This window comes from Scyliorhinus canicula, chromosome 1, assembly GCF_902713615.1.
Source record: "Scyliorhinus canicula chromosome 1, sScyCan1.1, whole genome shotgun sequence".
NCBI classification, from domain to species: Eukaryota; Metazoa; Chordata; class Chondrichthyes; order Carcharhiniformes; family Scyliorhinidae; genus Scyliorhinus; species Scyliorhinus canicula.
In genome coordinates, this window is record NC_052146.1 from 73,353,233 (window position 1) to 73,497,411 (window position 144,179).

The window sequence follows — 144,179 nt, forward strand, 5'->3', positions numbered from 1 at the left end:
CACTCCATATGACCCGGCCGATTGCCACCCAGCCTCCCATAAGCCCCCCCGGTGCTCGATCCCCCTGCCCCCCGCCAGGGCGGCCACAGACTGAGTCCACAGCCGCTGTGCGTGCGTGAGCCATTCTCTGGGGACTGGAGAATCGCGCGAGTGGTGCCTGGCCCGATTCTCACGTAAACGTCAATTCTCCACCCCCGTGCCAAACGCGATTTCGGCGTGGGGCTGCGGAAAATCCAGCCCCTTATCTGCTAATTGCACATTGGAATGTTAAAATTAGAGATCAGGAGGACTTCCGGTCGGCGAGCGGAGCGGTCGCACAAAAAGGGGCTCCCGCAGGGCAACGAGGTCGGGGCCTTTTTCTCCGCAGCGGGAAGAGCAGGGAAGGAGAAGATACAAACCTCCCCCCCACCCCGCGAAATTGGCAGCAGGGGAACCTCAGCGGCGGAGCGATCCGGCGGCAGCAGCAGCAGCAGCGGCGGCAGGTCCACCTTCCCACCTCCCCCCCCGGCACCAGAGCGCAGGCCAGGAGCAGAGCGGCAGTGGCCCGGACCGAAGCGGGGCTGAGCCCGCGGAGAAGGGGGAATGGAGGAGCGACTACCGACCCAACCACCCCCACCAGGAAAGTGTGGGGTGCGACGAGTGGCGGCCCGGACAGAGCAGCGTGGACCGACCCAACCCCCCCCCCCACAAGCGGCAGTGACCACCACGAGGCAGGAACAAAGGGACACTCCGGACCAGAAGCCTCTCTCTCTCTCTACCCTGGGTGAGTGAGGGAAAAGGAAGAAAAAAAAACTTTTACAAAAACAAAACTCTGAAAAGAAAACTGTTAAAGAGAGGGGAGGTGGGGGGATCTATTATTTTCTCTCTTTTTGCACTCTCTTTTCTCACCCAAAGCAAGCCCATCTGAGAGGAGTTTTATAAAAGAGAAAAAATAAAGTGGTAAAGGAAAGAAGGGAGGAGAGAAGAAAAGGGAAGAAACAAAAAAAAAATAGGGTGCGGAAAAGGGGGGAAAAGAAAAACAAGGGGAGAAGAAAAGAAGAAAGGGAAGGGGGAGACAAAATGCCAGAAGGGAGCCAAAGCAGAACCAGACGGGGCAATGGGCGAGCCAGCTCAGGCGAGCGAACCAGCACACGAGGCGACAGAACGGAAGTATCGCCGCATCAAAAATATCTGGACAGACAGGTGCCCTCTCCCCCGGGGCCAGGGGGGAACTGGGACTGGAAGGAAGCCTTTGCCGAGGCGCTGAGGGAGCATCAGCAGGTAAACAAGGCAGAGGCGAAGGCAGACATAGAGGTCGCAGTGCAGGCAGCAGTAGCCAGGGCCATGTCAGGGGTGCAGCAAGCCCTGACCAGACTAGAGGAGAAATTGGATGCCCAAGGGGAGAAACTGGAAGCCCAGGAGGCAACTATTAAGGAGCTGGAGAAAGCAGCGACTGACATGAGCGACCGGGTCACGGCCCTGGAGAGGGAGGTGACGAGACTGGGCGCAACACAGGGGAGCCTGAAGGGCAGAGTAGATGACCAGGAAAACCGCTCGAGATGGCAAAATGTCAGGATAGTGGGCCTGCCAGAGGGGATCGAGGGTAGAAACCCCACAGCTTACGTAGCTGAGATGCTGGGCAACTTAGTGGGGAGGGAAACTTTCCCCAACCCACTAGAAATGGACAGAGCACATCGGTCGCTGCGCCCGAAGCCCAAGGCAGGAGACCACCCGAGAGCAGTCATAGCTAAACTGCACCGGTACCAGGATAGGGAGACAATCCTGCGCTGGGCCAGGAAAAATAGAGCCTACAAATGGGAAGGACACGCCATTCGAATTTATGAGGATATTGGGGCAGATATAGCCAGGAGACGGGCAGAGTTCAATAGAGCAAAAGCAGCTCTTCACAGGAGCAATGTGCGTTTTGGTATGCTGTACCCAGCGAAACTCTGGGTCACATACCAAAACAGGGAATACTTCTTTACAGCCCCCGCTGAGGCAAACAAGTTTGTCGAGGAGCACAGGCTGGAAAACCACCAGCGAGGGTAGGGACGAGGGGTCCCTGGCAAGGGGCAACGACATGCCGGCGGGGGTGGGGGGGTGTGGGGGGAGGCAATGTCAGGCCCCCCCGCCACGGCAAGAACAGCCTGAACAAAGAGCAAACCACTGCCCGAGGGACCACTCCAGGTGAGAGGCCAGACCCCAGCACGAGGGAACGAGAGTAATGGAGAAGGGAGAGCAAGCGAGAAAGCGAGAGGGGTGCAGGGTAGGAGAAAGGCAGAGAGGGGGGAAGAGCGGGCAGAAAACCGTAGAGGCCAGGCAGGGGAGAAGCAAGACAGTAACCCCCGAGAGGGGGGCCACTGTACTAGCAGGAAAGCTAGCGCCGGGGGCACGCAACAAAGCAGGGCCGCAGCACGCCCCCAACAGGGGGGAAGGCGCCAGGCAGGGGATGGGGGGGAACACCCATCAGAGTTGGGAGAGCAAACGGGGACAGGAACGGGGAAAGAGGGGCAAAGGAGGGGTATACGGGGGAGGAGGGAAAAGGGAGAGACCGGGGATGGGGGGTACACAGGGAGCGAGAGACCGGGGAGGGGGGATGCAGGGAAGGAGGGACGAAAGAAGCTAGAAAAGGAACAAGGCTACAAAGTGCCACAACCAAGGGCTCGAAACAAGGAACTGCTGCAAGCATCCACCCAGTACGGTCTCTGGGCGAAGGGAGACCCCCAGAGTGCAGGGGACTACCCGCGTGGCGGACACACAGTGCAGCTCCCATCTGCAACAACCATAGGTTCACACCAGCACTGACTGACGCCACCTTCAAAAGGTGGAGGCAGGACGGAGGGACACTGTCAGTCAGGGACCTATACACGGACGGCAGGGTCGCAACACTGGACGAACTGACAGAGAAATTTCAGCTAGCCAGGGGGAACAAGCGAAGGTATCTGCAGCTTAAAACTTCCTACGAAAGGAGACAAGGACGTACCCACAACCGTCACGACAGACACTACTGGAAGAACTACTGGACACAAGCATACTAGACAAGGGAAACTGTAGTGACACGTACGACCGACTGACAGAGAGGGCCGACACCGTACTGGACGCAACAACAAAGAAATGGGAGGAGGATCCTGGGGATTGAGATAATGTGGGGACTCTGGAGCGAAGCACTGCATAGGGTCAACTCCACCGCCACGTGCGCAAGGCTCAGCCTGACGCAGCTAAAAGTGGTACATAGAGCCCACTTAACAAGAACCCGTATGAGTAGGTTCTTCCCGGAGGTGGAGGACAGATGTGAACGGTGCCAAGGAGGCCCAGCCAACCACGCCCACATGTTCTGGTCTTGCCCCAGACTTGTGGAGTACTGGACAACCTTCTTTGAGGCAATGTCCAAAGTGGTGGGGGTGAGGATGGAGCCATGCCCGAAAGTGGCGGTCTTCGGGGTCTCGGACCAGCCAGATCTATTCCTGCGGAGGAGGGCGGACACGCTTGCCTTTGCCTCCCTGATCGCCCGCCGTAGAATCCTGTTTGGCTGGCGGTCAGCAGCACCACCCAGAGCTGCAGACTGGCTGTCCGACCTCTCGGAATCTCTCCAAATGGAGAAAATCAAATTCGCCATCCGAGGGTCAGACGGCGGCTTCCACAGAACGTGGGAGCCATTCACGCGAATGTTCTGGGACCTGTTTGTGGCCAACGAACAAGAGGAAGAATAGCCAGGTAGCCAAGAATCAGGGGAAATTAGTCAAGAATCAGGGGAAGGTAGCCAAGGCATGAAAGGGAGAGATAGACTGGAAGGGGGGGGGGGGGGGGGGGGGGGGGGACGGCTAAACCTGAGGAAAGAAAGGTGAACCACGGGGGGGGGGACAGCTAAACCTGAGGAAAGAAAGGCGAACCGTGGAGGGGGGGATGGGGGGGACAAGAGAGGAGAACCAGCGGGGTGGGGCGGGGAAACAGGAGCTGGAAGGAAAGCACAGGATGCCAAAACGTGCATGACATCTCCAGGAGCGGGGAACGAGGAAAATAAAGATGGAGGACTGGAGGAGCAGCAGAAGCGGAGGCGAGCACGGGGCGGCAGTGAGACCCGTCCGGGAGAAGCAGGCGACAACAACACAAAACACAGCCAAGTATCGCACACTGTAATTATCTTGCCGGCACCAAAATGTATATTTGCCTCCCCAAACCCTGCCCCCCCCCCTTCTCCCCGCAAACAGTCGCCTACTTACGCGGTGTAAATAATTTTGCCAGGTGTACAGAGCTGCCGCTGTCGAGCTGGTGCACAATACCCTACCAGTTATTCTATTTCATATTTTATTGTATTTTATGTTGGGGTGTGCCCTTCTCTTCTAAATATGTGTATATGTTTCTTATTCTGTATACATAACGGTAATTATACCTTGTTCAAAAACCCAATAAAAAAACATTTATAAAAAAATTAGAGATCAAGAAATCATGGTTGTCCACTTGAAATCTGCTGATCTGCACCATCTGCTGGCAGCACAATGTAAAGGCTGCGATAGAGAAGCTACTAAAACATTAGTTACCAGCAAAGCAGTCTTGATTCAAATAGGGATCATTATTGGACTGCAGGGGTTCAAGGAAGCTCACCACCACCTTCTCAGGAGCAATTAGAGATGGGCTTATGTGCTGGCCTAGCTAGTAATGTCCATCAATGAATAAAAAAAAGTCAACAAAATGTTCAACAGGCTCCAACTAATATTTAAAAAAAAGTGAGAAGATATTGCAAAGTAGTAAATCCACTTTTGATAAAGGATGCTGATCCTGCTTGCTCGAGTGTGTATCACATCATCGCCTGTCTTCCTCTGTCCTGCCAACCACCCTCATCCCTTCACATTCTCCCACCCATGGTTCTCCCACTTGTTGTTTGACACGTTCAGCCTTGTGGTGCATCACCTTCCTGCACCAACTGGAATGCTCACAGATTCTTCATTACCAGACTAACTAACTTCCCACTCTCAATATTTTTTAATATTAATGAACATTAGCAATTAAAGAAGCGAAACACAATTTTAATGCCCCTATGGTTTTTCTCCCAATCGCTGATAGCAGGGTAGAGATTAATCTTTAATTCCTGAAGGCTCCAGGAGCAGGATTTTGTGTTTCATGTTGGGGCCCCACGGTAGAGGTCAAATGGGGGTCACACACACTCTCAGGGCCAGTCACCCTGCAGTGAGTTTCCCTTCATGGACCAATTAGTGGCCAGAGGGTGGATTTTGTTATCCAATTAAGGAAAATGGGTGGGCGCTTAGAGCTGGAGGACCATTCCGGCAATGAAGGAGCTGCAGCCTGCGATTGTAGACTGTTATGAATGCTATACCTGACAAGATGGTTATGTTTTAAAATGTACCAATTAACTTAGGTGCAATAGGATGTTCTGGAAAGGGACCTGGTGAGCTCACATTCTGCGGGCGGGATTCTCCAATTGCCGACGCTGAAATCACATTCGGCTGGAGAATCATCATTGATGCTGAAATAGGAGGCAGCGCCGTTTTTGTGATGCTCCACCCCCACAAAACCGGCGCACTGAAAGAGTACGCCGTTGGGACAGCCCCAGTAGGTCACCTGAGGCCCCTCCCCGATGCTCCACCCTGATGGGCCGAGTTCCCGATGGCGCGGAACACTTATGATATTTCTTTCTATTGACCCCGCGTGGCGGCCGCAGACTGTGTCTCCAGTCCCACACAGTCAGGGGGGAGCCATGCCACTGGCCGGGGGGGGGGGGGGGGGGGTCTTTGGAGAGGGCTCGGGGTACTGGTGGGGGGTGGTGAAGGGGGTTACTGGGGGTCATTATTTGGCAGGCTGGGTCTCTACCACCACAATAACCTGGAATAAAAAAACCCTATACCTCCACTCCCCTTCAGGCAGCACGGTGGCCCAGTAGTTAGCACTGCTGCCTCATGGCACCGAGGTCATCGGTTCGATCGTGGCCCAGTGGCCACTGTCCGTGTGGAGGTTGCACATTCTCCCCGTGTTTGTGTGGGTTTCACCCCCACAACCCAAGGATGTGCAGGGTAGGTGGATTAGTCATGCTTAATTGCCCCAAAATTTGGAAATAATTAATTGGGTACTCTAAATTGATGATAAAAAAAAATTCCTCCACGCCCCTCCCTTATGCATGATCAATATTTTGAAGTAGGTGTGAACAATTACAATCCAAGTCACTTCACTCAACAATGAGTTGCGAATAACACAGCAGCATCAAATTTCCAATTTACTCTGCAATCAAGACACTTGGCGCGATTCTCCGGCCTCGGCGCGACCGCTCAAGCAAAACGAGGCGGTGAATAGCGGAAGATGCCAAAAACAAGAACCGTGCAACCAGCCCGCTCCAGTACGTAAAATCAGGATCCCACTACATCTGGAAGTGTTCCCAGGATGCACATCAGAGGAAGCCAGCTGCTTTCCACATCATTTTGCCTTCGATGCCTGGCATCCTCAGGGGGCTCTGGGGCCGGAGGGCCCCGGCTCATTTGCCTGTGGCACATGCAGTCGTGTCACCCTATTCCGGGTGTGGCTGCGAGACGCAGCTCATCAGAGGGGTGGAACTCGGGGAAGCTGGTGGCCACCATCCCCACTCCATGGGACAGGTCCGGTTTGGCAGTCAGTGCCCCATCTTCCCAGTCGGGGCCCATAGGGACCTGAGGTTCACCTTGGGATAGAGGGGCAGCTGGTTTGAGCACAGCTGTCCCTGCATCATCTGGCTCTGCTAGCCCTGGCCGCTCCCTGTGGTCTGCAGCATGGTGTCAACGCATGTGCCGATGCTCCTCAGTGACTGGGCCATGCTCTGCAGTGCCTCAGCAATGTCCATCTGTGACTGGGACAAACTCCACAGAGTCTTGGCCATTCCCATCTGAGAGCAGGACATGTCTTGCAGAACCTTATCAAGGTCAGCCTGGTACTGGGTCACAACCCCCAGCGAATCAGACATTCTGCCGAGACTCTCAGCCATGGCCGTCACCGACTGCACGACGCCTTGGACACCTTCACTAATGGTGCCGACGTCGTGCACCAGGCTCTCCACTGCGGTCACCACCCTAGCAGTGTTGGGCTTGGTGCCACTCTTTGTCAGTGTCATTTCCTGCTCACGTAGCCTCTGGGACTCCTCCAATCAGCTATGGACCTGCTGGAGTGACGCTGACATCTCCCTCTGATTGTCCTGACTGCTCCCTATTGTCTCCATCAGCTCCGGGATGACCTCTTCCATAGGCACAACATCAGGCTGGGGCCCAGCTGGGTCCTGGGATCCTGCACACTCTGGCTGCTGAGTCGCCTGATTTTTCCTGCCTCCTCCTGATGTACATCAGCAGCAGTGTGGTGCTCTCCAGATTGTGCCCCAGAAGCCTCATCACTAACAGTGCCCACTGAGAATCATGTATCTGCACTGGTGGAGGGTGGGGAAGATAGCTGTGATGCCTCGATGGTGTCTTCCTCGGAGCTCCCCTCCGAGGTGGTCTGGTGGGAGGCTGGAGAGAGTACCATCCAGGATGGGCCGGTGCTGTCAGCTGGTGGACCTGTGGGAGAATGGACATGTGGTCAGTGAGAGAGATGGGTCAGTCAGTAAGGCAATAACCACTCTGTTGACAGGTTCTCCGGGTGGGGCCCAATGGCTCCTCACCTCTGCGGTGTCCACCAGCCTCTGCGTTGGTGACCGCTCTGTCCTCGGCCATCCTAGTCACCTCTAGGGCATGCTCCTCGAAGGAAGTGAGGATTCTTATGTCTGGCACCCCACCGCCAGTCTGTGTCCTCTCCTGATGGTTTTGGGAGAGCTTTTCCTGATGAGACACAAAGAGGGCATTGTTCGTCATATGCGTGTTTCACAGTGCCGGTGGGGGGGGGGGGGTGGGGTGAAGGAAGCGTTGGTGGGGTTGAAGGAAGAGGGGGGGTGGAGAGAGCGGAAAGGTCTCAGTGGCTTGGTGGGGCAGGGGCTGGTATCTACTCACCCATGTTGCCCGGTGTAGGTCGTTGACCTTTTCCGAAACTGGAGGCTAGTCCTCCTGGTCATACCCACGGCGCTCAGAGCCTCGGCCACCTCATCCCAGGCAGCACTGGCTGCCCTATGGCTCACCCTCCAGGACCTTTGGGGATACTGGACATCCCTCCTGGCCTCCACTGCATCTAGGGGCCTGGCCAGATCTGCATCCCCGAATCTTGGGGCCGGTCTCCTGGGCAGCATTGTTGCGAGCTGGCTGGGGTTGGCTGTACAAGAGCTGTTTAAGTGCTGCTCGATCCTGTTACTGGTGGGCTGGCAGGCGCAGTGCCGATGAATCGGCTGGCGAGCCTTCATTTGCAGCGATAAGCCTATGGGGCTTAGTTAAATGGACCAATTAATGTTGCCGGCCTCACTGGGCCGAACGCTGGGAAGCTCGCGGCAGTTCCCACTCACAAGCACAATTGGAAATCTTTCTGGAGAATCGCGCCTATTATATATTTTTTTTCATAAAAATAGAGCTGCATTGCTAACGTACTTGTTTAAAGCTACCAATTTAATACGATTGGCGGCTATTAGCATTTGACATTGAAGCCATTCCTTTATTTCTGCTGCATTTCAGTAAATTCAGAATTTAAATGATAAAATCATGGCCACTCTCTGTAATCCTGTACTGTTCAAACATAAAACATGAAATGAAAGAAACTGGTATGAACAGGAATTTCATCTTTGAAGGCTACAAGACAAAATACTTTATTACACAAAGTAGGCAGCATCATACAAACGTTAAATGACATTCCACAGTAGTTTGACATCTTTCACACTTAGGCCACATTTTCATAGCATCTATGAATGATTAATTGTTTTCAGCATTTTCACACATTCCTAAGTAACTTAAACATCTTTAATCCAATTTGCTCTTCTTCTTGCCGAAGAGCATCAATCCTCAATGGGTTGTGACAACAGTGCCACTCATTTCTTTGGGGCAGATCAGCCAAGTTGCCACTTAATTTATATTTGTGCTTAGGGTGCAAGCATCGCAAGAATGAATAAAAATGAATAAACCTTGGGCATAAATAGAACCGAACATGGACAGATTTCTTTTAACTGTGATTGAGGTTGTTACAACTCAAAAGTGAATTTGGTTTACTTGGCATGTCGGCTTCAACTCAGGAAAACGCTCATTACTCCCTTGCTGTCCCATAAAACATTGCTGAAAATAATAATAATCACTTATTGTCACAAATAGGCTTCAATGAAGTTACTGTGAAAAGCCCCTAGTTGCCACATTCCGCCACCTGTTCGTGGAGGCTGGTACGGGAATTGAACCCGCACTGCTGCCTTGTTCTGCATTACAAGCCAGCTGTTTAGCTCAGTGTGCTAAATTTTCAGGCATGATAAACTGTTAATCCTGAGGCTACAATGACAAGGAGAAATCTTCCTAATATCTTGGAATCACAGGCACTTCAACAATGGAGGAGGCCATTTGGTCCCTTATGTTAGGTCCACGTCACGACTAACTACTCAGAAATAATTTATCTGTCCTGTACACCATGTAGGTCTAAAATACAAGAAAGTGGGCAGAGACAACCCATTTTCCTTTACTGAAAATCTGTTAGCTTTGAATTTAGGAACAATCACATCAGAGATGAATGACAGAAGACAAGTCCAGGGACATTGATTGCTTGGGGAGAGTGTATTGGATGATTAACTGGGAGACCAGAGTTAAAATCTAGTCTCAAACCTTTTGGGGGGGGTGGTTTGGCAGCTTCAGTGACACCATCTAGAGTAGGGAGTCAGGAGTGGTGGGTGGTGCTGGGTGCTGGGGTGGGAAAGGGATGGGAAAGCAAGAGGCTGGAAAGAAGAGCCGAAGAGAACCAAACCAGTTTTGTTGTCCAATTTGCCTGATTAAAAAGCATAACATTATGTGCGTGGGATGACCAACATAGCAATATTTTGGAGGCAACTATATGAGATTAAATTCATGCCTCAGGTTTATTGTTCGTCAGGGATTCTATGCTTCTATGATACATTTTCAACATTTTTTTACTGCCTATTTATCGCAAATGGACAAAAGCATTCCATGCTTCTATCAAAGTAATTATCAATTCAGCAACTGGGCATAAGAACAATGTAAAGCTACCTCCACCCCACAGTAACTTCAGATTTCCCCCTCTCTCCTTCCTAATGAAGAAGTTCCTGGGTTTCACTTAGCAAGGGACAAGGCCACGATTCATCATTGAGGAGAAAAAGACATAAACCTTGAGCCAGAGCATTGACCTCTAACACGCCGCAATCTTTTGGTGATTCCAAACTCCAAGCATACTTACACAGAGAACAAGAAATTCACAAAATAATCATCCCGTTTGATGAATAAGAGAAACTCCATGCCAGCACTGGGCACTTAAAATTAGGGTTGTTTGATAATTCTAGTCCCAGTAAGAGGATCTCACCTCAGGTTGTCAATGTTCACTTGTCTTCACACCAAAAAAACATTAATGATCCCTCCCCATCGTCAGGGCTCCATATTTGCACCTTGATGGTTGATATAGTCTTGTTAATGATGAAAAACAGTATGCTCATATTTTATAAAGATTACACACAATTATCTCAAGGACCTTCAGCTATTCAGCAAACCCATTGCTGTTTCACAAGTTGGCAATTAAAAAAAAGGTATTTGTTATCGACATTAGGTCACATTGAAGTGACCTTTGACATAAGTGCTATTAGAAACTAAACAATTCTTAATCCAAATTAATAAATAACTGATTTTCAGTTCCATTTGTCTCAAATAGTTTTGCCTTATATATATTTATTAAATTGATATATTTCTTCCTATGCCCTCAGAAGATATCAATAACCTTTCTAAAAGGCTCACTTCAGCCCACAACTCAATTTCTGTTGAGAGTCTTAAGTGTTCTGTAGCTTCTAGCCATCCTGGATGGTTCTATTTATATAAATCACAGGCAATATTTGTCCAGAATTATCGGACCTCAACCTGACACGGGACTGCAATCAATGCATTGTTTAAATCCACAACCACGGAATCAAATGGAGGATTAGTCATTGTTATAAAAGTCTGGAAATTGGATTTCAACAGCAGCTAGTGTTGGAATTGGTCCCGTTTCCTGAGGACTCAGCTGTAGTTTTATCCATTCCTGTGTTTTTGGAAGAAAGAAAAACATTTGTAACTTTACAAGAGACATTATTTTCTCGTTATTGCAAACTTAGCAGTCATTGTATTCTGTACCGTCTTTAGATCCACCCCCCCCACTCTAACACATTTATTGCTGGGTTGACCCGCTTAACCACCCCCGTGAACTGTGCTCTTGCCGCCGAAGAGGGGATTTGCTTCTTCATAAGTTTCTTTCCACATGCCCATACCCCCTTTCTACATTCAGTGGTTTTCAAAGAAGAAATGAGCTCAGACTGCAGTTAATACCTCATCAACAGTGGATGCTGCAAACCCCGATCCTACCATTCCATGGCAGTGTCTGCCACTACGACACAAGCATTGATGAACTCTGGTAAATCATAATGCCTACAGATTTGCTGAACTTAATTACCTAACTTAATTTACCATAAGTAAAATTAAAAATCCAACAGAAACCTTCACTCGAACAATTTGATAAGTCTCGTCAATCCACAGTAAAGGGAAATCATTTCAGACTGGCCTACATGTGACTCTTAAATACCCCCTCAAGGGCAATCAGTGATGAGCAATAAATGCTGGCCCAGCTGGCGATGCCCACATCCCATAAAATAATAAAAACTGAGGTGGCCACTTAATGGCCTTTTCCCATCCAACCTCAGATTTTATGCTGGCGGGCACCTGATGACTGAGGGTGGGAAACAGAAAAGGTTCTCACCTTAATCCTGGGGTTCGGGGGGGGGGGGGGGGGGGTGTGTGTGTGGATGCCTCCAACAGAAGGTCCCTTCACACTAGGGATGCTCTTTTCTCATGGACCGGAGACCACTGGCCCTCCCATCCTCCCAGCCTACTCCCCACCCCCCAACCTCCACAGTGAGATCACCCCACCCCGTGACCCCAGGGTATCCTCTGCACGCCTCTCCTTGAGATGTCTGGTACTCACCATCACGGAGGTCCCTGGGTCTTAGTCTAAGGCACGGTAGTGCAGTATCTCTTCCAGCTACTTCAGCACTCTGCCTGGATGAGCTAGAGATGGGCCGACAACTCTCCAAGGCGGGACTTCCTTCCAAGTGCAGAAGGGGGGGAAGTAGGCTGGGAGGATGGGAGGGCCAGTGGTCTCCGGTCCATGAGAAAAGAGCCTTCTGTCAATCAATGCTCATTAGAGCGTGAAATGGTGTGGCCTGTCGGAGTCAGGGGGATGCGACCCCTGCTGGCTTTCCGGGTGACAGGTGTGAAAAAATGATACAATCTGAAGGTCCTGGCATTTTGTGTAAATGCTGAATGGGATTTTATTCTTCAGTTTGAAAGACAGAGGAGGGGGTGGCGCAGTGGTATTGTCACTGGATTCGTAATCCAGAGACTCAGGGTAATGCCCTGGGGACTGGGTTTGAATCCCATATTGGCAGATGGTGGAATTTGAATTCAATAAAATCTGGAATTAAAAGTCTAATAATGACCATAAACCCATTGCCAGATTGTTGTAAAAATCCATTTGCAGGAAATCTGGCTAAATGTGACATGCAAGCCACTCAGTTCAAGGGCAATTAGAGATGGGCAGGTGCTTGCCAGCAACGCGCAAATCCCATGAAAGAAAAAACAAGAAACAGTGCCCAAGTCCATTCAAGACCGACCATAGAATCATAAGAATCATAGAATCCCTACAGTGCAGAAGGAGACCATTCAGCCCATCGAGTCTGCACTGGCCCTTGCTCCAATAGAGCACCCTAACGAGGCCCAATCACGCAGTCCTCGCCCCGTAACCCCACATAACTATTGGGCAATTTAGCATGGCCAATTCACCTAACCTGCATATCTTTGGTCTGTGGGAGAAAACCGGAGCACCCAGAGGAAACCTACGCTGACACGGGGAGAACATGCAAACACCACACAGACAGTGACCTATTTAATGACCACCTCCCCCAGCCACTGTCACTTTATCTCCACCAAATATCATTAATTACCTGTTAAAGACAGCAGCAAAGAAGCTAATCAAAGTCCATGTTTTTGGACTCATTTGAAACAAGCCCTACGGCTGACTCCCTCCCATTTTAAAATGGATTCCTTTTGAAAATGGATTGCCTGAAAATTGGGCATGTATATTGTTTCAAGAGAGACTCCACCCTCAAATTACTGGCTGTGAAGTATGTTGATTATCACAAAGTGAATGTATTTTGTATCTTATAATTTAAGATAAAAAATGAGCAATTATTAGCATTCTTCCTTTCTGAAATGAAACCATTGCAAGCTATAAAATTCCACTCTTCTTCCTTATATTGTTTTCATTTATATATATTGATTTCACTAGCTGGTCAGGGTGCCTCAGTAAGGCCTTCACATATTGCATGGGGGTAGGGATTATATATTTACTCCAAACTGCTACAAAGTCTTGACTAAAAGCTCAATCCAGAACAAAACTCAAATGAAAGGTTTTAAACTGTTAGAGACAGGCTATTATTGACTATGGAAAGATATTTTATGAATTCTTATAACTAAGCATCTTGAAGGCCACAGTCAGAATGATAATGGATTTTGGAATGACACCAGTGATATTTGTCCTGAGTGCATTGCTAGAATGATGTTTTCGGATGTATTCCCTGGATTCAACGATAATAAATTCAGAAACTGTTACGCTGAAGAAACTATTATACCTGCTTTAAACTGGCTGGCTATTTTAACAGTAGAATTTCATATCATCACGTCTGCCATTTGTCTTCCCATTCCTGCTCGTCACCGAGATCAAGAATTAATTTGTTTCCCCCTCGTTCATTGGATGAGAGTGCCGCTGATAAGTTCAATATTTATTTCCTACCCCGATTGTCCTTGAGAAGGAGGTGAGCCAATTTTCTGAACTGCTGGAATTCATGTTTTCCAGCGGAAATAAGGGCGGGTGGTGGGATTGGTTGGGAGGAGGGAATTTGGAACTTGGGCCTGTGTGTAGTGCCCAAAATTAAGAGTAGAGAGTTCCGTTTCAAGTGAGGCAGTGACAGAAGAGAATCCTCAACTGAGAGCTATTTGACTTCCTCACTAATGGTCAAAACTTTCAATTAAGAACTTTTAGGAGCACCACCATGAGAATGCATTCATTGTGCAAAATTCCACTTCATTGCAGTGAACACTTACGGATGGTGCTTCCCTCACCAATCCTCGCAGAACGAAAGTCTTTTTTTTCCAATTCTTTCAGTAAGGAAGCTTCAAATGTCAGGGCTGCCACTCTGAAGAAGAATTCCCTCACATTTTCACCTGTGGGCACAATGTACTGCAACATCAATTCCAACAAGATGTTCTCCCAATTTCACCGTAACCACTTCATGGATTAGTTTACGATTCTCGTATTTAATTGCCTTGCCTATTGATTTTGCTAGTCACAGTGGTTTGTAAAATTACAAGGCAATTCCTGGCATCCCAATATACCTCTAATATCACCAGCTGCAAATGCAATTAATCTATTGTATATTTACTAGTTAATGTCAAAATCATAGGCTAATTCCATTTGAAACATGATGAACTACTACCTGTACTACTAAATTCCCATCCGTTAACTCAGAAGCGAGATGGGGCCGACTGATTTCACTCTATTATTACTTGTTCTGACTAACCTGAGTGCTTTCGTCATCTGTATCCCTTTTTATGACAAGTCACTCCTGGGTCAGTATCTTATGTTCCCCCACTGGTTGGGAAGCAAAAGCTGCCAAAAACTACCAGCCCAATCAGAGCGTCGGCAGCTGAGCATCACCATCCCTAATAGTGGCCACTGCTGACAGTGAAACACCAGGGAAAGGGCTATAATGAGATCTAAAGCCAAGTTGCCCTGGCAGAAACTTAGTATCAGTGAGCAAGCTATTGCTGAGTAAGTGCCAAACCTGTTGGACTTTAACCTGGTGTTATAAGACTTCTTACAGTATTTAAGTTGTGCTGGAATAGCTTGGAAGCTATTTCTGGAACACAAGTCTTCCATAATACAGCCACATTGTTGTCAGGGCCCATAGCCTTTGTTGCATCCAGTGCCTTCAGCTGTTTCTTGCTATCACATGGATACATTGAGTTGTCAAAGACTGACTTCTATGATGCAGGGCACCTCAGGAGGAGACAGACATGGATCAGCCACTCCGCACATTTTTTTAGGAAAATGTTTAGATTGAGTTTTCATATTTTATGTCCAACAATTAATAAATTGCAAAACCGTGCAAAAACCAACACATATATGCACAAGTGAGAATCTTCACATCAGATGTGGCCGCGTGACCCCCCCCCCCCCCCCCCCCCCCCCCCCACTAACCGGCATACATATTTTACATTCCCCAATATGACCAAAACATGTATTTACAGACATTTATATACAATTTGGTTTGGGCCTTAGCTTGCCATTGCGGCTTCGTCCCTCCTGCTTGTCCCTTGCATTCTTGTTGCACTTCTTCGCTCTCCCCTTACTCTCCCCCTGCCCCCCTTTCCTTTTCCTCTCTGCCCCTTGACTCGCTAGTGTCTCCCCCACCTTACTCTACTGGTTGCTGGCTATGAATAAGTCTTTAAACAAGTTGGTGAACGGCTTCCACGTCCTATGGAAGCCTTCTTCCGACCCAGGGATGGTGAATCTTATTTTCTCCAGCCTGAGAAATTCTGCCAGATCAGACAGCCAGTCTGCAGCGTTGTTGGTGCTGCTGATTTCCAACTGAGCAGGAACCTCCAGCGGGCGATCAAGGATGGAAAGGCTAGGGCGTCGGCCCCCTCCCCATGAGCTCTGGCTGAGCTGATACCCCGAAGACTCTCACTCCCATAAGCCTGGGCATGGCCTCAAAGGATATCCAGTAACCGACAAGTCTGGGGCAAGCCCAGATCATGTGGGTGAGGTTGGCGGGCCTCCCTGGCACCGTTCGCCACCTCCTGGAAGAACCTGCTCATTTGCGTTCTTGTTACGTGCGCTCTGTGGACCACCTTTAGCTGCATTAGGCATAGCCCTGCACACGTGGAGGTGAAGCTTTCCCAAGCAGTGCTTCGATCCAGAGTCCTTTCCCTATTTTTATGCCTAGTTCCTCCTCCCATTTTGTCTTGCCCAGGGGTACCCTCCGCCAGGAGTCGCTCAGACATGTCTGCACAGTTCCCCTCCCTTAGGTTGTCCGCATCCAGCAGTTCGTCTACTCCACAGTTCTTCTAATCTGACTGAAAATGGTTGCAAATGCTTCAGCCTTATTTTGTTCACTGTTGTGCTGGGTTGCACCATCATAGAGGATAGGAATCTTGTGAAGCCTCCTCCTCGGGTTAGTTGTTTACTACCTTTCACGACTGGATGTGGAGGATTGCAGAGCTTTGTTCTGATTCCACAGGGTTATGAATCATAGAATTTACAGTTCAGAAGGAGGCATTTCGGCCCATCGAGTCTGCACCGGCCCTTACAAAGAGCACCCTACTGAAGCCCACGTATCCCCGTAACCCAGTACCCCCCACTTAACATGTTTTGGACACCAAGGGCAATTTAACATGGCCAATCTACCTAACCACACATCGTTGGACTGTGGGAGGAAACCGGAGCACCCGGAGGAAACCCACGCAGACACGGCGAGAAGGTGCAGACTTCAGAATGTGCAGAACACAGACAGTGACCCAAGCCGGGAATCGAACCTGGGACACTGCAGCTGTGAAGCAACACTGCCGGTGCGGAATAATAGAGTGCCCCCACGGCACAGGCCCGCCCGCAGATCAGTGGGCCCCGATCGTGGGCCAAGCCACCATGGGGGCACCTCCCGGGGCCAGATCCCCCTGCGCCCCCCCAAGAACCCCGGAGTCCACCCGCGCTGCCAGGTCCTGGTGGAGGTCTTGGGGGTGCAGCTGAAGGAGCTAGTTTGCTTGCTGTAAGCTGGGGCAGCCGTTAAAAATGAGGGATCATCCCGAGAGTCTAAGTTGCTGATGTGGTGGGCAAAACAGAGGACACATCACTAGCGATACTTTGTGAAACCCATGACTTAAACTTTTTTCCCCCCCCAAAGTGCTGCACTATAAGCCAGAGAAAGCCTCCACTGTCATTGGCAGCTTCAGTGCCATATTTGCCACCCAACATCAGCCTTTGCCATTATCAGGGAAAACCCGGGCCATTGAGTGAGATTTTCACAGTTCTTTAAAATTTTACTTTCACGGTTTTTTTAAAGTAGCGTGCGGACAGGACAGGGAAGTTCCCCACCCCATCTTCTGACAAATCCAATTTTTGACAACATGGAGAAGGAGGCAGGTGTGATTTACACAGGAAAGAAACCCGAATTCTGCAGGGCCATTTGAACATAGTGCTGAATTCAAAGTTTGGTGTTCCAAGGGCCTTAATCTGAAGTGTGAGAGTAACAAATTGATGGAGTAGATGTAGAAGGGTCATGATCTGAAGCTTTTCAAGACCCTGGTGTATTGGAGAATTGATTTCTTTGTGGTGGGCCGTATGGGGTTGTTGGGGACGGAGTATGCGGGAATTGTGATATCTGATCATGCGCCACATTGGCTGGAAGTGAGGATTAGCACGGGGAACGTGCAGAGGCCGGGGTGAAGGCTAGACTCGGGCTTGTCGGCGGATATGGGGCTCTCCGAAAAGGCGAGGTCGGCGATCGGGGAGTATGTGTAGATTAGAATGGGAAGGTGAGGCACTCTCAATTACGACGCGAAAGTTAGGTCAGTAATCAAAGGCTTTAATAAGCATTGAACAATGGCAGCATCCAAGAGAAGTGTGCTCGCAAAATGGAGTCTCATCTTAAATACTGTTTCCCAGGGGGCAAAGCCAGAGGCGGAGTCCCCCAGGGTTCCAAGCCTCTTAAAGGGGCAATGCCAAGCCTCTTAAAGGGGCATGGTATTCTGATCATCACATTCACCCCCTGTTTAAAAAAAAACACATAGTCCGTCGGGGATTAAGTGTTTTTAAATTATAAGTTCAGTCTTTGTGGTGGTCTGATAGTCCGTGTTGACTTTCGCCGCTCCGGTGGTGGCGCCGTGGATGCGGTCGGTTCCGATGGTGTTCTATCCGGGAGCACGGTTGACTGAAGCTTTGTCCGCCTTGGAGAGGGGGGTATCAGGAGTGATTAGGGTGGTCGGTGTCGGCTGGGGGGCAGGGGGCGCTATGGAGGGGGCGCTGTCGAAGTCGGAGTTCGGTGTAGGGCCGGGAGCGTCGGTAGAAGGGGGGGGGGGGGGGGGGTCGGTGGGAGGATCGGTGGGAGAGCCAGCGGGTGCCAGGTCTCGCAGGGATACTGTATCCTGCCTGCCGTCGGGGTGCTCGACGTAGGCGTATTGAGAGTTTGCGTGCAGCAGGTGGACCCTCTCGACTATTGGTTCCGTTTTATGCCTCCGGAGTAGGACTGGAGCCGGAGTCGTCAGCCAGGGTGGAAGCGAGACTCCAGAGGTGGACTTCCTGGGGAAGACAAACAAACGATTGTGAGGGGTCTCGTTCGTGGCCGTACAGAGGAGTGACCGAATGGAGTGCAGGGCATCGGGTAGGACCTCCTGCCAGCGGGCGATAGGGAGACTCCTTGACCGTAGGGCAAGGAGGACAGCCTTCCAGACTGTCGCGTTCTCCCTCTCCACTTGCCCGTTTCCCCGCGGGTTATAGCTCGTCGTCCTGCTCGAGGCGATGCCCTTGCTGAGCAGGTACCGACGCAGCTCATCGCTCATGAACGATGTACCCCGGTCGCTGTGAATATAAGCGGGGAAACCAAACAGAGCGAAGATGCTGCGCAGTGCCTTGATCACGGAGGCCGAGGTAGTATCGGGGCAGGGGACAGCAAAAGGGAAGCGGGAGAATTCATCGATGACGGTGAGGAAATAGATGTTGCGGTTGTTGGAAGGGAGAGGCCCTTTGAAGTCCTCGCTTAGTCGCTCAAAGGGCCCAGAGGCTTTTATCAGGCGGGCCTTGTCTGGTCGATAGAACTGCGGCTTGCATTCCGCACAGATCTGGCATGCGTTAGTCATGGTCTTGACCTCCCCTGTGGAGTAGGGAAGGTTGTGGGACTTGATGAAGTGGGCAAGCCGGGTGACCCCCGGGTGGCAGAGGTCATCGCGGATGGCTCTCAGGCGGTCCAATTGCGCGTTGGCACACGTCCCGCGAGACAGGGCATCTGGGGACTCGTTGAGCTTCCCCGGGCGATATTTAATATCGTACGTATAGGTGGAGAGCTCTATTCTCCACCTCAGAATCTTGTCGTTCTTTATTTTGCCCCGTTGTGCGTTATCGAACATAAAGGCAACCGACCATTGGTCGGTGATGAGGGTGAACCTCCTACCGGCTAGGTAGTGCCTCCAGTGTCGCACGGACTCCACTATGGCTTGTGCCTCCTTCTCGACTGCAGAGTGTCGAATTTCCGAGGCGTTGAGGGTTCGGGAGAAGAACGCTACTGGTCTGCCCGCTTGGTTGAGGGTAGCAGCCAGGGCGACGTCTGATCCATCGCTTTCTATTTGAAAGGGGATGGCTTCGTCCACCGCGTGCATGGCGGCCTTGATGATGCCGGCCTTGATACGGTTGAAAGCAGACTGGGCCTCATCCGTCAGGGGAAAAACTGTGGTCTTAATGAATGGCCGGGCTTTGTCCGCATATTTGGGGACCCACTGGGCGTGATAGGAGAAAAGCCCCAGGCACCGTTTGAGTGCCTTGAGGCTACGGGGGAGGGGGAGTTCCTTAAGGGGACGCATGCGGTCGGGGTCCGGGCCTAGGACCCCGTTCTCCACGACGTAGCCGAGGATGGCGAGCCGAGTTGTGTGGAACACGTATTTCTCTTTGTTGTACGTGAGGTTGAGGGCCCGGGCAATCTGGGGGAACTTCCTCAGGTTTGCATCGTGGTCCTGCTGGTCATGGCCGCAGATGGTGACGTTGTCCAAGTACGGGAAGGTCGCCCGTAAGCCGTACTGGTCCACCATTTGATCCTTCGCCCTCTGGAAAACGGAGACTCCGTTTGTAACACCAAAGGGTACCCTGAGGAAGTGAAACAGCCGACCGGCTGCTTCAAAAGCCGTGTAGGGGCGGTCCTCTGAGCGAATAGTGAGTTGGTGGTAGGCCGATTTGAGGTCAACCGTGGAGAATACCCGATACTGGGCAATTTGGGTCACCATTTCAGCTATGCGGGGAAGTGGGTACGCATCGAGTTGTGTGAAGCGGTTTATTGTCTGGCTATAATCCACAACCATGCGTTGCTTTTCCCCGGAGCGGACTACTAATACTTGGGCCCTCCAAGGGTTGTTGCTGGCCTCTATGACCCCCTCTATAGCCGCTGAACCTCCGACTTGATGAAAGTCAAGTCTTGGGTACTGTACCGGCGACTCTTGGTGGCGATGGGCTTACAGTCGGGAGTGAGGTTCGCGAAGAGGCGGGGTGGCGCAACTTTGAGTGTCGCCAGGCTGCAGACTGTGAGTGGGGGCAGGAGTCCGCCGAACTGCAGTGTCAGGCTCCGGTGGCTGCACTGAAAGTCGAGGCCGTGCAGCAGGGGGACGCAGAGTTGAGGAAAAATGTAAAGTTTAAAACGGGAGTATTTCGCGCCTTGAATTGCGAGGTCCACGACACAATACCCCGTGATTTGAACCAAATGGGACCCTGAGGCGAGGGCGATAGTTTGGGAGGCGGGATGGGTGCGCAGGGAGCAGCGCCTTACCGTGTCTGGGTGGATACAGCTCTCCGTGCTCCCGGAGTCGAACAGGCAGGGAGTGTCTTGGCCGTTGATTCGCACCCGCATCATCGAGTTTCGCAGGTGTTTCGGCCGTGATTGATCAAGCGTGATCGCTCCTGGGTGCGGGCTGTCAGAGTCGGACTCACAAAATGGCCGCCCGGAGTCACAAGATGACCGCCGCCAGCGGTCGCACGTGTCGGGTTTCGAAGATGGACGCCGCCAAGATGGCCGCTCCCATATCTCGCACGAGGTCAATGACGCGTCAGAAGTGGGCGTGTCTGGCCGCAGCGCAGCCGCATTGCGGGGTCTGTGAGGCCGGGAGCTTGATTTCTGGGCCTGGTGAGACTTTTGTTTGTGGCCTTTGGGCCCAGCCAGGCAGACTTTTGCGAAGTGCCCTTTCTTCCCGCAGTCGTTGCAGGTCGCGGATCGGGCCGGACAACGCTGGCGTGGGTGCTGGCCTTGCCCACAGAAATAGCATGGGGAGCCCCCGGAGTGAGTGGATCGACGCGTGGCACAGGCCAGTAGCGTGGCCGAGTCTGGAGGGGATCGAGAGGGATTCATAAGGTCCGCGGAGTATGTACGGAGGTTACGGTGGGCCGTTTCGAGAGAAAAGCCGAGCGTTACCGTGCCTTGGAGATCCTTCGCCCCGTCTTCTAGGAGCCGCTGCCGGATGTACGATGACCTGATGCCAGACACAAGGGCGTCGCGGATGTGTAAGTCCCTGTGTTCTTCAGCCGTCACTGCTTTGTGGTCGCAGTTCCTCGCGAGCGCAGTGAGTCTTTCCACGAACTCGTCCAGCGTTTCCCCAGAACGCTGGCTGCAGGTCGAGAGCAAATGCCTGGCATGTACCTCATTGGTAGTCTTTATGAAGCGTTTCTTCAATATTTCGATCGCCGCCTCATAGGTCGTAGTGGTTTCGATCATGACGGAGATTCGGTGGCTCACCCGGCCATGTAGGAAGTGCAGCTTGCGAGCGCTGTCGACATCAGACGGTGAGGAGTCCAGATAGTCCTCAAAACACCGGAGCCAATGTTTAAAAATTTCCGAGGCTTCAGGCGTCCTGCCGTCCAGGTTGAATTTCTCTGGTTTCAGACCGCTGTCCATCTTGATGTGAAATGCTTATTAAATTGAGGCACTCTCAATTACGACGCGAAAGTTAGGTCAGGAATCAAAGGCTTTAATAAGCATTGAACAATGGCAGCATCCAAGAGAAGTGTGCTTGCAAAATGGAGTCTCATCTTAAATACTGTTTCCCAGGGGGTGTAGCCAGAGGCGGAGTCCCCCAGGGTTCCAAGCCTCTTAAAGGGGCAAGTTATTCCGATCATCACAGAAGGTGACGGCGGCCACGTTCTGGAAGGCATTTAAGGCGTTGGTTCGAGGGGAGATCATCTCATTCAAGGCACATAGGGACAGGAGGAGGAGGGAGGAACATGAACGGTTGTTGGAGGAGATAGTCAAGGTGGACAGAAGATACACGGGGGCACCCACTAAAGTGTTGTTGGCGGAGAGAACGAGGATGCAGGGGGAGATTGATAGGTTGACGACGAGAAGGGCGGACGAGCAGCTACGGAGGGAGAGGGGGGAGCAATATGAATATGGGGAGAAGCCGAGCCACATAATGGTCCTCCAGCTGCGGAGGCAGGTTGCATCCAAGGAAATCTTAAAGGTGCGAACAGTGAAGGGGGAGGCGGTGTCAGAGTCGGGGAGGTTAAATTAGTTGTTTAGGGAGTACTATGAGAAGCTCCACAGGGCGGAGCTGGGTGGAGAGGAATGGGATATGGGACAGATTCTGGACAAACAGGAGTTTCCAAGGTTGGAGGAAGAGAGGAGGCAGGCATTGGGGGAGCCGCTGTAGCTGAGGGATGTGATTGACAGTATTAGGGGGATGAAGTCAGGCAAGGCTCCAGAGCTGGATGGATTTCCGGCAGAATGCCCAATAAGGCATTTGTGGCGGAGTTAGCACCACATTTGTTGGAGATGTTTCATGAGGTATCGGAGAAGGGGGAGCTGCCAGAGACACTGATGCAGACATCGATTATGCTAATCCAGAAGAAGGGGAAGGACCCATTGGAGTGTGGGTCGTATAGGCTCATTTCGCTGTTGAACACAGACATGAAAGTGCTGACTAAGTTGGTGGTGGGGAGGATTGAGGGATGTGTAACAAGGGTGGTTGCTGAGGATCAATCGAGCTTTGTAGCGGGCAGGCAGCTCTCCAGTAACATCAGGAGTCTGTGAAATGAGGTCATGACTCCATCAGTGGGGCAGGTGCCAGAGGTTATTGTCTCTATGAATGCAGAGAAGGCTTTTGATCGGGGGGAGTGGAGGTATTTATTTGAGATCTTGGATATGTTTGGCCCAATGTTTGTGGCGTGAGTGCGCTTGTTATATAGAGTGTAGCTCTGGTGGCAAGTGTATGTACAAATGGGATGAGTTCATGGAGTTTTGGACTGCATCGAGGTACGAGACAGGAGTGTCCGCTGCCGCTGTTGTTGTTCTCACTGGCGATTAAGTGGTTGGCGACAGCCCTAAGGGGGGATCTGTGGAGTGGCAGGAATTGCGAGGGGGAATAGGGAACACTGGGTGTTGTTGTACGCAGATGACTTGTTGTTGTTTGTGTCGGACCCGTTGGAGAGTATGGGTAGGATCATGGAATATTGGAGAGGTTTGGGGCCTTCTAGGGATATAAGTTAAATGTCGGGAAGAGCGAGGTGTTTCCCGTGAACGCAGCGGGGTTGAGGGCCAAATTGGGAATGTTGCCATTTAAGGTGGCTAGGAAAAAGTTCAGGTACTTGGAAATTCTGGTGACGATGGGAATGGGCTACGATGCACAGGCGGAATTTGACAATATTGGTGGAGATGGGGGGATTTTAAGAGATGGGATACACTGCACCTTACGCTGGCAGGGAAGGTGCAGGTTGTAAAATTGAATGTGCTGTCAAGGTTGTTGTTTGTTTTCCTGTCCCTCACGATTTTTCTCCCAAAGGCCTTCTTCCGGAAATTGGAGACAGTGATTCTGTAGTTTTTGTGGGCGGGGAAGGTACCAAAGACAAATAGGGCCCTGCTACACAGGCAGAGGCAAAAAGGGGGGTTGGCACTCCCGAACCTGCTGCATTATTATTGGGCAGCGAATGTGGAGAAGGTGAAGCGATGGTTGGGGGCGGAGTGGGTCAAGATGAAGGAGTCCTGTATGGGATCCAGTCTGAGGGCCCCGGTGACAGCTTCACTGCCACTAGCTCCAGGGAAGTATACGGGGAGCCCAGTTGTGCAGTCGTGGTCAGAGTGTTGATTCGGCTGCGGCGACACTTTACGTTGGAGGGATGTCGCGTTGACACCACTGTGTGGGAACCACAGGTTTAAAGCCCGGGAGATGGGTTGGATGTACGGGAAGTGGAGGGATGCTGCATTGGTGAGGTTGAGGGACTTGTATTTGGAAGGGCAGTTTGCAGGTCTGGATGAGTTGCAGGAGACGTTTGAATTGTCGAAAGGGAATTAATTTAAGTACATACAGGTGAGAGACTTTGAAAAAAAGAGTGGAGGATGTTTCCCAGGTTGCTGGGTACACATTATTGGAGCAACTGCTGCTCCCGAGCGAGGGTAGGATTGGGGACATATGTGGGTAGTTGGGGGAGCACGAGGCGTGCACGTGGTGAGGATCAAGACAAAATGGAAGGAGGAGATGGGGGGGGGGAAATAGGCTGAGGACTGTGGTGCGAGGTGATGCGTAGGGTGAATTCAACGTCCTCTTGCACGAGGATAAGCTTGATCCAATTTAAGGTGGTGCATAGGGTACATATGGCCCGGGTGAGGATGAGTGGGTTCTTTCAAGGTGTGGCCGATGAGTGCGAGAAGTGTGGGCGTGGACCGGCGAATCATGCGCACATGTTTTGGCGTTGCAAGAAGCTGGAGATTCTGGGAAAGGTGTTTGGGAGGTGTGGGCGAAGTGGGTCAAGATGGAGGAGGAGTCCTTATGGGATCCAGTCTGAGGGCCCTGGTGACAGCTTCACTGCCACTAGCTCCAGGGAAGGCCTGACCCAATGGTGGCGATCTTTGGTGTAATGCCGGAGCTGCTGGGGGGTCGGGGGGCTGATGTCGTGGCCCCTGCCTCTCTAATTGCCCAGAAAAGGATCTAGCTGAATTGGAGGTCGGTTGCGCGCCGTGGATGGCAGTCTGGCTGGGGGACCTGTATGACTTTCTTCGGTTGGAAAAGATCAAATTTGAGTTGAGGGGGTTGGTGGAGACTTCAAGACATGGTGAGGGTTGGTCATGACAATATTTGAGGAACTGTTCATCGCGGGGGATGGGGTGGTGGGAGGGTAGGGGATAAAAAGGGGGAAAATTGCACAAACTGTGAGGTTGAAAATGAAATGAAATGAAAATCGCTTATTGTCACAAGTAGACTTCAAATGAAGTTACTGTGAAAATCCCCTAGTCGCCACATTCCAGCGCCTGTTCAGGGAGGCTGGTACGGGAATTGAACCGTGCTGCTGGCCTGCCTTGGTCTGCTTTCAAAGCCAGCGATTTAGCCCAGTGTGCTAAACCAGCCCCTGGTTGTGGAGTGTTTTGAATATGGTACGGTTTTTTTACATGTTTGGAATAAAATACATTTTTAAAAAAATTATGCGCTGTATCACACAAAGTACACAGAGTACCTAATTATGTGTGGAGAATGTTGGCATGAGGAGGTAACATTATTCCAAGACTTTATAGGCTGGCCTCCCATTTTGCAGTCCATATCCACCAAGTCCCATTCAACCATCACCCTTGTGTTCCCTGACCTGCAATAGTTCCTGGTCGGGCAATACCTCAAATTTAAATCTCTTATCCTTGTACTCGCACCTCTCCATGGTTTTGCCCTTCCCCATCTCTTTTTTTTTAATAAACAATTTTATTGAGGTAGTTTTTGGTTTTATAAACAGTTACAGACATCATCAGTAAGAAAGCAAAAAAGGCAAAAGTGTGCAAACATCCACGTACTTTCAATACTTCCATCGTAACATATTGCACAACCATCGTAACATATTGCACAAGCCCTTCCCCATCTCTGTAATCTCCTCCAGCCGCACAACACTGAGATCTCTGCATGCTTCCAATTCTGGCCTCTAACACATCCCAGATTTCCAGCCCTCCACCATTAACAGCTATACATTCATCTGTCTAGATTTCAAATTCTGGAATTTGTTCCATGAACAACTTTCCCTCTTACACCTCGTTTAAGACCTTTCTTAATACCAATTTCTTTGATCAAACTTCTGATCGCAGCCCTATCTTATAAAATGTCGTTTGGTATTGAATTTTGTTGACGACTGCTCCTGTGAAACACTGTGGGATGTTTTACCATGTTAAAGGGACTATATAAATGCAAGATATTATGCATGTTAGATAGAACAAGGTGGCAGGATAATTTCATGGAATGTTGTCGCTGTCTTCAGAGTGCTTTCGAGGGGCAGTATTTTTTTTGAATAATGAACGACTTAATCAGGGAAACAGGGCTGCAACACATTAAAATAATGAGACAATAATATGGCATGGAGAAGTCAGGCACACCCACAAGAGTGGCAGAATGACTGCGATTCTGGCAAGAACCCAGCATCAGCACGGACTGAGCCATACCAACAGGCTTGCTAAATATATTGAAAAGCACATGGCTTACAATACACCAGGGAAGAAAATGTTTGCTGACAGAATGCTCCACTGGGGAACAAATTACCCAATTACTGTGAACTGGTCATGTAATTTGTGAATTAATTTAATTTCCAAATGGGCACATTACATTTTCCACTCATATGTCTGCTCAAATTACTCACTGTAAATTGGAACTTGTTTCCTCGAAAAATATTTATGCAGGCAAAATGCCAGCAAACAATTTCTCTGAGTTACTTGTGCGAATGAAAGAAAAGTTTGATATATAAAATGTTTATTGGATGAACACAGCCCTTGAGAAAGTTTATCCCTCCTTATCCAGTCCAGGGACAGGATGACGCAGGTAGTCATGAAATATTCTCACAGGTTCCCCGGTTTCCTCCTGCACCTCACAGAAGACGGGCGAAACCCTCCGAGGAATGGCATAATCAACCGTATTCTCTGGAAGTTCTGCTGGGCTACTGCTGAAGCTATGGTGGCAGGTCAGGGAGAACCAAGATGGAATTTCAGAGGAGTTGTGGTTTGCTTTGGGAGAAGGGATTTGGTGAATTTATCATGTGGCTTTGAAAACTGACGTTTACCTTCAAGCAATTGGAAAATTTCTGAATACATTCTGGAAATGGGGACCTTCTTCACTGAGCACTGTGAGCACTGGAAATGGTACGCAGAAGGCAGAGGAACAGTTGTAAAGTCAGATACTGAAAAGGTGTGAAAAATGCAAGGTAGTTGCGATGGGTGACTTTAACGTCCCCCATGTTGACTGGGAATCCCTTACAGCCAGGGTCTCGGATGGAGAACAATTTGTTAGATGTGTCCAGGAGAGTGTTTTGAGACAGTATCCTGACAATCCAACCAGGGAGGGGGCCATACTAGACTTGGCATTGGGGAATGAGCCAAGCCAGGTGATTGATGTTTCAGTGGAGGAGCATTTTAGGCTTAGCAACCATAAGATATAATTCCTTAAGATTTCAGGTAGTCATGCATAAGGACAAGCGTGGCCAGCAGATGAGGGTCAATTACATCCAAATTAGACAGGAACTGGGAAATGTGGATTGGGAGTGGCTATTTGAGAGAAAATCCAAGTCTGACATGTGGGAGGCTTCCAAAGGCCAGTTGATTGAAGTGCAGGACAGGATGTCCCTGCAAAAATGAAGGATAGAAATGGCAGGATTCAGGAACCATGGATGACAAGGGAAATTGTAAGCTTAGTCAAAAGGAAAATGGAAGCATACGATAGGTCTAGGCATCTAAAAACTGACAACGCCCTTGTGGAGTACAGTGAAAGTAGGAAGGAACTAAAACATGGAATTAGGAGTGTCATAATATACACATCAGTATATGATGGTGCAGTGACACACACTGACTGACACACTGCAAGACCAATCAACACACACGACACAGCAGCCAATCACCAGTTAGAGCACGCTCACTATAAAGCCAGAGGGCACTAGTTTTCCCGCTCATTCGGGATGCAGCCTCTGAGACAGACAGAGCCCACAGTCAGTAGCACAAACATCCAACATGTGTTAGCAGTATAGGCTGGTCAGATTAGGCATAGGTCTTCAGTCAATCTAACATAGTGTCGACCCACAGTGCAAGTATGTTCAACAGCTCTTAGTTAAATAAAATAGAGTTGTACTATTACAAATGTTGGTAGCTGGCTAAGCGGCGGTCCGGATTTAATCGGACGAAAGAGGTGCTTTATAGAAAAAAGATAAAGTTCGGAATGTTGCTGCCCGCGCGCCTGTGGGTAACTTATTTGGACCGGCACCATTATTTCGATTCCCCGGAGGAGGCGTGGGCCTTCGTGCGGACGGAGAAACTGGACTTGAACTAGGGGTTGGGGGTTGCGAGGTCGGCTGTAAGATATTAGTGCTGGATTCTGCTGTTGCTGTGTTCTCTTTTTCTTCTGTTGTTTTCTTCTTGTTTTAGTACTTTTGCAATTTTGATATGGTTATTTACGGAGGGGTTGTTCTGCTATGTTTTTGTTTTTGTGCTGTGGGGCATTGTTTGGGCTGTGTATCTTGAGGGGAGGGTCGGGGGGGTATGTTGTATTCTATGTCGGAGTGGGGGTATGGAGGGGGGTTGATATTTGGGAGCTGCGTCAGAAAGGTGTGGTGGGGCAGTGCGAAAGCGCGGGCTTTCCTCTGGTTTCCCGCGCTGCGGGGCTGGGGGGCGGAGACGGTGACGGGGGAGGTGGGGCCTTAACTGGTTCTTCCCCGCGCTGGAGCGGTGCCAGGAGGAGGGATAGATTGGGGGATGATCCCACTTCGGGAGGGGTCGGGCTATTGGCGGGAGTTTCCGGGGTCAGCAGAAGTTAGCTGACCCACGGAAGTACAATGGAGGACGGTTCGCGGCTGGGAGGGTTCCTAGCCTGGGGGGGAAGGGAGGGGGGGAAAGGGGAATACCGGGTTGCTGCTGGTAGGGTCAAGAAGGAGCTGGTGGGGGCTGGGGGGACAGAGGTGAGGGGTTGTCGCTATGGGGACGAGCAGGAGGTGCTGGCCTGGGGCGGGCAGTCGACAGGCTATGGCTAGCCGACGGGGGAGGGGGGCGGGACGCCCTCTGATCCGGTTGGTCACCTGGAATGTGAGAGGGTTGAATGGTCCGGTGAAGCGGTCGAGGGTACTGGCTCACCTGAAGGGGCTAAAGGCGGATGTGGCAATGCTTCAGGAGACCCACCTGAGGGTGGCGGACCAGGTCCGCCTGAGGAAGGGATGGGTGGGGCAGGTTTTCCACTCGGGGTTGGATGTGAGGAACCGGGGAGTGGCGATTCTGGTGGGGAAAAATGTGTTGTTTGAGGCATCGGAGGTGGTGGCGGATAAGGGGGGTAGGTATGTGATGGTTAGGGGCAGGCTACAAGGAGAGAAGGTGGTACTGGCTAGTGTGTATGCCCCAAATTGGGACGATGCGGGCTTTATGAGGCGTATGTTGGGACGGATCCCGGATCTGGAGGCGGGAGGTCTGATCATAGGGGGGGGACTTTAATACGGTGTTGGATCCTTCACTGGATCAGTCCAGCTCTAGGACGGGTAGGAGGCCGGCGGCGGCCAAGGTACTGAGAGGGTTTATGGATTAGATGGGTGGAGTGGATCCATGGAGGTTTGTGAGGCCGAGTGCACGTGAGTACTCTTTCTTCTCCCACGTACATAGGGTCTACTCCCGGATAGATTTCTTCGTGGTGAGTAGGGGACTGATTCCGAGAGTGGAGGAGGCCGAGTATTCGGCCATTGCAATCTCCGACCACGCTCTGCATTGGATAGAGTTGGAGATGGGGGAGGTGCGAGACCAACGTCCGTTGTGGCGGTTGGATGTGGGGTTGTTGGCGGAGGAGGAGGTGTGTAGGAGGGTCCGGGCAAGTATTGAGGGGTACCTTGAGGTGAATGATACGGGGGAGGTTCAGGTGGGGATGGTCTGGGAAGCCCTGAAGGCAGTAATTCGTGGGGAGCTGATATCCATCCGGGCACACAGGGAGAGGAGCGAGAGGAGTGAGAGGGATAGATTGGTGGGAAAGATGCTGGAGGTGGACAGGAGGTATGCAGAGGCACCAGAGGAGGGACTGTTGGGGGAGAGGCGCAGCCTGCAGGCTAAATTTGATTTGCTGACCACTAGAAAGGCAGAGGCACAGTGGAGGAAGGCACAAGGGGCAGTGTACGAACATGGTGAAAAGGCGAGTAGGATGCTGGCTCATCAGCTCCGTAAGCGGGATGCGGCTAAGGAGATTGCTGGAGTGAGAGACAAGAGTGGGAATGTGGTGCGGAAGGGGGTAGAGGTGAATGAGGTCTTCAAGGACTTTTACGGGGAACTGTACCAGTCGGAGCCAACGGGGGAGAGGAGGGGAATGGAGAGGTTCCTTGACAGGCTTTCTTTCCCGAAGGTGCAGGAGGAGAAGGTGGAGGGGCTGGGTGCGCCGATTGAGCTGGAGGAGCTAGTTAAGGGGATCGGGCAGATGCAGTCAGGGAAGGCACCGGGGCCGGATGGGTTCCCGGTGGAATTTTATAAAAAGTTTGTGGACCTAGTGGGCCCCTTGCTGGTGCGGACACTCAACGAAGCGTGGGAAGGGGGGACTTTGCCCCCGACGATGTCACGGGCGCTGATCTCGTTAATTTTAAAGAAGGACAAGGACCCCCAGCAGTGTTGTTCATACAGGCCCATATCTCTCCTCAACGTGGATGCTAAGGTGCTGGCAAAAATCCTGGCCACCAGGATAGAGGACTGTGTGCCAGGGGTTGTGCATGAGGACCAGACAGGTTTTGTGAAGGGAAGGCAGCTGAACACGAATGTGCGGAGATTGCTGAATGTCATTATGATGCCGGCGATTGAGGGGGAGGCAGAGATAGTGGTGGCGCTGGATGCGGAGAAGGCCTTCGATAGAGTGGAGTGGGGGTACCTATGGGAGGTGTTGGGGAGGTTTGGATTTGGTGAAGGGTTCATTAGATGGGTAAGGCTGCTATATGAGGCCCCGATGGCGTGCGTGGCCACGAATAGGAGGAGGTCGGAGTACTTCCGGCTTTACCGAGGGACCAGGCAGGGTTGCCCCTTGTCCCCCTTGTTGTTTGCACTGGCAATCGAGCCGCTGGCGATGGCATTGAGAGATTCAGAGAGGTGGAGAGGCTTGGTGCGAGGTGGAGAGGAACATAGGGTGTCGTTGTATGCCGATGACCTGTTACTGTATGTGGCGGACTCGGTGGGAGGGATGACGGGAGTGATGGAGTTACTAGCCGAGTTTGGGATCTTCTCAGGTTATAAATTAAACTTAGGCAAGAGCGAGGTGTTTGTGGTGCACCCTGGAGACCAGGAGGAAGGAATTGGTAGGCTCCCGCTTAGGCGGGCAGGGGAGAGCTTTAGGTACCTGGGGGTGCAAGTGGCCAGGGACTGGGGGACTCTCCACAAGCATAACTTTACCAGACTGGTAGATCAGATGGAGGAGGAGTTCAGGAGGTGGGACATGCTTCCATTGTCGTTGGCGGGGAGGGTGCAGTCCGTCAAAATGATAGTTCTTCCGAGGTTCTTGTTCCTTTTTCAGTGCCTGCCCATATTTATCCCCAGGGCCTTCTTTAGGAGAGTGACCGGCAGTATTCTGAGCTTTGTGTGGGCACATGGGACTCCGAGAGTGAGGAGGGTGTTCCTGGAGCGAGGAAGGGATAGAGGCGGGCTGGCGCTGCCCAACCTTCTGGGGTACTATTGGGCAGCCAATGTGTCAATGGTGCGTAAATGGGTGATGGAGGGGGGAGGGGCGGCGTGGAAAAGAATGGAGATGGCGTCATGTAGAGGTACGAGCCTGGGTGCCATGGTAACGGCACCGTTGCCGCTCTCCCCTAAGAGGTTTACCACGAGCCCGGTGGTGGCGGCAACCCTAAAAATCTGGGGACAGTGGAGACGGCATCGGGGGGAAACAGGGGGCTCGATGGAGGCTCCACTGGGTGGCAACCATCGGTTCATCCCGGGGAACACGGATGGGGGATTCAGGGGGTGGCAAAGGGCGGGCATCAGCAAATTGAGGGACCTGTTTATTGGCGGGAGGTTTGCGGGCCTGGGGGAACTGGAAGATAAATTTGGCCTTCCCCAGGGGAACATGTTCAGATACCTGCAGGTAAAGGCGTTTTGCTAGGCGACAGGTAGAGGGATTCCCTTTGCTGCCCTTGCAGGGGACGATGGACAGAGTGCTTTCGGGGGTGTGGGTAGGAGAGGGGAAGGTGTCTGACATCTATAAGGTAATGCAGGAGGTGGAGGAGTCGTCAGTGGAGGAGCTGAAGGCTAAATGGGAGGAGGAACTCGGGGAGCAGATAGAGGACGGGACTTGGGCGGAGGCCTTGGAGAGAGTCAACTCTTCCTCCTCATGTGCGAGGCTTAGTCTCATCCAATTTAAGGTGCTGCACCGGGCCCACATGTCCGGGACTAGGATGAGTACGTTCTTCGGGGGTGAGGACAGGTGCACCAGATGTTCGGGGAGTCCTGTGAACCACGCCCATATGTTCTGGGCATGCCCAGCACTGGAAGAATTCTGGAAGGGGGTGGCGGGGACGGTGTCGAGGGTGGTTGGATCCAGGGTCAAACCAGGGTGGGGACTCGCGATTTTTGGGGTTGGGGTGGAGCCGGGAGTGCAGGAGGCGAAAGAGGCCGGTGTCCTGGCCTTTGCGTCCCTAGTAGCCCGTCGAAGGATTCTGTTACAATGGAAGGATGCAAGGCCCCCAAGCGTGGAGACCTGGATCAGTGACATGGCGGGATTTATAAAATTGGAAAAGGTCAAATTTGCCCTGAGAGGATCAATACAAGGGTTCTATAAACGATGGCAGCCTTTTCTGGACTTCCTGGCTCAGAGATAGGTAACTGGGTCAATAGCAGCAGCAACCCGGGGGGGGGGGGGGGGGGGGGGGGGGTTCGCTCCCCGAGTTCCTCCTCCCATTTAGCCTTCAGCTCCTCCACTGACGACTCCTCCACCTCCTGCATTACCTTATAGATGTCAACAATTTGCGTTGTTGTTAAAATGCTGGGTTGTTCATGGGGATGGGGCGAATGTATATGATTGTTAATATTATTGTTATTTTCGGTATTTTACTAAGGTGCGTCAATGTTGTATAAAATCTAAATTTCTCAATAAAAATTATTAAAAAAAAAAAACAAATGTTGGTAGCCTGTCTATGTTGCTGCTAAGGTAAACGCAGTCTCCACAGATCCAGAGTACCCAACACATCAAAGAGGGCTAAAAGGGGCCATGAAATGTCTTTAGCAAACATGATGTGGAGATGCCGGCGTTGGACTGGGGTGAGCACAGTAAGAAGTCTTACAACACCAGGTTAAAGTCCAACATGTTTGTTTCAAACACTAGCTTTCGGAGCACTGTTCCTTTCTCAGGTGAATGAAGAGGTTTGTGGCTTTAGAAAACTTTACTTTAGCAAACATGGTCAAGGAGAATCCCAAGACTTTTTATGCATATATTAGAACAAGAGGGTAGCAAGAGAAAGTGTAGGCACACTCGAGGACAATGGAGGGACGTTATGCAAGGAACCACAGGAAGTGGGTGAAATCCTTAATGAGTACTTTGTATCGGTATTCACCAGGGAGAAGGAATGACGGATGTTGAAGTCAGGGATAGTTGTGTGAACTCTCTTGAGAACGTCAATATATCAAAGGAGGAAGTGTTGAGTATCCTAAATTGCATTAAGGTCGACATGTCCCTGCAGCCGGATGGGATCTATACCAGCTTACTGCGGGAGGCAAGGGGAGAAATAGTTGGGGCCTTAACTGATATCTTCACATTCTCTTTGACCATAGAGGAGGTTCCAGAGGACTGGCGAATAACCAATGTTGTTCCCTTGTTTGAGAAAGGAAGCAGGGATAAGGCAGCAAATTATAGTCCGGTGAGCCTGATAACAGTGGTGTGAAACTTTTGAAAAAGATACCGAGGGTCAGGATATATGCACATTTGGAGGAAAATGGACTAGTTAGTGACAGGCAGCATGCTTTTGTACGGGGAAGGTCATGTCTCACCAACTTGATTGAGTTTTTTGAAGAGGTGACAAAGAAAATTGATGAGGGGAGGGCTGTGGATGTAGCTGAAATGGACATGAGTTTGACAAGGTCCTAAATGGCAGACTGGTACAAAAAATAAAATCACATGGGATTCGGGGTGAGCTGTCTGGATGGATACAGAACTGTTTTGGTTATAGAAGACAGAGAGTAACGGTAGAAGGGTGTTTTTCAGAATGGAGATCTGTAGCTGGTGGTGTTCCGCAGGGATCAGTGCTGGGATCTCAGTTATTTGTAGCATATATAAATGATCTGGAGGAAAATAAGGGTGGTCTGATTAGTACTTTTGCGGATGACCTGAAGATTGGTGGAGTTGCTAATAGTACCGGGGATTGTCAGAGGATACAACAGGATTGGAGACTTGGGTACAGAAATGGCAGATGGAGTTTAATTCGGATAAATGCGAGGTGATGTATTTTGGAGGATCAAATCTCGGTATGAATTATACTGTAAATGGCAGAACCCTTAGGAACATTAACATACAGAGGGATCTGGGCATGCAGGTCCACAGTTCCCTAAAAGTGGCAACACAGGTGGCGAAGGTGATTAAGAAGGCATCTGGCATGCTTGCCTTCGTCAGCCGGAGCATTGAGTACAGGAGTTGGGAAATCATGTTGCATCTATATAAAACCTTGGTTAGGCCTCATTTGGAGTATTGCATGAAGTTCTGGTCACCACATTATCAGAAGGACGTGGAAGCTTTGGAGAGAGTGCAAAGAAGGTTCACAGGATGTTGCCTGGTCTCGAGGGTGTTGGCTATGAGGAGAGGTGAATAAACTAGGATTGTTTTCACTGGAAAGACAGAGGTTGAGGAGAGACCTGTTAGAGGTCAACAAAATTATGAGAGGCACAGACAGGGTGGATACTAAGAGGCTTTTTCCAAAGGTGGAAGTCAATCACAAGGGGGCACAGGCTCAAGTAAGAGGGGAAACATTTAAGGGAGATGTGCGGGGTAAGTTTTTCATGCAGAAAATGGTGGGTGCCTAGAACATGCTGCCAGAGGATGTGGTGGAAGCAGGCACATTCGCAACATTTAAGAGGTACCTGGATGAGTACATGAATAGGGAGGAAATAGAGGGATCCGGACTGAGTGAGGACAAAGGTCTTTTATTTAGTTAGGGCACCATGATCGTCACAGGCTTGGAGGGCCGAAGGGCCTGTTCCTGTGCTGCTCTTTTCTTTGTTCTTTAATATACCTTGGGAAGGATTTACCCAGAAACTCCTCACAGCGGGAGGAGGCCCCGCCATTGGCCAGCAGCGGGATCTTCTGGTCCCGCCGTTGTCAATGGGGTTTCTCTTTGAATGCACCCCTTGCTGCCATGAAACCGCATTGGGGGTATGCCATCGGTGGGTCCGGAAGATCATACCGTTGTGAATGGCTGGAAAATCTCCTCCCCCACCATGTCTAAACAGGTTTGTAATCACCTTTCACTACTTGATTGGAAATCCTCTAACGTTTCCATTGTGTGTGTACCCTACCAGCTTTTTAGATCACTGCACTTCTCCCATTTTGACCACTCATGCATTCTCAATTTTAACTGTTCCATCATTGGTGGTTTTGACTTCAGCTGCCTTGGCCTAAACTTTGAATTTACTCCTTATACCTCTCTGCCTCCCTATCTCTCTCACCTTCTTAAACCTCTTTGGCTCAGCTTTTGGCCATATGTCCCAATACCTCCTTATTTGGCTTGGTATCAAAACTATTTTTAATAATCTTTTTGTTCAGAACCTTGGGACATTTTGCAACATACACAAGTGCTGTATAAATGCAAAATGTTGTTTGTGTGCACACGCTGGTTCTGCAGTGCACATGTACAGCTGCCAATGCTAATCCAAACACTCACCTGTTTTAGAAGACACAGGCCAATACTCTGCTTGTATCTCAGTGGCTATTTTAATGGCATCAGCTTCTGTTCGCTCATATTCAGCCTGTGACTGGGAGATAAACACACAAAAAATGACAGCGATATTAGATCAGTTGACCAAAAGATCTACAAGGTGGGTTTTAAGGAGCTTCTTAAAAGAGGAAAGTGAGAGAGAGAGATAAAGAGATGTAGGGAAGGTATACCGAAGTTTAGGATTAAGGCAACTGAAGGCATTACCGCCAATGGTGCAGTGATTAACATCAGAGATGTTCAAGGGGTTAGAATTAGATAAGCACAGATATCTTGGGAGAGTTGTGACACTAGAGGAGGTTACAGTGATATGGATGGGTGAGGCCATGGAGGGACTTGAAAACAAGGACGGGAATTTTAAAACCAAGACGTTGCTTCACTGGGAACTAACGTAGGTCAGTGAACACAGGGGGATAGGTGAATGGGACTTGGTGTGAGTTAGGACACGGACAGCAGAGTTTTGAACAATCCCAAGTTCATAGAATGTAGAATATGAGGGGCCAGCCAGGAGTGCATTGAAATCATCAAATTTAGAGACAACAAAGGTGTGAATGATGGCTGTAGCAGCAGAGAAGCAGAGGCAGGGATGAAGTTGGGTGATCATTATGGAGGTGGAAATAGGGCAGTCTTAGTGATGACATATATATTCAGAACTTCATCTCAGGGTCAAATAAAGCATCCAGCTCACAAACAGTCTGCTTTAGTCTCAGACAGTTACCAGGGAGAGGGATGGAGTCCGTAGCTAGGGAATGGAGTGGGAACTGAAAACAACTTGGTGCAACTATTAAAATGGACAAAAAAATTGAATAGTTCAATGAATATATTGTTGGACAATATTATGGCTCATCTAAAAGCTTTCCTTCAGTCGTACATCGATCAGGACATTAATCTCCTGGTAGCTCAGTATAGTGCAATGTCTGTGAATTTCACTTTGAAATTAAACTTTGTAAAATGTCTTTTGTTGCATTATACCATTTTGATAAATTTTACTTGCACAGGAATTCAGGTTAACCAGTAATGGGTCTCAAAGGTCCTAAGGCCCATTGTATTTAGCCTCAATGGATTAAAATCACGAGCAACAAAATATTGACCAGAAATGATTCTGTACATTGAAAAAGCTTTTTTCGTACAAATTATATAGAGTGAAGGCCTTGCAAAACCAGTCAAACATTCAGAACTTCATCTCAGGGTCAAATATAGCACCCAGCTCACAAACAGTCTGCTTTAGTCTCAGACAGTTACCAGGGAGAGGGATGGAGTCCGTAGCTAGGGAATGGAGTGGGAACTGAAAACAACTTGGTGCAACTATTAAAATGGACAAAAAAATTGAATAGTTCAATGAATATATTGTTGGGCAATATTATGACTCATCTAAAAGCTTTCCTTCAGTCGTACATCGATCAGGACATTAATCTCCTGGTAGCTCAGTATAGTGCAATGTCTGTGAATTTCACTTTGAAATTAAACTTTGTAAAATGTCTTTTGTTGCTGAAATTATACCCAAGATGTTTAAGAGGACATTTGTTAATTAATAATGAAATGACACTGCATTATACCATTTTGATAAATTTTACTTGCACAGGAATTCAGGTTAACCAGTAATGGGTCTCAAAGGTTCCAAGGCCCATTATATTTAGCCTCAATGGATTAAAATCACGAGCAACAAAATATTAACCAGAAATGATTCTGTACATTGAAAAAGCTTTTTTCTTACAAATTATATAGAGTGAAGGCCTTGCAAAACCAGTCAAACATTCAGCAACCCTCACGGGGTACCTGGGACCTGTGTGATAAAGGCTCGCATCAGATTGGAGAATCAATGGTGACAGTGGAAATTATGAACCAGAAAGTGCTAGTTAGAAAGGCAATTCGATGTTAGATCAGAAAGAAAAATGAAGAAGGATTGAGAGCCAATCAGAAAGAAAGTTACATTTAAAAAACCTCCAACAATAATTAAAAGCTGAAGGAATGAGATTTCCCATTGGTAAAAATAAATTTTCAGTGCAAGGGAGATTGTTTGTCAGTAATTAAGATTTACAACATTGATAAACAGGTGCTTAGATTAGAATGGATGTGTCCTAACTTTCAACTGTGAGTTTAGTCTGTATTCAGGATGTCCGTATGGAAGGATGTGCTGACCTTGGAAAGGATCCAGAGGAGGTTCACAAGAATGATCCATGGAACAAAGGACTTATATGAGGAACGGTTGAGTACTCTGGACATGTACTCGATTGATTTTAAAAGGATGAGGGAAGATCTCATTGAAATTTACAGAATACTGAGAGGCCAAGATAGAGTGAACGTAGAGTTTCCACTAGTAGGAGAAACTAGAACCTGAGGGTACAGGCTCAGACTGAAGGATAATCCTTTAAAACAGGGATGAGCAGGAATTTCTTCAGCCAGAGAATGGTGAATCTGTGGATCTCATTGCCACAGAAGGCTGTGGAGGTCAAGTTGCTGAATGCCTTTAAGACAGCGATAGATAGGTTCTTGATTAAAAAGGGGTTATGGGGAGAAGACAGGAGAATGGGGATGAGAAACATATCAGCCATGATTGAATTTTGGAGAGACTCAGTGGGCTGAATGGCATAATTCTACTCCTATGTCTTCTGGTATTATGCACAATGTAAGTCAGTGCAGCAATCTGGAACATACAACACAGTGCAACAAACAGGTCAAAAACAACAAATGTTCTCTCACATTTTAACTCATCTGTGTGGCTAGACAGCAATCCTAAAGGATGCCAATTAAACAGACTGCTTGGGTTGGAGGATATCGACTTTCTGGAGTGTTGACGCAAGCGGAGAGGCTGGAAAGCTTGCATGTGATGCCAAGAGGCAGTGAGGAGTCCAGCACCAACTAGGCATGGAGCTTTGCGCAGAGCTTTGAGCCCATCCTTTTGAGCATGAAGTGGTGGCCAACTTTCTTTTCACATTTATGGACCCAATTGTGACGGTTCCAGTGTGGCACACAAAGCTTCCGCCAAAAGTCCACCACACAGGAAGTTATGCAGAGTTCTGCCATTGTGGCTTTGGATACCAATTTCAAAAGAGTTGAAAGCTCTCACGACAGTCCAGCAATCTGTCCTCCAATGGATGACTAGGATTGCTGAAGCACAATCCTGGAGGAGTGGCAGTGGATCCATGGAACATAAACCTGCCTCTCCTCTCCACCAGGGAACGTTGCGAACATGGACTTGGCTCATTCATGTGCTATATTATCGACAGATAGCCTTTGTTTCCCAGTAGCCCTCCTTTGGTTTACTGGGGTGGTTCAAATGCAGCTGGCACGGCAGATTGAACACATCTTGATGCTGCCAAGATCCTAGGCACTGACCTGAATGATGATCTGCCTATGCACCCAGCTGTATATTGAGGGAGTGGCATCTCTTTCAGTCCCGGAACATGGCAGAATTGTTAAAGCAATGTGCATACAGCCATTGGTGCTCTGCGTCAGGAGAAAGCCTGAAAACCTTACAAACTTTTGAGCTAACCCCATTTGTTTCTCTCTGGCAAGAGAGGGAATGAAGTTAAACTATCTCTTTGAACAAAGCACATCAGTAACTTCCATTATGAGCAGAGGACTACAAAGATTTTTTTTTGTACCTTCAGCACCAAACTGGAAGGAGTCAGGCCCATTAAAGTTCATAATTAATGTCACCATCATGTCCACCGGCAATGTGGTCCTCACCCTTCTCCGGGTTTAGAGTTGCGACTGATAGATTTCACTGATAAATTCCTTAGATTTTTCAAACATTGGTTGCTGAGGTTCAGATCAGAAAATTGGTCTCTGAGTGGATATGTTCTCCTGCTGACAGTCTTTCTCTCCCATCCTCCTCCTCTCTTTTCCAGCAGCTTGTCATAGAGTCAACAAAAAAAGAGGCCCTTTGATCTACTGTCTCTGCACCACCCATCACGCACCCATCTATTCTTTAAAAAAAAATAAATTTAGAGTACCCAATTCATGTTTTCCAATTTAGGGGCAATTTAGCGTGGCCAAAGGGGCAGCACGTGGCACAGTGGCTAGCACTGGTACTGCGGCGCAGAGGAACCGGATTCGAACACCGGCCCTGGGTCACTGTCTGTATGGAGTTTGCACACTGTCTGTGTGGGTTTCACCCCACAACCCAAAGATGTGCTAGTTAGGTGAACTGGACACGCTAAATTACTCCTTAATTGAAAAAAAATAATTGGGTACTCTAAATTTATTTTAAAAAATTTAGCGTGGCCAATCCACTTACCCTGCACATTTTTGGGTTGCTTACCCACGTAAACACGGGGAGAATGTGTAAACTCCACATGGACAGTGACCCAGAGCCGGGATCGAAAGCACCTATCTATTCTAATCCCTTTTTCCAGCACTTGGCCCAGTAGCCTTGTAAGCTTTGACATTTCAACTGCTCACCTAAATGCTTCTTAAAAGAGTTCCTGCATCTACCACCCTTTCGGTCAGAGTTCCAGATTGCGACCATCCTCTGGGTGAAAAAGGTTTTCCTCAAAACATCTCTCCTGCCCATTACCTTGAAACTAAGTCCCCTGCTTATGGATACCTCTACTAAGAGAAAATGTTTTTCTATTGATATCCTTCATAATTTGTATACCTCAAGCAGATTCCCCCTTGGCCTTTTCTGCTCAAAGGAAAACAACCACAGCTAAACCAGTCTCTCTTCATAGCTGGAATGCTCCAGCCCAGGCAACATCCTGGTGAATCTCCTCCAGTGCAATCACATCCTTCCTATAGTGTGTGGTGACCAGAACTGCACACATTACTCAAGCTTTGGCCACAAAACGTTTTAGTCAGCTCCATCATACCCTCCCTGTTCTTATATTCTATGCCTCGGCTAATAAAGGCAAGTATCTCATATATCTTCTTAACCACGTTATGCACCTGTCCTGCTGCCTTCGGGGATCTTTGGACATGCACTACATGATTACTCTGGTCCTCTGTTCCTCCTCGGGTCCTACCATTCATTGTGATTTAATTTGATTTGATTTATTTATTGTCATGGGTACTGAGATACAGTGAGAAGTATTATTCTGCGTACAGTCCAGACAGATCGTCCATACATGAAAAAACATTAGACATACGATAAATACACAATGTAAATACTTGGATACATTGGGTGAAGCATACGGAGTGTAGTACTATTCAGAAGAGAAGATGGGTGGAGAGATCAATTCAATTCATAAGAGGGTCATTCAGGAGTCTGGTAACAGCGGGGAAGAAGCTGTTGTTGAACCTGCTAGTGCGTGTTCTCAGACTTTTGTAACTCCTGTCCAATGGAAGAGGTTGGAAGAGACAATAGATGGGTGATTATGCTGCCTGCTTTCTCAAGGCAGCGGGAGGTGTAGACAGAGTCAATGGATGGGAGGCAGTATCGCATGATGGACTGGGCTGTGTTCAAAACTCCCTGTAGTTTCTTACAGTCTTGGGCCAAGCAGTTGCTATACCAGGCTGTGACGCAGCCAGATAGGATGCTTTCTATGGTGCATCTGTAAAAATTTGTAAGAGTCAATTTGGACATCCCAAATGTCCTTAGTTTCCTGAGAAAGTGTAGGCGCTGTTGTGCTTTCTTGGTTGTAGCGTTGAAGTGGGTGGACCAAGACAGACTGTTGGTGATGTGCACACCTAGGAATTTGAAGCTGGCAACCATCTCCTCCTCGGCATAATTGATCAGGGCAGCACGGTAGCACAGTGGTTAGCACAGTTGCTTCACAGCTCTGGGGTCCCAGGTTTCATTCCCGGCTGGGTCACTGTCTGTGTGGAGTCTGCATGTTCTCTCCATGTCTGCATGGGTTTCCTCCGGGTGCTCCGGTTTCCTCCCACAGTCCAAAGATGTGCGGGTTAGGAGGATTGGCCATGCCAAATTGCCCTTAGTGTCCAAAAAGGTTAAATGGGGGTTACGGGGATAGGGTAGATACGTGGACTTGAGTAGGGTGCTCTTTGTAAGGGACGATGCAGACTCGATGGGCCAAATGGCCTCCTTCTGCACTGTAAATTCCATGATCTGTGATGCAGACAGGGGTGTGTACAATACTTCCCTTCCTGAAGTCAATGACCAGCTCCTTAGTTTTGCTGCCATTGAGGGAGATTGTTGTGGTTAAACCACGCCACTAGGTTCTCTATCTCCTTCCTGTACTCTGACTCATCGTTGTTCGACATTTCACCCACACCGGTCATGTCATCAGCAAACTTGTAGATGGAGTTAGAGCCAAAATTTGCCAGACAGTCATGTGTGTATAGAGCGTTTAGTAGGGGGCTAAGTGCGCAGCCTTGCGGGGCCCTGGAATTGAGGACTCTCGTGGAGGAGGTATTGTTATTTATCCTTACTAATTGTGGTCTATGGGTCAGGACGTCGAGGATCCATTTGGAGAGGGAGGAGCCAAGTTCTAGGCTTTGGAGTTTTGATAAGAGCAAGGCATTCTCTTGTCTTGCTAGTCCTCCCAAAATGTAACACTTCACACTTTTCAGGGTTAAATTCCATTTGCCACTGTTCAGCCCATCCGACTAGTCAGTTTATACCGTCCTGTAATCTAATGTTTTCCTCCTCGCTATTTACCACACTACCAATTTTCGTGTCATCTGTGAACTCAATGATCATGCCTCCCACATTCATGTTTAGATCATTAAAGTACACTGAAAACAGTAAAGGAGTCGGCACCGATCGCTGCAATACACGCTGGACACAAGCTTCCAGTCACAAAAACAACCTTTGACCACTGCCTTCTGCCTCCCGCCACAAAGCCAATTTTGGATCCTATTTGCCAAATTGCCCTGGATCCCATGAGCCTTCATGGGGCACGATCGATAGGCCATGTTGCGCCGGTAAAGCAGCTCGCCATAGTGATGGGGTGGAGGTCGGGGCTCGCTTCAGGGGCCTTGGAGATCGGGACTCCGTTGAGGCCCCTCATACAACGTGAGTCATGTTGAATAGCCATGTGTTTCTCTGCACTGTGAGCGCTGGGAAACACACGGCTAAACGCGCTCGCTATGGGACATTGTTCCCATTTGGGTGAATCGTGCCCATGATCAGTCTAAGTATGCACATGCCAACCACCTTACTGTTTGCTTCATGTCAGAAATGTACGTGCGCATTGCGGACTCCATTTTGGAAGCCTCAGGTCACTTCAAGCATCAAGAAAAAAAAGCGCTATTAGGCCCAATATCATCCCCAAGGCATCATAGCCACAGTTTCAACAGATTTATTCAGGGTGGAATGTCAGGTTCATCAGACATAGGTCACTCATAAAGCTACGAGGAAAATAACGACTACTCACCAATAAGTCTTTCTTAGAGCCCACAAGAAATATGGTACTTAAACCCTGTTCATTTTCCTTTAGTGCATCCTCCAGCCACTGCCTACAGCAATAAAAGGGTATTATTGTCTTTGAGAAAATGATAAAGGTAGTAACCCTAATGCAGGTTAATTATTACATTTAAGTTACAAACAAAGGTAAAGGAATTTGCACTTATTCTCGTTGCAAAGTCAGATACCATGAGTGATCTAATTGACATTGGTGAGATAATAAGGGGAAATAATGAAGTTGTTCACTCTATCATAGATATATGTTAAAACTGAGGGAGTTAGAAGTATAACAGACTGATTGAAAACATTGAAGTTTACTTTTTTTTACAATTTCAAAAAGTAAATAGGTAATCTTTATTCTGAACGGACTAAAATCTTCTCTCACCCACCCAAGGCTAGTAGCAGACCAGAAAAGTTATTTTACTTATATACATGGAATACTGGGCGGAATTCTCCGCAAGGCCCGACGCCGTTGTGAAACCCGGAGAGGTTCACGACGGCGTCGGAGGCGGTTCCTTTCCCCCTATCCCCCCCCCTTACCCCCCCGGGGGGGGGGGGGGGGGGGCTAGGAAGGCCGTGCCGTAAATCTCGGCCGCGGGTCCTTGTCGCTGGCGTCAAGGCCCGGTGCGCTGACAATGACGCGGCCGGCAGGCCTAATGACGTCAGCCGCGCTGCGTAGGTTGGCCGGCTCCAACCCGCGCATGCGAGGCTGACTTCACGACGGCTTATGGCTCAAACCCATGCATGCGCGGTTACCGTCTTCCCCTCCGCTGCCCCGCAAGACGTGGCGGATTGATTTTGCGGGGCGGCGGAGGGGAAAGAGTGTGTCCTTTTGAGACGCCGGCCCGACGATCGGTGGGCACCGATCGTGGGCCAGTCCCCTCCCGAGCACGGTCGTGGTGCTCACTCCCCTCTCCGTCCCCCCAAGCTCCATACTCACCTTTGGCGCGCTGTTCACGCCGGCAGCGACCAGGTGTGGTTGCCGCCGGCGTGAATCGGTCGGGAACAGCAGGCCACTCGGCCCACGATTCTCCGATCGGCATGTCGCAAAATGCGACACGCCATTTTGGGGTGTGTGGGAGAATCGCGGGGGGTGCCAGAGCGGCACTCCCGCGATTCTCCCCCCCGGCGTGGGAGCGGAGAATCGCACCAACTACCGTTGTATCAAAAGACAGTTCAAACAGGTTTCCAAAACATTATTGTACAATTCACTTGCCGTAGTCTGCAAAACGGCAGCTGCATACACCCGCTTAAAAAGGCAGCTTACTTGGTTTTCAAAACAATTCTTGCCCCTCATCTCAAAGAAATGTATCACTTAGTTTGAAATATAAACCCTTGCTTATGGGCGATCCAACAGAACACATTAACCTCCACATCACATAGGAAACCTCAAGTGTAACAAGTGTAGCTGGATACTTGAGGTAGCACCACATTCGTCAGAAGAAAAAAGTTATTTGAAGAACGGTTACAGTTGAGGTTACACATAGCCCATTTACTGCTGAACGTCAGGCTACAATTATCAGGACAGTACATTTTGTTACAAGATCTTGAATCTTATCTTGAACCGTCTGACAAAGTGCTTCAGCCAAGTTATGAAGACTGCAACAATACCATGGAAGTTGCCCATAGCCTGAAGCCGGACAAAGCAACTGTTTTTTTCCTTGGTCAGAGCCCAAGTCAAAAAGGAAAACTTAACTCGGAAACACTTCAGGCGAATATCGGAAAGTCTTCGGCGAAACAAGAGGATTACCAATAAAAAATACATCATAAAGTACAGGCAGGAGCAACACAACCTTCTCATTACAAAAATAAACTCAAAAGGGAATGTTAAAAAAAAAACACTGACTGAACCTGGCAGCAAACCCGACCCACACGTCTGATAACTGCCACCCCCCCCAAAAAAAAAGTCAGGCAAGAAACCCAAAAAGTAAAATAAAATGACCAAGACCTCGTAGCAAACCCCAACCCACCCACAACTGACAGAAACCCCCTTCAAAAAAATTCAGGCAAGTAAACCAGCAAAGTAATGAAAAATTAGATGTAAGAATTTTTTTTCAAAAAAGCACATGCTTCAACCAGTAACAAAAGAAAATAAAAGGAGGGGGCAGAATAGAAACAAAACAGAGCGAAGGAGGGAGAATGAACGTAGAGGAAGGGAATGCCAGGCGTTCCTTGTGTCCGCCTGGGGGAGGGGGGAGAGAGAAACAAAACAGGAGGGGGATGGAGGGGTTGTCAGGGGTCCCCTGGAAGTTTACTTTTTTAAATGAGTTTGCAAGGCACTTCTGCATTATATTACCTGTAAAGAATCAATATATGTGCCTCCATGGAAATACTTTTCAGTGGAGAAACATTCAAAAAAAAAGACTAGAGTGAGATAGGAGAGATGACCAAAAGCCTGGCCATAAAGACAAGTAACATTGGATTTGCAAGTTAGTTGGCTATGGTTTTCATAGGAGCTGCTTGTAATTTTCTACTTTGGCACAATGATTTTTAGATTTCTATTGGAAGATCTTAATTTGAATTTCAGCCTTAACAGAGATTCTGCCATGGCTTCCCCTTCTTCCTCTTTTTACTCCTCACAAAAAACTATTGGGTGGGAAATGATTTTGCCAGACAAAGCAAACCTGCTGAAGGAGGGGAATCATGTCAGAATTAAGTCAACACAGGTTATTTGGGTTACTTTTGGTATATTATCACTATCGGTTGCCTATTGTTGGAGCTCCTATGATGGTCGACCATCTTTAAAAATTTGGCAGATGAAGCACAAAATATGACGTTGCCGACTTTGGCAGGAAGAAAAGAAAAACAATATTATTTAAATGGCAAGATACTGCAGAATGGAGCTTTACAAAAGGATCTGGGTCTATTCTACACGAATCACAAAAAATTAGCGTGCAGATACAGCAGGTAATGAGGGAGGCAACTGGAATGTTGGCCTTTATTGCAAGGGAGGTGAAGTATAAAAGAAGGGAAAATCTCCTACAATTGTATACGGTATTGGTAAGATTGCACCTAAACAAAACCATACGAACATAAGAAATAGGAGTAGACCAGATGGTCCAGTGAGTCTGCTCCGCTATTCAATCTCATCATGGTTGATCTACGGTTTTGGTTCCATTTTCCTGCCACTCCACATCTCCCTTAATTATTGCCCCCTAATTCTGAGACTGTGTCCCCTGTATTTTAGGTTCTCTGATCAGCAGAAACAATCTTCAAAGCATTCATCCTATCAAGCCATATCAGAATTGTGTAGTTTTCAATGAGGCCACCTCTCATTTACTCAGCCTCTCATCAGAGGACAACCCCCTCATCCCAGGGACCAATTTTGTGAATCTTCACTATACCTCCCCCGATGCGAGTATGTCCTTTCTTAAATGCGGAGACCAAACCTGTTCCAGATGTGGTCTCACCAAAACCCTGTACAAATGTAGCAAGACTTCTTTATCCTTGTACTCCAATCCCCTTGTGATGAAAACCAATATGGCATTTGCCTTCCTTATTGCTTGCGACACCTGCACGCTAATTTACTTCGATCCTTGTATCAGCACGTCCAAGTCCCTCCCAACTTCAATGCTTCCTAGTTTCTCACCCTTTAGAAAATATTCAGCTTTTTTGTTCTTATGACCAAATTGAATAAGGCCACATTTCCCTGTATTATGCTGTAGCCACCTGGGGTGACCACTGCCCAACACAAAATGGAAGATTGCAAGGAATGCAGGGAAAATGGACATGTTGCAAAAGCAAGCAGCTTGCAAAGCGTTTGTGTATTCTGACTACTGCAGAAACCAGTTCTGACTGCTGCAGAAACCAGACAGCACTGTGAAAGAAAACAAGTTAGCATACTAATGAGGCGATACCGGGCGATCCCCAGGTACAATGGAAGCAAGTTAACACAAATCGATACATTAAATGGAAGGCCAGGCTTCTCAGCGCCAAAGGAAGTCCAAAACAATAAGTCCCAAGAACAGCCCAGGGATCGAGGAACTGCCCCGTTATTGGGGAATTCAAATCAATCGATTGGGAAGAGACCCAATCGATTGCAAGTGAATAGAGGGTCCGCCCAGACCCTGAGAGAGGTATAAGACAGAGACCCCGACCCCAGCTCTCTCTCTCTGCCAGCCTCTCCTTGACCAGCCAGCCCTCCCAGCAGAACACCGTTGCAGCAGAAGAACCTTGAGGAGGAGAGGCCTGGACAGTAGCCGCCAGCACGTAAGTGTCACACAACGCACGCTACGAGAGTAGACACTCCTGACCCCCTTTAGTCCATAACTACTGGAAGCCTGCGGACCCAGGACAAAGCTAGAGGCCGTTGTTCCCTGATCCGGCAGTCCCCTTATCCAGATAAGTATTTGGCCTATTAGTGGTAGGATTAGCCTATTTTTATATGCATGATTAGTAGATTACTGTAATATAATAAACGTGTCTTGTTTGAACTTACTAACTGGTGTATGGATTTATTGCTTTGAACTTGAACTTGAAACTTGTGGCGGTATCGTAACGATACCTGGCGACTCCAAAGCTAAGGAACGAAACAGAGCCAAATTGAGTGTTAAGCACACTCACCAAGAACGAGCAACATTTAGTGGCAACATCCGACCGGACTCGATTAGAAGTGGCCCCCCCACTCCGCGAGAACCCAGAAATTTGAATCTGAAATCTAATTGTGAAAAGGAAAAACCACAAGTGTTCAAGTAGTTCAAATCAATCCTCATAATTCGGAAGTGTGTTTTTGCATGCGTAACTAACAGGGTTATAAGGTAAAACCGAGAGATTTTTGTTGCGACAAACTGTCGGGAGTTTATAATTCGGAACATAGCGAAAGCCGTACCCGTATTTTATAGCATTGCCTTATTATCCCTCGTTCCAAATTTAAGAGAGCATAGGAGAAAAAGAAATGGCCATGCAGGCAATGGAACGCCACATGAACCCAGAGCAGTTCGTGGTCACAGCGACCAACAGCAGCAGAGTAGGTCAGTGTCCCGTTTGGGAGCTGGAACTCAAGAAGTACCTCAAAGGGAAAGGATGGCCCCTTTGGAGTGAGTTTTGTTTGAATGAGGAGACAGGTCCCGGGAGTACAGGACATACTTGGTGGAAGAACCTATCTGAAATTCACAAGAAGAGTTTAGGTAAAGCACGTAAGCCTATGGCAATTGTGTCCTGCTTGGCACAATTGCGAGGCGCAGAGGAGGTCGTCAGGACGCTCCGAGCAGATTTGGAGGAGAAAAACAGAATGAGCAAAGTGGATGTCAGGGACATCGAAAAGGAGAATTTTGGATTAAGGCAACAACTGGCAGATAAGGATAGAGAGGTAGATGATGCCAAGAGGGCACATCAGTCTTGTCTAGCCCATCTGAGCAGCTCTCAAGTTCAGTACAAAAAAGCCTATCAAGATGTGCAGCGTGCAGTCTTGATAAGACAAGAATCAGAAAAACAGGTAGAGACATTGAAAAAGCAGTGTAGCGACCTAAAGGCAGCTTTAAGGGCACTCCATGCTGCCACCACTGAGCAAAGGCAAAGCACCGTAGACCGCGCTAAATGTAGGAAGCAGATTGCAGAGCTGCAATCTCTGCTTTCTGTGCAGAATGGCTTCCAAGAGACCTTTGGAACACAGTTAGAAGGAGAGAATGCCCCAGATTGGCAGGAGTTAAGTGAAACAGCGCAGCGATATGTTCAGGGAACATGTGCGCTAGTAGCGCAGCAGAAAAAGAAAGCGCCCCAACCCCCCACAGATCAGATAGCACCCGCACCAATGAACCCAGTCACGACCCAACGAAAAGCAACCGCAGAAGGCGCACCCGAGATCACATACACCACCCCCTTAACCATGACACAGCTAAGGGACTAGTGTGAGAAAATCACCCCATTCCTCCCCACTGCAGACCCCCACCAATTCTTCGCAAGAGTAAAGCAGCCGGCGACCATGTACGGCCTGGATGTGCGAGAGCTGGTTAAGCTCACAGTTTTGAGTTTAGACTCATCAGTTGTAGCAGCCCTCCCCGACCCACAGAACGTTGGAGGAGGCACCCTCGAAGAGATGCATACAGCTATTTTAGACGCGATAGGGTACAACAGAGCAGACCCAGTCGAAGGCCTAACTAAGCGTAGGCAGAAAAGGACCGAGCACCCCACAGCATTCGCAGGAAGGCTGTGGATTTATTTCACTGCAGTTTTCGGTGATTTAGACCGCGCACATTTGACCCGAGATAATATGGTTAAATGGACCCGCACTATCATCTCCCACGCCACAGATGCAGGACAGAATATCTGCTCCAATTATGACCCCTCAGAAGAGGCCCATAATGAAAAATGGGTATTGAAAAGATTGTCCCGTGCTTGGGAGCAATCTGTCCAAGGCAAAGTAACAATAAAGAACCACGAAGAAGCTCAGGCTGCAGCAGATATCCAAGCAGTGAGAGCGCACCAAAACCCCGCTTGGGTAAATTAGGGAAAGAACAGCCCCCCACAGAAGTCACAGGAATGTTTTAACTGCGGACAGTTAGGGCATTTTGCTAGGGAATGCAACGCCCCGCAGAAATCTCAGAGAGGCCAGCAGACAGGCACACTGAACAGGAACAGAGCGAAGCCTATTCATAGTATAGGGACGCAGTCAGGACAGACCAATGTGGACGGAACGGACTGACGGTGTTCAGGCTCCCCCACCTGGGTCTGTGACACCCTCTGGGACCGAACCGGATGACCGGTAGTCATGACGAAAATCCGGGGAAAGCCCATAGAATTACTCTGGGACACAGGAGGGTCCCGCACGACCATTAATTCCTCCAGTACACCACAGGCAGACACGTGGCCCACTACAGCCACAATAACACTCAATCTTAACGATACCTGGCGACTGCAAAGCTAAGGAACGAAACAGAACCAAATTGAGTGTTAAGCACACTCACCCAGAACGAGCAACAATGCTCCATCTGCCATCTTGTTTCCCACTCACCTAACCTGCCTATTACTCTTTGCACTTGGAATACTGTATTGGTTTTTGTTTCTGTAATAGCCTGCACGGGACCTACGGGATGGGAATGGTTATCTTCCCCATGGTCCTTGCGGAGTACAGGCTCCCCCGCTATGGGAGGGAATCTCTGTTAACCTTTGTATAAAACATCAGCCAGTAAGGCACCAACCAGAACAGGAAACCGGTAGAGATCTACCGGGCAGTGTATATGGATATAAAACTACGTTTCTTTATTTCACTTCGTGTCGACGCCCTGTGTACTTATTAAAGTTTCTTTGCATGATTGTTAAGGGGGTAGTACATGGAGAAGTTGTTTCAATAATTAATATATATGGCTTGCTGATTTACTCCCTGGAGTTTATCACTAATGCGTTTTTGGACTTTGCGGATTTGGCCTCGGCTAACTCTTTTCTGGATGGAGACTTTATTTGTAAATTGAAAACCCTTATGGTCAAGCTCCTGGTTACTAGAAATACTTCCACCCTGTAGGCTAGAGCGCTGGCCTCGGCCTGTGCATAAATGGGATATCTGGACGTGTGGTGGACTTTGCATCCTGGAGATAGAGATTTTTTTTTTCTCAGCCCCTCATCAATGTTGTGCTAGAATTGACTATTTTTTGTGTCTTGATCTGTGGGTAGCATTGTGATCTCTAACCATGCTCCCACCTTCCTGGAATTTCTACTCGAGTTTCTCTCCCCCCACCCCAGTCTAGGTCATGGTGCTTTTGGATACTCCCTGCTGAGGGATAAATTGTTAATTGCATATTTTAAGAAGGTGTTTAAGTTTTCTTACTCTGTCAACTCCCTTTCCCCTCCTTCCACTCTGTGGGAGACTTGCAAGGCCAATGCTAGGGGATTGGTTATTTCTGGCACAACCAAGGAAAGATGGAGAATGCTGGAGTGCCAGCACCGGTTGGAAGTTGTCTTAATGATGTGGAGGAGAAGTACAGGAGGGTCCCGATCAAGCAATTGCTGAAGGGGGATAACATAGATAGGGTGGTTCATGATTCTTTACTGACACAGCTGGCTGAATGAAATGAAATGAAATGAAAATGAATGAAAATCGCTTACTGTCACAAGTAGGCTTCAAATGAAGTTCTGTGAAAAGCCCCTCGTCGCCACATTCCGGCGCCTGTTCAAGGAGGCTGGTACGGGAATTGAGCCGTGCTGCTGGCCTGCCTTGGTCTGATTTAAAAGCCAGCTCTTTAGCCCTGTGCTAAACCAGCCCCAGCTAGGTACACAAGCAAAAACTGTACGAGTTTGTGAATGAGCAAGTACTTGACAAGTAACTAACAGAGAGGGCTGGCAATCTCTAGGGCTACCTCCTCAGTGTGGAACTCAGGAGAATAGAGGTCAATGAAAATTGAATATATTAATGGGGCATTTAGGCATTTATATGCTGAATTATACAAGTCGGGTCAACCTGGTGATGTGATTGCATGTACTTCACTTCTCTCAAGCTCCCTGTGATTTTGGAGGATTGGTGTTTGGCCCTTGTGCTCCTATCTCTATAAATGAAGTGGCTGTGGCCATTAAGGAACTTCAGCTGGCCAAAGTTCCAGAGCCAGATGGTTTTGAGTGTGAGCTTTATAAAGAATTTAAGGATTTGTTAATGTAGCATTGGTTGTACGTACTATAACTTCTTTGAGGCAGGTAATAATAAAATAAAATAAATAAATAATCTTTATTGTCACAAGTAGGCTTATATTAACACTGCAATTAAGTTACTGTGAAAAGCCCCTAGTTGCCACATTCCAGCGCCTGTTCGGGTAGAATTCTCAGCTGGTACGGGAATTGAAGCCGCGCTGTTACACTTGTTCTGCATCACAAACCAGCTATCTAGCCCACTGAGCTAAACCAGCCCCTCTTCTGCTGCCACCGGTGCTTTGCAAGGCAAAATCTCCCTGATTTTGAAGACAGGCAAGGATCCGGAGGAATGTGCCACCCACAACCGATCTTGATTCTAAATGTTGATCTGAAGTTGCTGTAGAACATAGAACATACAGTGCAGAACAGGGCCATTCGGCCCATCGAGTCTGCACCGACCCAGTTAAGCCCTCACTTCCACCCTAACTCTGTAACCCAATAACCCCTCCTAATCTTTTTGGACACTAAGGGCAGTTTCTCATGGCCAATCCACCTAACCTGCTCGTCTTTGGTCTGTGGAAGGAAACCGGAGCACCCGGAGGAAACCCACGCCGACACGGGGAGAACGTGCAGACTCCGCACAGACAGTGACCCAGTGGGGAATCGAACCTGGGACCCTGGCACTGTGAAGCCACAGTGCTAGCCACTTGTGCTACCGTGCTGTCGAAGGGATTGGCGTGGAGGTTAGAGGGAATCTTTCCGATGATTGTTCGGAAGTGTTCAGACTGGGCTCATAAAGGGTAGGTATACCAGTAACAATGTTAGAAGGTTACTGAATGTAACCTAGGCTTTCCAGATGCGGGCACTAAACCAAGGGGATCTCCTTGGATGCGGAGAAAGCCCTTGATCGGTGAAGTGGACTTATCTGATGTACATGCTGTTGAGATTTGATCAGGGTGAGGAATATATTAAGTGGGTTCAGGTGCTACACCATAGAACCTTGCGGCAGTATTCATGAATGGTTTTAGGTCCAAAAACATTGGTTTGCAAAGAGGATGTAGACAGGGTTTCTCCCTGTCCCCCTTGCTGTCTGCACTGGCCATAGAGCCGCTGCCGGAGGGTATTAGGCAGGACCCCTTGATATAGAAACATAGAAAATAGGAGCAGGAGGAGGTCATTCGGCCCTTCGATCCTGCTCTGTCATCATTATGATCTGGCTGATCATCCAACTCCAACTCAATAGCCTGATCCCGCCTTCCCCCCATATCCTTCCATCTCCTTTGTCCCAAGTGCTATATCTAACTGCTTCTTGAAAATCGAAACTGATGTCTCGATTCTCACCATTATTGATGTGGTCAATAGATTTAGTGCCTTCTTTGGTTATAAGATGAGTTTTACAAAATTGGAGGCTATGTCGGTGGGAGAGTTGGGGGGCAGATTTTCCTTTTTGATTGTTTCCGTTGGGGTTTAAGTACATGGGCATTGCAATTACCTCTTTTTTTAAGGCAGTTAACTGGGGCTAACCTCCCTCAATTGGTTGCCTCTATTAGGTAGGATTTGACTCATTGGTCTACACTGCCGGTCTCATGCCTGGACAGGATTACTTTGATTAAAATGAATATGTTGCCCAGATTGCTACACTCCTTGCATATGTTGCCAATCTTGTTGTCAGCTAAAGTCTAAAACGAAATAAATAGAATGATCAGTTAATTTATTTGGAATAAGAAGAAGCTTTGTTTAAACGCTCGCCAAGTTGCAGCTCCAAGTTGCAACTCCAAGTTGCAAGGGAGGTTTGAGTATCCTGAATGTATCAATTGGCCTCTCACCTTAGATTTATAAGGGATTGAGTTAGGAAAGACACTGCATTCATTTGGCTCGATATTGAAGCAGACCAGTTGCCTTTCGCTTTGCAGGTCTTGTTATTTTATGGGGACATTAGGACAAGTTCTGCTGGATGCGACAATCCTATTATTATTAGTATTCTAAGAGCATGGAAAATTGTTTTCTAACTAGAAGGGTGATCTAAACTGAATTCCATTATTTCTCCCATCCAGGGCAGCCCAGTCTTCCCATCAGGTCTTATGGACCATGGATTCGATACTAACATAGCGAATAGAAGCAGGAGAAGGCCATGCAACCCTTCAAGCCTGCTCTGCCATTCACTATGATTGTGGCTGATCATCCAGTTCAATACCCTGATCCCGCCTTCCCCCAATATCCCTTCATCCCTTTAGCCCCAAGGGCTATATGCAATTCCTTCTTGAAATTACACAATGTTTTGGCCTCAACTGCTTTTTGTGGTTGTGAATTCCACAGATTCGCCATTCCCTGGGTGAAGGTATTTCTCCTTACCTCAGTCCTAAAAGGTTTACCCGTATCCTCAAACTATGCCCCCTAGTTCTGGACTCCCCCACCATCAGGACCATCCTTTCTGAATCTATCCTGTCTAATCCTATAGACACTTGGTGGGATAGAGGCATTTGTAGGCTGGGATATATGTTCTGTGATGCCTCCTTGTTATCCTTTGATCAGCAAGACCAACAATTTGACATCCTTTTACATTCCTTTTTTAAGTATCTGCAATTGAGACTTTATCCCGAGTAAAACAATTTTGCATCTTAATTCCTATTATTCCCGGTGGAAAAAGCCTGATTTCTGCAGAGTCTAAACAGTTGATCAGCAAGTTTTATGATACCTTGTGTTCTGGACCCTGTGTTAGTACATTGGGTACCTTGTAGTCATGGGAAAAAGACTGGGCAATTAATACTGATGAGGAGACATGCGGTACTTTATGGGATTATGCCAATAAACGTTCGGTTTGCAATATAGTGAGATTCAGATTAAGATACTGCACCATTTGCATATCAAACCTAGTCTGAGATGCAGGTTTGATTCTGCTATATCTCCGCTGTGCCTAAAGAGCCGGGTAGTCGAGGGTAATTATATACATTGCGTATGGACCTATGCAACATTCAATCCTATTGGTCTGATGTAGTTACGAAGTTTAAGAGAATATTTGACTGAGCCTTAGAGCTTAATCCTTTGTTTTTAATTCTGGGTCTTCAGATGGGCGAATTACTGACGTTAATGAAAAAAGGGAGTATAACATCCTAACTTTTGCTGTTCATAAAAATCTCCTCTGTCTTGGATCAGCGACAAGTATCCTTCAGTTCAAAATTGGCAATCATTAGTCATGGAATGTATCCTTATGGTATTCTTGACGTCTGTGGTCCATCCCAAGTCTGATGCATTTCGTAAAGTGTGGGACCCCTATCTCAAAGTTATAGGCTCCATCTTGTCTGACGTACTCCTGTTAGGATTCCCTTTGAGCCATGTTGTAAATCTTGATCTCGTAATAAATAAAAGTGTGCGACCTGAGATGTTACCCTATCTTATTTATATGGCCTCATCCTCTTCCTCCCCCACTTGATTTTTTTTGATTGATCTGATATTAAAACTGGTGGCACTAGTTCAAAAGGTCTGTTGTTCCAAAGTCAACCTATCTTGTTTTTTCTTATATTTAAAATACTTCTTGTTCTGTAATGTAACTCCTTTGCATTGAAAATGTTATGTTGTGTTATTTGTAAAAAATTAAAAATCCAGTAAAAAAAAACATTAAAAAGTAATTCAAGGATTCGCTCATCTGCTATTGTGATGGTGTTGCCTCCATCAACAGTCTCAATGTGTCTCCTCCAGGGGGTCTCCTGCCTGAGGTCAGTGGCACTTAACTCACTCCAGGTACCTGGTATTGGCCAGTATGGGCTGTGCGGTCTACTGTTGCTACGGTCACAAATTTGACAACCGCACCTTTCTTGCTACTGATCACCAATAAAAACAAACACACAACAGCTAGATTTTAATAACTGCAGTAAGAATGACTGTATATTGAACTAAATAATTGAAAATAAATTTCAATGCATATACACAATTATGAAAATTCATGACCTACTTTGTGTGTTCCAGGGTCCGTATGTCAGCCAAGTCAAAGGCTATTATAATGGCTGGAAACACAAATTTTAAACGTGATTAAAACAATATAATTTTAAAAAACCACAATGATCACTTTGTTTTGCTTATTGCTAATCAGGGCTTACCTTCAGCACCTCGATAATATGCAGAGGCAATGCACTTGAATTTCTCCTGCCCTGCTGTGTCCCAGCTAAAATCAATAGAAACATCTATCAGATTAACCCTTTGAAGAGACCAACTGCAAACTGATGGTTGGATTTAACTGTAACCGAATAGGTTCTGTTTTATTCTAGTGTTTGCCGCATTGAAATATCTGAATGTCACTACCACAGGCATTGAACATTGGCCTAGTTATTTAGCATACACAGTGAGGAAATGCAGGATAGAAAATGTGCTCGAAAAGATCCACCTTTTCCCTGCAATCAGCTCCAGTAAGTTTCCAAACTAGGAAGGGTTAACAGCATTGGATTTCCAGGAATTTGGGATAGGTGTGAATTTTCTTGGAAAGGGGAAGAATTTTAGTGGTGATGGTTGGAAATCTGAAGTCCTATTTCAGGCAATCAATGTAAACAAGAAAAGACTTGCATTTCACAATCATAGAATGCTCCAAGCGTTTTATAACTAATGAAGTATTTTTGAACTGTAGTCACTGTTTTAATGTTGGGAACACAGCAGCCAATTTGCGTACAGCAAAGTCTCATAAATAACAGCAGTGTGATGACTTCCGGTGGCGGCAATGCGCAGTTGAGCCGCACATTCGGCGGCTCCCGCGATTAACGGACTTCGGGGCTTTTTTCAGGGCCCCCAACGGAGCTGAGGAGGCAAATCCCGACGGGGGAAGAGGCCAGGAGTTGCCCCAGCGGTCCCATGGTCTGGACCAGGAGTGGGGCAGAGAGAAGATCGAGGAAAACACCCAGGAAAAATCAGGGGCAGGAAAACAAAATGGCGGCCGGCGAAAGCTTTGAGGAGCTGAGGAAGTGGGTCCAGGAGCAGCAGACGATTCTGCTGCGCTGCTTCCAGGAGCTGAAGTTGGAGCTGCTGGAGTCCCTGAAGGTAACCAACAGGGAACTGATGGAGACCCAGACAGCCCAGGGGGCTGCGATCCGGGAGCTGCAGCAGCAGGCCGCCGAAAGGGAGGACGAGGTCGTGGCCGTGGTGGGGAAGGTGGAGATGCACGAGGCGCTCCATAAAAGATGGCAGGATCGGTTCGAGGAGCTGGACAACCGGTCGAGGAGGAAGAATTTACGGATCCTGGGCCTCACGGAGGGGCTGGAGGGGTCGGACCTAGCGGCCTATGTGGTGATGATGCTAAACTCGCTGATGGGGGCTGGGTCCTTCCAGGGGCCCCTGGAGTTGGAGGGGGCCCACAGAATTCTGGCTAGGAGGCCCAAGCCGAACGGGCCGCCGCTGGTGGTGTTGGTGAGGTTCCACCGGTTCGTGGATCGTGAGTGTATGCTCCGGTGGGCCAAGAAGGAGCGGAGCAGCAAATGGGAGAACACGGAGGTGCGGATCTTCCAGGACTGGAATGCGGAAGTGGCGAGGCAGAGGGCCGGGTTTAACCGGACGAAGGCGGTGCTCCACAGACGGAAGGTGAAGTTTGGAATGTTGCAGCCGGCGCGTCTGTGGGTCACCTATAAGGATCGACACCTCTATTTTGAGTCCCCGGAGGATGCGTGGGCCTTCGTGCAAGCCGAGAAACTGGACTCAAACTGAGGGTCCCCCTGATGGGGGATGCTGTATAATACTGTATTTATTTATACTGTATTTGTATTTGCTGGGTTTAGGGTAAGATGTGGGGTGGCTTTAGGGTGGGTGGGGTGATGTCGTACGGGTTTTTTCTTTATGGGTTTTCAAGCAGGGGTTGGGTGGATGGGTTCGGGCAGAGGGGTAAACGGGGTGTTTGGGGGCAATGGAGACGGCACAGGGGAGAAATGGGGGGCTCGATTGAGGCCCCGATACGAGGGAACCATCGGTTCGTCCCAGGGAGCATTGATGGTGGATTTCTGGGCTGGCACAGGGCAGGGGTTAGGAGGTTGAGGGACCTGTTTGTGGAGGGGAGGTTCGCGAGCTTGGGGGAGTTAGAGGGGAAGTTTGGGCTCCCCCCGGGGAACCTGTTTCGATACATGCAGGTTAGGGCGTTTGTCAGGCGGCAGATGGAGGGGTTCCCCTTGTTGCCCCCACATGGGGTACGGGACAGGGTGCTCTCGGGGGTGTGGGTTGGAGGAGGGAGGATTTCGGACATATACCGGGTAATGCAGGAGGTAGACGAGGCCTCGGTGGAGGAACTGAAGGGTAAATGGGAAGAGGAGCTGGGTGAGGAGATTGAGGAGGGGACGTGGGCGGATGCCCTGGAGAGAGTGAATTCCTCCTCTTCCTGTGCGAGACTTAGCCTCATACAGTTCAAGGTGCTGCATAGGGCCCACATGACTGGGTCGAGGATGAGCAGGTTTTTCGGGGGCGAGGACAGGTGTGCTAGGTGCTCGGGGAGCCCAGCGAACCACGCCCATATGTTTTGGGCGTGCCCAGCGTTGGGGGAGTTTTGGAAGGGGGTAGCAAGGACGGTGTCGAGGGTGGTGGGATCCAGGGTCGAGCCAGGCTGGGGACTCGCAATTTATGGGGTTGCAGTGGAGCCGGGAGTGCAGGAGGCGATAGAGGCCGGTGTTCTGGCCTTTGCGTCCCTAGTAGCCCGGCGGAGGATCTTGCTCCAATGGAAGGATGCGAGGCCCCCAAGCGTGGAGGCCTGGATCTCTGATATGGTGGGGTTCATTAAATTGGAGAGGGTGAAATTTGCTCTGAGGGGATCAGTACAAGGGTATTTCAGGCGGTGGCAGCCTTTCCTGGACTTCCTGGCGGAACGGTAGGGAAATAGGCCGACAGCAGCAGCAACCCGGGAGGGGGGTAAGGATTGGGGGGAGGGAGAACTGTGCACATGGGTTTGTGGAGGGTGCTATCTCTCTCTTTTTTGTTTTTTTCTGTTTTTGTTTTCTTTTTCTTTGTTTTTGTTCTTTCCTTTTGTTTGAAGTTGCTCTTGAAGCTGGGGGGGTATTGTTCATGGGGTGTTGCCGCGGTTGTATGTTAATAGAGTTAAGATGTTTATATTTTGTATTTTGTAAAAATTTCAATAAAAATTATTTTTTAAAAAAATTAATTTAAAAAAAATAACAGTGTGATAATGACCATTCAATCTGTTTTTTTGGAATAAAAAAAACAAAAACTGCTGGATGAACTCAGCAGGTCTGACAGGGTCTGTGGAGAGCGAAACAAAGGAGGGGGGGATTTTCTGCCCCCATTTTGGGTGGCTTGGGAATGGCAGAGGGGGCGCGGAGAATCAAGTGGGAGATTCAAAACGTCTTTTACACCAGCGGGATTTTCCTTGCCCCCGTCAAACATAATTGGGGTTCCGGAGTTTTCTGTTGTAGCCACTCTGACTAAAAGTTGAATTAAGGCCACCCTAACACATTTCAAGGAGGATCCGTACACTAACGGGGAAGGGAGAGAAGTGAGGGAGAGCTCTCTTTCAGGCTGGGATGGATTTCAAAACAATCACCAGATAAGATATCAATCACTAGACTATCTAAAGTCTCTGCTCTAATTTCACAGAAATTCTTCTTCAAACGACAAGTGCATTTTCATTTATTTTAACTGCTCCAAAGTAGTAAGTAGAAATTGAGAAAAGTGTAGGCCCATAAATCACTTTGTAATCTCAAAATAGTTCATGTGGACTTAACAAAGATTTGAAGTATAATATAAGATTCAATTTTGTTGAAAAATTGTCCCAAGTAAAATTAATTATAGGCAGCTTTAATCCAAAGTGCAGGAACCAAAGAAGCTTTCAAGCATGTGGCCAACTATATTAATTCAATATCCTCTAACCTTGGCAAGGTTATAGTCATGAGGGCAGTAGTATTGAAGATACAGTGTCACAGGTAAGACTTTCACTGGTCTAGCAATTTGGAAGCACTTGGTTGGGCGGAGATGGGGGCATGAAGGGCAAGTTTCCTGTGCTGTAATATTAAGGTTCAAGGCTTCCGAGATGGTGATATAGAGCTGGCAGAGTGCAATAGTCCGTTCGGTAAGACCAGAGGCAGTGTGAAGAAAACTGATGCTACTGGTAGCGTTGTAGCAGGCCTCAGGTAGGTGTGGCTGGAGACTGGTCAGTGATGAATAGGGAGAGAGTGAGAGTTTGTTCCATAGGGCTAGTTTCCCCAAGTAATGATTGCTCTGGCAGCCTCAGGAAAAAAACAATATTGGGGGCAGGGATCTGAAAGAAGTGTTAGGCCCACTATTTACACAAGCATACGTGTCATGTAAGGAAGATATTAGGAACTTAGGTCCAGAAATGTGGTCCAAGATGTAGCAGGCAATTTAGGGGTTAAACAGACTGAAGGAAAACACTGCTATCAGCAGAGTCAGAGGGATAAGCCCGCAGCCTGAGTACCTTGTCCCATTCAGACTTAACCTTGTTAGTGGGGAATACACATTCTGGTTCAGCCAGGATGATCCATTCAAGATCCATTGTCACTCGGGACATTTGACCAGCCATTAGCTCATCAGATGACCTATTTATCTGTCAATGGAAGGTTAGTTGCATATCAATAGCATGACTCTGTTCTTTTGTATAAATGGGAGTGGGCAATCAGCTAAGATAACAAGGGTAGGTTCAAATCTGGAAACCCGAGACAACCTTCATTTGAGGAGCTGGACGGAGCTTACAGACAGACAGAGAGAGCGAGAGAGAGAGAGAGAGCGAGAGAATACTGTTCTGAACATTATAGGGAGAATACTGTGGAAATCCTTGCCCCCGTCAAACATAATTGGGGTTCCGGCATTTTCTGTTGTAGCCACTCTGACTAAAAGTTGAATTAAGGCCACCCTAACACATTTCAAGGAGGATCCGTACACTAACGGGGAAGGGAGAGAAGTGGAGGTCATGAAAGATGCCACCGAGGCAGGCTTTGGAAAAGAATTCTGAACAAATCTCCCTAACAAAAGAAAAAGTGCTTCAAAAATGCAAGTATTGCCTTGGCCTGTCTGTGTAAGCGGCAGGAGAGCGGCTTGGTTATTTAAAGTGATGTTTAATGGGAACTAGTGTGTTAAGGTTAAGAAACTGCATGCAATCTATTTGTGTTAGAGCCGAAGTAAAAGTTTAAATATTGTTTTATTTTCTTTCGTTGTATAAAGTTGGTTCATAAAATAACCAAGCCCTATTTCTTATATTATCACTCCTGAAACAAAACAATATTTCTGTCAGATTATGGCATCTGATTCAGTCTCTTAGACACTGTTGAGAGCTGACCAGGCGTCCATAACATCGGCATAGATGATGGATGCCCCCTTGTTTGTCTTTCTCAGCATAGTGGTCAGTGCACTTTGGTCCAGTTGTGCATGTAACGTTCCTGTTCATCATTTTGAGACCTGGAATACTGACCCTATGCAGGTCAATTTAAGGGCTACACTGTCTGTCCTAGCGCTATGTCTGACTAGGGCATCCTTACTGAAGTTACTAGCTGCTGAGAGAAGAACAGCAGACTTAATTCATCCTCCAAAGAATATATCCATTCAAAAGCAATTTGACATTCAATATTACGGCATTTTATAACTAAATAGGAAACACTTTAAAGTTCAGGTAATGTAATTTTTACTACGTACTCACATTTGTAGATTGTATGGAGTTCCAGCAATTTCAAACCGCTCAATTTCAAAATCAACCCCGATTGTAGCCTTATAGTCTCGGTCAAACACATTCTTACAAAATCTGAAATTTAAAAAGGATCGTAGTAAATATTATTTCAATAAAATGAGACGGCCTCACGAAAATAATTCAGCTTCAAGACTTCCGGTGGCGGCTATGAGGGAGTAAGTCGTGCATTTGGTGGCTCTTTAAGACCTTTAAGACTTAAAGGTCAGACTTTAAGACCTTTTCCCCCGACTTTTTTGAACTTTTGAGCGCTGCAGTGAAAAACAATAGCACTTTAGATCTGAATCCATACAGAGTTGTATGGACTTAAGGAACAGAAGGGAGCGAAAACAGGCGAAGAAAGGGCTCAACAAAGGTGGTGTGGAAGCTCAAGTGGGAGGAAAGATGGCCGATGAACGGTCGGCGGAACGGACGGTCCAGACAGCACTGGACAACATGCTGCAGGTCATGAAAGAGAGCTTTGCAGCACTGAAGCCGGATAATTTGGAACCGTTCCAGAAAGCGGTGGAGCGACTGGACCAGAGGCTGGATGCACAGGGTAAGAAGGTCCAGGCACTGGAGGAGACAGTGGAAGAGCAGGCGGATTTCCAAAAGGTAGCGGACGTGGGAATTAGAAAGTTGAAGGAGCAACAATCAGGGCTGATGGACAAGCTGGAGGATCTGGAAAACAGGTCTCGCTGGCAGAATCTGAGAATCATTGGGCTCCCGGAGGGGGCCGAGGGAGTGAATGCCACGGCATATGTGGCGGACATGCTGCAGAAGCTGGTGGAGGATGATTTCTTCCTGCGTCCGTTGGAGCTGGACAGGGCACACAGAGTGCAGGCGAGGCAGCCATGGGGGGGGGGGACTCAAGTTAGAGTGTATTAAGGGATGTTTGCATTTGTTCGCAGATTGCCTTTCGTGTTAGCGATGTCGTTCGGCATGCTCTTTTACTTAAAATTGGGGGTGTTCTTGTGTTTGTGTTTGCCTGTTTGAAAGTTTTAAAGTTAAAGCCAAAGTTATAGTTAAAGTTTAAGTTATTGGGTGCTCGGGGGGCTGTTCGGGTTCGTTTTGCTATTTTTCTGGGAATGTTGGGAGGGGGGGTGGGTGGTAGCGCCCACCTCATTACACAGTTTGAATTGAACTATTGTGGGGGCGAGCTTTGTTCTTTGTTTGTTTTATCTCTCTGTTTCGGTCCCAGAGCGATTGTTCGAACAGGGCTGTTCTGGGGAGGTGGTGTTGATGGGCAGGGGTGAGGGAAGTGGGGGGACAATAGGTGGGAGACATGGTGGCGCCGGAGTTGAGAGCCACCACGGGAGTGAGGTGGGGGGGTGTGTATACAGCCAGTATATGGCAGGGGTTAGGTTACAAAGGGTTGTTGCTGAGGGGGGGGAATGATCTGCTGACGAGGGAGGGAACTGAGCCAGGTAACAGGGAAGAGGCCGGGGGTGGGAGCTGCCAAGAGGCGGACCAGGGGAGGTGTGGCACATGGGTGTGGGCCCAAGAAGGGGGATGGCTGACCGGCGTAGGGGGGTGGGGGGCAGGGTGCCCTCCAACCAGGCTAATCACCTGGAATGTTAGAGGATTAAATGGGCCTGTCAAAAGGGCACGTGTGTTCGCACACTTGAAATGAAATGAAATGAAATGAAAATCGCTTATTGTCATGAGTAGGCTTCAAATGAAGTTACTGTGAAAATCCCCTAGTCACCACATTCCGGTGCCTGTTCGGGGAGGCTGTTACGGGAATCGAACCGTGCTGCTGGCCTGCTTGGTCTGCTTTCAAAGCCAGCGATTTACCCTGTGCTAAACAGCCCCTATGAGCTCTGAAGGCAGATGTAATGTTGCTGCAGGAGACACATTTGAAAGTGGCGGACCAGATTAGATTACGGAAGGGCTGGGTTAGCAAGTCTTCCATTCGGGGCTTGACGCTAAGACCAGAGGGGTCGCGATCATGATTAACAAACGGGTTAAATTTGAGGCGGACAGCACAGTTGCGGATGGGGGTGGTAGATTTCTTATGGTCCGGGGCAAGCTTGAGGGGGTGAAGGTGGTCCTAGTGAATATTTCTGCTCCAAACTGGGATGACGTAGATTTCATCAAAAGGCTGCTGGGGAAAATCCCCGACTTGGATTCGCACAAGTTGATTATGTGTGGGGACTTTAATACAGTCCTCGACCCCGACCTGGACCGGTCGTGCTCCAGAACGGGCAGGGTCCCGGCAATGGCAAGGGAATTGAGAGGGTTCATGGAACAAATGGGGGGGGGGGTTAGACCCCTGGAGAATCAGCCGGCCAACGGGGAATGAGTTCTCGTTCTATTCACATGTTCACAAGGTTTATTCTCGTATTGACTTCTTTATTATGAGTAGGGAATTTTTGGAGGGGGTGAGGGACAGAATACTCGGCGATCACTATTTTGGACCATGTTCCACATTGGGTTGACCTGCAGGTCTGCAAAGAAAGTTACCAGCGCCCACAGTGGAGGTTAGAGTTGGGATTGTTGGCAGATGAGAGGGTGTGTGAGAGTGAGGAAATGCATGCAGGACTACCTGCAGGTCAATGATACAGGGGAAGTCTCAGCAGCGGTGTTCTGGGAGGCGCTGATGGCAGTGGTGAGAGGGGAACTGATCTCAATCTGAGCCCATAGGGACAGAACGGATAGGGCAGAGATGGACAGATTGGTGCAGATGACACGTACGGATAGGGAATATGCGGACTCCCCGAGAGCAGAGCTACTTAGGGAACGACGGAGACTGCAGGCGGAGCTGGGGGCGCTATCCACTGGAAAGGCCGTAGAGCAGCTCAGAAAGGCCAGGGCCGCGGTGTACGAGTATGGGGAGAAAGCCAGCAGAGTGCTTGCACAGCAACTTAGGAAGAGGGAGGCGGCCAGGGAAATAGGGACGTTAGTGGACGGGGCAGGGAACCGGGTGGGAGACCCGGTAGGATCGAACAGGGTATTCAGGGACTTCTACAGCAAGTTGTATACCTTGGAATCCCCCACGGGGCCGGAGGGAATGAGGCGCTTCTTAGATAGGCTGACCTTCCCAAAGGTGGGCAGGAGGATGGTAGAGGGGCTGGGGGCCTCAATTAGAGCTGAATAAGTAATGGGGGGCCTGAAGGCTATGCAGTTGGGTAAAGCCCTGGGGTCGGATGGGTATCCAGTGGAGTTCTACAAAAAGTTCTCAGGGATAGTGAGGCCGGTGCTGGTTAGCGTGTTTAACGAGGCGAGGGACAATGGGGTGCTACCCCCGACAATGTCGCAAGCCACCATCTCGCTGATATTAAAACAGAATAAAGATCCGGAAGCTTGTGGGTCCTTTAGGCCAATCTCCCTGATTAATGTGGACGCTAAACTGCTGGCCAAGATCCTGGCGTCCAGAATTGAAGAATGTGTACCGGACGTGATTGTGGAGGACCAAGCGGGGTTTGTTAAGGGCAGGCAGCTGGTAGCCAATCTAAGAAGGCTACTCAATGTGATTATGATGCCCCCGGAAGGCAGAGAGGTGGAGGTAGTGGTGGCATTGGATGCCGAAAAGGCTTTTGACCGGGTTGAGTGGGACTATTTATGGGAGGTGCTGGGACGGTTTGGGTTTGGAGAAGGCTTTGTGAACTGGGTTAGACTGCTATATGAGGCTCCGGAGGCTAGTGTAAGGATGAACAGGACGACATCGGAGTATTTTAGACTACACCGCTGGACAAGACAGGGATGCCCCCTCTCTCTACTGCTGTTTGCGTTGGCCATAGAACTGCTGGCAATTGCACTGAGAGCGGCAAGGGGATGGAAGGGAATGGTCGGGGGGGGGGGGGGGGGGGGGGGGGGGGGGGGGGGGGAGAGATAGAACACAAGGTCTCGCTCTACGCGGGTGACCTGCTTTTGTATGTGTCGGATCCAGCGTCAGGGATGCACGGGATTATGGAAATCCCTGGGGAATTTGGCCGGTTTTCGGGCTACAAGTTGAACATGGCAAAAAGAGAGATGTTTGTGGTGCAAGCGAGGGGTCAGGAGAATAGGCTGAGGGAGCTACCGTTTAGGTATTTAGGGACACAAGTGGCACTGGACTGGGGCAAGATGCATAAATTGAACTTGTCTAGGCTGGTGGAGCAAATGAGGAGCGAGTTTCGGAGGTGGGATGCGCTCCCGCTGTCACTAGCGGGGAGAGTACAGGCGGTGAAGATGACGATCGTCCCGAGATTCCGGTTTATTTTTCAGTGTCTCCCTATTTTCATTCTGCGGTCCTTCTTTAAAAGAATCAATAAAATCATCCTGGGATTTGTTTGGGCAGGGAAGTCCCCGCGGGTAAAGAGGGGGATGCTGGAATGGAACCATAGCGAGGGGAGACTGGCGTTGCCGAACCTCGGCAACTACTACTGGGCGGCTAACATAGCCATGATAAGGAAATGGATAGTGGGTACGGGGTCGGTTTGGGAGCGGGTGGAGGCTGCTTCGTGCAGGGGCACCAGCTTGGCAGCCCTGGTCACAGCTCCTCTGCCGCTCCCGCCGGCCAGGTACTCCACCAGCCCTATAATGATGGCGGCGCTGTGGATTTGGGGCCAGTGGAGGAAGCATGCGGGGAAGTGGGAGCGTCGGTCTGGTCCCCAATATCTGACAACCACCGATTTGTCCCGGGGAAGATAGGATGGCGGGTTTCGAGCGTGGCGGAGTGCGGGGGTGGGAAGGATGGGCGACTTGTTCCTGGAAGGGAGCTTTGGGAACATGAGGGCGCTGGAGGAGAAGTTCGGGCTGGTGAGGGGGAATGACTTTCGGTACTTGCAGGTGCGGGATTTCGTACGTTGACAGATCCCGTCCTTTCCACGCCTTCCAACAAAGGGGATTCAGGACAGGGTAGTTTCCAGGGGTGAGGTAGGAGAGGGGAGCGTCTCGGATATTTAGAAGGAGCTTACGGGAGCGGAGGACACAGGGACCAAGGAACTGAAACTCAAGTGGGAAGAGGAGCTTGGTGGAGAGTTGGAGGGAGGCCTATGGGCAGACGCTCTGAGGAGGGTAAATACAACCGCAACATATGCCAGGCTCGGCCTGATTCAGTTCAAGGTGGTTCACCGGGCCCACATGACGGTGGCCCGGATGAGCAAATTCTTTGGGCTGGAGGACAAATGTGCTAGATGTGGGGGAGGACCAGCGAACCATGTCCCCATGCTCTGGGCGTGTCCAAAACTCAGGGGATACTGGCAGGGATTTGCGGACGTCATATCCCGGGTACTGAAAACAAGGTGGCGATGAGCCAGAGGTGGCGATTTCTGGGGTGTCGGAGGACCTGGGAGTCCAGGAGGGGATAGAGGCCGACGTTGTGGCCTTTGCTTCCCTGATAGCCTGGCGACGAATATTGTGGCCTGGAGGGACTCAAAGCCCCCAAAGACCGGAGTATGGCTGTCGGACATGGCAAGCTTTCTCGGCTTGGAAAAAATCAAGTTCGCCTTACGAGAATCACTATCGGGGTTCGCCCGGAGGTGGCAACCATTCATCGACATCTTTGCGGGGAACTAATCGTCAGCGGGGGTGGGGGGGCTTAGTATAGGGTAGAGTAGGGGGGAAGAATAGGCGGGTCTATTTGCGAGAGAGGAACTGTTATTTGCACTATGTTTTTTGTAATTGGTATCTGCACACTAATGTATATTGTTATTGTTTACAACGCCAAAAATACCTCAATAAAATTGTCTGTCAAAAAAAAAGAATTCAGCTTCAAGTGCATAACACTACAATGGAGGAATGAGATACAGGTTGAGTATTTATTATTGGGATAAGGCAGGAAAGTGGATGAAGGTTATGGAGAGCAGACTCGATGGACTGAATGGTCTACTTCGCCTCCGATATCTTATGGAGTATCCTTTATCTATAAATCTGAAAACAGAACACATCCAAAAATCACACCTTTTTTGAACTTCATTGACCTTTTGTGTGGCAAGTATAGTAATTTATCTAGTACACAGGCACTGTGTACCCTGTGATTTTTGTGATGAACATGTCGAAAAGAAAATTACAGGTAGCCTGCTAGATTGCATTTATTATTCAGTGAGACACCTTGGGCTGTATTCTCCCCCCCCCCAATCCACACCGGGTGGGAGAATCGCCGGGGCACCGTGAGAATCGTGCCACGCTACCCTGACCACCGCACGATTCTCCCACCACCCCGAAACTAGCGGCGCGCGAATCACGCTGGGCCGCTCGGAGAATCGCTGCAAACGGCAAGCGTCGATTCTCCGGCCCGGATGGGCCGAGCGGCCGCTCCGACACGACAGGGCTCCGCCAGCGCCGTCCACCCCTGGTCTCCGCCGGCGGGAACTCTGCGGGAATGCTCGGGGGCGGCCTGTGGGTGGGGAGGGGCGCTCCTTCACCGGGGGGTGCCTCCGAAGGGGTCTGGCCCGCGATCGGGGCCCACCGATCGGCGGGCCGGCCTCTCCCCCACCCCCCAGGCCTACATTCAGTCGCGGCCGGCCCCTGAACACCCACGCCATATCACGTCACGGCCGGCGCGCGCAAGAAGTTCCCTGCGCATGCGCAGGATGGCGTGGCCCAACTGCGCAAGATTGAGCTGCCCCAACTGCGCATGTGCGGGTTGGCGCGGCGCCCATTTGGAGCTGCATAGGGACGCTGGAGTGGGGGCCGGAATAGGTCATGCCTGGGCACTGTTCACGCCGTTTGTTGGTCCGCGGAACGGAGAATCGCCCCCTTACGTTTCTCGCCATTTTATTTACTTTAGACTATAGCTAGTCTAGGCTTAGGTTATTGTAATGTAAGTTTATTGGTGGTATCTGAAAAGCAAATTGATCTGGAATCCGCATTGCAATGGCCCCAAGGATTTCGGATAAAGGATACTCAATCTGTAGCACACGTATATCTACGCTGATTTGTAGACAACCAAAAAAAAAAATCAAAGAGCGTTTGTAGGGACCCAAAGAAATAATTGAAATGGTCTCTACATGAAAACTGCCAATGGGAGAGCCAAACAACTGTTGCAGCTACCAGAGGAACCAAAAAATCATCAAAACATCGGAAGAAAACAACCTTGTTCAGAAGCCCACCAAGTGCTCCGCTCGAATCGAACTTGTTGGCTGTGAATAGCAAATACCCGCAATAATAAATTTAGAGCTGGGGTGTTGAAAAACACAAAGGGAAACAGGCTGAGCTCGGTTTACGGCTCGTTTTGGGGAGAAAGCAAGGTAGTGCTAACAATTTGTGCCACATTTGTGGCACAGAGCGATGGAGGTCGTATACAGAATAATTCAACTATTTTCTGCAGGTTAACAAGATAGCAGCAGATATAAGAGTCCTAACACTCCTGTGCATGATGGGGGAGGGGCGGGGGGGGGGGGGGGTAAGGGGGGTATTTAGTCTCCTTAAGAGTCTGGTACAGGCAGAAAAATTAGGCACCAAAACATACAAAGAATAGTGGAAATTTTTCAGGGTCACTATTCGCCAAAATCTTTAATCATCACAGAAAGATTTAAGTTTTGTAAGCACAACCATGAAGAAGGTGAATTCATTCCACAGATTGTAGCTCCCCTGAAAAGACTGGCTGAACACTGCAAATTCAGCAATGTGTTAAATGATACCATCAGGGATAGACTAGCCTGTGAGTTGGGGAACAAAGCAATTCAAAAGAGGCTATTAACCAAAAGCAACCTGACCTTAAATAAAGCTTTGGAAGTTGCTGTATCCATGGAATTAGAAACCAAAGAAGCTCAACAGTGGAGGTCAACCACAAGAATTCACAAGATGTCAGCTGAAACTCAAACGAAACGGAGAGATGGTCTTGGTGTGGAAAAACTGGGCACTCAGCAGCAGAATGTGGCTGCAGACATCATGTGCAGAAATTGTGGCAAAAGGGCAGCGCCGGCCCTAGGGTTGCTGGCACCCCGGGCAAGCTGACCTTTGGCGCCCTTCGTGGGGGGGGGGGGGGGGGGGGGGGGGGGGGGGGGGGGGGGGGGGGGGGGGGGGGGGGGGCGGAGGGGACCCGAGGGGGGGGCCGGAGTGACCACCGGCAAGCCTGGATCCATCCGCCATGTTTGTGCGGGGCGGCCTGAGGGAGGGCGGCCACCGCGCATGCGCTGGTTGGCACCGGCCCAACTGCGCATGCGCGGGACCCGCACTCCTTGATGGCGCCCTGGGCGACTGCCCGAGTTGCCGGTACCTTGAGCCGGCCCTGCAAAAGGGGTCACATTGTTGGCAAAAGAAACAAGTTTCAGGGAAAAGTTGCAGGAAGCAAGAGCTGATTAAAACAAATGACAAGCTGAATCAAGGGAAAAGTGTCCACATGGTACAAAAGGACGCGAGAAAGAACTCAATTGACAGTCCGAAGAAGATTTGTCATTAAATGCACTCGCTATTGCCGGTGCAACATATCGATCACTCCATTACTGGATGGTCTGCCATGAAGATGGAGGTGGACACAGCCGTCTTGCTGGTGCCAGAGATTGCTTCTCAAGAAAAACTCTGACATGTTGCTCTGCAACCCTCAAAGATAACCTACACTGGAGGTGATTCCATTGAGGGGCCTTATTGAGAAGGAATTGGTGGATGTTGAATCTGGTGAAGGGTGTGTAGATAGCCTGGGTCACATTGAGATCCAAAAAGATGAGGTGTTGGGCGTCTTGAAAAATATTACGGTAGATAAATCCCCAGGGCCTGATGGGATCTACCCCAGAATACTGAAGGAAGCAAGAGAGGAAATTGCTGAGGCCTTGACAAAAATCTTTGGATCCTCACTGTCTTTAGGTGATGTCCCTGAGGACAGAAGAATAGCCAATGTTGTTCCTTTGTTTAAGAAGGGAAACAAGGATAATCCAGGGAACTACAGGCCAGTGAGCCTTACGTCAGTGGTAGGGAAATTACTGGAGAGAATTCTTCGAGACAGGATCTACTCCCATTTGGAAGCAAGTGGACGTATTAGCGAGAGGCAGCACGGTTTTGTGAAGGGGAGGTCGTGTCTCACTAACTTGATAGAGTTTTTTGAGGAGGTCACAAAGATGATTGATGCAGGTAGGGCAGAGGATGTTGTCTATATGGACTTCAGCAAGGCCTTTGACAAGGTCCCTCATGGCAGGCTGGTACAAAAGGTGAAGTCACACAGGATCAGAGGTGAACTGGCAGGATGGATACAGAACTGGCTAGGTCATAGAAGGCAGAGAGTAGCAATGGAAGGGTGCTTTTCTGATTGGAGTGCTGTGACTAGTGGCGTTCCGCAAGTTCAGTGCTGGGACCTTTGCTGTTCGTAGTAAATAGAAATGATTTGGAGGAAAATGTAACTGGTCTGATTAGTAAGTTTACGGACGACACAAAAGTTGGTGGAATTGCGGATAACGATGAGGACTGTCAGAGGATACAGCAGGATTTAGATAGTTTGGAGACTTGGGCAGAGAAATGGCAGATGGAGTTTAATCTGGACAAATGTGAGGTAATGTATTTTGGAAGGTCTAATACAGGTAGGGAATATACAGTGAATGGTAGAACCCTCAAGAGTATTGAAAGTCAGAGAGATCTAGGTGTACAGGTTCACAGGTCACTGAAAGGGGCAACACAGGTGGAGAAGGTAGTCAAGAAGGCAAACGCATAGAACCTTAGTTAGGCCACACTGGAGTATAGTGTTCAATTCTGGTCGCCACACCATCAGAAGGATGTGGAGGCTTTGGAGAGGGTGCAGAAGAGATTTACCAGGATGTTGCCTGGTATGGAGGGCATTAGCTATGAGGAGAGGTTGAATAAACTTAGTTTGTTCTCACTGGAACGAAGGAGGTTGAGGGCGGCCTGATAGAGGTCTACAAAATTATGAGGGGCATCGACAGAATGGATAGTCAGAGATTTTTTCCCAGGGTAGAGGGGTCAATTACTAGGGGGCATCGGTTTAAGGTGCGAGGGACAAGGTTTAGAGGAGATGTACGAGGCAAGTTTTTTTTTTTACACAGAGGGTGTAGTGCGTGCCTGGAACTCGCTGCCAGAGGAGGTGGTGGAAACAGGGACGATAGTGACGTTTAGGTGAAGAAGAATAACTGCACAGGTGAAGAAGAATACGAGAAGTGGTCCAGAACTATCAGGAGTTATGGATATGCTGCTTCGAGGCAAGACTTCAGGAGCAAACCCTGAGTTAAAGCCATATTCCAACTGAAGACTTGAGCTATCCGTACAAACAAATTGTCTCCTCTGGGTAATGAGAGTCATCATTCCACCATTATTAAGAAAACATGTATTAAACCAATTACACAAAGGCCACTGTGGTATTGTAAGGATGAAGGAGATAGCCAAGAGCTATTTTTGGTGGCTGGGGCTAGATGCCAAAATCAAGGAGAAAGAGAAATACGTTTATCTTGTGAAAAAGTGCAGAACCTGCTGCCATTAGCCCCGTTGCATCCACGGGGATGGTCAGAAGAGACCTGCCAATGGGTACATGTTGATTACACCAGCCATTTGAAGGCGCATGTTTCTCATTCTAATCAATGCTCACTCAAAATGGTCTGAAGTTTGTAATTGAAAATATGGAAAGATGTGTCATTTGAAACATGGAAGTCTGGCAATATCTGGTCTGAGAGAAACATGAGAGGATACAGGGAAAGATCCCGTGAAGGGTTAACAGCAGCTGCAAAGAGCAGGATTATAAAATGCAAATTCCTTCTCCCAAACAAACAGGATTTTTGTATGAAGCTAAAAACAATGGCTCACTCCTTCATTGAAAGTAACTATTTTAGTAAGCATCTGGAAAAGCATGGATGAGAGTTTCAGTTGAGCTAGGTGATAAATATAAACCTTTCAAGTTATAACCAAGTGGATTTTAGCATACAGCTAAAAGCAACGTTTCACACCTTCATTGAAATTAACTATCTTAGTAAGGAGCTGGAAAGGAAAGGATGAGGTTCAGTTGAATTTGGTGACAATTCTAGGTGTGAAGTTCTGCCGATATCAGGTAAATTAAAGAAAATTGGAGACTATCAGTCTACGAGAAATATAATTTAAAGCCAAAATCAAAGTCAAAATTATGAGCTGGGGACACAATTAAAAAATAAAACTACAGAAATGACAGGAATTAAAAGTAACACCTATTGAAATCAAGGCATTTTGAACATCACAAAGAAACAATGTAATCAGAGATCTGAGAGGTGAGGTTATGTCAAAATGAATACTGACCTGTATTAGAATGTTCAGATCAAATATACTTTTTCAATCCAAGTGAAATAAAAGTTACTTTACAATAAAGTCATAAAAATGTAATAACTGTTAGAAAGAGAATATAAACCCAGAGACCAGAGCAGGAACTACCAGAACCAGAGGGAGAGAGAGAGAGAGGTGGAGAAGCAGAGAAGGAACAAGAGAAGCAAGCAGAGTCAGCTTACAGTCAGCTCGGTCATGGGAAAGGGACAGGGCCAAGTAGCTGAGCTAAAACAGCTAATACATCTAAGGAAGACCAGAATTTAAAGAGTCAGCTCAGAGACAGTCAGCATAGCCAGCTCTCACAGCTCGGTACATGGGAAAGATAAGACATAGCAACCGAGCTCACCAGCGAATACATCTAAAGACCAGATTTTAAAAAGAAGATTGATTGTCAAGTTGAGCCTGAAGGTCCCTTCAACCAACCAGAAGGATCCAGAAGCAAGATCTTTTTACTTTACTGTAAAGACAGTGATTGCATCGTTTAAAAGAAAAAATATATAATAATAAAATAACTTAAAAGTTTTAACCTGAAACATGTTATTAGCCTACTTTACTTACTTAGCAACGCAGGACCCAGGATGTCAATGCTACTAAGGGGTAAGTAGGTAAAATTCTTCAGTGAAGTAATGGGTTATATCGGGGGATAACTTGAAAATATAGTTTGACCTGAATAGCACCCACCGAAGCCTGCATCAGAGTCAGGGAGTGAGAATTCCTGTTCACCATTTAGAATATCGACCCTTTTTGGTATAGGGGGAATTCTAAGAATAGTTTTCAACAGAGTTTTCAACAAGTTGCCATCATGAAGAAAATGTCATAGGAGAAAACAGTTGAGAGATTGAGTGAAATATTCAGCAATTCAGTCATCATAGATCATAGAATTTACAGTGCAGAAGGTGGCCATTCGGCCCATCGAGTCTGCACCGGCTCCTGGAACGAGCACCCTACCCAAGGTTAACACCTCCACCCTATCCCCAGTAACCCAACCCAACACTAAGGGCAATTTTGGACACTAAGGGCAATTTATCATGGCCAATCCACCTGACCTGCACATCTTTTGGACTGTGGGAGGAAACCGGAGCACCCGGAGGAAACACACGCACACACGGGAGGATGTGCAGACTCCACACAGACAGTGGCCCAAGCCGGAATCGAACCTGGGACCCTGGAGCTGTGAAGCGATTGTGCTATCCACAATGCTACCGTGCTGCCCCTAATAAAGATTGAGGATCCCAATGTCAACTTTTTATGTTAATCATAGAATTTTACAGTGCAGAAGGAGGCCATTCAGCCCATCGAGTCTGCACCGGCTCTTGGAAAGAGCACCCTACCCAAGGTCAACACCTCCACCCTATCCCCATAACCCAGTAACCCCACCCAACACTAAGGGCAATTTAGTATGGCCAATCCACCTAACCTGCACATCTTTGGACTGTGGGAGGAAACCGGAGCACCCGGAGGAAACCCACGCACACACGGGGAGGATGTGCAGACTCCGCACAGACAATGACCCAAGCCGGAATCGAACCTGGGACCCTGGAGCTGTGAAGCAATTATGCTATCCACAATGCTACCATGCTGCCCCTTATCCTGATCAATTGATGAGCGAAAATCAACTACAGTTCACATCTCAAGAATTCATAAACCACTTGAAGGAGAACGGAATTCAACACATCTGGTCTGCTCTTTATCACCTTGCCGTAAATGGGCTGGCAGAATGTGTTGTACAGACGATGAAAGATTTGTTAATGGTAACCAGAAATAAAGGTTCATTGTCTGAATATTTGAGTCAATTTCTGCTCATGTACAGGAATATTGCACACTCAATAACCCAAGTTTCTCTGGCATTGCTAACAGATAAATGTCAACATTCACCGCATTCGATTTGCCCAAGACAAAATAAATATTGTATATCTTGTATTATTGTATACACATTGTATACACATTGTATATCTTGTGTTGTCCTATTATGTATTCTCATGTATTTTATTGTATTTTCTTGAATTTTGTTTAATTCCCTTTTCTTCCATGTACTGAATGATCTGTTGAGCAGCTTGCAGAAAAATACTTTTCACTGTACCTCCAATCCAAATAGTCAAGAAGAAGTCACAGGATTAGATCATATGACAAGAGATCAAAGCAAAACGTTGTGTTTTTCGCCAGGTCAAGAAATTCTGGCAAGAAATTATACTACAAGTGAAAACTGGATTTTCGCCACCATCTTAGCACAGGTAGGAGTGGTCATCTACATCATCCAAACCCGAGAAAATATAATATGGAAAACACATGCAGATCAACTTTGGGCAACAGGAACCAATCCGCCAGAGGCAGAACTGACAGAGTCCAAATCCAGCTGTGCCAAGACATGGCCTGGAGCTTCCAGAGATCCTGACACCAACCAAATCAATTGGGGAAAATACCACCTCAATTGTGCATCAAACATGGAGTCAACCTCAGATCACTATGTCGACTCCGGTTAAGATAATCACTGTTGACACTCATACAAAGCCAAAGACACCAGAGTTGTAATAGAGGAGCCACAAAAGCAGACGCCCAAGGATAGCCAACAACCACACTGAGAACGCCAACCTCTAGAACACCTGATACATTGACTGTTTTTAATTAATTGTTCATGGTGCTGATTGATTGTTAATATTTATTGTGTCAGGAACCTTTGATTTAAAGCGGGAGGAAATGTTGTGTATTCATCTTGATTTTAGTGTTTCCTCACAAGCAAACTTGTAGCTGAACAGGGGCAATGAACAGGGACACTTCAAGAGAATGATTGCGTGACGCCATTGACCATTTTACATGGGCAGTATAACATTGTAGCCTGTAGTGTTAACATCTTCTAAATAAGCTCTAGATTTTCGCTGAACTGCCAAGGCCTGCAGACTCAATCGTGAATCCATCACAGTGACCATCTCACACCTCGTGGCTCTTCCTCCTATCCCGCAATGTTTCCTCTTTAATGTGGCTCCTCTATCGATGCGTGGCTCATCCTTCACCAATGTCGATAGGGTCAGGTGGAGAAGAACATAGGTGAGGCCTTCAGTAATTAGATATGTATTTTAGTGTCCTTCCCAGGGGTAATCTTGGAAATACTGGTGTAAGATTTCCACCGCTTAGGGAAGGTGTCTCAAGTGTACCTGTGCATTAGAGGCCACTCAAAAACTGTCATGATATAAATTTTTCTTAGGATTTGTGAGTCTCTAGACCCTGATCCCAGCCTGGTTGAGGCCTCAAGCCATGTGGGGACAGCTATGCATTATTCCTGAGCACACCACATTAAGATCATGGAAAGGGAATCTCCCCGAATAGGCAATCCCAATCCTTAGCTTCAGACTTACGTGAAGTCACATGGGATCAGAGGCGAGGTGGCCAGAGGAAATGGGCGAGGTATTAAATGAGTACATTGCTTCAGTGTTCACCAAAGAAAAAGACCGTGGAAGTTGATTCTTGGGTAGGGTGTGTGGACAGTCTGGGTCATGTTGACATCGAAGAGGAGGAGTTATTTTTTTTTTTTACATAGAATTTACAGTGCAGAAGGAGGCCATTCAAGTCTGCACCGGCTCCTGGAAAGAGCACCCTACCCAAGGTTAACACCTCCACCCTATCCCCATAACCCAGTAACCCCACCCAACACTAAGGGCAATTTTGGACACTAGGGGCAATTTATCATGGCCAATCCACCTAACCTGCACATCTTTGGACTGTGGGAGGAAACCGGAGCACCCGGAGGAAACCCACGTACACACGGGGAGGATGTGCAGACTCCGCACAGGCAGTGACCCAAGCCGGAATCGAACCTGGGACCCTGGAGCTGTGAAGCGATTGCGCTATCCACAATGCTACCGTGCTGCCCACGGTAGGGTGTTTTTGGGTGATTTTAAAAGACATTAAGGGAGATAAGTCTCCTGGGCCAGATGAGATTTATCCCAGAATATTGAGGGAAGCAAGGAAGGAAACTGCTGGGGCCTTAACTGACATCTTTGTGTCCTCATTAGCTACAGATGAGATTCCAGAGGACTGGAGAATAGCTAATATGGTACCGCTATTTAAGAAAGGTAGCTGGGATAATCCTGCAAAATATAGGCCGGTGGGTCTCACGTCGGTAGTAGGTAAATTATTGGAGAGGGTTCTCAGGGACTAGAATTACACCCATTTGGAAACAAATGGACTCATTAGCGATAGACAGCATGGTTTTGTGAAGGGGAGGTTGTGTTTCACTAACTTGATCAAGTTTTTTGAGGAGGCGACAAAGATGATTGATGAGGGGAGGGCGGTAGATGCTGTTTACATGTACTTCATTAAAGCCTTTGACAAGGTGCCTCATGGTAGACTGCTGCAAAAAGTGAAGTCAGACGGGATCAAAGGTGAGGTGGCAAGATGGATACAGAACTGCTTCGGTCACAGAAGATAAAGGGTAACAGTGGAAGGGTGTTTTTCTAAATGGAAGGTTGTGACTATTGATGTTCCACAGGGATCTGTGCTGGGGCCTTTGTTGTTTGTAGTGTACATAAACGATTTGTAGGAAAATGGAGCTGGTCTGATTAGTAAGTGTGCGGATGATACCAAGGTTGTGGAGTGGCAGGTGGTGTTGAGGATTGTCAGAGGATATGGCAGGACATAGATAGGTTGGATACTTGGGCAGGGAAATGGCGAATGGAGTTTAATCCAGACAAATGTGAGGTAATGCATTTTGATAAGTCTAACATAGAGGTGAAATATATCGTAAAAGGCAAAACTCTAAGGGATATAGAAAGTCAGAGAGATCTGGGCATGCAGGTCCACAGATCTTTGAAAGTGGCAACATAGGTGGACAAGATAGTCAAGAAAGCATAGGGGATGCTTGCCTTCATTGGATGGGGCATAGAGTATAAAAACTGGCCAGTCATACTACAGTCGTATAGAACCTTAGAAAGGCCGAACTTGGAAGATTTAAAATGATTTCCAAAATAAGCAAATGTGACGGTAGAAAAAAAGTTTTCACACAGTGAGTGGTTCGAATCTGGAATGCACTACCTGGAAGTGTGCTGGAAGCAGGCTGAATCAAGGCATTTGAGGGCATTAGATGATTATTTGAATGGAAACAACATGCAGAGGTATGAGGAAAAGGCCAGGGAATGGCACTAAATCATAATGCCCGTGTGGAGAGTAGGTGTGGGCATGGTGGGTCAAATGGCCTCCTTCTGCACCGTAACAAATGATGTGATTCTGTGATTGTCTGTTTACAATTTTCTTCAACTACAGAAAAATAATTCAGTGTCTGAGTAATGTAAACATATTAGATATTTCTCAGGTTCAGTTTAGCTTATTAAATGTGGTAAACAAACACTCACCTATTAATAAGGCACGTCTTCCCCACATATAGGTCCCCGACCATCACCACCTTTGACATTTTGAGTCTGCAGAGACGGCAGAACAAAGCTTCACTGTTACGTAATGTTATTTTTGTTCCTGCTTACATCTTCCATTCTCTATTCCTGCTCTCCTGTACGTCCTCCTTCCTTACAGCTCTCCCACACAATAGATCCCTCTGCCTTTGCGTATCTCCTGACAACAGAATGTTTGCAAAATTTTTTTAAATGCCCTCTTTAATTGTGCTTTGGCAGCCCCCTCCAATCTCAGTTCTATCGCCCACTTTATGAAAAGCCCTGGAACTTGCAATATTTTAACAATCTTCTGCAAGTGTATGGTATTAATATTAATATTTTTTACAAAAATTAATCAATGTAAACCTGCCCCAATATTACTCAAGTGATGAGCTTTGTTTCAGTGCTCAACGGCGCAAATTGAAAGTATGAAAGCTGAGAGAGTGAGGCAATCAAAAGTGAATATGACTTTAATACTTGGAAGTGTTTCATTTCAGCTTTTAACTTGGTTATTTTGGTGTTAAGTTTGAACCTTACTTCTAGTATGAATACCACATGCCCATTTTATGGAAGGAAACATAGACAGCCATAATTACCAACATCGAACCATGTTTTATTTAGAATTTGGGACCAGTTTCCAGGAAAATAGAAACAGGAACTGGGCATAGAATGAAAGCACTCCTGTGCTCGCTGACCTACAATGGTTCCCGGTGAAGCAATATCTTTATTTTAAAATTCTCATCCTTGTTTTCAAATCCATGGCCTTGGCCTTCTCTATCTCTGAAATGTCTGGTCTCCTCTAATTCAGGCCTCTTGTGCAATTCCAATTCCAATGACTCCAACATTGGTGCCATCAATTGTCTTGGACCAAGCTCCGGAATTTCCACCCTAAACCTCTCCATCCACCATCTCACTTCCCTCTTTGAAGGCCGCTTCTTTAAACATAACTGTTTGACCATATTTCTGGTCGCCGGATCTAATATCTTCTTACATGGCTCAATGTCGTACTTAGTTTGATAGCTCTTTCTGGGAAGCGCCTTGGGACGTTTCATTATGTCCAAGGTGCTATATAAATATCAGTTGTTGTTTAATTTAAAAATGGAGCTCAATTAGTAAAATAAAGGGCAAGTAGAACATTAAGTTTTTATGCACAGTTAAACATCATCATACAAAAAGCAAAATAGACCTTTGGATGGAAACGTAAGGATCAGCGTAAAGATCCTCCACAAAGTAAACCTCTAAATGGCCAGAAAGAAGATGCTTTTAACTCATCACTTGGACTGTATTCAACTCCAGATCCTCGAACGAAAGGAGAGTTTGCTAACTTAGTAGACAACCCGACCCTCCAATAAAATTTGCGACAAAAAAAAGTGACAATTTTTTTCAAGGGATACTTTGAAAGTAGATACTGGTAAACACAATCTTACAGCAAAGAAGGAGGCCATTCAACCCAAGTGTATATGTCAGCTCTTTGAAAGAGGTATTCAATTTGTTCCATTCCCCTGCTCTTCACAATAGGTCTACAAGGTCTTAGCATATAAAAACCATTCCTTAAATCAGTCACATTATCTTCCTCATCTAATGTTGTGAAGCTCTTGGCCTTTAAGGTAACTTGATATTGGTCTCAACACAAATAAAGCTCCCTTTTATTCAATAGAGCAATTGTTGAACAGATATTGCCTACAAATTCATCAACTAGCCTATTCCCTTAAACTCAGGTTCAATGAGTCAACAGAAGGAACACTGTATCTCTTAATTAAATTGTCCTGCAAAGAAGCTGATTTAACCAAGCGTCGGATACCTTTCATTTCATGTCTCGAATTACTCACCCAACATTTCTGGTCTGTCGTTCTTGGCAGGCATATTTAACTTGAACATGGAACTGATCTTTAAACTGGAGACAGGCTTCAGGTAAGAAACACTGTAGCAAGATTAAAAAAAGATGTTGTCATTGGATGTCTAGGGAATTAAGGAATAGATACTCACCTGTCAGTCCACGTGAATGGTTTTCACAGAAAAACTCTTGATTTAGGTTATCCTGCAAGGTGATTTATAACTTCAGCAACCCCTGCACTCTATTCTAGTTGAACACTGGCGTTCACAATCCAATTTAAACTCTATTCTTCTCTCTAACCCGACAGCACAGGTATTCAAAATGTCTGTCATGGCTCAGTTGGTCATACTCATGCCTCAAAGCCACAAGGTTCAAGTCCCACTCCATGATTCGAGCACAAAAATAAAGGCTGAAGTTCCAGTGTAGCAAGCACAGCTGTCTTTTGGATGTTAAACCGAGGTTATAGCTGCCTGCTCTGGTGGATATAGAAGATCCCAAGGCATTATTCCAAAAAAAAAGCAGGAGAGTTATCCCTGGTGTCTGGCCAATAATTGTCCTTCAATCAACATCACAAAACCAGATTGGCTGGGATTCTCCGCTCTGAGTCTGCTCTGCTACCGCTACGAGCGAGGACGGAGAATTTGGCACTCAGCCAAATCTCCCATTCACTGCAGCGGGACCGGAGAATCCCGCTGCTATGAGCGGATGGAGGATCCTGCTCATTAAACTTGTCATTATCACATTGCTATTTACAGGAGCTTATTGTGAACAAATTGGCTGCTGCATTTCCTACATTACAACAGTGACTACTTTTCAAAAGTATTTTGTAAAGTGCTTTGAGATGTCCAGTGGTCCATGAGAAATCCTAAAAAAGTATTTCTTTCTTTCAAAATGCCATCCCATCCACTGGATGAGGAGACAGAATTCACTGCAGATCATTTTAATCAAGACTGCCTTGATTGCTGCCCTCCTTCAGATTGCAAAATGGAACAAACAAGTGCAAGGCTTTAAATGGAAACTACAAACTGGTTAAAGTAGATACTTTGAATGTTAAAAATAGGAACATGAACTCAGCACAAGTGAACACTCTCAACAATCACAATCATAACCAACACAGATGTTTAGAGGAATTGTAATTCTACCTGCACAACAAGAACGTTGTACGCTTGGGGGGGGGGGGGGGGGGGGGGTGATAGGGTGCTGGTGGTCACGCTGTACTCTTGATGCATTTCCCTCCTTGCCATTTATACTCGCCTGATTTCAGTTATGGGAAGATTACCCACTCTAACGTACTGGATGTCTAACTTATTTGGCAGTGTTTTGTCCTGATGGTTTAATGAGCGTGAAATGATGACCACTTTGTATATCTGCATGTAATGTTGTTGACGTTGAGCAATGATTTGCCTCACGATTTTCAAATTCCTTTGGAATGACAGAGTAGTTTAGAAATAAAACAGAAAACTGCCAGTCAATGTTCAAGAACATGGAGAAAAATAGTGCAATTTTAAAGAGGGTGCAGCAGCAGAGGGACTTGGGTGTATATGTGTATACGTCATTGAAGCTGGCAGGACAGGTTGAGAGAGCTGTTAATAAAACACACAGTTTCCTTGGTTTTATTAAATAGGGCAGAGAGTACAAGAGCAAAGAACATATAACATAGAAGGTTATGTTGAACTTGTACAACACTAGTTTGGCCTTAACTGGAGTGTTGCCTCCAGTTCTGGGCACTGCATTTTCGGAAGGATGTAAATACATTGGAGTACAGAAAATATTTGAGACTGTTTCCAGGAATGAGGAACTTCAGATCAAAAGACAGAATTTAGGGCTGTTTTTCTTGGAGAAAATAAGGCTGAGAGAAGATTTGATCGAGGGATTCAGAACCTTGGTGTTCTGGACAGAGTACATCGGGTGAAACTGTTCCCACTCGTAAAAGGGTGGTGAATGAAAGGGCTCAGAATTAAAGTAATTGGCAAAAGAAGCAAAAGCGACATGAGGAAAAACTTTTTCATGCAGCATGTGGTCAAAATCTGGAATATACTGAAGAGTCTGGTGGAGGCGGGATCAAACGAATCATTCAAAAATGAAAAGGAAGAATGTGCAGGATTATGGGGAAAAGGCAGGAGAAAGATGAATTGCTCGTTCAGAGACTCAGTGCAGACAAATGGCCTTCTTCGGTGATTCTGTACTGGCTAGGCATCCTTAATTTGGCTCTGATACTACAGTAATTGCACTTCAAAGTCATTCATTATTTGCAAATTTTCCGGGTCTTCTATTCTGCCCCACCTCCTCAGCCCCTTTCCAACCAAATAATTCTACACATTTCTACCTTGCTTCAGTTCTGTAGAAGGATCATTTAGATCTGAAGCATTGGATGTGATCGAACCGCCTCGTTGCACCAGTCATGGGCAGGATCCAGATTTGGATATTACGTAAGCAGTTAGCTTCACATAATAGTGCGCTCTGCGTAGAATCGCATGCCGGCGTCGGGCAGCGTGGCTCGGTCGCAGGGATTCTCTGTCCCAGCCAGGGCTGAGAGAATCCCGCCCCGTATCTGTTACGTGGGTGGGTTCAGGTTGCATGGACTCTAGTGCTGATTGGCATTGGGGCTTCTGACAACAGCAGTGGACCCAAGGTTGAAAATTTTAATTAGTCAATCTTCAGTTTCCAAGAGCAATCTGACCACTGAAATAAATCAGGATATGCAAAGAGATTGGTATCGGATGAAGGTCAGTGAACTTTACCCAGCCCCATAACAATTTCCATCCCACTATCATCCCATTTACAGGTGTAAGCACTTGGTGACTAAAATCATCGCCAAGCTGTCTAAACGAATAGCTAGCCTATAAAATATTTGTATCCACCAGGATGGCTTGGTTTTGAGAGGATAATTGAATTAATAGCCCCTGGAGAACAATGAGTATTTTATCTGCAGGCTTCAATCAGGCAATAGAAATGGTTTCTGTTCCATTCAGATATCAAAATGAAATGAAGCAGAGGATGTCACAACGATCTATTGGCAAATCATCCTGAAGTGGAATGCACATATCAATGCACCACATACATTGCAGAAATGTTCTTGGCTTCAACGATGATGGAACAAATTAGTACCTCTTAGTTATGAGTATTCAATTGTACCATAAAGTTGGCTATATCTATCAAGAGCATGAAACGACTGCATAGGCAGTCGGCATGCCCTTAAAATTACTGATTGTGAACAGAGGATAAATAACAAAAATCTGGGTACCAAAGTTTCATTAATAATCTGCTGCTGTGCGACATCAGTTTTTTAATGTCCTGTACCTTTAAAAATCTGTTCATGGGTGCGCACCTTTACAGTACCTACCAGGTAGCTGTTCGGCTGCACCCAGGGCCAGGGAGCAAAATCAAGAGGTCCTGCTTCTGGACACCTTATTCCCTCCCTGCACTTTAACCCACCTTTCACATCCTTCGGAGGCCCAGAACTGTTTCAAATAGATTTAGCTTGCTGTCTTTTTTACTCCATACTTAATATATAAAACCCATCGAAAGCTCAGGTTTCAGTATGATAAATTTTACACCTGACTTTTGTCACACAATTACATGTAACTTGGTTGTTCATATTATGGAACCAGCCCCTCTACGAAATATCCGAACAGCAACATCCAAAAGGCTTCCACAGTGGATAAATAAAGCTATTTGAGCCCTTTGTTGAATATTGTCAGGGGGCAGTCTTCAATGGTGTGACTGATTGGGGTGCATGTACAGCTGCAGTGATAGGTAATGTAGTTCCGGCCGATAAAATATAATAATAATCCCTCTTAGTGTCACAAGTAGGCTTACATTAATACTGCAATGAAGTTACTGTGAAAATCCCCTAGTCGCCACACTCCGGCACCCGTTCGGGTGAGGGAGAATTCAGAAATCTCAGCTGGTATGGGATCATTCAGAATGTCCAATTCACCTTACAAACATATTTTTCTGGACTTGTGGGAGAAAACCGGAGCACCCGGAGGAAACCCACGCAGGCACAGGGAGAATGTGCAGACTCCGCACAGTGACCCAAGCCGGGAATCGAACCCGGGTCCCTGGCGCTGCAAAGCAACCGTGCTAACCACTGTGTTATGTGCGATCTTTCTCCTCCTGCGTGATTGGTCAACTGCGTGATGCACATGTAAATTCTGGAAGGGATTTCAAAGCAGTTCTGTCGCTGATTGGCTGTGAGAGACTCACTCATCATTTCGGGGGGCCCTGTCATCTGGAGCTCTGTGTGCTCCATTGTAAATCTGCCTCAGGCCCGGTAACCACTGCTCACCTGGCCTTCCTGGCCCATTCTGCCACCTTGACTTTGTAAGTCCTTCAGTAAGCTGGCACCTGCGTGGGAGGGCGAAAGCGTGGCTAAGGGTGGATGACATCACCCAAAATGCACCCTCATTGTCAAAATGAATGGCCGTACGGATTCAGGTTCTCACCCCAATAACCCCTTATACAGAACTCTGTCCTGGAGTGAGATGCTGTCCATGCATTTTTGTGGGGGCATATTGAGACTTGAGCTGGCCACTTGACAGACTGACGGTGTTGCTGGTTAGGCAAAAGCTCTAAGCTGAGACCAGGCGGCCGTAATGTAAGAAGCACATTTGAGGGTTACTTTCAAAAGTGAATTGGATACATACATCAAAAGGAAAAGAAATGTAGCCTATGGGGAAAGAAAAGGAGAGCAAGACTAATTGGGTAACTTTCCAACCAATTATCGCCCCATTAGTATACTCTTGATTATCAGCGAAGTTATGGAAGGTGTCACTAACAGTGCCATCAAATGGCAGTTGCTCAGCAATAACCTGTGCACTGTTGCTCAGTTTGGGTTCTGCCAGAGCCACTCAGTTTCTGTCCTTATTACAGCCTTGGTCCAAACATGGGCAAAAGAGATGAATTCAAGGGGTGAGGGGAGAGTGACTGCCCTTGACATCAAGGCAGCATTTGATTGAGTGTGGCATCAAGGAGCCCGAGCAAATTTGAAGTGAATGGGAACTGAGAACAAAAAGGTCTACTGGTTGGAGTCATACCTAGCACAAAAAGAGATGCTTTTTGATGTCAGTTTTATCAGTCCTGGGAAGTCACTGTAGCAGTTCCTTAGGGTAATGTCCTAGGCCGAACCATCTTCAGCTGCTTCAATGAACTTCCTTGCATCATAAGGCCAGAAGTGGGGATGTTTGCACAATATTCAGCACCATTCACAACTCATCAGATATGGAAGCAGTCTATGTTGCAAATGCAGCAAGACCTGGACAATATTCAGGCTTGGGCTGTCAAGTGGTAAGTAACATTCACATCACAGAAGAGCCAGGCAATGGTCGTTCATATTCTGGAACGTAAGAGAACATAGCTCTAACAAGAGAGAATTTAAGTATTTGCTTGATAGTCAATGGCATTACCATTGCTGAATTCCCCCATTATCAGCACCATGGCGGTTACCATCAAAATCTGAACTGGGCTCGCTGTATAAATACTTGGTTACAGGAACAGGTCAGAGGCTGGGAATTCTATGGAAATGGCTCACCTCCTGACTCTCAAAAACCTATCCACCATCTACAAGGCACAAGTCAGGAGTGTGATTGAATACTCTCCACTTGCCTGAATGAGTGCAGCTCCAGTAACACGCAAGAAACTCAGCACCATCCAGGACAAAGCAGCCTGGTTGATTGGCATCCCATCCACCCTCTTAAACATTGTCTCCCTCCACCACTGACACACAAGTGGCAGCAGTGTGTACCTTTTACAAAATGCACTGTAGGAACTCACCAAGCTCCTTCAGCAGCACCTTCCAAATCCATCCACTACCATCAAGAAGGACTATGGGAGCAGGCGCCTGGGAACACCGCCACCCCCAAGTGCCCCTCTAAGTCACACACCAACCTGACTTGGAACTATATTGCTGTTTCTTCACTGTTGCTGAATCTAAATTTTGAACCTTATAGCATTGTGGGTGTACCAACATCCCAGGGACTGCAGTGGTTCGAAAATATAGCTCACCACCATCTTCTCAAGGGCAGCTGGGGGATGGGCAATAAATGCTGGCTCAGCCAGTGACACACAAATCCCGTAAATTAATTTTTAAAAAGTCAATGCTTCATTAAAATGTAGTGTCTCCCACTGTAAGCAATGAGAAGAGGCACTGAATCCAATAAACCCTCTCTACCTGGAGTTCAGCTGTCATTATTGTGCATTCCCCGAAAACATTGTACTTGGAGGAACATCAAATTCCTTTCCTTAACCTGTCTGAAGTTAAATCTAACAATGCTCTTAATATCCAAAACCCTCAATCCTCTTTATTAGATGTTATTGCTGCAGCTCCCTTTAAAATATGTTAACAGACCAGCAAACAACTCTTATTGGGAATTCGTACCACATCAGGGCAAATCAAGAGCAGGATTAGGCCATTTGGCCCATTGAATCTGCTCCATGATTCAATAAGGTTTTGGTTGATCTGATAATGGCCTCAACTCCACTTTCCTACCTGCATAACCCTCGACTCCCTTCCAAAATCACACCGGCTGAAACAGCCTCGTCAAGACCCAATTGGAAAAACAAGGGAAGGATGTTCAATTGATGTTTGCAACTGGTCCTGTTCGGCAAACATGGTCAATCGATGCACCCCTTTAAAAAATGTATTTCACAGGATGTGGGCATTGTTGACTAGGGCACCATTTATTACCCATCCCTAATTGCCCTTGAGAAGGTGGTGGTGGGCTGTCTTCTTGAGGTGCTGCAGTCCATGTGGTGCAAAAACACCCAAAGTGCTGCCAGGGAAGGAGTTGGAGGATTTTGAACCAACGACAGTAAAGGAACGACGATATATCTCCAAGTCAGGATGGCATGCAACTTAATGGGAAACTTGCAGGTGGTGGTGCTCCCATATATCTGCTGCCCTTGTGCTTCTAAGGGTTTGAAAGGAGCCCCTTAGTATTAACCAGTTACAAATTTACTTCCTGACTGATACCTGAAAAACAGGAGACGTCCCAGGTCCTCTCTGGGACCATTGAACTTTAAAAAAAAACAGAATTCAATTATTTTTTAACTGGACATTTGGACCTCAATGTCTAGTTTTCAAAAAAATTCAGGACAAACCGATGGGAATCAAGTTCCATTGATCTAAAATTGATTTGTGGCGAAGTGTTACATTTAACTTGGTCAGAACCAAGAGGCACCACCACCACCACCCTCCCTCTGGTTGCTCGGGACACCTGTTTTGGAATGATAGGAATGTCAAAGGAGACATTGGATAAGAAAGGCGCGGGGGGGGGGGGGGGTGCATCAAGCAAGTCCTGACCACTCACTCCAGATTTGCTGAGTCTCCAATCGAAATAACAACAGCCACCCTACACACAAAAAGAACTGCATCTTTCCCATTCACCTATCTTCCGTGGCTGAGACGCCCAAGCCCGGCACGACCTGAGTTACTCCTGCTGCTACCGGCGTTAACAACACTCCCGCCCCCCACATGACTCGGCTGTCATCGTGCAACATGTTCCAGCCTCATTACAGGCCGGATTTCGCCAGCCTCCGCACCAGAAAAACTGCAGCATTTTGTGAGGAAGAACAGGAAAAGTACGAAGGCAAACCGTGACCTTGGGGAATCTGGAGATGACTCGGTCCCGGCTGACAGCTGGGCCGTATAAGATGCCGTTGTTCATCCTTTCCCACTCCCGAAGGCGAAATTTGTCCAGTTATTTTCTGCACGAAACGATCAAAAGAGAGGGGTGAAGAGCAAGTTACCAGACGGTGCAGCAGGAGCTTCAGCAGTCAGTTCGCGTGCGGACGGGGTGGGAGATGCCATCAGGGCAGGGGACACACACCTGGTGTTGGGGAGCTAAGGCAATGATAACCGTTAACTTTTTACTGATCCAGAGGCGGTCAGTAAAAAGATAATTGGGTGCAAACCTCAGCACAAAACTTACCCAGCTCTCAGCACAGCCGCCTGTTGGCAGTTTCCACGGCAACAAGCGTCTCTCGCTTCCAACATAGACGTCAGGAGAGGAGGAGGGGCTTCCTTTCCAGAAATTGGGCTTTCCTTAACCCCATCGAAACCCGGCACTGGAGTATGCTGCATGTTTTTCAGATAAAGTAAGACAATCAGCCTCATACATTTAGGGAAAGAGGCACAGAGTGCCGTGAGGTTGTACTGGTGGCTGATGCTCTGAAGAAGATGTGGAGATGAAATGTGAACTCTGGTTTCTCTCCTCCACAGATGTTGCCAGATCCTTCTGAGTTTATCCAGTGATGCACGATCAATTGCACGAAGACGAGAGTTGGATACAACTGAGGCTTTATTGCTCTAAAATGTGTTGCCTCCCACAGCAGCTGGCGAAATGGCTGCAGCATGGAGGACACACATTTATACTCCGCCTATTGGGCGGAGCCAGCAGGCAGGGACTACCGACGTACCTGTAGTACAGGTCCTATCATACATCACCTAATATAGGTGCAACAGTGGTTTACCACATTCACCCCCTGTTCAAATTGAGTCCCGGCGGGGGTGGGGGAGAACTATATACAACAAATGAGTTACATTTATAATATTTGAGAGAAAAAAATGTCTTTTGAAGTCCAGTGGACCAGTTAGAGGTTTAACCGGTCCGGGGCCTTGATGTGCCGCTGGGACCAACGCAGTGGTGGCGGCGATGCCGATGCTGGTCTGGTCTTCATTGACTCTGGGAGCGTGCCGAAATCCTTTTCATCCTCGGGCGTGGGCAGGGGGAGGACGGATGGTCCTGGGGGGGGGGGGTTGCTGCTGGGAGCGCTGGGGAAGGGGAGGGTTGCACCGGGCCGGAGGGGGGTATGTGTGTGGAACCTGCTGGTGTCAGGTCCCTGAGGGAGACAGTATCCTGGCGGCCGTTGGGGTACACCACGTGGGCATACTGGGGGTTTGCATGGAGCAATTGCACCCTCTCCACCAACGGGTCCGCCTTGTGGAGTCGGACGTGCCTACGGAGCAGGACAGGTCCTGGAGCTACGAGCCAAGTTGGGAGCGACACCCGATGTGATTCTTTTATTGCATCAATGAACATGATGCCAAGTACGATGTCGGGGCCACGGGCATTATGGTTGTCTACTGTGCTCCTCACAACTTGGTACCGCAGAGGAATGCCCTGAACAACGAGGATATCGTGGAATGCCATGCCCCCTCAGATGGCAGGGACTTGGAGGAATTTAGATGGTTGTTTGGGTTGCTTCATGGATCCAGTTGTATCTCTCCTCTTCATCGGTCTGTTATATTACCTCTGGTGGTAATATGTCATTGTTCTTTGCCTTTTAATCCAGAATGGTCCGTTGAGTTGATGACAAAGAAACCACCAATCTTTAGATTGAATCAAAACTAATTTATTGGATAACGATTAATTAAATAAAGTTTGCACACATTACTGAGCTATAACTAATAATAAAGTAAGGTTGAATCTGTCTAGCAGTAATCTATAATCTAGTAAGTACAAACGATGTCCTCATGTTAACTCTCTCTCAAATCTAAACTACTCCTCATGCTGTGATCAATCTGCCTCCTCTGCTAACTCTCCACTGACTACCCAGCATTCCCTGAGGTCTGATATTTACACTGGGAGCTGGTGTTGTCTTCTAGTGTTTGAGTTACACTGAGATGTAATAATTAAACCTTCACTGGTGTACCTATATACATATCATTACGAAGTCCTTGGGTTCCTCACAGGAATAAGTAGCCATATCCTCAGTGGGTAGTCCACATTACCAACAATCCAACCTTGAAGACATGTGGTGTAAGCAAAATCTGAGCCACCCGGGAGTGTCCGAGTATGTAGGTGCTGAAGGTATTGAATAACACATGCAGGATACGTTGGTTGATGGTCACAGACCAGTTGGACATTGATGGAATGGAAAAGAGTCATATACGGCACAGAAGGAGGTAATTTGGCCAATTGAGTCCTTGCTAGCTCGCTGCAGTGTAATCCAGTCCCACTCCCTCACTCCATCCCCATAGTCATGCAAGTTTATTTCCTTCAAGTGCCCATCCAATTCTGTTGATGAAAATGGTTGACTGGTCTGTGGGAGCCTTGATGATCACATGAGTGCAGTCATTCAGGCTCTGCATGTGTGAGAATCCAGCGAAAAACCGTAAAACAAGCCCACAAAACAGCTTTTCTTGGCACTTTAACTGATCCAATTACCACTTTGTTAGTTGAGGCACTCTTATCTTGCCACGCCATCCGCATCTTGCAAAATTTGGATTGATGTGACTTATAAGTAAAGTAATTTACCATGCACATTTATGCAACCCCGCCCCCTGCCACCACCCTCGCGAATACCTTTAAGCCAAACCTCAAAGTACTCGGACAATTCCGGCCATTATCTCTGAAGATTTCACCACCTGACTGGCCTGTAGTTGTCAAGGCTAGTCCTATTCTCTATTGCGAACAGAGGTGGAACATTTGTTGTCTAGATGCCCTCCAGCACCACTCCATATCCAAGAAAGATTGATAAATTTGGCCAAAGCCACTTTCACCTTTTCTTCCCTAAGTCACTTTTCTACTTTGAATCCTGTGAACATTTTAAGTACCTCCTCTTTATATTTTTATCCTATCAGATATTGTTACTGCTTCCTTCTTTACTACAACAGGAAGTATCACTACTTCTCTAGTGAAGACAGGTTCTAATTCCAATTCTCTTCCTGCACTGAGTGGTGTACTAAGGTAGACTTTTGTCTGTTTCCGAGGCTAGTCACTCCTGGAACAGGTCGCTAGTCTGTTGCCAGGGGCTGATAGCTTGAGGGGCACTGCTCCACATCAAGCATGGCTTACAAAGAGCCCCTCCCACTCTTACTGCCTGCTATTGGCTTGTTGGAAGGATTTTGCAGGTGGATACTTAATCTGTTTGACCGCATTATGAATGCACCTTCTTTGACCAACACGTCCTGGGGTAGTAATCAATCCAGAGCTTTGGGCTCAGCGGCAGGAACACTACCCACTGTGTCACAAAACCTCCGCGTGAAGACAGTTGCTGGTACCTTAATCATTACCTCTTTCTCTCCAAGGTTATTTTCTTTTTGATTCTGAATTGGCTCTACCGTTCCTGTAACTACCCTTTTACTTTTTATAACTTTATGAATTATTTTTGGGTTCATTTTTTGTTATCAACCATTCTGTTCTCATACGTCCTCTGTTCTCATACATCATCAACCATTCCTTTTTTAGATCTCCAATGTATTTTTTTTATCTTGCAGCTATGTCTATGGCTCTGAGGAGTTGATGCATTTGTCATTCATTTAACATACATTGACTCATCCAGTGGCTGACTCAATGAAGAATTAAAGTCAACTTCACTCTGCAATGCAATACATAACTGATTAACTTGGGAGTACACAAATGATTAACTCGAGGGAGAACTCAAAAACATAAGTGAATTATTCAGGATGAATAAGGAGACAAATGCAGCAAATAAAAGACTGAAACTAGGCAGAGGAGAATGTTGGCTAAGCTACTTGTTACTACCTTAAAGCAAATTTACTGAATACACCAAAGCAATTGGTTATGTCTGAAAATTTTATGTAATGTTATTATGAAAGTTTTAAATTCTATCAAACGTGGATTAACAAAGGAGATGCCATTTCTTGAAAGTAATAATAATAATCTTTATTAGTGCCACAAGTAGGCTTACATTAACACTGCAATTAAGTTACTGTGAAAATCCACCAGGGGAGGCCGCATTGCCCACGGCTGAAGCACCAGGGGAGGCCGCATTGCCCACGGCTGAAGCACCAGGGGAGGCCGCAAAGAAATGACTAAGGTGATGGCCGCGGAACTCGAAAGGCAGTTCACAAAATACATGGGAGGCGATGAGGAAGGAGATGGGGCGGTAATGAAAGTGCTGGTGGAGGAGGCAATTGCCCCGGTGAGGGCGGCGGTATTGAGCGTAGTGGTGAAGGTGCGGGAGCAAGGTGAGGCGCTGAAGGAAGTGGAAGAGATATTGCAGCACAGTGATCAACTTACCTCGATGGGGAAGGAGATGTGGAAGGTGGTAGAGATCAACAAGGGTCTGCGAGCCAAAATAGACGACTTGGAAAACAGATCCAGGCGACAGAATCTGAGGATTGTGGGTCTGCCCGAAGGAGTGGAAGGCAGGAGGCCGACGGAGGATTTTGCCAAGATTATGGCGACGCTATTGGGGGAGGGTGATGATCCCTCCCAATACGAACTGGATCGGGCTCATCGGTTGTGGAGGCCTGTACCAAAGGAGAGTGAGCCGCTGTGGTGAATGTAATATATATATATATGATAATTCACACTGTCTTTGTAAGCGCAGTAGCGCTATCATACCACTAGGGGGAGTAGCTCTGGGAGTACTCAGGAACTTGTACTGCGCTCCACCCTTGGCTCCGCCCATGACTCCTCCCCCTAGTGCAGCTGTATAAATACCCTTGTCCAGAGTCAGCCTGAGTTCACTAAGAGTTCATCAACGGGTAACAGGCTGGCTCTGAAGTAAGTCGATTAAAGCCTAGATTCATATCGGAAACACGTGTCTGGTGAATTGATGGTTCCATCAATTTAATTGACTTAAGAACAGTAAAGATCGATTATGGAATTCATGGATTATGGAGTTCAAGACTGGACGCCTGGAACTCGAACCGCAGGATGCAGAGGCTAAAGAAATCTTCTCCCACTGGATCCGGTGCTTCAAGGCCTACCTGGCAGAAGAGAGCACAGCCGAAACGACAGAGGATCAGAAGCTAAGTCTACTGCACGCGAGAGTGAGCCACAGAATCTCTACGCAACTAAACTCGGCCAGTTCATATACTGCGGCGCTAGCAGTTCTCGATAAAATTTATGTAAGGCCTATTAATGAAGTTTACGCTCGCCATGTGTTCACGACTCGCTGCCAGCAGCCTACAGAATCACTCGCCGAATTTCTAAGGGAACTCAATAATTTGTCCAATGACTGTAATTACCAAGCGGTTACCGCGGCTGAACACAGGGAACTTGCGGTACGTGATGTTTTTGTAGTGGGCCTCAGGTCTAACTATGTGCGCCAACGACTGCTGGAAAAGGGGGCCCAGGACTTAGAAACGACTGTGGAAGCTGCTACCACGATGGAGGTCTCCTTCCGCAGCCTTAACTCGTTCCCCGCGGATCCCGCGACCCAATCATGGGCCCCCGACCAGCGACTCACCCAGGCCTGTGCTACGCGGCCGCCCAGCCACCATGCTGCCCCAGCCAGCCACTATGCTGCTCCAGCCTGCCACTATGCTGCTCCAGCCTGCCATTTCTGCTGCCAGAACCAGCACCCGCGGCAGCACTGCCTGGCCCACAACGCGACCTGCAGCAGCTGCGGGCGGAAAGGCCATTACGCAAGAGTGTTCCTCGCTAAAAGGGCCCCAGCTTCCAACTCCCCAGCGACTCCAAGTAATCGCTCCCCTCACTTGCAGGCCCGCGGGGCCCGAAACGCTGCGGCCTATGCCCCGACTCCGCCCCCTCCAGCCACGTGCGATCCATGGTAGCCGCCATCTTGGAAAAACTCCACCATGCGGCCGGCCACGTGCGACTCATGGGGCCGCCATCTTGGATGCCATCTTCCTCGCCGCCCACCACGTGCGATCCACGGGCCCGATCGGCATCTCCGCGCTCGGACAACTCTGCGGAAGAATTCGAACTCGACTATGAACTCAGAGGGCAGTCATCACGGGGCCACTCCAGCACAGCTGATCGAGCCGCCGACTACCCGCATCTCAGCGCGGTCACCCTGGACCAATCACGACCAAAGAATCTACGAAACTCGATGGCAGAGGTCCATATCAACGGGTATAAAACACCATGCCTCTTCGACTCCGGGGGCACGGAGAGCTTCATACATCCAGACCTGGTAAGACGCTGTTCGCTCCCCGTTTTCCCCGTGCAGCAAACTATCTCGCTCGCTTCAGGCTCCCATTCGGTCCAGATCCAGGGGCGCACCGCCGCGACACTCACAATCCGAGGCGCTAGCTACTCAAAATTCAAACTCTACGTTTTGCCCGAACTCTGTGCGCCACTCTTATTAGGCCTAGACTTCCAATGTAACCTCAAGAGCCTCACCCTCAGCTTCGGAGGGCCACTGCCCCCACTCATTATCTGCAGCCTCGCTATGCTGCAAATTCCCCCCGCTCCTCTCTTCGCCAATCTCACTAAGGACTGTAAACCCGTAGCCACTCGTAGCAGGCGGTATTGCCTGCAGGATAGGGTATTTGTCAGAGCAGAGGTCCGAAGGCTACTCAGTGAGGGGGTTATAGAGGCCAGCAATAGTCCCTGGAGAGCTCAGGTGGTGGTCGTTAAGACCGGGGGAAAATTCCGTATGGTGGTCGACTACAGTCAGACCATAAATAGATTTACGCTCCTCTACGTGTATCCCCTCCCCAGGATTGCAGACATGGTAAGCCAGATCGCCCAGTATCGGCTCTTTTCCACGGTGGATCTGAAGTCTGCATACCACCAGCTCCCAATCCGCCCGGAGGACCGCCACTACACGGCATTCGAGGCCGATGGCCGCCTCTTCCATTTCCTCCGGATCCCTTTGGGGTCTCGGTGTTCCAACGAGCAATGGACCGAATGGTGGACCAGTACGGGCTGCGGGCCACGTTTCCGTACATGGACAATGTCACCATCTGCGGCTATGACCAGCAGGACCATGACGCCAACCTCCACCGTTTTCTCCAAACGGCACATTAACTGAACCTCATGTACAACAAGGAGAAATGCGTTTTCCGCACAACCAGACTAGCCATCCTCGGCTATGTCGTGGAAAACGGAGTCCTGGGACCAGACCCGGACCGTATGGGCCCCCTCTTAGAACTCCCCCTCCCCCATTGCCCCTAGGCCCTCAAACAGTGCTTGGGCTTCTTTTCCTACTACGCCCAGTGGGTCCCTCAATATGCGGACAAAGCCCGCCCACTCTTTAGGGCCACACAATTTCCCCTGTCAGCCGAGGCACGCCAGGCCTTCGACGGCATCAAGGACATCGCCAAAGCGGCCATGCGGGCGGTGGATGAATCCACTCCATTTCAGGTATAGAGCGACGCCTCAGAGGTAGCTCTTGCAGCCACGTTAAATCAGGCAGGGAGACCAGTCGCATTTTTCTCCCGTACCCTCTCCGCTTCAGAACCCCGACACTCTTCAGTCGAGAAAGAAGCACAAGCCATTGTGGAGGCTATCCGTCACTGGAGGCCCTACCTCGCAGGTAGGAGGTTCACCCTCATCACCGACCAAAGATCGGTTGCCTTCACGTTCGACAACTCGCAAAGGGGCAAAATTAAAAACAACAAAATTCTGAGGTGGAGGATCGAACTCTCCACCTACAATTACGATATCAAATATCGACCCAGGAAGCTCAACGAGCCTCCGGATGCCCTATCCCGCGGGACATGCGCCAGCGCGCAGATCGACCGATTAAATGTCATCCACAATGACCTCTGCCACCCGGGGATCACCCGGCTCGCCCACTACATCAGGGCCCGAAACCGCCTTTCTCCAACGAGGAGGTAAAAGCTGTCACCAGGGACTGCCCAATCTGTGCGGAGTGCAAACCGCACTTCTATAGGCCAGGCAGGGCCCACCTGGTCAAGGCTTCTAGGCCGTTTGAACGCCTCGCGATTGATTTCAAAGGGCCACTCCCCTCAACTAACAAGAACGTTTACTTTTTAAACATCGTAGACGAGTTCTCCCGTTTCCCATTCGCTATCCCGTGCCCCGACATGACCTCCCACACAGTCATTAGGGCCCTGCATAGCATCTTCACCCTGTTTGGTTTCCCCAGCTATGTACACAGCGACTGGGGTTCGTCCTTCATGAGCGACGAGCTGCGTCAGTACCTGCTCGACAAGGGCATTGCCTCGAGCAGGACTACCAGCTACAACCCCAGGGGGAACGGGCAGGTGGAAAGGGAGAATGCGACGGTCTGGAAGACCGTCCTACTGACCCTCTGGTCTAGAAAGCTCCAAGTCTCCCAGTGGCAGGAAGTCCTCCCAGACGCGCTCCACGCTATTAGGTCCCTTTTGTGCACGGCGACCAAATAGACCCCTCACGAGAGGCTCTTCAGTTTTTCCAGGGGCACTACCACGGGGTCTCACTTCCGGCATGGCTGAGGACGCCGGGCCCCGTACTTCTGAGGAAACACGTCAGGGCGCACAAAACCGACCCCCTTGTTGAAAAGGTGCGCCTGCTCCACTCCAACCCCCAGTACGCATTCGTCGAGTTCCCTGACGGCCGTCAGGACACGGTATCCCTCCGGGATCTGGCACCCGCCGGATCCAGCGCCCCCTCTACCCCCACAGAAGGACCTCTCACCCTACACCCCATGCTGCCGCCCCCTTGCGCTCCCGAGCCCACGAGCTCGCTCCACCAGTTCCACGCCCCCGCGCCGGCCAGCCCCCAGCGCCCGGTCGAGCCAGGAGAGTATGAAGCTCGAATACAACCCTCCCTGGAGTCCGCCATCGTACCCCAGCACTCAACACCCATCCAGCCACCGCAAGAGGCTGCAACCCCGGTGCTCCGCAGATCACAACGGACAATTCGACCACCGGACAGACTGACGTTGTAGGCCACCACCCCCGCCGGAATTGATTTTTCTGCAGGGGGTGAATGTGGTGAATGTAATATATATATATATATATGATAATTCACACTGTCTTTGTAAGTGCAGTAGCACTATCCTACCACTAGGGAGAGCAGCTCTGGGAGTACTCAGGAACTTGTACTGGACTCCACCCTTGGCTCTGCCTATGACTCCTCCCCCTAGTGCAACTGTATAAATACCCTTGTCCAGAGTCAGCCTGAGTTCACTAAGAGTTCATCAACGGGTAACAGGCTGGCTCTGAAGTAAGTCGATTAAAGCCTAGATTCATATCGGAAACACGTGTCTGGTGAATTGATGGTTCCATCAGCTGCCAAGAGTAGTGACTCTGTGTTTCCGTAGGTACAGTGTGAAGGAGAAAGTCCTGTGCTGGGCAAAGCAGAAGCAGGTGGTGCAGTGGGCTGGAGCTGGTATACGCATTTATCAGGACTTTACGGTGGAGCTGACGAGGAGGCGGGCTGCCTTCAGCCGGGTGAAGAAGGCACTGTACATCAGTAAGGTGCAGTGCGGCATAGTATACCCAGCTACGTTGAGGGTGACCTACAAATCCAAGGACATGTATTTGGGGATTGCGGAAGTAGCGGAGAAGTTTGCAAAGGCAGAAGGACTGTGGCTGAATTGAGAAATGGTCATGTACTGATGTAGCCTTATGAAACTGTATTTTTTCACTGCATGCTGGTGTATGTGCTAAATGAGCCAATGTTGTATATATTTGGACAAGGGAAAGATGGGACTTTTACTTGCAATGAAGGTTCTTTGGGGCTTGGGTGTGTATGCGGGGCTTGTGTACTAAAGGGGATTTCTTGGTTTTCCTGGGACCGGGCAAGGGGGAAAGAGACCTGGGCGGGGGCCTCCACGCTGGCCGTTTTAAGCCGGCCAGTGAACGGGAGTGAGGTGAGGGGAGGGGCTGCGGCCATCAGAGCCTGGCAGAACAGATTCCGATGAGTCTAGTCGGGGTGGAAAGTTGGGGAGAAGGAACAGAGGTTGGGGGGAGGAGTTTTGTAAGAGGAAGTGGAGGGGAGGAGTCGGGGAGGGGGGGCTTACAATTCATGGGTATCATTTACGATACTCTTTTGGGGATTGGATGGCATTGAATGTTAGGGGAGGGGCTGGACTCTATAGGTCAATGGTGACCATAGGTGATTCCCCATTCCTTTTTCTTTTTTTTCCTTTGTTTTTACCACGGTGGGAGGGTTTGTTTTGTTTGATGCTTATATTGTCAAGTGGGCCGTTGTTTGGGGTGGTGGGAGGATGGGATTGTTGTTGTTGATAAGGGTGACGCACTATCAATTACGACAAGACGAGAGTAGAGGGTAATCGAGGCTTTATTAAGCAGAGATGTGTGGCCTCCTGCAGCTGCTACCAGAATGAGAGCAGCTCGGTGTGCACACACATTTATACTCTGCCTACTGGGCGGAGCCAGCAGGCAGAGATCTACCCCCGTACCTGTAGTACAGGAGCCTTACTGTATTACCTCTGTTGGACAATCAGTGGTGACTACCACATTCACCCCCTGTTAAAAAAAGAGTCCAGTGGGGGTGGTGGAAACAAATTTACAGGTTTGTGAAAATTTAAAGTTTACAGTCTGGGGAAAATTTACAAATTCAGCCGGTCGGGTGCCTTGATCGTCCGCTGTGAGCGCCTCGGTCCCGGTGGTGATGCGGGTGAGACTTGGTCGCATGTGGCTCTGGGAGCGTGCTGTCCTCATCTTCACCTGGATGGAACCAGTGGGAGGACGGATCGTCCTGGGGCGGGGGCTGTAGTGAGGTGCGCTGGAGGAAGGATGAAAATGAAATGAAAATCGCTATTGTCACAAGTAAGCTTCAAATGAAGTTACTGTGAAAAGCCCCTAGTTGCCACATTCCGGTGTCTGTTTGGGGAGGCTGATACGGGAATCGAACCATGCTGCTGGCCTGCCTTCAAAGCCAGCGATTTAGCCCTGTGCTAAACAGCCCCTGGGTGAGTGGCACCGGGCAATCGGAGGGGAGGGTGTCGGGTGGTGGGCCGTGGCTGGGGATCCAGCTGGTGCCAGGTCCCTGAGGGAGACTGTCTTGGTGCCCGTTGGGGTATGCCACATAGGCGTACTGTGGGTTTGTGTGCAGTAGTTGTACCCTTTCGAGCAAAGGGTCCATCTTGTGGATCCGCACGTATTTGCAGAGGAGGACGGGTCCAGGAGCTGCCAGCCACGTTGGGAGCGAAACCCCGGAGGTGGACTTCCTAGGGAAGGCAAGGAGACGTTCATGGGGGGTTTCATTAGTCGCAGTGCAGAGTAGCGATCGGATGGGGTGGAGAGTGTCGGGGAGGACCTCCTGCCAGCGAGAGACCGGGAGATTCTTGGACCGCAGGGCCAGCAGGACGGCCTTCCAGACCGCCCCATTCTCCTTCTCCACCTGCCTGTTTCCCCGGGGGTTGTAACTGGTCGTTCTGCTCGAGGCGATGCCCTTGCTGAGCAGAAACTGACGCAGCTCATCACTCATAAAGGAGGATCCCTGGTCGCTGTGGACGTAAGTGGGGAAACCGAACAGGGCGAAGATGCTGTTGAGTGTTTTAATGACCATGGCAGACGTCATCGGGGCATGGGATGGCAAAGGGGAATCGGGAGTATTCATCGACCATGTTCAAGAAGTACATATTTCGGTTGGTGGAGGGGAGGGGCCCTTTGAAGTCCATGCTGAGGCGTTCAAAGGGGCGGGAGGCCTTCACCAGGTGCGCTCGGTCCGGCCGGAGAAGTGCGGCTTGCACTCCGCGCAGACCTGGCAGTCCCTGGTGATGGTCCTGACCTCCTCAATGGAGTAGGGCAGGTTTTGGGCCTTTATGAAGTGAAAAAACTGGGTGACCCCTGGGTGACAGAGACCATCATGTAGGCCCGGAGTCGCTCCACTTGTGCGCTGGCACATGTGCCTTGGGATAGGGCATCGGGGGACTCGTTGAGCTTCCCGGGGCGATACAAAATCTCATAATTGTAGGTGGAGAGCTCGATCCTCCACCTTAAGATTTTATCATTTTTGATCTTGCCCCGCTGTGTATTATTAAACATGAAGGCAACCGACCATTGGTCAGTGAGGAAAGTGAATCTCCTGCCGGCCAGGTAATGCCTCCAATGCAGCACAGCTTCCACGATGGCTTGGGCCTCCTTTTCGATGGAGGAGTGCTGAATCTCGGAGGCATGGAGGGTGCAGGAAAAGAATGACACAGGTCTACCTGCCTGATTGAGGGTCGCGGCCAGAGTGACGTTCGATGCATCACTCTCGACCTGAAAGGGGAGGGTCTCGTCGACCGCGTGCATCGTGGCCTTGGCGATATCTGCCTTGATACGGTTGAAGGCCTGGCGGGCCTCAGCCGTCAGGAGGAAAATTGTGGTGTGAATGAGTGGCGGGCATTGTCTGCATTGTTAGGGACCCGCTGGGCATAATAGGAGAAAAACCCCAGGCATTGTTTCAGGGTCTTGGGACAGTGGGGGAGGGGGAGTTCCATGAGGGGGCGCATGCGGTCGGGGCCGGGCCCTAGAACTCCATTTTCCACAACATAGCGAAGGATGGCTAAGTGGTTGGTGCGGAACACGCACTTCTTATTGTACGTGAGGTTAAGGAGTTTGATGGTTTGGAGAAATTTGAGAAATTTGCGTCATGGTCCTGCAGGTCATGACCGCAGACGGTACGTTATCTAAGTACGGGAAGGTGGCCCGCTGCAACGTACCGGTCAACCATTCGGTCCATCTCATGTTGGAAGACCGAGACCCCGTTAGTGACACCGAAGGGAACCATTTGCTTCGAACGCAGTGTATTTGCGGTCTGCCTTGCGGATGGGGAGCTGGTGGTAGGCAGATTTCAAGTCTACTTTAGAGAAGACCCGGTACTGTGCAATTTAATTGACCATATCAAATATGCGTGGGAGGATGTACGCGTCGAGCTGCATGTACCAATTGATGGTCTGACTGTAGTCAATGACCATCCTCTGTTCCTCCCCAGTCTTTACTTCTACCACTTGGGCTCTCCAGGGGCTGCTGCTGGCCTCAATAATGCCTTGCCGCAGCAGCCGCTGGACCTCCGACCTGATGAAGGTCCTGTCCTGGGCACTGTACCGTCTGCTTATGGTGGCGGTGCGTTTGCAATCCGGGGTGAGGTTTGCAAACAGGGAAGGTGGGTCGACCCCAAGGGTCGTGAGGCCGCATACGGTGAGGGGTGGTAGGGGTCCGCCAAATTTTAGAGTTAGACTTTGTAGGTTGCACTGGAAGTCCAGGCCGAGTACCAGGGCAGCGCAGAGGTTGGGAAGGACGTAGAGCCGGATGTCGTTGAACTCTACGCCCTGGACGGTGAGGGTGACGATGCAGTACCCCTGGATTTCCACAGAATGGGATCCGAAGGCCAGGGAGATTCTCTGGGTAACGGGGTGTACCGCGAGGGAGCAGCGCCTTACCGTAGAGGGGTGAATGAAGCTTTCCGTGCTCCCAGAGTCAAGAAGGCAGGACGTCTTGTGCCCGACTTTCACGGTCGTTGTCGCGGTTGCGAGGTTGTGCGGCCGGGACTGATCGAGCATGATGGAGGCGAGTTGCGGCTGGTGTTGAGAGGCCCCGGGCTGGTCAGTGGCGGTAGTGGGTGATGAACGGCCAGATGAAGTCCCCGACGAGCAGTGGTCCTGAGGCGCCGTCCAAAATGGCGGCGAAGATGGCGGCGATGTTAAAGATGGCGGTGCCCACGGGCCGCACGTGGTCTGCTGGGAGGAAGATGGCGGTGCTCATGGGCCGCACATGTTCTGCTGGGAGGAAGATGGCGGCGCGCCATGGGCCGCACGTGGTCTGCGGGGACGAAAATGGCGGTACCCACGGGTCGCACCTGGGGGGTGCAGGAATACTGGACCTATGTACAGTAGCGATCGACAGGGCCTGGCACACAGCAGCAAAATGTCCCTTCTTTCCGCAGGCCTTGCAGGTTGCACTCCTCACCGGGCAGCGCTGTCGGAGGTGCTTTGTCTTCCCGCAGAAATATAACTTGGGTTCCCCGGGGTTGGCTGGCTGCCGTGTGGCGCAGGCTTGTGGTTGGCTGGCTGCCGCGCGGCGCAGGCCTGGGGTTGGCTGGTGACGGCCATTGGTGGGGCCCACGATGTCCATGAGGGCACCGTGCAGTCGGGGGCGTACGACTGTACGTTACGAGAGGCTACCGTTAGCCGTTAGCAAGTTCGCGAGTTGTCTGGTCGCCGCGAGTCGAGCGTACTTCCTTCTAATAGGCGCTGGCGGATGTATGCCGACTCCATGCCCATAACGAAAGCAGCCCTGATTAAGAGTTCTATATGTTCAAACGCTGAAACTGCCTGGCAATCGCAGTTCCTTGCCAGGATGTGCAGGGCACGCCAGAAATCGTCTAATGACTCACCGGGGAGTTGCTGCCTCGTGGATAGGCGTGGAGCTTGTTGATCGGCCAGATATAGTGTCCATTCAGAAGCTCCATAGCTTCAGGGTAAGTGGGCACATCCCGGATAAGGGGAAAAATCTCGGAGCTCATCCGTGAGTACAGGATCTAAAGCTTCTGTTCGTCCGAGGGCTGTTCAGTTGCTGATCCGAGGTAGCTTTCGAAGCAAGCTAGCCAGTGGTCGAAGGTCGACGTGGCATTGGGTGCTTGAGGGTGCAGCTGCAGGCGATCTGGCTTGATGCGTAGTTCCATCACTGAAATATCTCTGCTTAATAAATTGATGCACTATCAATTACGACGAGACGAGAGTAGAGGGTAATCGAGGCTTTATTAAGCAGAGATGTGTGGCCCTCCTGCAGCTGCTAACAGAATGGGAGCAGCTCGGTGTGCACACACATTTATACTCCGCCTACTGGGCAGAGCCAGCAGGCAAAATTCTACCCCCGTACCTGTAGTACAGGAGCCTTAACCTATTACCTCTATTGCACAATCAGTGGTGACTGCCAAAAAGGGGATTGACTTTGTATTTGTTACCATTTACTGCTTGTTGATGGGGTGTTAATTCTGAAGAAAATGTGAAAATGAAGAATAAAAATATTTTACAAAAAAAAGTTACTGTGAAAATCGCCTAGTTGTCACACTCTGGCGCCTGTTCAGGTACACTGGGGCAGAATTCAGAATGTCCAATTCTCCTAATGAGCACGTCTTTCTGGACTTGTGGGAGGAAACCGGAGCACCTGGAGGAAACCCACATAGATACGGAGAGAACGTGCAGGCTTTGCACAGACAGTGACCCAAGCCGGGATTCGAACCAAGGTCCCTGGAGCTGTGAAGCAACAGTGCTAACCACTGTGCTACTGTGCCACCGACTGTGCTGCCCACAAGTAGTTGGAATCATAGGATCAGCAAGTGCATGCTGTGACAATTACATTGTTAAGCTAACTGCCTTACTAAAGATGGTTATTGGCTTAACCTCAGTATAAATGGACACAGCTGGAACACTTGCAGTGGGGATGTTATATTTCTGCTGAGTTGGTAGCACAACAAACTTTCTGATGGTTAAAAGGTAAGCTGCTGTATTATTCCTCCTTCATATGCTAACAGTTACTTTTATCATTTGTAGTAGAGGATGAACATTATGTCTTGGTGATTATGTCTTGGTGATTGATTGCTGGAGAAGAAGTATATTGCCGCTGACAAAGTTAAATTAGAAAGTGGCAGAAAGAAGATGCACAATGTCAGGCTGTGGTTATCTACCAATTTTCTCAGAAGTGAAGCCATTTGAGCAACAGAAAACTGAAGTTGAGATGTGGACACGGGTTACTTCATTACCCAAAAAGAAACAAGGTTTTGCCTTGGCTTTATCATTGTCAATATTATGGACAGGACTGGCAAAAACGTCCCATGATAGTTTATCAAACCCAAAAATAACCTGAAGCCAGCATAGGCAACACGGTACCATAGTGGTTAGCACAATGGCTTCACAGCGCCAGGGTCCCAGGTTCAATTCCCGGCTTGAGTCAGTGTCTGTGCAGAGTCTGCATATTCTCCCTGTGTCGGCGTGTGTTTCCTCCGGGTGCTCTGGTTTCCTCCCACAGTCCAAAGATGTGCAGGGGTCTTTTCAAGGGCTGGTGCAGACTTGATGGGCCAAATGGCCTCCTTCTGCACTGTAAATTCTGTGATTCCAGCCACATTGCTGGACTCCAGAGCTTTTTTAATTGCGCAAATGTTCCCTTCCGCAGGAGATCAGCCTACTCCATGCTTGGTACCTAAACATATATACTTAGTCCACTTCAGATGCAGCCCTGCCTCTGTAAACCTTTCCTAAAACTCAATTGAGTCATTGCCGCGACCTGCAAGGCAGCCTTCTTGTTCTGCACCCCATTGACCAGCCACCTTGGCCCCTGAGGGTGCAGAGTGACACCGGCTATATGGGTGCCCTCACCCCTGCACCCCAGCCCAAATGCAGCAAGACCTGGACAATATCTAGGCTTGGCAGACAAGTGTCAAGTTATATTCGTGCCACAAAAGTGCCAGGCAATGACCATCTCCTACAAGAAAGGATCGAACCATTACTCCTTGAAATTCAAAGACATTACCATTGCTGAATTCCCCACAATCAATATCCTGGGGGTTACCATTGTTCAGAAACTGAACTGGACTAGCCACATTAATACTGTGGCTACCAGGGCAGGTCAAAAGCTAGGAATCCTACGATGAGTAACTCATCTTCTGGCCCCCCAAAGCCTATCCACCATCTACAAGGCACAAGTCAGGAGTGTAATGGAATACTCTCCACATGCCTGGACGAGTGCAGCTCTGATAACACTCAAGAAGCTCAGCACCATTGATAGAAACCTACTTTATTAGAGGTAATAAAGATTTAAGGGAAGAAATGATTTAGTCACATTTTATTATTAAAAATCATATTAAGCCACAACAGCAGACATTGCTGACAGCATGAGAAAGATCTGATAAGAAAGCCAGTGTTACGTCTGACTAGGCAAGTTATAGAATAGATCCATTGTTATAAACATGGTGTGAAGCTGGTTGCAACATTAGGAAGTTTTGCCATGCCACATTATCTCTTAAAACTTGACAGACAGTTGGAAAGGGGACAGAGCCGAAGAGAGATTATGATTTCCTGAAAAGATTGGGCGAAAACTTTGGCTTGCTCTCTCTTCCAGAATTTATATCTTTAACCTAGTCCTACTTTACTTTGCAAACAGCTATTTACTTACATTTCGTTTTTGGATTGTGCACGTGATCTAAAGAAATTACTCCGAATTAACTTGTATCTTGAAATCAACTCCACCATCTGTATTTGCGATGAACAAACAATTTTCTTGATTCTGTATTCATATGAAATTTGATTTGATCAATAGACATTGAAATCGAGATAAATAAAGATACTTGACTTCACTCAAGAAGCTCAGTCTCGAGTTCTGTAAGATTGATATATCAGTGCAGCTGCACGTAAATATATTAACAAAATACAGATCAATCAACCATCCTGGAGAAAGCAGCCCACTTGATTGCTCCCCCTTCCACAAACAGTCAAACCCTCCACCACCGAAGAACAGTTCCAGCCGTGTGTACCATCTACAAGATGCACTGCAGGAACTCACCAAGATTCCTCAGACAGCACATTCCAAACCCACAACCTACTACCATCTAGGACAAGAGCAACAGATACCTGAGAACCCCACCACCCGGACGTTCCCCTAAAAGTCACTCACCATCCTGACTTGGGTACAGTAAGAAGTCTTACAACACCAGGTTAAAGTCCAACATGTTTGTACCAAACACCAGCTTTCGGAGCACTGCTCCTTCCTCAGGTGAATGAAGAGGTATGTTCCAGAAACATAAATAGACAAATTCAAAGATGCCAAACAATGCTTAGAATGTGAGCATTTGCAGGTAATTGAATCTTTACAGATCCAGAGATAGGATTAACCCCAGGTTCAAGAGGTGTGAATTGTCTCAAGCCAGGCTAGTTGGTAGGATTTTGCAAGCCCAGGCCAGATGGTGGGGGATGAATGTAATGCGACATGAATCCCAGGTCCCGGTTGAGGCCGTACTGATGTGTGTGGAACTTGGCTATAAGTTTCTGCTCGGTGATTCTGCGTTGTCGCGCATCCTGAATACTGTGGCTAATACTGAATAATGTCCTAAAGACCGCCTTGGAGAACGCTTACCTGGAGATAAGAGGCTGAATGCCCTTGACTGCTGAAGTGTTCCCCGACTGGAAGGGAACATTTCTGTCTCGTGTTTGTCGCGCGATATCCGTTCATTCGTTGTCGCAGCGTCTGCATGGTCTCGCCAATGTACCACGCTTCGGGACATCCTTTCCTGCAGCGTATGAGGTAGACAACGTTGGCTGAGTTGCACGAGTATGTATCGCGTACCTGGTGGTGTTACTCGTTATACTTTCCCTTAATTTGCTCTGTTTTAATTACCTTTGCTCAAGAGTCGCCAGGTATCTTTCTGATACCACCACAAGGTTCAAAACCGAATACTGATCAATGACTCGATACACCAGTTAGTAAGTTTGAAATCAATGCACATTTATTTACACACACAGTCAATTATTACTCATGCACAAACTCTATTCACTAAACTACAACTGCTACTAAAAGCCTATACTTAGCTTTGGGCGCCCACTCAGTCAGAGGAACAATGGCCGTTGTCCGGTTCTGATACTGTTGGCTTCGAACTGGTATAGAATAATAGCTAGGTGCGCCTATCTCGTGGCGTGCGTTGATCTTAGACTTACTTGGCTGGTGCTTGGCGGCCTCATCGCTGAGAGCCAAGGTGAAGGTGGAGAAAATAAGGGTAAGAGAGCGAACTGACCTTGGGGACTCTGCTTTATACCCCAAGGGGTTTTGCGCCCTTCTGGGCGGACCCTGGACTTGGTCCCAATTAATTGGACCATGTCGCAATCGTGTGTATCGATTCTCTCCAATAACGGGGTCGTTCCCCGATTGCTGGGCAGGCTCTAGGTAACCGTTGGCCTGCCTTTGTTTTAGCCTCCACTGGCGCCGGGGAGTCTGTCCTGGTATCAATTGTTTCAATGTTTCTTTTTGTCCCTGGAGATAGCTCTTTACTGTGCTAATGGCTTGTAGTTTCAGTTCTGCCTGGGTTCTGCAAGTTCCAATCCACAGGAAACCTTGCACCTGGTTGTTTTTCTAGTGCTGTCCATTTTTCCCTGTATTCTTTGCGAGGATCCATTTTGGAATCGGGACGTGGCCACCCCAGGTGGCTACACTCCCTCCTTGTGATCCTCAATGCGAAGCGTGAAGGATCACATTACTGTGACGTCTTCATTCTCTGACCAAGCAGGCACCCATGACTAGGCTCTGCTCTGACGCTAACTATGCAACATATTTTTAACTAAACAATTTTACATACACACATCATTAAAACTCTATGGGGCGCTATGGCATTAAGGACATGCATTACAAAATAAAAAAATTGGAACCTCTAACTATTCTCAATAAACTATCCTCACTCAAACAAATCAAAAATATACTAACATCTCAACTGTACAAAAAAAATAGCACCATTCAAATTTCTCTGGTTTGGCAGTCAAACACCGAGTTCACATTTTTTAATTCAACAAACGAACACACACAAACAAAATCCATGTCAAGGGGTTCAGGGGCCTGGTGGAAACCGAAAATAGGGAATCTAATTCTGCATACCGGGGTGCGAGAGCGGTAGGCTCTCCTTCGCCATTTCTTCATTTGAATGGTCTGCACGATACTGCAAAGTATTGCCAGTGCTAAAAGTGCTTCAACGACATACGAGAGGGAATACCAAGTGATAAACCTATCACACCAGGTCGGGGTACTGTTGACTGTTACTGGGCTCTGTGTACTGTGGGGGAGTGAATCATTGACGGCCTGTGTGGTGGGGGTGAGGGGGTTAGCGTTCGTGCGCAACCAAAGGGATCCTGCTAGTGTCGATATAACAAAGATGGAGGTCGTCTTCATCTTTCCTTCTCTTCTCTTCTTTCTTTTCTTCTTGTCTTCTTCTGGAATTCTGTGAACACAAGCATAATGGGCGCAATTCTCCGCACTCACGACGGTGCGGAGAATAGCGTGGCTCGTAAAATTTTACGGCCACGCTAGTCCGACGCCCTCCCGCTATTCTCCCCACGCCCGACTCCCGATACGAATCGCTGCCGCCGTTTTTTTACGGCCAGCAGCGATTCTCAGCTGTCCGATGGGCCGAGTTCCCAGCCCTTTACGGCTGTTTTTACGAACGGAAAACACACCTGGTCTGGCCGTTCGTAAAAACGGCCGTAAAGTCCCGATTTTTAAAACCTTGGCACGGCAGTACCACGGCCGTGCCAAGGGTGCCATGGGCCTGCGATCGGTGGGCACCAATCGCGGGCAGCGGGTCCGAATCCGCGCACTCTTTGTCCCTCCGCCGCCCCGCTGTATCACTTCACGGGGCGGCTGAGGGGCATCCCGTCCCGCGCATGCGCGGGTTTCGCGCAAATGCGCGATGACGTCATCCGCGCATGCGCGGGTTGGAGTCTTCCAATCCGCGCATGCGCGGCTGACGTCATATGACGCGTCAGCCGGCGCAAACTCTGGCAAGCGGGCTTAACGAAATTCGTTAAGCCCGCGATGCCGGAGTTTACGGTGGCGGCATGCTAGCCCCGACCGGGGACCAGAATCGGTTCCCGGTCGGGGAGGGGGGGGGGGCTGGCGTCAAACCCGCCCGGATTTGACGCCAGCCTTACGATTTCTCCCCCTCTGGGAGAATCGCGCCCAATATCTGTCATTATCTTGCTTAAGATCTCGTGTGTTTGTCTGTCTGTCCTTTATTGCCAATTACCCTTTATAATTGGTCACCATCTGTGACTCCCTCATTTTGTTTTAAAAAACCGAATTTCTGGACAAGACATTCTTGAAAAATACTGACACAGTGCGAGCCGTCTCGCAGCCTGTGCGATTTACCATCCCAATGTTTGAGGATGTAAATAGCATGAAGAAAGCAACCGAAGGGTCACTATAAAACAAAACAAAAACTTTTGAAATGAAAGAGCCAAAATGAGGCGCGTATGGGCCGCGGCGGTTAAGAATTGGATGGAATCCCCGGGTAGGAAGGGATGTGCTCTACCCGAGCTTAGCTGACCAGAGGGGGGTCCTCAGGCAGGGCGGGGACCAGTACCGTTTCTCCACTGCCTGAGTAACCGGCAAGGACGGGCAAGAATGTAGTCGTCGTGGGGGGGGGGGGGGGGGGGGGGGGGTCGCAGTAATGCCTCTTCTACCCTCAAATTAGAAGAGAACGAATTGGTGTCTGGGCAAATTCTCAGAGGTTTCTGTGGCCCAACTAGGCAGCTGTCCGTGGACAAACGTGCTCCATTAACTGCCGGGGGACGTTAAAGGAGTGGTGGCGTGGGGCTGTGAAAAGCTGTTTAAATTCTAAACACTGAACACTTAACAAACACATACAAACAAAACATGCAACAAATATCGTGCAGGTTCCATCAGAAAGGACACCGTATCTCTCTAGCGGTTCCTTTTAAACATCATCTGGACACCTCAGTTTTCAGTTGCGAACAGGGATTCGCTTGGTGGGAGGTGCAAAGGGATTTGCGTGGTGGGAGTCAGACTCAATGTCACCATCTTCTCCTGGCTGCCATACTCTTGTCTGTAGAAGGCGTGCCAAAGCTGCGTGGGGTGACTTGGGGTCCATCTCATCGTTCCTGATGAGCCTGAATGAATTGTCTCGGTGCCAGAATCGTGTATCTAGTTTTGAACTGCAGGGGTTTAATTCGTAATTGTCGGTCGGTGGGTCTGGGTCAGGGGCTTTAATGTATGTGATCTCGAAGGGATCACTTGAATTGTACTCGGAGTCACTGGGAGTGGGGCTTGGTGCAGGGGGATAGTATTGTGGTGTGCTGTGGCTGTCGTCAGTGCTTTCGCAGTCACTGTTGCTGTCGCTGCTGTCTGGGGGCGGGGTGAGGCGGAGTCGTGTGTCAGGGGGCGGAGTCGAAGTTGAGTCTGAGGATGGGCTGGACTGGCTGGGGGAGGATAGGATTGCGTTTTCTGTGGGCGGGGCGAGCTCGTCTGCTGCTGTGAGCAGGATGTGGTGTGTGTGGTTGTTCTGCGAGCCATAAGCCTTGAGCTGGTTTATGTGAAACCACGCAGACTTTCCATTTGGGTATTTTATCTTGCAGACAGAGGGGCTTACTTTGTCCGAAATGGAGTACGAGCCTGAGTACTTAGGTGACCGGAATGTGCTGGGGTTGTAAAGGGAAAGCATTACTTGCTGCCCTACTTCAAACTCAGTGGCATGCACTGTCTTTTCGAAACGAGCCTTGCTTTGTTACTTCCTTGTGCCCATTCTCACAGCGGCTGCGAGTTGGGCCGCCTTCACATTTGCTATCAACTGCTGTACAGCGTTTTCGTGTGTGAGGGCTGTCACTGCGGGGCTGGTCAAATCTAAGCCTAATAAATATTCCGTTCCTTTCATGGGGCATCCGGTCATGACAGTGTGGGGGGTGTATCCTGTGGACGTGGATACCGTGTTTCGTAAAAACATCAATGCAAATGGGAGAACTGAGTCCTAGGTGCTGTTGTTCTGCTGAACCATTTTCCTAAGGGTGGCTTTTAGAGTCCTATTCATGCGTTCGACAATACCACTTGACTGGGGGTGGTACGCGATATGAAACTTTTGAGTAATTCCAAAAATTGTGAGGACGTTTTTCATAACTCGTCCTGTAAAATGGGAGCCTTGATCGGAATTTTTACTGCGGGGGAGTCCCCATCTTGTAAAGATGTGGTGGGTTAGTATTTTGGCTGTGGTCTTTGCCGTATTAGTGCGCGATGGAAATGCTTCCACCCATTTTGTGAAGGTGTCGATGACCATCAACACATAGTTATATCCGTTTCTGCAAGGGGGTAGGGGTCCTATGAAGTCTATCTGGAGGTTAATCCATGGGCCATTAACTGGGCGGGTGTGGCTACGTTGAGCCTTCTTTGCGTATCTGTCCGGATTGTTCTGGGCACAGATCAAGCAATTCTCAACGTAGTGTGTTACGTCGGCTTTCAAATTTGGCCACCAACAGAGCGGCCTGAGGTGGGATAAAGTGGGTTCAATTCCCTGATGTCCATGATTTTCATGGAACAAACAAATGAGTTGGTTCCTATCCTGCTCTGGAACTACATAAAGGCTGTCTTTAAGAATCACACCGTCATGTGTGGTCATGGAATTCTTAAATTTGTCATAAGGGGCTGGGAAGGTTCCCTTTAAAACTTCCCTGAGCATCTCGTCCTGTTTCTGTGCCTGGGCTAAATCCTGTATGTTGGTCTGTGAGACCTGAACTGCGTGTACTGGGGCACTTTCGGGGGGGGGGGGGGGGGGGGGGGGGTTTCCAAAAATAACCATGTCTAGAACCTGCCTTCGTTGGGGCGTCTGCTTTAACATTTCCAGGTGGGGAAGAACGGTGGTGACTGTGAACTTTTACAATGCCGTATTTCCTGTCCTTTGCCTGCTTTAAAATATGGCGGCGTAATGGGGCTGATGGTAGGGGTTTTCCGTCTGCGGAAATAAATCCTCTTGTTTCCCACAGGTGTAGGAATTCGGTTAAACTATTACAGACATACAGGCTGTCTGAATAGATGTCTGCTGGAGTGGGGAATGAGTCGGGGTGGTCTACTATGTACGCTATTGCTGCCAGTTCTGCTGCCTACGAGCCTAAGTGTCCTGGCAACTTCAGGGAAATCTTTTCTAGGGCGCGTCCCTGCGCGTCCTCCACATAAATACCGCATCCTGTTATGCGTTTGCCGTCTAAAACTGTGGAGGAGCCATCCACATAAATTTTCAGAGGTGCGTAGGTGTCTGTGGGCTGGGGTCTCTGGGGTGAACTACCTATCTTCCTGGGAGGTGTCCTTGGAATGAATGGGCCTGTGTTGTGCTGTGTGGAATAATCGCAGATTCATGAGGGGTGCCTGGGTACTGTAAATTGTCTGCAAGGAAAGTGTGTGTCTTTGTTCTTTTAACTGTGATGTCCCGTCCCTGTAAAAGGGTCCAATGGGCTGCTCGGATTTGGCTGACTGTGCCATCTTTAAGTCGGCCATCTAACAAAAGCTGTGTTGGGGTGTGTTCTGTGAGGATGGTGATGGGGTTGAGTCCTGTGATGTATGAGAAGTACTGTACTACCCAAAAAACTGCGAGCAGGTGCCTTTCACAGGCAGAAAATCCTTGCTCGACAGGGTCTAATACTCAGGATGCGTATGCTACGGGTCTTAACTGGTCATGCCGTTCCTGGAGGAGCACGGCCGAAAGGGTTCGGTCGGTGCTTGCTACTTCGATAGCGTACGGGGAAAGTGGATCGGGGACCTGTAGTGCGGGTGCTGTGCTGAGTGCTCTTTTTAAAGCATCCACAGCATCTGTATGCTGCGGAAGTCATTCCCAAGGTGCCTTTTTCTTAAGAAGGTCGGATAGGGGCGCTGCTTTAGTGGCCAAACCGTCGATGTGGTTTCGACAGTAGCCAACCAATCCTAAAAATGACCGGAGGGCAGAGACATTGTGGGGAAGGGGCAATTTGACAATCGAGTCAATCCTTTTCTGCTCGATCTCGCGTTTGCCATGCGTCATAACTGTTCCAAAGTATATCACCTTCTCTTCCAAAATCTGGGCCTTTTTGGGGTTAACCTTATATCCAAATTCTTTTAGGAGTCCTAGGAGTTCTGCTAGAAGCGAAATGTGCTCTGCTTGTGTCTGTCTGTAGTAGCAGGTCGTCTACATACCGGACCAGACATTCGGGGCTGGAAGATTTAGCTAATCCATTTGCCAGCTGTCGGTGGAAAATGGAGGGGGGAGTTGTGGAAGGCACTTCCACGTATACTGTTGTCCTTTAAAAGTGAAGGCAAATTTGTACTGGCACGCTTTAGCCAATGGAATGGACCAGAAGCCGTTACTAATGTCCAAAACCGTAAAGAATCGTGACTGGAGTCCCTGCTTGAGCATGGTCTCGGGACTTGTAGCTACGATGGGGGCTTCTGCTGGGGTTACTTTGTTCAGTTCCCGGTAATCAATGGTCAGTCGCCATGATCCATCGGGTTTCCTGACGGGCCAAATCGGGGCATTATTAGTGGAGGCAACTGATCTCAGTACGCCATGTTCTAACAAGCTATCTATCACTTTTGAGATTTCTCCCTCTGCTTTCTGGGGAAATCCGTACTGTTTCTGGGGTCTGGGGTCAGGACCTGTAATCTGCACAGAGCCAGCCATTCTGCCACAGTCGTGCTTATGCTGTGCAAATGCTGCTTTGTGTTCTTGCAGGACTGCCCTAACCTGTTTGTCTGCACTAATTGTTCTCGGGTCAAACCAGTAGTCTCCAACTGATTTGATTCTATCTGCATATTCTCCTACTGTGAGCGGGCGGGGGCTCGTGCAGCTTTTGCCATTTTCCAGACACATTTGTTGACTGGATCAAATGAAAGGTTGTGGGAGCTCATAAAGTCGATTCCTAAAATGTGTTCTGCTGTGTTGGTCAGATCAACACTATGGGTGCTTTGTGGTGATGTTGCCAATTTGTATGGATCCAGGGGCTGTGATGTGTCCCTGCTGTAAGGCCTGTAAAGCCGCTGAGGGTGATGGTGTCTGTTGTGGGCCACGTGTCCTTCTGAAACATCGTGGAGGAATTGAGTGTGGTGCGGGACCCTCCTGTGTCCCAAAGAAATTCAACGGCTGACCCCGGACTTTGGTTGCTACGACCTGTCGGCCGGACTTATCCATAAGGGTGTCACAGACCCAGATTGTGGAGCCCGAATACCGTCAGCCTGTGCCGTTCATGTCTCCCTGGTCTGAACGGGCGCTAACACTATGTATCGGCGTTGCCCTATTTCTATTTCGGGTGCCTGTCTGCTGGGCTCTCTGGGGTTTCTGTGGGGCGTTGCACTCTCGTGCAAAGTGTCCTAACTGACCACAGCTGTAACACTCCTGTGATTTGGGCTGGGGTGGGCTGTTCCTACTCTCATTTATCCATGCGGGGTTCTGGTGCGCTTTAACTGTATGCATATCTGCATCTGCCTGCTCTTCCTCGGGTTTGTTAAAATTGGTCTTGTTCTGAACGGATTGCTCCCAAGCGCGGGATAACCTTTTCAAAACCCATTTCTTGTTGTGGGTCTCATCTGAGGGGTCATAATTCGCGCAAGCTGTCTGTCCTGCCTCTGTTGCATGAGAGACCAAGATTCAAGTCCATTTTGCCATGTTATCTGGGGACAAATGGGCACGGGCTAATTCACCAAAAACTACTGTGAAATGAATCCACAAGCGTCCAGCAAACTCTGTGGGGTGCTCTGTTTTCTTTTGCCTACATCTATTTAGGCCTTCTACCGGGTCTCCTCTGTTATAGCCGATCGCATTAAGGATCGCTGTGTGAATCTCTGCTAGGGTGCCTCCTCCTTCATTCTGTGGGTCGGGAAGGGCTGCCACGACTGAAGGATCGAGGCTCAAAACTGTGAGCTTTACCTGCTCTCTCTCGTCCAGGCCGTACATGGTGGCCTGCTGTTTAACCTTCGTGAAGAATTGGTGGTGGTCTGAAGTGGGGAGGAACGGTGTGATTTTCTCACAAGCGTCCCGTAATTGGGTCACGGTTAAGGGGGTTGTGTACAGGAAATCCGTGTCTCCTTCTGCTGCGGCCCTGCGGTGTGTGGTTACCGGATTCATAGGGGTGTCTTCTGCCTGTTCAGTGGGGGGTTGGGGTGCTCTTCTTTTCTGGGGTTTCTCCTGCGCACATGCTCCATGTACGTATCCATAGGCTGTTTCGTTTAATTCTTGCTAATCGGAGCCATTTTCCTGATCTAGTTGGGGTCCGAATGTGCTCTGAAAGCCATTTTGAACTGAAAGCAGGGATTGCAATTCTGCAATTTGCTTCCGGCACTTTGCGTGGTCTACGGAGCTCTGCCTTTGTTCCATTGTGGAGGCATGGAGTGCTCGTAGGGCTGCTTTTAAATCATTGCACTGTTTCTGCAATGCTTCTACCTGATGTTCTGTTTCTTGTCTTACCAAGACCGCACGTTGTGTGTCCTGGTAGGCCTTGTCATACTGGGTCTTGAAGCTGCTTAAGTGCGCCAGACAAGACTGGTGTGCCCTCTTGGCATCATCCACCTCTCTGTCTTTTGCTGCTAGCTTCTCCCTTAACTCGCTGTTCTCTCTCTCTGTCTCGCTCACATCTACCTTACTTGTTCTATCTCTCTCCTCTATCTCTCTACGGAGCATCCGAATGACCTCCTCTGTGCCTCGAAATTGTGCCAGACAGGACACGATTGCCATCGGCTTGCGAGCTTTTCCCAAGCTCTTCTTGTGGATCTCTGTCAGGTTCTCCCACCAAGTATGTCCTATACTCCCGGGGCCTGTTTCCTCATTCGCGCAAAATTTGCTCCAAAGGGGCCATCCTTTCCCTTTGAAGTACTTCCTAATTTCCTCTTCCCAAACGGGACACTGTCCTACTCTGGTGGTCGCTGCGACCTCGAATTCCTGTGGGTTCATAAGGCGTTCCATTGCCTTCATTGCCATTTTTCCTACTTCTGGGTTCTCTACTAAATTTGGAAAAGGGGGTGATAAAGCGGTGATGTAAACACGGGTACGGCTTACGCTAATTTCCGGCCTACAAAACTCCCGACAGTTTTACGCAACAAAATCTCTCTGGTTTACCCTATATACCCTGTTAGTACACATGCATTAACACACTTCCGAATTCTGGAGGATTGATCAGTACTGCTTAAACTCTTGTGGTTCTTCTGTTTCCAATTGGATTTCTAATTCAAATTTTGGGTTCTCTCGGAGTGGTGGGGCCACTTCTAAGTCGAGTCCCACCAGAGTCGCCAGTAAATGTTGCTCGTTATACATTCCCTTAATTTACTCTGTTTTAATTACCTTTGCTCAAGAGTCGCCAGGTATCTTTCTGATACCACCACAAGGTTCAAAACCGAATACTGATCAATGACTCGATACACCAGTTAGTAAGTTTGAAATCAATGCACATTTATTTAAACACGCAGTCAATTATTGCTCATGCACAAAGTCTATTCACTAAACTGCAACTGCTACTAAAAGCTATTACTTAGCTTTGGGCGCCCACTCAGTCAGAGGAACAATGGTCGTTGTCCGGTTCTGATACTGTTGGCTTCGAACTGGTATAGAATAATAGCTAGGAGCGCCTATCTCGTGGCGTGCGTTGATCTTAGACTTACTTGGCTGGTGCTTGGCGGCCTCTCGTCGCTGAGAGCCAAAGGCCAAGGTGGAGAAAATAAGAGTAAGAGAGCGAACTGACCTTGGGGACTCTGCTTTATACCCCAAGGGGTTTTGCGCCCTTCTGGGCGGACCCTGGACTTGGTCCCAATTAATTGGACCATGTCGCAATCGTGTGTATCGATTCTCTCCAATAACGGGGTCGTTCCCCGATTGCTGGGCAGGCTCTAGGTAACCGTTGGCCTGCCTTTGATTTAGCCTCCACTGGCGCCGGGGAGTCTGTCCTGGTACCAATTGTTTCAATGTTTCTTTTTGTCCCCGGAGATACCTCATTACTATGCTAATGGCTTGTAGTTTCAGTTCTGTCTGGGTTCTGCAGGTTCCAATCCACAGGAAACCTTGCACCTGCTTGTTTTTCTAGTGCTGTCCATTTTTCCCTGTACTCTTTGCGAGTATCCATTTTGGAATCGGGACGTGGCCACCCCAGGTGGCTACAGTGGGTGGTGTTCTCATGTGTAATGGTGTATCCATGTCGATGATCTGGCACGTCTTGCAGAGATTGCCATGGCAGAGTTTTGTGGTGTCATAGTCGCTGTTCTGAAGGCTGGGTTGTTTGCTGCAAACAATGGTTTGTTTGAGGTTGCGCGGTTGTTTGAAGGCAAGTAGTTGGGGTGTAGGGATGACCTTGGCAAGATGTTCATCTTCATCGATGACGTGTTGGAAGCTGCGAAGAAGATGTCGTAGTTTTTCCGCTCCAGCAAAGTACTGGACGACGAAGGGTGCTCTGTCGGTTGTGTCCCGTGTTTGTCTTCTGAGGAGGTCGGTGCAGTTTTTTGCTGTGGCGCGTTGGAACTGTCAATCGATAAGTCGAGGATCTGCTCAGACGAGGAGGAGCGTAACAGACATCTACAGATGCTGAAAGATGCCCTCGTACGAACGGGATATGGCGCTCGACTCATCGATGAAGATGAACATCTTGCCAAGGTCATCCCCACACCCCCACTACTTGCCTTCAAATAAGCGCGCAACCTCAAACAAACCATTATTTGCAGCAAACTACCCAGCCTCCAGAACAGAGACCACGACACCACACAACCGTGCCATGGCAAACTCTGCAAGACATGCCAGATCATCGACATGGATACCACCATTGCACGTGAGAACACCACACACCAGGTACGCGGTACATACTCGTGTGACTCGGCCCACGTTGTCTACCTCATAAGCTGCAGGAAAGGATGTCCTGAAGCGTGGTACATTGGCGAGACCATGCAGACGCTGCGACAACGAATGAACGGACATTACGCGACAAGCAGCAGGCAGGAATATTCCCTTCCAGTCAGGGAACATTTCAGCAGTCAAGGGCATTCAGCCTCTGATCTCCAGGTAAGTGTTCTCCAAGGCGGCCTTCAGGACAGTATTCAGTATTAGCCACAGTATTCAGGATGCGCGACAACGCAGAATCGCCGAGCAGAAAATTATAGCCAAGTTCCGCACACATGAGTAGGGCCTCAACCGGTACCTGGGATTCATGTCGCATTACATTCACCCCCCACCATCTTGCCTGAGCTTGCAAAATCCTACCAACTGTCCTGGCTTGAGACAATTCACACCTCTTTAACCTGGGGTTACCCTATGGGGGGGGGGGGGGGGGGGGGGGCGGAGAAATCATTAGCAGAGTCCCTGCATAAATAGAGCTGGCCAGTGGGTTAAAGTGGATAGCTGTCTACGCTGCTGAAGCCACCTACCTGGACTTTTTTTTGGATACAGGTTGGAAGTTTTTTTTCCTGTTACACCAAGCTTCTGTATGGATGTTTGGATGTTATTGATGCTGCGCTGGAAAGTTGGAACCAGTACGCGCAACGGATGCGTTACTATTTCCAGGCAAACAACATCACCAGAAATGAGCGGCAGGTGGTCATTTTGCTCACCGCCTGTGGCCCGCATACGTTTGGGGTGATTAGGAGCCTTACGTACTCAGCTGTGCCAGGCACCAAGGCGTTTGATGAATGTGAATTTAGTGGGACAACATTTTAACCAAACCCCGTCAACGATAGTCCAACGTTACTGGTTTAATACCGCTGAGAGGACCCCAGGAGAATCCCTTGCAGAGTTTCTATCCAGGCTACGCAGGATTACGGAGTAATGTGACTATGGTGAGACCCTGTCAGAAATGTTACGCGACTGTTTGGTTTGCGGTATTAACCATGCGTCCACCCAGAGAAAGTTGTCAGCTGAGCCAACATTGACTTTTCAACAGGTCATTCAAATAGTATTGTCCTGAGAGAGCGCAGAACAGGGAGTGCAGGAGCTACAGGGAATGGAGGTTGCACGCCTTGGGGCATAACCCCTTCCATCCAAAAGTGTCTCCCCGCATCCCTGCGTTACTTTGGGTGGGGCGGCGTCCGGATCGACGCCAGTGCCCACTGGATGTTCCTCCCTGAAGGGAGCCTTCTCCAGAACCAATGGATGAGGAGCCATGTCAGTGTCGGACTTGTGGGTGCCGACCCCGTTGCGGCCGCCGGTCCTGGGGGTGCCAGAGGCGTTGTCATTCCAACAGATACTGGGGCCAGCCCAGGGGCCGTACCTTCCATTTGGATGAACCTGCGGCGACTACTCCCAAGGACGTGGAGACGGAGGACGACTGTCTGTAGCTGCATTGTGTGGCAGCTCCCTGTGTGGCCCCCATTAAGGCGACAGTACGGGTTAATGGTCACCCGTTTGAGATGGAGTTGGACACTGGCGCAGCGGTCTCCGTGTCACCCAGAGGACATTCAATTGCATCAAGCAGAGTATACAGACCCTTACATTAACCAACACACGGGCCAGGTTGGCCACCTACACGGGGGAACCATTGGACATTGCAGGAACTACGATGACCCCATCGACGCAGAAGGGGCGTTTCCCACTTATCGTGGTGCGTGGCCACGGGCCCAGCCTGTTGGGTCGAACTGATTGTGCAATCTGCAGTGGCAGAACATCCTCCAAACAGGTTCTGGAGGGTTGACGGAGGTACTAGGATGGTATCCAGATGTATTCCAGCCTTTTTTGGGGAACATAGCCAAGTCGAACCAGGAGCCACGCTGTGCTATTTCCGGCGCACCTGGTGCCTCACCCCTTGCTCGAGAAGGTAGAAGGGGAGCTCACTTGTTTGGAACCTGGTGAGATCTACCATGCGTAATTAATGAAGTCTTGCGACACTAAAACTCAGTAGAAATTGGAGTTCAACTTCTCGGATGCAAACAAGAATCTTTATTGCCTGTATTTGATTACAATTGAGAGAAACTTAAATCTATTCTCAATAAAGTCCGGCTAGCAAAAGGACTTAAAGAGAAGTAACTTATAAACAATTTAACTTTCAAAATAATACAGAAATGGTTTCTTGCTTATGGCAAAAACAGCTTGCATTTACTTCAAGAGTTAGAGTGGAAAAGGGAAAATATGAAAATAGAGATAGCAAATAGTTAGGTCAAAGTATAGGATGATCCTGGAATAAAGATGGCCGTACGGACCATCACGTTTCGGAAATCTTATCTGTCTTGAGCCATCTATCTACACCTCTATGTAGTCCTAATTGGTTTGGGTTAGAAGCAAATGTATTTGATTCGATGGTTAGCTGTCAATCCTTAATGAGCAACATAAGTTCTGAATGTTTCATGTTTGAATATTTGTGTATGTTATGGAATGCGATTCTGTGCTATTATCAAGACTGGTTTCTACTGGTTTTCTGCTGACTTTGCTTTATCCACATTATGAACAATGGTGCCTTCATGTTTCTATGGTGCCCGCTTCGTCCTTGATCAGATTACTGGTACAGCTCATTTCTTAATATCAAACTGTCTTTGAAAATATGTTTATTAGAACAATAGCTTTTTCATCTTGCTCAGTAAAAATGTTGTTTTAATCTCCAATTAGTTTATGTATGTGTCAGGCTTTTTGTGTCGCTGTTGAAGCTGCTGTGTTTTATCATGACCTGAGGTTATGAGTGCTGAAATCCTCAATTTAAAATGGGTATTAAAACTTACACTAAATAGCCTTCTTTTACCCATCAGATCTATCAGGAAATAGTCGATTCCTATCACAGTCCTTGGGTATTATCAGGCCTGTCCATTTCGCTGACTGGGCAGCACCAATTGTACCTGTAATGAAGCCAGATGCCACCGTTCACTTGTGCGGCGACTATAAACCTACAATGAATACGGCTTCCCAGCTCGACCGATATCCAATGCCTCACATAGAGGATCTCTACGCAAAGCTTGCAGGTGGACTCTCATTCACAAAATTTGATACGAGTCACGCCTTCACACATTATTCGAGATGCACCAGAGGTGGTATTGGAGAGAGCATCAAAATGAAGGCTTTGAACAGGTCAGACTAGCCTTGCAGTCATCCAGTCTCTTGGTTCAAAAGAGAGAGTTCTTATTTGCAGCACATCTCCCTCCATAATCTCAGTGGTTTTATCACATAAAATGGAAGACAGTGCAGAAAAGTCTGTTGCCTATGCCATGAGGACTCTGACTAATGCTGAACAATCTTACTCGCAAATCAAAAGAGAGACTAGGCATAATCTTTGGGTGAAAAGGTTCCATCAATACATCTATTGTTGGCAGCCTACGAGTATTCGTTTCAACTTATCAACATAGGCCGGGCAGACACATTTCAAATGCGGCCATTTTAAGCCGCATTCCCCCACCCCCCGCCAAAAAAAAAAGAATCACCTCTGCCAGTACCATAGGTATTAATTTTTGCTTTAAACCTTCTCAATATGTTGCCTGTGTCGGCGCAAAACATCAAATTGTGGATCCAAAAAGACCCCTTATTATTTCAAGTCAGATACATGGTCCTCCACAGCTGGCATCATGCTAACAGATCTGAGTAGGTATGACCCTTTCAGATAAGAAAAGACGAGTTTAAGTTGTGAAGACAGCATTTTATTATGGAGAGCTAGAGTGATCGGTATGTGTGGTTTCCCGGGATGGATGTAGACATAGAGACTCTAGTCCAGGGGTGGGCAAACTACGGCCCGCGGGCCGCATGCGGCCCGCCAAAGGTATTTCTGCGGCCCACCAAGTCATTAAAAAAAAAAAAAAATTTTTTTTTTTTAATTTTTTTTTTTTTTTTTAAATTTTTTTTTAAGGTTAATGGGGGGGGGGCTGTTGGGTTACTTACTGGTATAGGGTGGATACGTTGACTTGAGTAGGGTGATCATTGCTCGGCACAACGTCGAGGGCCGAAGGGCCTGTTCTGTGCTGTACTGTTCTATGTTCTATATGAGGCGCCCAGAATCATAACCGGGTGAAGTAATTATTTTACTTAATATACTATGCGGCCCTTTGTGAATTGTGAATTTCTGAATGTGGCCCTTGCACGGAAAAGTTTGCCCACCCCTGCTCTAGTCAGACAATGCGACCAGTGTCAAATGCAGCAAAACTTCCCATCTGCAGCTTAATGTGCCCTTGGCAGTGGCTAGGACGACCATGGGTGTGACTACGTTGACTTTGTAGCCCATTCGTGGGTTCCATGTTCTATGTTCTTGCTTATCATAAATGCTCACTCCAAGTAGTTGGACATAAACAAACTGAAGCCCAGAATCTCATTAGCAACGACAGAAAGATTGTGACAGATATTCACCACCCACAGGTTCCCAAGGTGCTGATCTCAGATAATGGAACTGGTTTCTTTAGTAAAGAGATTTAACAAGAACCAACGCGTTCAGCATATTCAAACCCCTTCCGACCCCTCTGCGTCAAATAGAATGGCTGAGAGAGCTGTCCAAACATTCAAAGCCACCATGAAGAAACAGTCATCAGCCTCTCTACAAATCAGACTGACTTGTTTCTTTGGATCCTCACTGTCTTCAGGTGATGTCACGGAGGACTGGAGAATAGCCAATGTTGTCCCTTTGTTTAAAAAGGGTAGCAAGGATAATCCAGTGAACTACAGGCTGGTGAGCTTTACGTCAGTGGTAGGGAAACTACTGGAGAGAATTCTTTGAGACAGGATCTACTCCCATTTGGAAGCAAATGGACGTATTAGCGATTGGCAGCATGGTTTTGTGAAGGGGAGGTCGTGTCTCACTAACTTGATAGAGTTTTCGAGGAGGTCACAAAGATGATTGATGCAGGTAGGGCAGTGAATGTTGTCTATATAGACTTCTGTAAGGCCTCTGACAACGTGCCTCATGGTAGACTGGTACAAAAGGTGAAGTCACACGGGATAAGAGGGGAGCTGGCAAGGTGGATACAGAACTGGCTAGGTCATAGAAGGCAGAGAGTAGCAATGGAAGGGTACTTTTCTAATTGGAGGGCTGTGACTCGTGTTGTTCCGCAGGGATCAGTGTTGCTCATTTTGAGTGAGTGTGCTTAACACTCACTTGGCTCTGTTTCACGTTCTAAGCTCTGGAGTCGCCAGGTGCCGTAAAGACACCGTCACAAGTATCAAGGTCAAGTTCAAAGCAATAAAGCTGTACACCAATTAGTAAGTCCAAAACAATTAGAGTTTATTATAATAACAATCATGCACACGCTAAAGATTAAACCTACTTCTACCACTAGACAACTAATACTTAGCTAAGAAGGAACTGCGAGGTCAGGGAACAAGGCCTTTGTTCTGGTCTGGTCTGCAGGCTTCGGATCTCTATCAGTCGGCAAGGGTGCAAGTAATACCGGTTTCAGGTAGCGTTCGTTGTTTAGGCACTTACGGATTGGTGGCTGCTGCTCGACGGCTGATGTAGAAGACAGGGGTCTGGAGGCTGGAGTCGGAGGCCGGAGACAGGAGACTGAACCATGTGCGGGACCTCTCTTTTATAGGTCCCAGAGGGTCCGCGCCCCTTGGGGCGGGCTCCCTCACCTGCTGGGGATCGATTGGGCCTCTTCCCAATCGATATGTTTTGAACCCCCGAATCCTAGGGCCGTTCCTTGATCGCTGGGGCGGTTCTTAAGACTTATTGTCCTGGCTTCTCTGGCTCCATCGTGTCTGGGCTGCTATTAAAAGTATCGCTTGATACTTAATTGTATCCATTGTACCTGGGACTGCCCGGTATCGCCTCATTAATATGCTAACGGCTTTCGCATTTACAGCGCTGCCTGATCTCTGCAGCTGTCAGGAAACCGGTTTCTGCAATTGTCTCAATGCTTAATGGCTCTGCAAGCTGTTTGCTCTTTAACATGTCCGTTTTCCCTGCACTCTTTGCAGTCTTCCATTTTGTGTTCGTTAGTTGCCATCTTAGATGGCTACATCAGTGCTGGGACCTTTGCTGTTCGTAATATATATAAATGATTTGGAGGAAAATGTAACTAGTCTGGTAGTAAGTTTGCAGACGACACAAAGGATGGTGGAATTGCGGATAGCGATGAGGAATGTCAGAGGATACAGCAGGATTTAGATTGTTTGGAGACTTGGGCAGAGAGATGGCAGATGGAGTTTAATCTGGACAAATGTGAGGTAATGCATTTTGGAAGGTCTAATGCAGGTAAGGAATACAGTGAATGGTAGAACCCTCAAGAGTATTGAAAATGAAAGAGATCTAGGTGTACAGGTCACTGAAAGGGGCAACACAGGTGGAGAAGGTAGTCAAGAAGGCATACGGCATGCTTGCCTTCATTGGCAGGGGCATTGAGTATAAGAATTGGCAAGTCATGTTGCAGCTGTATAGAACCATAGTTAGGACACACTTGAAGTATAGTGTTCAATTCTGGTCGCCACACTACTAGAAGGATGTGGAGGCTTTAGAGAGGGTGCAGAAGAGATTTACCAGGATGTTGCCTGTTTTGGAGGGCATTAGCTATGAGGAGCGGTTGAATAAACCCAGTTTGTTCTCACTGGAACGACGAAGGTTGAGGGGCGAGCTGATAGAGGTCTACAAAATTATGAGGGGCATAGACAAAGTGGATAGTCAGAAGCTTTTTCCCAGGGTAGAGGGGTCAATTACTGGGGGCATAGATTTAAGGTGCGAGGAGCAAGGTTTAGAGATGTATGAGGCAAGTTTTTTTACACAGATGGTAGTGGGTGCCTGAAACTCGCTGCCGGAGGTGGTGGAAGCAGGGACGATAGTGACGTTTAAGGGGCATCTTGACAAATACATGAATAGGGTGGGAATAGAGAGATATGGACCCAGGAAGTGTAGACAATTTTAGTTTAGACAGGCAGCATGGTTGGCACAGGCTTGAAGGGCCTGTTCCTGTGCTGTACTTTTCTTTGTTCTTTGTTTCCTGCTCACCTTAGAACAGCACAGGTGTTACACCCAGGAAGTTACACCCAGGCAGTCGCATTAGAACATGGGTTGGATCTGATATTTCCGAATTTGGCAGGTAAAACAGAACGCACAGAAGAAACATTACAACTCGAAAAAACCTGAGGCAACATTTGAGGTGGATGACTTGGTACATGTAAATAATTTTGGTCCAAATTAGTTCCCAGGAACGGTCGTGGATAACAGGTCCTGTGTCATATGAGATAGACGTCCAAGGAAAATGGGTGAAGAAACACCTGGACTATTTGGGAAGAGAATAGCACACCAATCCAGTGGGGGAATCACACCCCTAGTATGCCTGCCAGTGATATTGCTACAGATTAAAGTAATGCGCAGCAAGTTATCCCGACAGGGGTAGAGCCTAGTAATGTTCCAGAGATCACTGGGCACTGGGGAGCGTAACTGCACAAACGTGTCTTCTCATGAGAGTCAACCTGTTCAAACTGAAATTACCACAGCTACATGTGAATTGTGATGCTCCAAAGGATCAGGAAGTCCCGATGACCAACTTACCTTATAAGGGACTGTGCTGAGATCTATTGTTGCATAATATTGTAAATCGTTCCATTGTTGTTGTAATGTGTTTATCAGGGTCTTAAAGGGGGAGAGAAGTGGTAGCGTGCCCCTTAAGAAGATGAGTTGTTGGAGGGTCATATGACTAATCAGGCTGGAGTGCATGAATCCTGCGGGTTTTTTTTTAATGATATGGTTAAAATCAATGAGTATCTCAGTTTTATGACCTCTTAATCACAGCTTAAGTAATAATCTTCATTGTCACAAGTAGGCTTACATTAATACTACAATGAAGTGAAAAGCTCCTCGTCGCCACATTCCGACACCTGTTTGGGTACACCGAGGGAGAAATCAGAATGTCCAAATTACCTAACAGCACGTCTTTCAGGACTTCTGGGAAGTAACCAGAGCATCCGGAGGAAACCCACGCACACATAGGGAGAACGTGCAGACTCCTCACAGTAACCCAAGCCAGTGCTAACCGCTGTGCTACCTTGCTGCCCGATAAGACATACTGCCTGTATGTAACTTAAACCAGGGTTTTTAATAACATTACTGCAACAAATTGTCGCTCGTTATGCTTTCCTTAATTTGCTCTGTTTTAATTACCTTTTGCGCAAGAGTCGCCAGGTATCTTTCTGATACCACCACAAGGTTCAAAACCGAATACTGATCAATGACTCGATACACCAGTTAGTAAGTTTGAAATCAATACACATTTATTTACACACAGTCAATTATTACTCATGCACAAACTCTACTCACTAAACTACAACTACTACTAAAAGCCTATACTTAGCTTCAGGCGCCCACTCAGTGAGAGGAAAAATGGCCGTTGTCCGCGGAGTTCTGATACTGCTGGCTTCGAACTGGTATAGAATAGTAGCTAGGAGCACCTATCTCGTAGCGTGCGTTGACCTTAGACTTACTTGGCTGGTGCTTGGCGGGCCTCTCGTCGCTGAGAGCCAAATGCCAAGGTGAAGATGGAGAGTTCAAGATTTCTTAAGAGAGCGTTCTGACCTTGGGGACTCTGTTTTATAGCCCAAAGGGTTTCGCGCCCATCTGGGCGGACCCTGGACTTGGTCCCAATTAATTGGAACATGTCCCAATCGTTTGTATCGATTCTCTCCAATAATGGGGTCGTTCCTCGATCGCTGGGCGGGCCCTAGGTAACCGTTGGCCTGCCTTTGTTTTAGTCTCCACTGGCGCTGGGGCGTCTGCCCTGTTACCGATTCTTTAAATGTTTCTCTTTTGTCCCCGGAGATCTCTCAGTATTATGCTAATGGCTTGTAGTTTCAGTTCTGTCTGGGCTCTGCAAGTTCCAATCCACAGGAAACCTTGTACCTGCTTGTTTTTCTAGTGCTGTCCATTTTTCTCTGTACTCTTTGCGAATGTCCATTTTGGAATCGGGACGTGGCCACCCCAGGTGGCTACAAAATATAAAATACAATACACGGCATTTTCTTACATCCATCACATTCTCTTTGCTTCATATGTGGGGATGGTAAGTATCATCGAATTCCTACAGTGCAGAAGGAGGCCATTTGGCCCATTGAGTCTGCACTGACCCTCCGAAAGAGCATCCTACCTAGGTCCACCCCTCTGCCAGTGGTCAGCACTGCTGCCTCACGGCGCCAGGGATCCGGGTTAGATTCCGGCCTTGGGTTACGGTCTGTGTGGAGTTTGCACATTCTCCTGGTGTCGGCATGGTTTATCTCCGGGTGCTCTGGTTTCCTCCCACAATCCAAAGATGTCAGTGGATTGGCCATAATCAATGAGCAGGGTTACAAGGAGAGGGCCGAGGCGTTGGTCGGGTGCTCTTTCAGCGGGCCGATGCAGACTCAATGGGCCGAATGGACTCGTTCTGCACTGAAGGAATTCTATGACACTTACCATCCCCCACAGCCAAAGTGCCCCTTAATTTATTTCATAAACGTTGCTCATCCTGCCTCCTTCAGTCATACAAATCTTAATTCCCTTCCTCTGCCTGTCCTAATTCCATTCCCTTGCCACTGAGAACGATAAATCATATGGTCTTCTTTTATAAAAGAGTGAACACCCCTTTACTACCTTCCCAATAACTTCCTTTTTTTGGATCTAAGTCAATATTGCTTTGATGATGCCTTGGTGTAGCGCATGGGACGTTTCCCTACGTTAAGTTAGCGGTACAAAGCAATCTTTGTTGTTGGCGACCCATTTACCTGTGCAGGCGCGCTGGGAGGAGTAGGCCTCGGACGTTGCTATAGTGACAGGAAGCCGCGAGCCGAGCTTTCAAGCGTTCGGCGTAGAAGAGCCGGCAGCAGCGCGGGCTCGCGCGCTAATTTGCGCCTTCGTTCCTTCTTGTTAAAATAGAGGCGAGAAAATGGCTCACACGATAATCTCTGCCAAGCTGCCGCCTCACATCGACCCGACCAAGGCGCCCATTGCCTTCGGGAACCGGGCTTTGCCCAGACTGAACTTGGAGCTGGAGGATCCCGAGCTCCTGACCCGGCAGCGGGCACTCATGGCTCTGTGTGACCTGCTGCACGACCCCGAGTTAGTTTACACGGCGGTGGAGGTCGGTAAGTGAAGACCCTCCTCCCACCCCCCCCCCCCGTTCACTTGCACTGCACAAAGAAAAAGGAGGGTATCAAGTTCAGAGAAGCTCGAGGAGTTGGCGTCCAAACTGATTCCATGCCCCTCCCCCTTTAATTTACTGAAGTGCTCAGTAAATGTGAGGGGTGTGAATGCACTTTCCCACGTAGGTACTTATTATAAACTGCAAAGAACTCTGGTATCCTAGATAAAGATTGGCAGTGGGGACATGAAAGGGAAAAAAAGCCAGAAAACAGGTGAGGCTACCTCAAAGGCTGTTGCTACACTTCCCTGACTATTTACCCAACTCCAAGACCTGGGTGTTGGCAATTTTCCCACAAAGCTAAAACTTTTCTGTGATGGCTAGCCATTTTCCATAAGCATGCTCCCATCAGAATTCTCGGTTACCAAAGAAGCAGAAGAAATCAAATTGGACTTGAAATGTTAACTACTTTTCTATCTGCCGATGCAACCAGACTTGCTTCGTTTTTGCAGCATCTTCTGTTTTCTTTTTAAAATGATCTTTATTGTCACAAGTAGGCAATGAAGTTACTGTGAAAAGCCCCTTGTCGCAACATTCTGGCGCCTGTTCTGGTACTTGGAGGGAGAATTCAGAGTGCCCAAATTACCTAACAGCACATCTTTTGGGACTTGAAATGAAATGAAAATCGCTTATTGTCACGAGTAGGCTTCAATGAAGTTACTGTGAAAAGCCCCTAGTTGCCACATTCCGGCGCCTGTTCGGTGAGGCTGGTATGGGAATTGAACCGTGCTGTTGGTCTGCTTTAAAAGCCAGTGATTTAGCCCAGTCTGCTAAACCAGCCCCTTGTGGGAGGAAACCCACGCAGACACTGGGAGAATGTTCAGACTCCACACAGACAGTGACCCAAGCCGGGAATGGAACCTGGGGCCCTGGCGCCGTGAAGCAACAGTGCTAACCACTGTGCTACTGCCGCCTGCTTGGTTACCCGTTTGGGCTGAAACCCAATGTATGCATTCTGTTGGAACCTCAGCCAAACATTCTATTCAACATCCAGTTTGTCATCTCTGGTCCATTGTAAACTATCACAGCTAAATATTCCCTTGCTACCTTCTTGACTGGATTTTCCCACACCTTTTGACCTGCTTCAATGCAAACTCCAGTTGTTTTGGAATTTTGTAACTTGTTATTCTTCTGCACATTATTCAACACTCCTACCCTACTACTTATTGCTTTGCACCCATCGATGATCTGTTTCCAGTTTTCAAATCCCACTTTGAGCTTGCTTTATCCTCTTTAAGTGATGTTCAGACCTGCTGAGCAACTACAGCAATGTAAATTAAATGAAGGAAAATTAGAGGGAACAAGGCCAGTCACTTATATGTGCAATTAAAAATTGCCGAGTAGAATGTCCATGAAACTATCATCAATTAATCTTTGTTGCATCTCTTCATTCCATAATTTTGAATGATAGAATACTAAGCACAAATCCCTTCAATACTAAAGGGAAATAAAAACACCACACTAGGAGGGGTGGGGGTTGGAAAAACTGCCAACATTATTTTGAATAAAAGCTTAAAGTATAATTTGCAATTAGAAATCACAGATAAGACACAACGATGCTTTCTCCTCCCTGTTGGCCTGTGCTTCATGGTGCGCTGCCACTTGGATTTGCAATATTTAAATGTTCAGGTGCTGAGGTCATGGTCTCAGTTCACGTGCATTCTGCTTTTTCACCTGTGAGACAAAAATGGACTCTGTTAGCTTCAACATCGTTCATTTTCTACTTCAAATTTACCAAAGATGGAAACACACATTAAACTCATTATAGTTTTCAAAGCTGTATCAAACTGTTATCTATTTCCCTGGGCAAAATGTGATTGATTTCCCAGACATTCAGCTTTTATGGTTCACCCTATTTATTTTCCTGTTTTCTAGTGTGTGTTTCCTAATTCTCTGGTTTTGAATGCTTAAAATAATTGATCTCCTATGGTGCTGCTCATGAACCAAAAAGTAATTTTTTTTTATTTGTTCATGGGACATTGGCATTGCAGGCTGTGCCAGCATTTATTGCCCATCCCTAATTGCCATGAGGGAACAGTTAAGAGCCAACCACATTGCTGTGGCCCTGGAGTCACATGTAGGCCAAACCACTTCCCTGAAGGACATTAGTGAACCAGATGGATTTTTATGACAATCTACAATGGTTTCATGGTCATCATTTGACTTTTAATTCCAGATTTTTATTGAATTCAAATTTTACCATCTGCAGTGGCGGGATATGAATCTGGGTCCCCAAAGCATGACTCTGGGTCTCTGGTTTACTAGCCCAGTGACAATACTAGTCCAGTGACAAAACCACTATGCCACCGCCTCCCCTATATTACTATATTATATGTAAAGTAATGTATCATTTTGTCTTTATTCCATTGCTCTGGCTTTACTATATAATTTGTTAATTTTACAATAAATAGGAGAAAATGTAGAACACCTGTCACGCTGTCCTCCTAATTTATGTTCTTCGATGCTGCTAATACCATTGTTAGACCATTAGACGCACTGTTTTTCTGGAAAAATATCCGCTAAAATTGCCTTAAGGCTTATGGTCTGAAGGTTAGCCCATCAGAAAGATCATTCGCGTGTGATTTGGAGTTGCAGATGGTAGTTATGGTGCCACTAGTTTGTTGTGGGTTTTCTGTCAAATCTGGTGCGAACACAATGGATGAAAAACAGAAAAGGTTCCCTTATAAATGGTCATTGGATAAACATATGGATGATAATGGAATAGTGTAGATGGGATTTGGATTAGATTCACAGGTTGGCGCAACATCGAGGGCTGAAGGGCCTATACTGCGCTGTAATGTTCTATAAGGGAGGATTCAAACTGGATGAAAGATGTCTTGGTCTTCTTTCAACTGAAGAAATTATACATGCATTGAAGCAAGAAGAGGAAGAATGAATAGAAATGGAAAAGAGCAAGCACATTTTTCATGGACATGCTGCAAAATGACCACAGCTGGAAGAAGAGGTGCAAAATTGAATAAGTAGACCACAGTAAAAAATTTAATTTCTGTTATACCAATATTATTGTATGTGAAAGAGTGTGATGAATGTAAGAAAATGCTGTATATTGTATATTATATTTGTTGCAGTAATGTTATTAAAAACTCTGGTTTAAGATACATACAGGCAGTATGTCTTAACGGGCAGCAAGTTAGCACAATGATCAGCACTGTTGCTTCACAGCGCCATGGTCCCAGGTTCGATTCCCGGCCTGGGTCATTGCCTGTGTGGAGTCTGCACATTCTCCCCGTGTCTGTGTGGGTTTCCTCCGGGTGCTCCGGTTTCCTCCCACAAGTCCTGAAAGGCGCGCTGTTAGGTAATTTGTACATTCTGAATTCTCCCTCTGTGTCCCCGAACAGGTGCCAGAATGTGGTGACTAGGGGCTTTTCACAGTAACTCCATTGCAGTGTTAATGTAAGCCTACTTGTGATAATAAAGATTATTATTACTAAAGCTGTGATTAAGGGGTCGTAAAACGGAGTTAATTATTGCTTTAAACTATATACTTGTTTACAGATAGGTGGCTAATGGCATTGTTTTTATTTCAGAGGATCACTGGGATGTAGATAATTTGAGGGATGGTGCTTCGTCCTGGTTAACAGGTCATGGGGCATCTCAGTGGAAAGAGACCGAAGTATGCCTTATGATGAATTTAAGGGGTGGAACTAGGTCTGCCTGTAGTTTGCCATTTGTCATAGAATTTTAGTATGACAAGAATGGTCTTCAGCTGACTCCTGAAGCGCTCTCTCCAAGGTCTTTGCATAGAGAAAAGCAAGGAAACCTTTTTTTAATAAGTCGTCTTTGAGCTACGTTGCTTTGCTTAGTTGGAATATATATAGTTGCAAGTGTAGGGAGTAGTATTTCCTTTTATTTAAAATCTGTTTTTAACTTAATTGTAAAGTTGTTACTGTGTTGTTAATGTGATTGATTCTGTGTTTAGATTCTGTGTTTAAATTAAAGTTTGTTTTAACAAATAAGATACCTATTTTCAGTGTTATCACTCCTGTGGCGAAGTATCCTTTCCTCACAGTTTTACAAATTGCAAATTGTTGGTTCTTGTCTGGGATCCTAATAAGAGTAGGTGGTGTTACTGATTTTGGTGCTACAGACTTATGAAAAGGCACATGTGAACTAGAGCTAGGATAGTACAGTAAATACAACAACTTTGTGATTAATGCAAGGGAGAAACTACTTTCTGAACTTGGACAGATAGACGATTTGATTAAAATTTCCCTAACACTTGATGTTTCATTGGACATGACTGTGGACATGAAAAGTGCTAAAAAAAATACCAATACAAATATCTGGTCATAAGAAGACCCACTACAGTGTTCTGCCAGCAGAAAACTGCTGCTGTTACTTATCCTTAGAGAAAAAAACGCACCAATGTTGAAATTTTGCATGACATTTTTTTGTTCATGTTTATCTGGCTAGAGAAAGTATAATCAAGGCATCCAGATGGCCTTCTTAAAAAAAAAAAATGTCCCCAGTCGTGTGATCAGGGCTGCCACAAACATGAAGTCTGTGGAATTGAAATTGCAGCTAACTGTGATTTCAGGCAGTTTTAAATGCCAGTTACAGCCCTTGGACCCTTTAGTTAACGATTCATTTAAAGCATGCTTGAGAAATGCTCCAAATGAACGAAGGCACCAAATTGTAATTTAGCACTGAATGGACGGATTAATTTGCCCATTCTTTTGCAGCCGTGCAAGTGGGTGAGGAATATGTGGCAATGATTGAAACAATTGTGCAGTCATTCAAGAAATGTGGCATCTGCAATGCCCTAGATGGCAGTGAAGATGCTGTTCTATTTCAAGAAAGTGGCAGTTCACTTTCACCAGTGACGATGCGTGTGACTGCAGTGATGAGGACCTTTTTGGGCTTCTGCATTGTTGTTTCCGTTCAATAATGGTAAATATGCAGATCAGATACTTTCATGGACAGAAATATTCTTTCCTAATTATTTGTTTTTACAATCATAGTGCATCTTATGGTGTGGCAAATGCAGTGCATTTAAAAAAAAAAAGGTTTTTATGTAACCCACTTGGATCTGGTCTGTGATGGAAATTTTGTCATTGTGATGTAATTTTGAATGTTGTTACCAGGGACCAATGAAATTTCACTGTATAAACAATATTTCCTGCCCCTACCTGGCCTGCCTTCAATGGCACATTAGTTGCAATTTGCGACACTGCTAGCAAATGACACAGCTAGCATAATTACATGATCATTGTTCAGCAGTGAATTTGCTTAAAGTTATTATTTTAAATGGCTATGGTTATTTTTGGCCAATAAAGGTCACTAGAAAGTATTGATGATCTCTTTGCATAATACAGATTGTGTGACTTTTAGCGTCCTAGAATATATAAATTTGGAAAAATCTCTTATTTATGGAAGCTTGACATGGAATTGTCCTTCCAATTCATATTGTATATTATTTTGTACATTGTGTTAAAGTAATTTCCAGCTACATAGAACATACAGTGCTGAAGGAGGCCATTCGGCCCATCGCGTCTACACCGACCCACTTAAGCCCTCACTTCCAACCTATCCCCATAATCCAATAACCCCTCCGAACCTTTTTCGGTCACTAAGGGCAATTTAGCATGGCCAATCCACCTAACCTGCACGTCTATGACTGTGGGAGGAAACCGGAGCACCCGGAGGAAACCCAGGCAGACACGGGGAGAACGTGCTGACTCCGCACAGACAGGGACCCAGCAGGGAAGAACCTGTGACTCTGGCGCCATGAAGCCACAGTGCTAATCACTTGTGCTACCGTGCTGCCCTAAATACAATATTGTATTCATATTGGATCTAATTTTCCAATTATAGTTTCAATGAGGATTTTTGGTGGGCTTCAGCGCATGATTTTTCCATCGCGTGCATTGGTGATGGGTGAGGTTCCCAATCACCAACCTGTATTCAGTAAATTTAGTTCACTTGGTCTGTATTTTAAAACATTTTCCAATTAGGGAGCAATTTAGCGTGGCCAATCCACCTACGCTGCACATCTTTGGGTTGTGGGGGCTGAGACCCACGCAGACATGGGAAAAATATGCAGACTCCACACGGACGGTGATCTGGGGCCGGGATCGAATCCAAGTCCTCGGCACCGTGAGGCAGTAGTGAGGTGTGCATTAATACTTCTGAGTTGAATAGGTTTGGGAAAAGCTTTTAATAATTCTTGTGTCACTGGTGAGCAAAAGCCAATAGAAAATTGTATTTCTGGAAACTGGCTTTACAGCCTTTTCCTCTTTGTTTGTTCTTGGATACAGTTGTAAGATAAATGACCGGTATTTAGAGGACCTGATACTTGAAGATGATAAACAACTTGAAAAAAAACAGCCTCTGTTCTCGGGATCAATTCCAGCTCAGTAAACAACATGAGGATTGATTTTTGATGTACTTTAAAGGAAACACTTAAATTTGGATTATTTCACACAGGCTCAAAATGTCTTTACGTATTCAGTTTGGTGCTGATGATGTGTAGTTAGAAGAAATGTAATCTAATGTTGGTATTCATGTCACCAGAAACATCATGCAATGATCATATAGTAGCTTATGGTATTTTCAGGTAGTATCGCTGAGGGTGAATTTCCACTATGACTGCAGCATTGGTGTGAAGTACAACATGAAAGAGTTATAGGGCAGAATTTAATGGAAAAATGTCTAAGTTCATTTGTGGTGGGTTTTACAGGAAGTTTCCAGTCGGCTCTGCTGGTGTGTTCCCCACTGCTATCAAACGGCACTTGGGGTGCAATTTCATGGCTGCGTTGCACTTAAGCGAGAGCTCGACAAGGTCATTAAATAGCGGTAAAGGCAAAAAACAAAGATTCCAGGCGCTGATCCATTCGCGATCTAACCGGCTTACTCCCCTTGGTAAAATTCTGGATCTCACCTTAGCGTGGTGAGAAACCATTAATCACAACTTAAGGCCAAACTCCATACAATTAAAGGAAGCGACCTCTATCTAACGGCTTCCCGTGATCAAATGCCCTCTACATCAAGTGGTCACGCGGGTGACGGTTAGTACTCCTTTTTGAAAAAGTGAAGCTGTTGGAAGGCTGCTGCAGGGACACGAAGAAGTGATGAGCCATCTTCGCTCACAGAGCTGGGGCCACTGGGTTTACTGCCCTGGTGCTCGGACGTGGTGGGGGAACAACAGGGGGGCCAGCCTCGGTTGGGGTGGGCGCCATGGAGTGTGGGGGATGCGGAGCAGGAGGTGGTGGGGGGGGGGGGGGGGGGGGGTGGCTGCCCATGATCTCGGCTGGCGGGTCTAATCGCCTGTGGGTCCGCCATGCTAACCATTGAATCATGTGTTCTAGTTGCGGGGGCAGCCCTAGCCCTTGTCTGTGTGCTCCATAGAGGCCTCTGGCTGTGTGTGCGGCTGAAGGCTATTGCTAATTGGGAATTGGCAATCGTAGTTAAGTGAGCACGTCACATTTCCCACATTGGGTTCCTGTGGGTGGGCGTGGCATGTAGCAAGTGAGAGTTATTGCCCAGCATCCCAATCAGACCGGGATACCTGAACATTGTGCCTGAACACTGCAATGCCCAACATCCGAACACCAGGGGCTGGGCCCCGGCACTGCAGATATTATCGCGGCGGAAGAGTGAGTGAATGCACTGGGGAGGGGACCTGCGCCCGGTCCAGTAATGTGTGCGACTGTCTGGGTTGCAGGGTGTGGGGTCCGGTGAGCAGGGGCCTTCGCTGCGGCCAGGCGTGCATGGGCAAGGTGTGTCGGGAGTGGTGGGGGAGTAATGGGAGGGGACTGAAGGATCCCTTGGTGGAAGACATTGCTGGTTGTCCGTCTCACACCATCTCCTAATTCCTTACAGATATTGCATGGAATGGACAATATTTTGGACCCAGCGAAACTTGCCCTAATGGTGCAGCTGGCAGGACAGGCTGGCAGATGCTTGCGAAGGCGGTGGCCAATGTGCACCTCCCCGCCCTGCACCCTGTTGACCCGGTCACCATCAGGCCAGAGAGGGATCCAGAAAGGGAGGCCCATGATGGCCCAAGGTGTACAAGCATGTCTGGTCTTTCAAGCAGATGATGGACAGCACGTGCTGCAGGAGGCTCCGCCTCAACAAGGAGACGGTACGGCACCTGTGCCATTTCCTCAGGGACTTGGCACCCATGTGGAGAAGGAGTATACTGCTCCCGGTAGCCGTCAAGGTCACTGTAGTCCTGAACTTTTACACCTCATGATCATTTCAGGGCTTGAGCGGGGACTTGTGTGGCATCTCACAAGCTGCAGCCCAAAAGTGCATCTATCAATTCATGGATGCTCTGTTTGCCCGGGCAGCTATCTGTAAAAACTTTGTCATGGACCAAACCCAACAAGATGGCCGGACACAGGATTCTCCTCCACCGACGGGATTGTCCAGGGGCTAAGAGATGGCACACATGCCACCTTGCTCTCACTCGGCCTTCAGGAAGTGCTCTATATCAACAGATATGGGTCCACTCCCTGAACATCCAGCTTGTGTGCGACAAGATCATACATGTGTGTTATCGATTCCCAGGGGTGTGCACAACAGCGGCATCCTCTGCCTCTGCAAGGACCACCCCAGGATGCTCGGCTGGCTCTTGGGTGCTGCTACAGGGTGGCTGACATCCCCCTCTGAATATCACAGCCGCACCTTATTATCCACATCATCTCCGGGTAAACCTGGTCCAGAGGCTCAGCATCTGATGTGAACCCAGCTGGGTCCTGAGATCCAGCAGACCTCTGACTGCTGTCTCACCTGAGCATTCCTGCCTCCGCCTGATGTGCATCTGCAACAGTGCGGTGCTCACCATATTGTGCCCCAGAAGCCTGATCACTACCGTTGCCCACTGAAGTGTGTGTCTCTGCACTGGTGGAGGGTGGGGATGACAGCTGTGCCACGACTATTATGGTGGCATCCTTCAAGCTCTCCTTCAAAGTGTTCTCATGGGTGGCAGGGGGTGGGGACCACCCCAGATGGGCTGATGCCATCGGCTGACGGTCCTGAGGGAGAATCAACACTTAGTCGGTGGGTCAATCTGTATGGCATTGACAACTCACGTTTGACAGGTCATCTGGGTGGCGACCGGTGGATCCTCACCTCTGCGACATGTGCCGACCTCCACGTTGGTGACCGATCTGTCCGTGGCCAACTCTGTCACCTCCATGGCCTATTCCTCATAGGGGGTGAGGACTCTGATGTCCAGCAGCCTGCCGCCCGTCTGGGCCCCTTCCCATCGGTTGTAGGTGTACTTCTCACCTGAAATCCACAGTGTTCAACAGCCGTCCCAGGTCGGTGTCACCAAAGCGTGGGGCTGGTCTCCATGGCGGCATGGCTGTGAGCGGAGTGGGATTGGCTGTGCAGGAGCGGTTTCAAGTGCAGCTGTCACTTGTTAACCTGGGGGCTGGCGAGCGCAGACCGGGACAAATCAGCCGGTGAACCATGATTTGTGTTGTGAATCCCAATGGGGCCTAGTTAAATAGATCAAATTAACATTTTATAGTGGTGACGGCCTCACCGGGTCAAGCGTCGGGGATGTCGCAGCATTTCCCGTTCGCTACCACACTTGGAAACCTTTCCATTAAATCGCGTCCTGAGCCATGTTCTTGTGCCCTGGGGAGTTTCTCTCTGGTTTACCCCACTTAAAAAATTCCCAGCGCTGGGGAGCTGAACTCAGATTGGGATGCCATTTTGAAAGGCCCCTAGGTACCTGTCCTGCTGCGCTCCACCCTTTATTCCGCTCCACTCTACTTTCATGGGTATGTCTCCCTTGGACCCTGACCCTTGGCAATGCGACCAGGTATCCAGGCACCCTTACATTGACAGCGTGTCATCCTGGCAGTGCCCCACCAGCTGGCAGTGTCACCGTGGCACCATAGCAGTGCCAGGATTGCACCAGGTGGCATTGCCAGGGTTCCAGGCTGGCAGTGTCAGGGTGCCCAGAGAGCACCAGCATTGCCAGGGTACCACCCTACTTTGAGGGCATGCACTTGGAGGCCTCTGATCCCCTGGGAGACCTCCACGAGTGCTGTTCATTCTGGTCCCCATTTGTGGAGATCAGTACTGAATGGCCCTGGTCCCAGGTCTTCCAGGCGAAGGGGAAAGATCCCAATGCCTTGGCTGTCTCTCTTTAATATGCAGATTTGCTAAAAAGCGATTCCACCTGGGTGGGATTTACATCTGGGTGGGATTTACATCGCCATGTTGCGTAATCGAGTTAGATCTTGCAAGGCATTGTGAGCCGGGTAGAGCCCTTGAGCGGTGTCTCCCGGCTTCTATCAGCTACACTGCGCCGCAGCAAGCTGCTTTTTGGGCACAGTGTGACCATAAAACCGCACCTTGAATCTCTGGGGGATGTCTCCCGGCTTCTATCAGCTACACTGCGTCGCAGCAAGCTGCTTTTTTGGCACAGTGTGACCATAAAACCGCACCTTGAATCTCTGGGGGATGCTGTCTATTTGTCTCTGAAGTGGCAGACGAAATCCCACCTTTTCCACCAGGCGTGAATGCACTCTTGGACAAACTTGCTTAAAATGGATCTGAGACGAGGTAAACTTTGATTATTTCACTTGACTTTAGCTCTATTAACACAGCCTAACCTACAAATTGCTTTGTGCTTCCAGCAGATATCATTGGGAACATTGGGAGAGTGATTGATTTTTGAATGATCGTTCTGCATGGAATTATTCATGGGAATGACTTTGTGTGCCATTTAATAGATGAAGAGGAACTAAGCAATATGAATGATCACAGGAGGAGGCTCTGATCTTAATAATAATCGCTTATTGTCACAAGTGGGCTTCAATGAAGTTACTGTGAAAAGCCCCTAGTCGCCACATTCCGGCGCCTGTTCGGGGCGGCCTCAACGGAAATCGAACCCGCGCTGCTGACTTGTTCTGCATTACAAGCCAGCGGTTTAGCCCACTGTGCTAAACCAGCCCCTCTCTTGCTATTATTCATTAAAAGAATATATCGACCCTGCTCCTGCCATGTTTTGAGCCAGCAGCTGTGCCTCAACAGGCTGTGCTTGTTATGTTCTGTGTTATGGCCATAGTACAGATGTACACAGAACATCTAGTTCTTTGACTAATAAGGTAATTTATTAACAATATAAACACATGAAAAGATAACTAACAAATTGTGATATATCAGTTACGAATAAATGACTTCAGTGAATTCGCCTGGAGCTACTTCCAGTGCGAATATCCTCTTGTACGACTTTCTACCAACTCCTGGATATTTCTAGTCACATGTTAAATCTCTGTCGCCACTGGCTGGTTGGAGGTCGCATCGATAAATATATGCATTGATGGAAAACTATATACAAAACTGCGCACAGGTTTATTACCACATCACTCTTCCTTTGGAAGTGTTAATGTTTACATACAAATGTAACTGTGCTTAACATTTACATTCAAATGTAACTGTGCTTTACACAACATGATCGGCACAATAATTTTAAACCAGGGCATATGTACATGTAACTGGTTTACCAAACATGATATGCCTGATAATTTTAAATGTCTCCCTTATGCACAGATTATTACACACTCTAAACACCATTATCCCATTGGTCTTCTGAATCTTGACCGGATACTCGATTTTGCTTCAACTTTCGGAAGACCCGTTCTCTGACTGGCCTTTTTTGTGTCACCAACTTCTTTAACCTTTTGAAGCGATGCTTCCTACTCCGCCTCCGTGTATTTTCTTGCGTATCAGCTGTGTTGCCGATGCCGTGTCTTCACTGTTGCGGGTGCTACCCAGCCGACCACCTGTGCCCTCAACAATTCTCTTCCCCTTCTCATTTGAATGATCCGCTGATTGCGTATCCTTTTCTTTTTGTCTCTAGTGGCATCCTTCTTGCTGCTGGACTCTGTCAAGGGATTAGCCGGTACCGGATCCCTTGCTCTGAACGCTGACTCTGGCTCTTCTGTCACAATAGCTGAGTCTGGGGCCTTTGCTGGATTGAGGAGTCTCGGTGCTTGCGCTTGAATACTGTGCTGCATGTGCCTCAACTGGTGGGGCACACTGTCGGCAACCTTTTGGACGTATTCACAGTTGCAGGCAAGTTTGCGACTTCAGGAATGATCTGCACATCCTTGCATTGCGGTGTCTTGGCTGGATCAATGTCCTCAACATCAGGCGTGGCTTCTTCATTTTACTTTTTTGCCTCAATGAGTGGCTCATCCTCATCTGATATGATGATATATGCTTTTTCTTTTGTTGGAGAACTGATTCGTGGCTCATCCTCATCTGCTATCATGATACACACTTCGTCATTCGTTGGGGAACCGGATAAAGATGTATCATGTGTTCTTCCTGCAAGTCTTTTGGTGGACTGGCCTCAAGTATTGGGGAATCAACTGCAGGAACCATTCTGTGGGCATAGGATGATTCATAGTACTGGTCTGGAGCCAATTTCTCTAAAATGGGGATTATGTCTTCAGTAACCAGCCTGTTTGCAGTTTATTTGCTGTCTTCTGATTGATCTGCTGTTGCAACCTCACTCTCAGCCTCTGTACACACCATCGTGGAGCTCTCACATTTAGCCTTGTCCTGCGTCGATTGGGTGCTGCTTGCGATCACCTCGTCACTACTGACAAACCAACTGAGTAGTGTTTTATAGTCGTCCTCTTCTGGCTCATCATCTGAGTCTTCACTTTCTTCATTGTAACCATGGTCATCGTAATTATCATCACCATCATAATCTGCAATAGCTTCTCCTGTAAAGTAACAGTAAGAAGTCTTACAACACCAGGTTAAAGTCCAACAGGTTTGTTTCAAACACGAGCTTTCGGAGCACGGCTCCTTCACCTGAAGAAGGAGCCGTGCTCCGAAAGCTCGTGTTTGAAACAAACCTGTTGGACTTTAACCTGGTGTTGTAAGACTTCTTACTGTGCTCACCCCAGTCCAACGCCGGCATCTCCACATCCTGTAAAGTAAGACATTGCACATGGAATTATGTCTTCATGCAAGAAATGACCAATTTCAAAGTCACAGCGAATCTTGCTGCAGAACCTTCATCCAACTCTCCATGCTCTGGAACTTCAGAGGAACTGAAGAAAAAGTTATTTGGTACAGCTTTTGTAACTGTTCTAACAGTGCCATGACCCTTATGCTTCTGCTTTGTTTTAATGGTTTTCAATGTGACATTTTTTTTCTTACTTCCAGTCAATCTGGCACCCTGTGCATCCTGTAATTTCTAGTTCATCAAAGAAAAGAAAATCAAACTCGTCAGGCTGTGACTCCATCTGGTATGCTTTCGCGAGTATCTCATTTGTGAAATACTCATTTGGTTCAAACTTAAATTCCAGAGTAAAGATCATTGGCTATCAAGCTCTAAATGTTTCACAGTTATATCTTGCAGATGCTATAAGATGGGCTCATTGTAAAAGGGTTTCCTTTACTCCACAACAGGCTGGTATTGGGTGTTACTGATAACAGCGGGTGTCTCTCTTCTGCAGGTGTTGAAACCACAACCCAGAAGTGTTACACTGGGACAGCTTCGCAAGAGAGAGGGAACAAGTCTCACTGTTTATGCCGAACCAGTGGGTTTGTCCTTATGCCACACCAATTCCTTAACTACCACCTACGCCAGTGTGAGTCTCTCTCCTGTTGATGGTGAAATGTCACCCGGAAGTGCCACACTAGTGCAACTTCAAGAGAGAGAACACTGTTTATCCCTAACCAGTAGCCTTTCCTGAGTGAGTGTGTTCGAAGTGCTCGGATTCCTTTTGGTACTCGACTACGGAATTATGTTCTGGCAATTATTGTGGCTCAACCAGAGCGGACAGTGAAAGAAAGGTAAGACTACAACAACGGTAGATTTAAAAATAAATAATTTATTCAAGAAAATTAGGCCCTCCACAACTCCGACTATACCACACAAACACCGGTTTTAAAAATAGTATGGGAAGCAAGAAACTAAATGGCAATTCGAAAATTCTTACTTTTACACAGATTTACTTAAACACACACAAACATATATATATCCACTCACCCATCCCAACCTCAACAATCTAACCTAAGTGGGAGTTTCTGTGGGCTGAGGGAGTATATTTACCGTTCCCAGGAAAAATAGTTAAACCGGCACGGATGTCTCTGGCTCTTCTTCAAAAATGGCTGGTCTGTTTGGCTGCTGGGCCTTGATCCTGGTGTTCCTTTGGTCTTGTGGTCTGGTAGCAGCCTCGTAGCAAGTGAAGAGAGCACAAAGCAAGAGAGTGCGAGAGCTTTGAGTCCCGTATTTTTAAGGGCAAAAACCTGAATGAAGCTGACTGGCCCCTCCCACAGGTGAGTTCCAGGACAAAGGCCTGCTAATTGCTGGCAGGACAAAACTGATGGTTCCATAATGTCATCGGGGACTGCTGATCTCTTGAAAATGTCTCCAGTGGATGCTGGGGACAACTTTAATCGTTTTCCAATTAGTATACGGCACTTTCGTCTGGCCAGGGCCAAACTGATTTACATCCCATTGTTTCTCTTGGAGTGAATTCGGGCCATTTGGATCTTCCCGCATAATTTTTCCTTTGGTCCTGTCATGGCTCATGGCCCTGCTTTGTTTCCTAAATGAGATGATTCTGAGCCTTCAGGATGTATATTCTGCTGTCTGCCTGCAGACATGGATTCTGTTTAGGTACAGCATGTCCTTTTAAAATGGAATATATCCTTTCCAATTTTGTCCAGTTAATTCTTGTTGCTATAACTTACATCATCATGCTCCTGTATAATGTCACTGAGCATTTGCACATTTTTGAAGACTGAAAACCAGAATTCTGCAAATTCCCTTTGGATCCTCCATCTCTTCATCTAGTTTATCTTCCTCCACTTTTAATTTTTGCTTGTGCATCTCATCAGATAACTGCACTATTATATCTTGTTGCAAGTCGCAATGATCCTCTATCGCCTCGCTGTCTGGAATGCATAGCCACTCAACTAGGTTCAGGGCTTCGCGCGCGTCTGCTCCTATGATGGACTTGTGCTCCGTGTCCACAATGGAAAATGGTATGATGTGATGTCTGTTGTGCACCCATGCTTCGAGTTCACATGCTCAAGGAAGGACTATGGGCCTGCAAGGGAGGATTGGAGGGTTCTCGAAGTACAAACTGAATGTAGGGAAAAGCAAGATTTTCCCGGTAAATGAGCTGGGACAGCGGGCTAATTTAGGGGGATGCCATTTACGGTAGCGAGGGACAGTTTCGGTATTTGTGGATTCAGGTAGCGAGGGAATGGACGGGGCTCCATAAGTGGAACTTAACGAAGCTGGTGGAGGAGGCCAGGGAGGATCTTAAGAGGTGGGATACACTGTACTTAACGTTGGCAGGGAGGGTCCAAGTGGTGAAAATGAATATTCTGCCGAGGTTCTTGTTTATTTTTCAGGCTCTCCCAAACTTTTTTCAGAAATTGGACACCATCTTTTTGGACTTTGTATGGGCGGGGAAGGTGCCGAGGGTCGGGAGAACCCTGCTACAGACGCAGAGGCAGTGGGAGGGGGTTGGCATTGCCGAATCTGCTTCATTATTATTGGCCGGCGAATGTGGATAAGGTGCAGCAATGGTGGGAAAGAGAAGGGTTAAGAGTGGGTTAGGATGGAGGAGGAATCTTGTAAGGTGCCTAGTTTGAGGGCTATGGTGATAGCAGCATTGCTAATGGCTCCGAGTAGGTATTCAGGGAGCCCACGGTGAAGAAATGTGATCAGTTGAAGAGGCATTATAGGGTGGAAGGGATGTTGGCGTTAACACCGCTGTGCAAGAATCATGGGTTTGAGCCGGGGGGTGGGGTGATGGATAGTGTTTACAGGAAGAGGTGGGAAGTGGGGCTGGTCAAGGTGAGGGATTGGTATTTGGAGGAAGGGTTTGCCAGTCTGGAGGAGCTAAGGGAGAGGGTAAAACTGCTGAAGGGGAGAGTTCAGGTATATGCAGGTTAGGGACTTTGTGCGAAAGGTCTGGAGGGGGTTCCCTAGGTTGCCGGGATACATTCTGCTGGAGCGACCGCTGCTTCTGGATGTGGAAGGGAGATAAGAATTGGGGATATATACAAGCGGCTGGGGGCAGTGCGGCGAACGGGTGGTGAAGATCAAGGAGAAATGGGAAGGGGAGTTGGGAGGGGAGATCAATTGGGGAGTGATGGAACCATCAATTCACTAGACACGTGCTTTGAGATATGAACAGTGGTTTTAATCTACTTACTACAGAGCTAGCCTGTTACCCATTGAACTCTCGATGAACTGCAGGCTGGCTCTGGACAAGGGTCTTTATACAGCAAGTCCAGGGGGAGGAGTCATGGGCGGAGCCAAGGGTGGAGCCCTGTACAAACTCCTGAGCACTCCCAGAGCTACTCCCCCTAGTGGTCGGATAACGCTACTGCGCTTACAATGGTATTGGTAAATACAGTGTGAATTACTAAGTTACATTCACCACAGGGAGTATGGAGTGAGGCACAACGTAGGGTAAGCGGGACTTCCTCCTCTTCAAGGATGTGCTTGATACAGTTTAAGGTGGTGCATTGGGTGCATGTGACTCGGGCGAGAATGAGTGGGTTCTTTCAGGGGCTGGCAGATGAATGTGAGAGGTGTGGGCAGGGGCCAGAGAATCACACGCACATGTTTTGGGGTTGCGAAAAATTGGGAAGATTCTGGGTGCGACTGTTTGTGGTCTTACACAGGATAATGGAGGAGGAGGTGGACCTGGACCCTTTGGTGGCGATATTTGAGGTTCCAGAGAAGCTGGAGCAATGGAGAGGAGGAAGGCCAATGTCATGGCCTTCGCCTCTCTGAATGCACTGCGGCGAATTTTGCTGGAGTGGCAGTTGGCATCATCACTGGGGGTAGTGGCTTGGTTGGGTGATCTGTACGACTTCCTGCAGTTGGAGAAGATAAAGTATGAGTTAATCGGCTCTGCAGATTGAGAAAAGGTGGGGGATGTTTGTGACTGTGTGTGAGGAGCTATTTGTCGAAGTGGGGTGTGTGAAAAAGGGGAAACAATTTGTACAGACTCTATAGTTGATTGCTGGGAGGTATGTTTTCTGGGGTGTTTATTTGTTGTAACCTGTTTTGATACATGTTTGCAATAAAATATATATAAAAACACGCCAATTCTCAGCTACGTTACCGATTACTTGAAGCTGGTGGGGTGGACAAAACATCCACCTCTAACTTCACAGCCTTTCTGTGCATTGGATTCCACTTGCCCGTAGTTTACCAGGTAGGCGGAAGAATTTTATTTTTCCTTCCTTCAGCTTGTTTCATCCGTCTTCTCAGTTATCTTGAATTGTCTTCTTTTTAGAAAATATTTTATTGAGGCATTTATAATTTTAACATTTTAAACAACAGAGAGATCCAACACATGCAAAAACCCCAGAATAACATACCCAACTCCCCACAGCCCTAAACCCTAACTAGCCATACATTAGATTCCCTGCCCTTATTCATCACTTCCATGCGTCCTCCCCCTTCGCCCCCCCCACCTGCT

General features: G+C 48.1%; 2 protein-coding genes across 2 annotated transcripts in view; one reads left to right on the forward strand and one right to left on the reverse strand.

The window, feature by feature from the left end:
• Positions 1–8,642: 8,642 nt before the first annotated feature.
• rab36 (RAB36, member RAS oncogene family) lies at positions 8,643–87,582 on the reverse strand. The gene is made up of 11 exons (XM_038793272.1): positions 87,548–87,582; positions 87,218–87,323; positions 79,612–79,703; positions 77,750–77,815; positions 61,230–61,331; positions 55,702–55,766; positions 55,557–55,608; positions 43,026–43,107; positions 35,698–35,788; positions 14,193–14,312; positions 8,643–11,079 (listed from the first exon to the last, which is right to left on the reverse strand). The coding sequence occupies exons 2-11, from the start codon at positions 87,281–87,283 to the stop codon at positions 11,015–11,017; spliced, it is 801 nt and encodes a 266-aa protein (XP_038649200.1). The 5' UTR covers positions 87,284–87,323; positions 87,548–87,582; the 3' UTR covers positions 8,643–11,014.
• Positions 87,583–126,298: 38,716 nt separating this feature from the next.
• Positions 126,299–144,179, forward strand: part of rsph14 (radial spoke head 14 homolog) — a 998,814-nt gene continuing 980,933 nt past the window's right edge. The window contains exon 1 of the mRNA XM_038793258.1: positions 126,299–126,658. Coding sequence (XP_038649186.1) covers positions 126,460–126,658 — 199 coding nt within the window. The 5' untranslated portion in view covers positions 126,299–126,459. The remainder of the gene's footprint in view (positions 126,659–144,179) is intronic.

Bases quoted from the DNA above. Each gene is read 5' to 3' on its own strand.
- rab36 (XM_038793272.1), bottom strand. From the start codon at position 87,283: ATGAACAACGGCATCTTATACGGCCCAGCTGTCAGCCGGGACCGAGTC. The intron at 55,609-55,701 runs GTAAGCCCTGAT...TTGTGTTTCCAG, and splicing joins ATATTATCGAGGTGCTGAAG to CCATTATAATAGCCTTTGAC. The intron at 11,080-14,192 runs GTAAGTGTTCAC...CCAAAAACACAG, and splicing joins TGGTGAGGGAAGCACCATCC to GAATGGATAAAACTACAGCT.